Source organism: Pelobates fuscus, chromosome 10 (assembly GCF_036172605.1).
Source record: "Pelobates fuscus isolate aPelFus1 chromosome 10, aPelFus1.pri, whole genome shotgun sequence".
In the NCBI taxonomy this organism is placed as follows: domain Eukaryota; kingdom Metazoa; phylum Chordata; class Amphibia; order Anura; family Pelobatidae; genus Pelobates; species Pelobates fuscus.
Genome location: NC_086326.1, coordinates 150,427,943 through 150,572,121, shown reverse-complemented (window position 1 = coordinate 150,572,121; position 144,179 = coordinate 150,427,943). Strand labels below are relative to the sequence as shown.

The 144,179-nt window shown below is 42.2% G+C and overlaps 1 protein-coding gene across 1 annotated transcript; it reads right to left on the bottom strand.

The window, feature by feature from the left end:
* Positions 1–45,740: 45,740 nt before the first annotated feature.
* Positions 45,741–143,179, bottom strand: LOC134574864 (zinc finger protein 850-like). Its single transcript, XM_063433915.1, has 11 exons — positions 143,140–143,179; positions 127,605–127,797; positions 127,125–127,251; positions 126,855–126,956; positions 94,556–96,461; positions 89,430–89,724; positions 88,291–89,334; positions 66,216–66,242; positions 58,374–58,500; positions 56,055–56,156; positions 45,741–47,373 (listed from the first exon to the last, which is right to left on the bottom strand). The coding sequence occupies exons 2-11, from the start codon at positions 127,626–127,628 to the stop codon at positions 45,872–45,874; spliced, it is 5,256 nt and encodes a 1,751-aa protein (XP_063289985.1). The 5' UTR covers positions 127,629–127,797; positions 143,140–143,179; the 3' UTR covers positions 45,741–45,871.
* Positions 143,180–144,179: the final 1,000 nt, after the last annotated feature.

Genomic DNA, 144,179 nt, shown 5'->3' with positions numbered 1-144,179 from the left:
TTCACTAAATGCCAAACATTGTTATATAGGGGAATATTCACTAAATGCCAAACATTGTTATATAGGGGAATATTCACTAAATGCCAAACATTGTTATAAAAGGGAATATTCACTAAATACCAAACATTGTTATATAGGGGAATATTCACTAAATGCCAAACATTATTATATAGGGGAATATTCACTAAATGCAAAACATTGTTATATAGGGGAATATTCACTAAATGCCAAACATTGTTATACAGGGGAATATTCACTAAATACCAAACATTGTTATACAGGGGAATATTCACTAAATGCCAAGCATTGTTATAATGTGGAATATTCACTAAATACCAAACATTGTTATATAGGGGAATATTCACTAAATGCCAAACATTGTTATATAGGGGAATATTCACTAAATACCAAACATTGTTATAATGTGGAATATTCACTAAATACCAAACATTGTTATACAGGGGAATATTCACTAAATGCCAAACATTGTTATACAGGGGGATATTCACTAAATGCCAAACATTGTTATACAGGGGAATATTCACTAAATGCCAAACATTGATAAATAGGGGAATATTCACTAAATGCCAAACATTGTTATATAGGGGAATATTCACTAAATGCCAAACATTGTTATACAGGGGAATATTCACTAAATGCCAAACATTGTTATATAGGGGAATATTCACTAAATACCAAACATTGTTATATAGGGGAATATTCACTAAATGCCAAACATTGTTATATAGGGGAATATTCACTAAATACCAAACATTGTTATACAAGGGAATATTCACTAAATGCCAAACATTGTTATACAGGGGAATATTCACTAAATACCAAACATTGTTATATAGGGGAATATTCACTAAATGCCAAACATTGTTATATAGGGGAATATTCACTAAATGCCAAACATTGTTATATAGGGGAATATTCACTAAATACCAAACATTGTTATATAGGGGAATATTCACTAAATGCAAAACATTGTTATATAGGGGAATATTCACTAAATACCAAACATTGTTATATAGGGGAATATTCACTAAATGCAAAACGTTGTTATATAGGGGAATATTCACTAAATACCAAACATTGTTATACAGGGGAATATTCACTAAATGCCAAACATTGTTATACAGGGGAATATTCGCTAAATACCAAACATTGTTATACAGGGGTATATTCACTAAATGCCAAACATTGTTATATAGGGGAATATTCACTAAATGCCAAACACTGTTATATAGGGGAATATTCACTAAATGCCAAACATTGTTATATAGGAGAATATTCACTAAATACCAAACATTGTTATATAGGGGAATATTCACTAAATGCCAAACATTGTTATACAGGGGAATATTCACTAAATACCAAACATTATTATACAGGGGAATATTCACTAAATACCAAACATTGTTATATAGGGGAATATTCACTAAATGCCAAACATTGTTATATAGGGGAATATTCACTAAATGCCAAACATTGTTATACAGGGGAATATTCACTAAATGCCAAACATTGTTATATAGGGGAATATTACTAAATACCAAACATTGTTATATAGGGGAATATTCACTAAATGCCAAACATTGTTATATAGGGGAATATTCACTAAATGCAAAACATTGTTATATAGGGGAATATTCACTAAATGCCAAACATTGTTATATAGGGGAATATTCACTAAATGCCAAACATTATTATATAGGGGAATATTCACTAAATGCCAAACATTGTTATATAGGGGAATATTCACTAAATACCAAACATTGTTATATAGGGGAATATTCACTAAATGCCAAACATTATTATATAGGGGAATATTCACTAAATGCAAAACATTGTTATATAGGGGAATATTCACTAAATGCCAAACATTGTTATACAGGGGAATATTCACTAAATGCCAAACATTGTTATATAGGGGAATATTCACTAAATACCAAACATTGTTATAATGTGGAATATTCACTAAATACCAAACATTGTTATACAGGGGAATATTCACTAAATACCAAACATTGTTATATAGGGGAATATTCACTAAATGCCAAACATTGTTATACAGGGGAATATTCACTAAATGCCAAACATTGTTATATAGGGGAATATTCACTAAATGCCAAACATTGTTATATAGGGGAATATTCACTAAATGCCAAACATTGTTATATAGGGGAATATTCACTAAATACCAAACATTGTTATACAGGGGAATATTCACTAAATGCCAAACATTGTTATACAGGGGAATATTCACTAAATGCCAAACATTGTTATATAGGGGAATATTCACTAAATACCAAACATTGTTATATAGGGGAATATTCACTAAATACCAAACATTGTTATATAGGGGAATATTCACTAAATGCCAAACATTGTTATATAGGGGAATATTCACTAAATACCAAACATTGTTATACAAGGGAATATTCACTAAATGCCAAACATTGTTATACAGGGGAATATTCACTAAATGCCAAACATTGTTATATAGGGGAATATTCACTAAATGCCAAACATTGTTATATAGGGGAATATTCACTAAATACCAAACATTGTTATACAGGGGAATATTCACTAAATGCCAAACATTGTTATATAGGGGAATATTCACTAAATGCCAAACATTGTTATATAGGGGAATATTCACTAAATGCCAAACATTGTTATATAGGGGAATATTCACTAAATGCCAAACATTGTTATATAGGGGAATATTCACTAAATGCCAAACATTGTTATATAGGGGAATATTCACTAAATACCAAACATTGTTATATAGGGGAATATTCACTAAATGCAAAACATTGTTATATAGGGGAATATTCACTAAATACCAAACATTGTTATATAGGGGAATATTCACTAAATGCAAAACGTTGTTATATAGGGGAATATTCACTAAATACCAAACATTGTTATACAGGGGAATATTCACTAAATACCAAACATTGTTATACAGGGGAATATTCACTAAATACCAAACATTGTTATACAGGGGTATATTCACTAAATGCCAAACATTGTTATATAGGGGAATATTCACTAAATGCCAAACACTGTTATATAGGGGAATATTCACTAAATGCCAAACATTGTTATACAGGGGAATATTCACTAAATACCAAACATTGTTATACAGGGGAATATTCACTAAATACCAAACATTGTTATATAGGGGAATATTCACTAAATGCAAAACATTGTTATATAGGGGAATATTCACTAAATGCCAAACATTGTTATATAGGGGAATATTCACTAAATTCCAAACATTGTTATACAGGGGAATATTCACTAAATACCAAACATTGTTATATAGGGGAATATTCACTAAATGCCAAACATTGTTATATAGGGGAATATTCACTAAATGCCAAACATTGTTATACAGGGGAATATTCACTAAATACCAAACATTGTTATATAGGGGAATATTCACTAAATGCCAAACATTATTATATAGGGGAATATTCACTAAATTACAAAACATTGTTATACAGGGGAATATTCACTAAATGCCAAGCATTGTTATAATGTGGAATATTCACTAAATACCAAACATTGTTATATAGGGGAATATTCACTAAATACCAAACATTGTTATAATGTGGAATATTCACTAAATACCAAACATTGTTATATAGGGGAATATTCACTAAATACCAAACATTGTTATATAGGGGAATATTCACTAAATGCCAAACATTGTTATACAGGGGAATATTCACTAAATACCAAACATTGTTATACAGGGGAATATTCACTAAATGCCAAACATTGTTATACAGGGGAATATTCACTAAATGCCAAACATTGTTATATAGGGGAATATTCACTAAATGCCAAACATTGTTATACAGGGGAATATTCACTAAATACCAAACATTGTTATATAGGGGAATATTCACTAAATGCCAAACATTATTATATAGGGGAATATTCACTAAATTACAAAACATTGTTATACAGGGGAATATTCACTAAATGCCAAGCATTGTTATAATGTGGAATATTCACTAAATACCAAACATTGTTATATAGGGGAATATTCACTAAATACCAAACATTGTTATAATGTGGAATATTCACTAAATACCAAACATTGTTATATAGGGGAATATTCACTAAATACCAAACATTGTTATATAGGGGAATATTCACTAAATGCCAAACATTGTTATACAGGGGAATATTCACTAAATACCAAACATTGTTATACAGGGGAATATTCACTAAATGCCAAACATTGTTATACAGGGGAATATTCACTAAATGCCAAACATTGTTATATAGGGGAATATTCACTAAATGCCAAACATTGTTATACAGGGGAATATTCACTAAATGCCAAACATTGTTATATAGGGGAATATTCACTAAATACCAAACATTGTTATATAGGGGAATATTCACTAAATACCAAACATTGTTATATAGGGGAATATTCACTAAATGCCAAACATTGTTATACAGGGGAATATTCACTAAATGCAAAACATTGTTATATAGGGGAATATTCACTAAATGCCAAACATTGTTATATAGGGGAATATTCACTAAATGCCAAACATTGTTATACAGGGGAATATTCACTAAATACCAAACATTGTTATACAGGGGAATATTCACTAAATACCAAACATTGTTATACAGGGGAATATTCACTAAATACCAAACATTGTTATATAGGGGAATATTCACTAAATGCCAAACATTGTTATATAGGGGAATATTCACTAAATGCCAAACATTGATATACAGGGGAATATTCACTAAATACCAAACATTGTTATACAGCGGAATATTCACTAAATGCCAAACATTGATATATAGGGGAATATTCACTAAATACCAAACATTGTTATATAGGGGAATATTCACTAAATACCAAACATTGTTATATAGGGGAATATTCACTAAATGCCAAACATTGATATATAGGGGAATATTCACTAAATACCAAACATTGTTATATAGGGGAATATTCACTAAATACCAAACATTGTTATATAGGGGAATATTCACTAAATGCAAAACATTGTTATATAGGGGAATATTCACTAAATGCAAAACATTGTTATACAGGGGAATATTCACTAAATACCAAACATTGTTATACAGGGGAATATTCACTAAATGCAAAACATTGATAAATAGGGGAATATTCACTAAATGCCAAACATTGTTATATAGGGGAATATTCACTAAATGCCAAACATTGATATATAGGGGAATATTCACTAAATACCAAACATTGTTATATAGGGGAATATTCACTAAATGCCAAACATTGTTATACAGGGGAATATTCACTAAATATCAAACATTGTTATACAGGGGAATATTCACTAAATGCCAAACATTGATAAATAGGGGAATATTCACTAAATGCCAAACATTGTTATATAGGGGAATATTCACTAAATGCAAAACATTGTTATATAGGGGAATATTCACTAAATGCAAAACATTGTTATATAGGGGAATATTCACTAAATACCAAACATTGTTATACAGGGGAATATTCACTAAATACCAAGCATTGTTATATAGGGGAATATTCACTAAATACCAAACATTGTTATACAGGGGAATATTCACTAAATATCAAACATTGTTATACAGGGGAATATTCACTAAATGCCAAACATTGATAAATAGGGGAATATTCACTAAATGCCAAACATTGTTATATAGGGGAATATTCACTAAATGCCAAACATTGATATATAGGGGAATATTCACTAAATACCAAAAATTGTTATATAGGGGAATATTCACTAAATGCCAAACATTGTTATACAGGGGAATATTCACTAAATGACAAACATTGTTATACAGGGGAATATTCACTAAATGCAAAACATTGATAAATAGGGGAATATTCACTAAATGCCAAACATTGTTATATAGGGGAATATTCACTAAATGCAAAACATTGTTATACAGGGGAATATTCACTAAATACCAAACATTGTTATACAGGGGAATATTCACTAAATACCAAACATTGTTATATAGGGGAATATTCACTAAATACCAAACATTGTTATACAGGGGAATATTCACTAAATACCAAACATTGTTATACAGGGGAATATTCACTAAATGCAAAACATTGATAAATAGGGGAATATTCACTAAATGCCAAACATTGTTATATAGGGGAATATTCACTAAATGCAAAACATTGTTATATAGGGGAATATTCACTAAATGCAAAACATTGTTATATAGGGGAATATTCACTAAATACCAAACATTGTTATACAGGGGAATATTCACTAAATACCAAACATTGTTATATAGGGGAATATTCACTAAATACCAAACATTGTTATACAGGGGAATATTCACTAAATACCAAACATTGTTATACAGGGGAATATTCACTAAATGCCAAACATTGATAAATAGGGGAATATTCACTAAATGCCAAACATTGTTATATAGGGGAATATTCACTAAATGCCAAACATTGATATATAGGGGAATATTCACTAAATACCAAAAATTGTTATATAGGGGAATATTCACTAAATGACAAACATTGTTATACAGGGGAATATTCACTAAATACCAAACATTGTTATACAAGGGAATATTCACTAAATGCAAAACATTGATAAATAGGGGAATATTCACTAAATGCAAAACATTGTTATATAGGGGAATATTCACTAAATACCAAACATTGTTATACAGGGGAATATTCACTACATACCAAACATTGTTATACAGGGGAATATTCACTAAATGCCAAACATTGATATATAGTGGAATATTCACTAAATACCAAACATTGTTATATAGGAGAATATTCACTAAATGCCAAACATTGTTATATAGGGGAATATTCACTAAATGCCAAACATTGTTATATAGGGGAATATTCACTAAATGCCAAACATTGTTATATAGGGGAATATTCACTAAATACCAAACATTGATATATAGGGGAATATTCACTAAATGCAAAACATTGTTATATAGGGGAATATTCACTAAATACAAAACATTGTTATATAGGGGAATATTCACTAAATGCCAAACATTGTTATATAGGGGAATATTCACTAAATGCCAAACATTGTTATATAGGGGAATATTCACTAAATACCAAACATTGATATATAGGGGAATATTCACTAAATGCAAAACATTGTTATATAGGGGAATATTCACTAAATACAAAACATTGTTATATAGGGGAATATTCACTAAATGCCAAACATTGATATATAGTGGAATATTCACTAAATACCAAACATTGTTATATAGGAGAATATTCACTAAATGCCAAACATTGTTATATAGGGGAATATTCACTAAATGCCAAACATTGTTATATAGGGGAATATTCACTAAATACCAAACATTGTTATACAGGGGAATATTCACTAAATGCCAAACATTGATATATAGGGGAATATTCACTAAATGCAAAACATTGTTATATAGGGGAATATTCACTAAATACCAAACATTGTTATATAGGAGAATATTCACTAAATGCAAAACATTGTTATATAGGGGAATATTCACTAAATGCAAAACGTTGTTATATAGGGGAATATTCACTAAATACCAAACATTGTTATACAGGGGAATATTCACTAAATACCAAACATTGTTATATAGGGGAATATTCACTAAATGCCAAACATTGTTATACAGGGGAATATTCACTACATACCAAACATTGTTATACAGGGGAATATTCACTAAATACCAAACATTGTTATATAGGGGAATATTCACTAAATACCAAACATTGTTATATAGGGGAATATTCACTAAATACCAAACATTGATATATAGGGGAATATTCACTAAATGCCAAACATTGTTATACAGGGGAATATTCACTACATACCAAACATTGTTATACAGGGGAATATTCACTAAATGCCAAACATTGATATATAGTGGAATATTCACTAAATACCAAACATTGTTATATAGGAGAATATTCACTAAATGCCAAACATTGTTATATAGGGGAATATTCACTAAATGCCAAACATTGTTATATAGGGGAATATTCACTAAATGCCAAACATTGTTATATAGGGGAATATTCACTAAATACCAAACATTGATATATAGGGGAATATTCACTAAATGCAAAACATTGTTATATAGGGGAATATTCACTAAATGCCAAACATTGTTATATAGGGGAATATTCACTAAATACCAAACATTGATATATAGGGGAATATTCACTAAATGCAAAACATTGTTATATAGGGGAATATTCACTAAATACAAAACATTGTTATATAGGGGAATATTCACTAAATACCAAACATTGTTATACAGGGGAATATTCACTAAATGCCAAACATTGATATATAGGGGAATATTCACTAAATGCAAAACATTGTTATATAGGGGAATATTCACTAAATACCAAACATTGTTATATAGGAGAATATTCACTAAATGCAAAACATTGTTATATAGGGGAATATTCACTAAATGCCAAACATTGTTATATAGGGGAATATTCACTAAATACCAAACATTGTTATATAGGGGAATATTCACTAAATACCAAACATTGTTATATAGGGGAATATTCACTAAATACCAAACATTGTTATATAGGGGAATATTCACTAAATGCCAAACATTGTTATATAGGGGAATATTCACTAAATGCCAAACATTGTTATATAGGGGAATATTCACTAAATGCCAAACATTGTTATATAGGGGAATATTCACTAAATGCAAAACATTGTTATATAGGAGAATATTCACTAAATGCCAAACATTGTTATATAGGGGAATATTCACTAAATGCAAAACATTGTTATATAGGGGAGTATTCACTAAATGCCAAACATTGTTATATAGGGGAATATTCACTAAATACCAAACATTGTTATATAGGGGAATATTCACTAAATGCAAAACATTGTTATATAGGGGAATATTCACTAAATGCAAAACATTGTTATACAGGGGAATATTCACTAAATGCCAAACATTGTTATATAGGGGAATATTCACTAAATACCAAACATTGTTATACAGGGGAATATTCACTAAATACCAAACATTGTTATATAGGGGAATATTCACTAAATACCAAACATTGTTATACAGGGGAATATTCACTAAATACCAAACATTGTTATACAGGGGAATATTCACTAAATGCAAAACATTGATAAATAGGGGAATATTCACTAAATGCCAAACATTGTTATATAGGGGAATATTCACTAAATGCAAAACATTGTTATATAGGGGAATATTCACTAAATGCAAAACATTGTTATATAGGAGAATATTCACTAAATGCCAAACATTGTTATATAGGGGAATATTCACTAAATGCAAAACATTGTTATATAGGGGAATATTCACTAAATACCAAACATTGTTATACAGGGGAATATTCACTAAATACCAAACATTGTTATACAGGGGAATATTCACTAAATACCAAACATTGTTATATAGGGGAATATTCACTAAATACCAAACATTGTTATACAGGGGAATATTCACTAAATACCAAACATTGTTATACAGGGGAATATTCACTAAATGCCAAACATTGATAAATAGGGGAATATTCACTAAATGCCAAACATTGTTATATAGGGGAATATTCACTAAATGCCAAACATTGATATATAGGGGAATATTCACTAAATACCAAAAATTGTTATATAGGGGAATATTCACTAAATGCCAAACATTGTTATACAGGGGAATATTCACTAAATGACAAACATTGTTATACAGGGGAATATTCACTAAATACCAAACATTGTTATACAAGGGAATATTCACTAAATGCAAAACATTGATAAATAGGGGAATATTCACTAAATGCAAAACATTGTTATATAGGGGAATATTCACTAAATACCAAACATTGTTATACAGGGGAATATTCACTAAATACCAAACATTGTTATATAGGGGAATATTCACTAAATACCAAACATTGTTATACAGGGGAATATTCACTAAATACCAAACATTGTTATATAGGGGAATATTCACTAAATACCAAACATTGATATATAGGGGAATATTCACTAAATGCCAAACATTGTTATACAGGGGAATATTCACTACATACCAAACATTGTTATACAGGGGAATATTCACTAAATGCCAAACATTGTTATATAGGGGAATATTCACTAAATGCCAAACATTGTTATATAGGGGAATATTCACTAAATACCAAACATTGTTATATAGGGGAATATTCACTAAATACCAAACATTGATATATAGGGGAATATTCACTAAATGCAAAACATTGTTATATAGGGGAATATTCACTAAATACAAAACATTGTTATATAGGGGAATATTCACTAAATGCCAAACATTGATATATAGTGGAATATTCACTAAATACCAAACATTGTTATATAGGAGAATATTCACTAAATGCCAAACATTGTTATATAGGGGAATATTCACTAAATGCCAAACATTGTTATATAGGGGAATATTCACTAAATACCAAACATTGTTATACAGGGGAATATTCACTAAATGCCAAACATTGATATATAGGGGAATATTCACTAAATGCAAAACATTGTTATATAGGGGAATATTCACTAAATACCAAACATTGTTATATAGGAGAATATTCACTAAATGCCAAACATTGTTATATAGGGGAATATTCACTAAATACCAAACATTGTTATATAGGGGAATATTCACTAAATGCAAAACATTGTTATATAGGGGAATATTCACTAAATGCAAAACATTGTTATATAGGGGAATATTCACTAAATGCCAAACATTGTTATATAGGGGAATATTCACTAAATGCCAAACATTGTTATATAGGGGAATATTCACTAAATGCCAAACATTGTTATACAGGGGAATATTCACTAAATGCAAAACATTGTTATATAGGGGAATATTCACTAAATACCAAACATTGTTATATAGGGGAATATTCACTAAATACCAAACATTGTTATATAGGGGAATATTCACTAAATACCAAACATTGTTATATAGGGGAATATTCACTAAATGCCAAACATTGTTATATAGGGGAATATTCACTAAATGCCAAACATTGTTATATAGGGGAATATTCACTAAATACCAAACATTGTTATATAGGGGAATATTCACTAAATGCCAAACATTGTTATACAGGGGAATATTCACTAAATGCAAAACATTGTTATATAGGGGAATAGTCACTAAATGCCAAACATTGTTATATAGGGGAATATTCACTAAATGCCAAACATTGTTATACAGGGGAATATTCACTAAATGCAAAACATTGTTATATAGGGGTATATTCACTAAATGCAAAACATTGTTATATAGGGGAATATTCACTAAATGCAAAACATTGTTATATAGGGGTATATTCACTAAATGCCAAACATTGTTATATAGGGGAATATTCACTAAATGCCAAACATTGATATATAGGGGAATATTCACTAAATGCCAAACATTGTTATATAGGGGAATATTCACTTAATGCAAAACATTGTTATACAGGGGAATATTCACTAAATGCCAAACATTGTTATATAGGGGAATATTCACTAAATGCCAAACATTGTTATATAGGGGAATATTCACTAAATGCCAAACATTGTTATATAGGGGAATATTCACTAAATGCCAAACATTGTTATATAGGGGAATATTCACTTAATGCAAAACATTGTTATACAGGGGAATATTCACTAAATGCCAAACATTGTTATATAGGGGAATATTCACTAAATGCCAAACATTGTTATATAGGGGAATATTCACTAAATGCCAAACATTGTTATATAGGGGAATATTCACTAAATGCCAAACATTGTTATATAGGGGAATATTCTCTAAATGCAAAACATTGGTATATAGGGGAATATTCACTAAATGCAAAACATTGGTATATAGGGGAATATTCACTAAATGCAAAACATTGTTATATAGGGGAATATTCACTAAATGCAAAACATTGTTATATAGGGGAATATTCACTAAATACCAAACATTGTTATATAGGGGAATATTCACTAAATACCAAACATTATTATATAGGGGAATATTCACTAAATGCCAAACATTGTTATACAGGGGAATATTCACTAAATACCAAACATTGTTATATAGGGGAATATTCACTAAATACCAAACATTGTTATATAGGGGAATATTCACTAAATGCAAAACATTGTTATATAGGGGAATATTCACTAAATGCCAAACATTGTTATACACGGGAACATTCACTAAATGCAAAACATTGTTATATAGGGGAATATTCACTTAATGCAAAACATTGTTATACAGGGGAATATTCACTAAATGCCAAACATTGTTATATAGGGGAATATTCACTAAATGCCAAACATTGTTATATAGGGGAATATTCACTAAATGCCAAACATTGTTATATAGGGGAATATTCATTAAATGCAAAACATTGTTATATAGGGGAATATTCACTAAATGCAAAACATTGTTATATAGGGGTATATTCACTAAATGCCAAACATTGTTACATAGGGGAATATTCACTAAATGCCAAACATTGTTATACAGGGGAATATTCACTAAATGCCAAACATTGATATATAGGGGAATATTCACTAAATGCAAAACATTGTTATATAGGGGAATATTCACTAAATGCAAAACATTGTTATATAGGGGAATATTCACTAAATGCCAAACATTTTTATATAGGGGAATATTCACTAAATGCCAAACATTGTTATATAGGGGAGTATTCACTAAATGCCAAACATTGTTATACAGGGGAATATTCACTAAATACCAAACATTGTTATATAGGGGAATATTCACTAAATACCAAACATTGTTATATAGGGGAATATTCACTAAATGCAAAACATTGTTATACAGGGGAATATTCACTAAATGCAAAACATTGTTATATAGGGGAATATTCACTAAATGCCAAACATTGTTATATAGGGGAATATTCACTAAATGCCAAACATTGTTATACGGTGGAATATTCACTAAATGCCAAACATTGTTATATAGGGGAATATTCACTAAATGCCAAACATTGTTATACAGGGGAATATTCACTAAATACCAAACATTATTATATAGGGGAATATTCACTAAATACCAAACATTGTTATATAGGGGAATATACACTAAATATCAAACATTGTTATATAGGGGAATATTCACTAAATGCCAAACATTGTTATATAGGGGAATTTTCACTAAATGCCAAACATTGTTATATAGGGGAATATTCACTTAATGCAAAACATTGTTATATAGGGGAATATTCACTAAATACCAAACATTGTTATATAGGGGAATATTCACTAAATGCCAAACATTGTTATATAGGGGAATATTCACTAAATGCAAAACATTGTTATATAGGGGAATATTCACTAAATGCCAATCATTGTTATATAGGGGAATATTCACTAAATGCCAATCATTGTTATATAGGGGAATATTCACTAAATACCAAACATTGTTATATAGGGGAATATTCACTAAATGCCAAACATTGTTATATAGGGGAATATTCACTAAATGCCAAACATTGTTATATAGGGGAATATTCACTAAATGCAAAACATTGTTATATAGGAGAATATTCACTAAATGCCAAACATTGTTATATAGGGGGAATATTCACTAAATACCAAACATTGTTATATAGGGGAATATTCACTAAATACCAAACATTGTTATATAGGGGAATATTCACTAAATACCAAACATTGTTATATAGGGGAATATTCACTAAATGCCAAACATTGTTATACAGGGGAATATTCACTAAATGCCAAACATTGTTATATAGGGGAATATTCACTAAATACCAAACATTGTTATATAGGGGAATATTCACTAAATGCCAAACATTGTTATATAGGGGAATATTCACTAAATGCAAAACATTGTTATATAGGAGAATATTCACTAAATGCCAAACATTGTTATATAGGGGGAATATTCACTAAATACCAAACATTGTTATATAGGGGAATATTCACTAAATACCAAACATTGTTATATAGGGGAATATTCACTAAATACCAAACATTGTTATATAGGGGAATATTCACTAAATGCCAAACATTGTTATATAGGGGAATATTCACTAAATGCCAAATATTGTTATATAGGGGAATATTCACTAAATGCAAAACATTGTTATATAGGAGAATATTCACTAAATGCCAAACATTGTTATATAGGGGAATATTCACTAAATGCAAAACATTGTTATATAGGGGAATATTCACTAAATACCAAACATTGTTATATAGGGGAATATTCACTAAATGCAAAACATTGTTATATAGGGGAATATTCACTAAATGCAAAACATTGTTATATAGGGGAATATTCACTAAATACCAAACATTGTTATATAGGGGAATAGTCACTAAATGCAAAACATTGTTATATAGGGGAATAGTCACTAAATGCCAAACATTGTTATATAGGGGAATATTCACTAAATGCCAAACATTGTTATACAGGGGAATATTCACTAAATGCAAAACATTGTTATACAGGGGAATATTCACTAAATGCAAAACATTGTTATATAGGGGAATATTCACTAAATGCCAAACATTGATATATAGGGGAATATTCACTAAATGCAAAACATTGTTATATAGGGGGATATTCACTAAATGCCAAACATTGTTATATCGGGGAATATTCACTAAATGCCAAACATTGTTATATAGGGGAATATTCACTAAATGCCAAACATTGTTATATAGGGGAATATTCACTAAATGCAAAACATTGTTATATATGGGAATATTCACTAAATGCCAAACATTGTTATATAGGGGAATATTCTCTAAATGCAAAACATTGGTATATAGGGGAATATTCACTAAATGCAAAACATTGGTATATAGGGGAATATTCACTAAATGCAAAACATTGGTATATAGGGGAATATTCACTAAATGCAAAACATTGTTATATAGGGGAATATTCACTAAATACCAAACATTGTTATATAGGGGAATATTCACTAAATACCAAACATTATTATATAGGGGAATATTCACTAAATGCCAAACATTGTTATACAGGGGAATATTCACTAAATACCAAACATTGTTATATAGGGGAATATTCACTAAATACCAAACATTGTTATATAGGGGAATATTCACTAAATGCCAAACATTGTTATATAGGGGAATATTCACTAAATGCCAAACATTGTTATATAGGGGAATATTCACTAAATGCCAAACATTGTTATATAGGGGAATATTCATTAAATGCAAAACATTGTTATATAGGGGAATATTCACTAAATGCAAAACATTGTTATATAGGGGTATATTCACTAAATGCCAAACATTGTTACATAGGGGAATATTCACTAAATGCCAAACATTGTTATACAGGGGAATATTCACTAAATGCCAAACATTGATATATAGGGGAATATTCACTAAATGCAAAACATTGTTATATAGGGGAATATTCACTAAATGCCAAACATTGTTATATAGGGGAATATTCACTAAATGCAAAACATTGTTATATAAGGGAATATTCACTAAATGCAAAACATTGTTATATAGGGGAATATTCACTAAATGCCAAACATTTTTATATAGGGGAATATTCACTAAATGCCAAACATTGTTATATAGGGGAGTATTCACTAAATGCCAAACATTGTTATACAGGGGAATATTCACTAAATACCAAACATTGTTATATAGGGGAATATTCACTAAATACCAAACATTGTTATATAGGGGAATATTCACTAAATGCAAAACATTGTTATATAGGGGAATATTCACTAAATGCCAAACATTGTTATATAGGGGAATATTCACTAAATGCCAAACATTGTTATATAGGGGAATATTCACTAAATGCCAAACATTGTTATACGGTGGAATATTCACTAAATGCCAAACATTGTTATATAGGGGAATATTCACTAAATGCCAAACATTGTTATACAGGGGAATATTCACTAAATACCAAACATTATTATATAGGGGAATATTCACTAAATACCAAACATTGTTATACAGGGGAATATTCACTAAATGCCAAACATTGTTATATAGGGGAATATACACTAAATATCAAACATTGTTATATAGGGGAATATTCACTAAATGCCAAACATTGTTATATAGGGGAATTTTCACTAAATGCCAAACATTGTTATATAGGGGAATATTCACTTAATGCAAAACATTGTTATATAGGGGAATATTCACTAAATACCAAACATTGTTATATAGGGGAATATTCACTAAATGCCAAACATTGTTATATAGGGGAATATTCACTAAATGCAAAACATTGTTATATAGGGGAATATTCACTAAATGCCAATCATTGTTATATAGGGGAATATTCACTAAATGCAAAACATTGTTATATAGGGGAATATTCACTAAATGCCAAACATTGTTATATAGGGGAATATTCACTAAATGCCAAACATTGTTATATAGGGGAATATACCAATGTTTGGCATTTAGTGAATATTCCCCTATATACCAATGTTTTGCATTTAGAATAAAAAAAAAAAATAATAATAAAAAAAAAATATATAAAATGATTGCAGCTTCCGAATTATTATAAAATGGATGCTGTCCAGTAGGTGGGAGGGTCTGCTAGGGAGGGTCTGCAGCTGATTGACTGTGAGGTACAGGGTCAAAGTTTACTCAATGAAGACGAACATGGTATGTTCGCCGGGAACTATACGCCAGCGAATAGTTCGGGACATCACTAAAAATATTACATAAATATATGTGTAGAATTAATATATGTATATGTATATATATATATATATATATATATATATATATATATATATAATTTTTTTTAATATTTTTATTTATATATAGGTATATATATAGTGATATATACGTATATATTTATGTATATAGATATATATATTATTTTGTTCTACGTGTATTTTGATATAAATATATATATATATTAATATCACAATACAGTTAGAACGAAATAACACACATCTATATATTTTTTAATTATTTATTTTTAATTTTTTAGGTATTTACATATTTTTTTATATTATATATAACAAAAATTATATATATATTTAATCAGTATCAGTCTACGTGTAATTTGATATTAATATATGTGTATATATATATATATATATATATATATATATATATATATATATATATTAATAGTAAAATACACCTAGACGGTGTGTGTGTGTGTGTGTGTGTGTGTATATGTGTATAAATATACTTGGATCTAATATATAGAATATATATATATATATATATATATATATATTTTTTTTTTAACACTTATTTAAAATTTATTTATTTTATTTCCAGCCAGCAGGGGGACTACCTGTCATTACAGTTGGCCCCCTTGCTGGCATTTCTGCAGCCAGCTATCCCGGCCATGTGATTGTGAGGTCCTCGCAAGGACCTCACTCTTACATGGCCCGGTGGGGGGGGGGGGCTGAAGGAGGAAGGACGTGCCGCGGGGGGGCCCCCTGGGAGTCCGCCCAACCGCGATCGCCAGGGTGGGACCGGAGGGCGTACAATAACGCCCAGCAGTGTTTAGAGCCGCTTAAAATAGGGCGTAATTGTACGCCCTCCGGTCTTAAAGGGTTAAAAAGAGAATTTAAGTGTATATAACACATTTATCAACAGATAGACAATGTGTAGGCAATTGTTGAACTAAACCAAACTAAAGCACAGTCCTTCTGATGAGAGATACCATTTATCAGTAGCTTGGATTGTAATAATTAAGCAATCATCAGTAGATGTTTTAAGGTCTCCAATGACCTTTATTTTGGCCTTTATTTTGTTTGTGTTTTTCAGTCTCTTTGAAAAGAAAACTATATTCCATTTGTAATAGGTCCACTTTGTTAATAAAGTACCATATATACTCGAGTATAAGCCGAGTTTTTCAGCACATTTTTTATGCTGAAAAAGCCCCCCTCGGCTTATACTCGAGTCAGGGTCTTATAGGCATAAAAGGGGTTAAACGCCGTTTAGAGGATATTCCCTTCCAGATACACAGGCAGCTACTGAAGACACCAATCTCCCGAATAGGAAACCATACGAATGCTGTAAACAGCCGAACAGGAAAAACCATACGAAAGGTTTACACTCCTAGCAGTTGAACTGGAACAGCATACAATAAATCCCCCCCAAGAACGAGACAAGGCTCCGTGTTGAGGGTCAAGCAGTGATCTGTTTAATCTGGGCTACCTGCCCAGTATTTATGCAGGTCTTCCACCTGGTGGACACTCCCCTAGGGGACCTTGTGGAAGACTGGGACACAAATGGTAAAATGACCAATCACAGGCATACAGGGTTAAAACACTCCTACAGTACATTACATTATTACAATCCCTCCCCTCTATCCTTGAGATAATTGGGAAGTAATCCAATTATCTCCAAGGACAGAGGCAAAACTCCATTGAGCACGTTAGTAAAAAGACACAAAAATACACAATGTTGCAAATAATGAATGAAACGTATACATTCTACCTATCCCCAGATAGCTTAGATCTGAGTGCACATTATTATCGAATAGCGCTCAGATCATATACATACAGTTCAATCGCTATGGAGCCAAAGTCTTTTACATAGTCTTACATGGCTTAGCTATCTGGGGTAGCACTATTCACATGTACAAAGTGCCGAATGACCTGGTGTCCGTGTAATTACAAGAGAAGGGAGGTTGGCGGCTCAGCGGTGTTTGTGAGTTTAACTGTCTGTTTCGAGTTCCACAGTTTTGGAGCTGAACACCGCTGGCCGTTCAGGAGGTTAAAGGGACACTCCAGGCACCCAGACCACTTCTGCTCATTGGAGTGGTCTGGGTGGCAACTCCCACTACCCTTAACCCTGCAAATGTAATTATTGCAGTTTTTCATAAACTGCAATATTTACATTGCAGGGTTAACTCCACCTCTAGTGGCTGTCTATTAGACAGCCACTAGAGGTCACTTCCTGGGTTCTAGCACAGGTTTCCTGTGCTAGAGCGTCGCTGGACGTCCTCACGCTGTGTGAGGACCTCCAGCGTCGCTCAAAACCCCATAGGAAAGCATTGAAATGATTTTTCAATGCTTTCCTATGGGGAGACGTAATGCGCATGCGCGGCATTTCCGCGCATGCGCATTAGGTCTCCTCGGCCGGTGAGCGAGATTAGTCTCGCCCACCGGCCGACGTAATCATTAGGAGGAGCGTCGCGGAGGCGGAGACAGCGGCGAGGGACATCGCCGCTGTCCCAGGTAAGTGACTGAAGGGGTTTTCACCCCTTCAGTAACCGGGGATTGGTGGGTGGGAGGGAGAGGGACCCTCCAGTGCCAGAAAAACGGATCGTTTTTCTGGCACTGGAGTTTCCCTTTAAGATGGCCGCTGCCATTTGTTCGGCTATACGAACAGCGGCCACCCAGCGTTCACCAATTAAGCTGCGGTTAACCGCAGCTTCTGGGAGGTAAATCACCGACACACTCCTTGCCCAGGTGGTCCCTCCATTCGTGCATTGGTAACGCCCAGGCAGAAAGGCACGAATAAGCCTTTCTGCAGGGAAAATAAACTATTTTAAATGTGGGGCCATAATCCAGAGAGAGCAGGCGAGCAACCAGGCTTCTCCAATGCCCAGTGGGAAGGTTGGTTTCGCCACAGGGATCCATCGGGTGGCCCATGCTGTCAGGGCCACCCGATGGATACGGATTGTCTGGGGGCCCGGTCAGCGCTGGGCGCTTTAGCAGCACGACCGGGCCCCCTGTGATGAGGTCATAACTGATGGGAGGAAGTGACTGCACGTCACTCCTCCCAGCTATCACTGAGCCCGCGCGGGAGGAAGAAAAGGGAGTCAGACTCCCATCAACCTGAATCACCCTCTTGCACCTAAAAGGTAGGCAACAGGAGGGTGACTTAAATATTATATATATGTAATATTAAATAATATGTGTGTGTGTTTGTTTGTATGTATGTGTCTGTCTTTGTATGTGTGTGTGTGTATGTATGTGTGTGTTTGTGTATGTGCGTGTCTTGTCTGTATGTATGTGTGTCTCTGTATGTATGAGTGTCTATATCTGTCGGGGGGGTAAGAAGGAGGGAGGGGGGGGAGCCCATGGATCAGTTTCTCACCGGGGGCCCATGAGTTATGTGTACGCCACTGGTCCCACTTACCTGTTCTCCGGTGCAGTGCGGGTGTTCTCCGGTCTCTCCCGCTCATCTGCGGGCGTCTGCAGCCTCTGTGGGTGGTCCAATGACTGTTGATATCACCGCTCTTCTTTTCTCCTGCACGCCGGCCATAACGCAGAGCATGCAGTAACACAGTGCGTACACAATGCAGCGTGAATATTATGAGTATATTATGAGCCCTAACACAGGCTGCTCTATGCAAACAGTCATGTCATCACATTCTGGAATATGATCAGCCTGCGTTAGGGCTCAAACTATACAAGCTGTGTTGTGTACATCCGGTAATGCAGCGCATGCAGTAACACAGCGTGTATAGTATGAGCCCCAACACAGGCTGCTCTATGCAAACATAGTCGCCATTCTTTTCAAAGTCTTTTTTTTTATCCTCTTAGAAATGGATCCCAATACTTCTAATACTTCTAATCCCGGACCAAAACAAAAACGCAGGTCATACGATGCTGGTTTCAAACTTAAGGTGGTGTCAAGAGCAGAAGAAACCAATAACAGTATTGCAAGTAGGGAATTTTGTGTTGCCGAAAAACAAGTGAGGGAGTGGCGGAAAATGAAAGCTGACTTGCAAAAGATTCCAAAGGCAAAAAAAGCTCGACGTGGTTTAACGACTTCATATGGGGCTCTAGAGACTGAACTGCATAAATGGGTTAAAGAGTGTCGTCAAAATGGTTACTGCGTAACACGCATGGAAATTCGCTTACGTGCCCTTCAAATGGCTAAAGATGACAAATTAAAAGCACCAGGTATTGAAAATTTTGTTGCGTCAGCAGGATGGTGTACCCGCTTCATGAATAGGTTTGCCCTATGTTTGTGGCAAAGAACAAAGATTTCACAGAAGTTGCCAAAAGACCTTAATGAGAAATTGATGTCATTCCATTCATTCATCATAAAACAAAGAAGGATCCATAACTATGACCTGGGAGATATTGGGAATATGGATGAAACACCCATGACCTTTGATCTTCCAAGCGACAGAACTGTGGCAAGTTTGGGAGACAAAACTATTTTACTCAGAACCACAGGAAATGAAAAAAACCATTTCACAGTCGTTCTGTCATGTTTGGCTAATGGAACTAAGCTACGGCCTGTCATTATCTTTAAAAGAAAGACCTTGCCTAAAAAGGTCAAATTCCCACCACGAATTACCGTGCGCGCACATGTTAAAGGCTGGATGGATGAAGACGGAACCAAAAAATGGCTGAAAGAAATTTGGAACGGACGACCAGGAGCAGCCTTAAAGAAAAAAACATCATTGCTAGTTTGGGATATGTTCAGAGCCCACACATCTGATGACATCAAAAAATTGGCAAAGTCTTCTCAAGTTACTTTGGCCGTTATTCCAGGTGGGCTTACATCTGTATTGCAGCCCCTAGATGTGTGTTTAAATAAAGCTTTCAAAGACTGTGTGCAAAAGATGTGGCATGAATGGATGTCATCTGGTCAAGCCCGACTGACAAAAGTTGGAAATCTGATGAAGCCCGACATAGAATTGATAGCAAAGTGGGTTCGTGATGCGTGGGAAGAGATTCCAGAGGACATGGTGCAACGCGCCTTCAAGAAATGTGGCATTAGTAATGCTATGGATGGCAGTGAAGACAGCGCTTTGTATGAGAACGATTGCAGTGATGGTGATGACTGCGAACTCAGTGATGATGACAATGTCTATGCTGATAACCTCACACCAGCTACAGCTAAAGCTCTGTTTGGACATACAGATAATGAGGAGGAGGAATCCAGTTTTTAAGGATTTTTACTCTCTTAGCTGTTTTAGCTTAGTTGCTGATTGAGCTAAGGTTTTTGTACTGTTAAAGTTATCGTTGACACCATATTGTTTTTGTTGACCCTCTTTTCCCCTTACAGAGCTAGTTTACTGTTTTTCTTTGAAATAAATATTCAAAAACCTTTAACCTACTGATGCCTCAATTAATGTAATTTTATTGGTATCAATTTTTATTTTTTAAATTTACCAGTAGCTGCTGCATTTCCCACCCTAGTCTTATACTCGAGTCAATAAGTTTTCCCAGTTTTTTGTTGTAAAATTAGGTGCTTCGGCTTATATTTGGGTCGGCTTATACTCGAGTATATACGGTAATTATTATAAGCATGCCCTTCAATTATATGCTGTTCCATCATTCCACAGTTTAGGATCTGTATCTTAAAAACAGAAAATCCAGCGCCCTCAATTATCCCCTAAACAGCAACTTCAGTGTTGACAAATGTAGTTATTTTTTTTTTTTTTAAAAAACACCTAATCCAGGCAAAAAATAATGGGGGTTTAGTTACATTATATGATCATACATGGCATAAGGGCCCTATTTAGCCTTGTACTGCAGAGAACTCTAAATGGGATTTTCACCCCAAGTAAGTAGCTCATGAAGCAGACACTAGGCTGGTAATGTAGGACCTGCCAAGAATGGGGTACATTGACGTTGTGGCAAGCTTATGCAATGTATGATCATATAATGTAACTAAACCCCCATAATTTTTTGCCTAGATTAGGTGTTTTTACAAAAAAAAACACTAAGTAAATCTGTCAGCATTGAAGTTGCTGTTTAGGGGATAATGGAGTGCGCTGGATTTTCTGTTTTTATTGTATAAACTGGCTCCCAGCAGCACCCTACTTATGCATATTCAGGTGAGTGCAGCCAGTCCCCTGTTTTCTGATAGGATCTGTATCTTGTCTGGTCAGGCCAAACTGTCAAATATACCTAACAGCTACTTTTCATTCTCCGCAATTTCGGTCTACAAGATACTGCTCTCTCCCAGCGCTCTTTCAGTGTTTCTTTCTCTGGCTCTGCTTCTTCTCAACAACTCCTCTCTGTTGGTGTCCCCCAAGGTTCAGTCCTTGGTCCCCTACCGTTCTCAATCTATACTGCCTCCCTTGGTAAACTCATAAGCTCCTTTGGCTTCTAATAGAATTTCTGTGTAGATGACACGCAAATCTACCTGTCCTCTCCTGATCTCTCCCCGTCTCTCTTGACTAGTGTCTCTGACTGCCTTTCTGCTATTTCTAACTGGATGGCTGCCCACTTCCTTAAACTCAACTTGACCAAAACTGAAATTCTGGTCTTTTCTCCCTCAAGTGTTGCTACTCCTGTGTCTGTCTCCCTCCAAGTCAACGGTGCTACCATCAGCTCCACTACGCAGGCTCGCTGCATAGGTGTTCTCTTTGACTCAGACCTCTCCTTCACGCCTCATGTTCAGTCTATTGCCAAATCCTGCAGCTTCCATCTCAAAAACATTGCGCACATCCGCCCCTACTTAATGCCAGATGTGACTAAGGTGCCGGTCCATTCCACTGTCCTTTCTCGCCTTGACTACTGTAATCCGCTTCTCAGTGGCCTTACGTGCTCCCAACTTGCGCTGTTACAGTCCATAATGAATGCGGTAGCGAGGCTCATCTTCCTGTCCGCCTGCACCTCCCACGCCTCACCCTTCTGTCAGTCCCTACATTGGCTTCCTGTAAGATATAGAGCTCAATTTAAAATTCTGGTTCTTGCTTTCAAATCTCTACATAATGCTGCTCTGTCCTATCTATCCTCCCTAATAGACAAGTATGTCCCGTCTAGGCGCTTACGCTCTACTGAAGACCTACGTCTATCTTCCGTCCGTACTCTCACCTCTGATGCTCACCTTCAAGACTTCTCGAGGGATGCACCGTTCCTGTGGAACTCACTTCCCTCCTTGGTTAGATGCTCACGCAGTCTCCATTCCTTCAAAAAAAATCATTAAAAACCCACTTCTTCATAAAAGCGTATCAATTAAACTGTTAATAGCTCCCGACTGATTCCTCTCTTGCAACTGTCACTAGTCTAATACTATCCTTACCTTTTGCGTCACTTTACCCCACTGCCTCTAGCATGTAAGCTCATTGAGCAGGGCCCTCAACCCCTCTGTTCCTGTGTGTCCAACTTGTCTGGTTACAACTACATGTTTGTTTGTCCACCCATTGTGAAGCACTGCGGAATTTGATGGCGCTATATAAATTATAACATACTAATAAAAAGCAGGTGAAATTTAATTAGACAAACTAAACGCAGACCAACATCAATGTTAAATTGAGGACATAAACCCTTCTTAAACCTTTATTCATTCCAAAATCAGACCTGAATATTCTATTCAAGGAAATACACATAATGACCAAATAATAGAGGTTAGAATCACACTAAGGGGTTGGAAAAATCTAGCCCACTAACCAAGAGTCATTCACATGCAGCTAACTGCCTTGATACATAATATCAAAAGAGGGACATAAGCCACAAATAATAAAGCCCTTAACATACTATACACCCATGTCCTATATAGGAAAGGAATCTCGTCAAAAACTGTCCCTTAAGCTAAAAAAAAGATCCAGACTCGGTAAGGACCAAAATTAAAGGGGCACCCAGACCACTTCTGCTCATTGGAGTGGTCTGGGTGCCAACTCCCACTACTCCTAACCCTGCAAGTGTAATTATTGCATTTTTTTTATAAACTGCAATAATTACATTGCAGAGTTAACTCCTCCTCTAGTGGCTGTCTACCAGACAGCCACTAGAGGTCACTTCCTGATTTGTAGCAAGGAAGCGTCGCTGGACGTCCTCACGCTGTGTGAGGACCTCCAGCGTTGTTCATTTCCCCATAGGAATGCATTGAAATTAGTTTTCAATGCTTTCCTATGGGGAGACCTAATGCGCATGCGCATTAGGTCTCCTCGGCCGGTGGGCGGGATCAGTTTCGCCCACCGGCCGACGGAATCAGAAGGAGGAGCGTCACGGAGGAGGAGACAGCGACGAGGGACATCGTCGCTGCCTCAGGTAAGTGACTGAAGGGGTTTTCACAGTTGGTGTGTGAAGAATGCAAAATAACAAATATGAACGATAACGCTGGGCAAGGATTTGTGAGTAAGTGGCTATTACAAAAGACTGGTCATGCCCCATTTTGAATACCCTGCGTTGTCTACTTTTGCAAATGGTATGCCATGAAGGGGGTAATTTTTATTCCAGTGCTACCATATGATCTCAAAGGCAACACAGCCCAGCAAACCAATCTGGTATATTTTATTGTGTAAAAAGTGAAAATGGAGAAAGCCTTATATTTAACTCTGTAACTTTCCAAAACCCCATAAAACCCGTACAATTGGGGGGGGGTACAGTTGTACTCGTGAGACATCGCTGAACACAAATATGTTTATTTTATTGCATTATAAGCTAACAGTACTATGACATTCACAGTATTCTAAAACTTTATTAGATTTTATTCATATTAAATTGTGTTTCATATATGAATATTTGATGTGAATACAAAGCCCTGTTTCACCTAAACACCATTATATATAATACGTGTTTGTGCACATAATATGAAAGAGGTGAATTATGTTCATAACCCCTTAAGGACACGACATGTGCGACATGTCATGATTCCCTTTTATTCCAGAAGGGTTTAAACAGACCTATAGCTCAAATTCCAGGTTTTGTTTTCATTATAACTTTTACAATTGCCTTACACTTGCAATATGAAAATTATTTTAAATCAAAAATTTCAACAAAATGTATTAAAAAAAACAAAATGCTTTGGTATGTTTGTGTGAATTAATTGATTTAGCTCTCACAATGCATTTCAGTGTTTTGTAAGGTACTTGAGCCAATCACAGAGTGAGTTTATAAACCGCGTTTACTCAGAGACAAATATTGACAAGCACACACAGTATTACCATGGAATAGACACTTAGTTTAGGTTTCAAGTTTGTTTGCAATGGGGAAAATAATTTTGTTCCTGCATTAGCTTTTCACTAGCTGTTCACTGAAATGAAGCCATAAATTGAGTTTCCTAATCTCTGTCCAAGCATTGAGTGTCCTCCAATGTGTCCAATTGTCCTTGTTGTTCTGTAAGCAGAGTGTATGTCTCAAACTACAGCTGTTAGTAAACATGCAACTTTGTCCCAAGAAGGGGGAAGATCATCTTCTACAGCATGTTAGCTCAGAAAACGAATAGATTCTTATATGCGTTATATAGCGGACCACCTGGTAACCCAACCGGTTACCTCCGCTGGTTACCTTCCTTCAGCCGATCAGGAACCCTTTAAGACATACAGAAACCCATTTTCCCACAGTAACTGGACAAGACACAGTTCTGGAGGTACAACAACCACTTTATTGGCCACACGCGACTTTATACTTGTCCCCATGCAAGGGGCATATACAACAGAATGACAATGTCCCCTCCCAGGGCCCTCCCCCTCCTAGGGGTTTTTGGGTCGGAAAAGGAACTCCAGTCTCTTTGTCCCCTGTTCCTGCCACCCAAGTACAGGGATGCCCATTTCTGGGGACAGGGGGTCTTCTTCCCAGGATCCTCAATGACTGGGAGCCAAGGCACGGGACAGGGTGGTGTTTGTCCCTTTGTCTCCCAGGCCTAGAAAGCCAGACACTCAGGGTTTTCTTCCCGTGAGCCTCTTTACCTGGAAATCACAGAGCAGGAAACCTTCATGCCTCTTTGGTTCCCACGTACAAATAGCCTGCCACACCGGCCATTGTCACCAAAGGGTGCCCACACCAATCCCCAGGGACCCCCATAACGACACCTGCCTTGAACAGCCTCCGTTCGCGGAGTCCCTGTGAAACCAGGCAAGGGATGGGTCTCCTTTCAGGATATGAATGCTCCCCCTGGATGGCGTTCATCTATACGAACGGCGGCCACCCCCGGGAGCACTCAATTACTTCCCTTGCGGTTTCACACTTATGTTGCGAGTTGTAGACGTTCTAATTGATTGGTGTGAACATTCCGATGGGTACTGGGTAGGCCCTCGTTCGGGAACCGAACGAGGTGAGACACAATCCACGAATGCTCCCCCTGATTGGCGTTCGTCTGTGCGAAATGGCGTCCACCCAGGGGCGGCACGCGCCAATGGTCTCTCTGCGGTTTGTGGTTTGACACCTTGTTGTGAGGTGTGAACGTTTTAAACCAACATTCTAAATGAGGTATCTGGGTGGTCCCCGTTCAGGGAGCAGGCACATTTCTACTAAAGGGTAGGGAAACACACAGATTATAACAGCAATTCACGAGCAACCAACGTTACATTTATAAATTATTCGTAAAATTGCTCTCTTGCTACAACATATTTTAAAGGTTTTAAACAAAACAGCACTGTTGTGTGTGCACATATTAAACAAAGGTTAAATACACATGGCTTTAGTTCTCTTAGGACAGCCAGCTCTATGCTATAAATACATATTAAAACCAGTTTATAATTATGGGGGGGAAATTGCTTAAAGGTACACTCCGTATCTCTATGTGTGATGAGTGTGTCATCTTATTTAATTTTACAAACAGTGCAGATGTCAGTAGAAATTTGCACTTTTATATATTAAACTTGCCACCCCTGACTGTCAATCAGACGGCCATTAATGTTATTTCCTTCTTGCTTAGCTCAATGAACCTAAACTCAAGAGGCAGACAATTGCCCAGATCACTTACCTTGCAAAGACTTCTAATTGAGCTGCATTGGGAAGTCTGTGATTAGACAGCCACAGAAAGTCTAGGCATGGTTAGAAAAGATGTACAAATAGACTTATTAGCTTGTACTGTTCTATGTCATCTCTTGGTTTCAATAGTGATAAAAATTATAGTTTGTTTTTTTAATTAGAAAATGAAAAGGTAGAGCAACTACTCCATCAAATTGCCATAAGTACTTCAGTCAAGAACACGTGGAATTTTGAAAAACTATAGATCAATAAAGGAGTTTGAGTACAAGAAAAACAAACAAATATCACTTTATTAAAACAAATCTTTCAGGTCATTCTCGATCACCATGATTCCATAATCACATGCTCAGTACTTCGTGAAACTACTGTTAGCTATCCCAACTATATTAATTCATCATTTAAATTTTTTTTTGATTTGTATTATTTTTATTTTATTTATTTAAACATTTTACAAATAACAATACTTCCATTAATATTTTATATTTCAATAGATGTAATCAATCTTCGATTCATATGAATTTCTTACATGGAAGGTAAAAACATACAACAAGACATGATATATTTACATTACTCATAATACATTCACTATACCGATTTACAATACAATACAGTACACAACATTGCAACATAGTTGGAAGTTTAGAAAGTTGTCCCTAGTAGGGTGGAAGGAGCAGTCTAAACAAAGCTCTGAAATTACCAACGTCAAAAGTATTTACAGTTTAGCTAATTCATTATTATTTCAACTTAATAAAGACCTTATCCCATATTTTCTCTATTGATTAATTCCGAACATTTCAACCAAACAGATACTTTTTTTGCTTAATTTTTGTAAATTTAATTCCCGCTGCTTTTCTTTCAGGTGGTTCGTTCAACAGCAGTTATTATAAAGGACATTACAGGAACAGAAATACACAAAGCAAGACTATAAAGAAATCTTATGTTGAAATATCCAAGTCCAACTGTGAGACAACACAGAAATTTTCAGAATCCTATATGTCTAAACATGACGTAAACAGAGGTGCAAAACCTATCTCATGTTCCGAATGTGGGAAATCTTTTAGTTGTAATTCACATCTTATTGTTCATCAGAGATCACACACAGGAGAGAAACCTTACTCATGTGTTGCATGTGGGAAACATTTTGGTTTGTATTCAAGTCTTATTAGACATCTGCGAACTCACACAGGAGAGAAACCTTACTCGTGTTCTGAATGTGGGAAATGCTTTAGTTGTAACTCAAGTCTTATTAGACACCAGAGAACTCACACTGGAGCAAAGCCTTTCTCGTGTCCTCATTGTGGGAAATGTTACAGCCAACACTCAAATCTTATTACACATCAGAGAATTCACACAGGAGAGAAACCTTACTCATGTGCTGAATGTGGGAAATGTTTTAGCAGTTACTCAAATCATGTTGCACATCTGAGAATTCACACAGAACTGAAACCTTTCTCATGTTCTGAATGTGGGAAGTGCTATCGTGAGCACACTAGACTTATTATACATCAAAGAACTCACACAGGAGAAAAACCTTACTCTTGTACAGAATGCAGAAAATGTTATAGTGAGCTGTCATGCCTTATTATACACCAGAGAACTCATAGAGAAGGCAAACCTTTCTCCTGTTCTGAATGTGGAAAATGTTTTAACAGAAACTCAAGTTATGTTAGACATCAGAGAACTCACAGAGGAGAGAAACCTTTTTCCTGTACTGAATGTGGGAAATGTTTTAGTCAGCACTCACATCTTGTTAGACATCTGAAAACTCACACAGAAGAGAAATCTTTCTCATGTTCTGAATGTGGGAAATATTTTAGCTGTAATGCACACCTTCTTAGACATCAGGGAACTCACACTGGAGAGCACTCACATCTCTCTGAAGTCCTAAATGTGGGAGCTGTTATAACAAGTTCTCAAGTCACATAAGGATTATCAGATCAATACTAGGATATAACTTCATACATTCTGAATGTTTGAAGTGCTTTAAATGATACCATTATAGCTTAATGGTTCTGAGCTAAAGAGCTTGTAATGGCAGGCTGAGCAGTGTGTTTACACAGCTGTCTAGTGCCATGCCTAGTGGATGTCACTCTGACAGCCTCTAGAGGGATTTCCTGGATTTGGGCCTGCAAACATTGAAGGACAGACATTCAATGTCTCTACACCAGGGATGTCGAACATGCGGCCCCCCAGATGTTGCTGAACTACAACTCCCATGATTCCCTGGCTATCTGTTTCATTGAAAGAATCATGGGAGTTGTAGTTCAGCAACATCTGGGGGGCCGCATGTTCGACATCCCTGCTCTACACTCATGAAATCCCTAAGCAGTCCCCACAGAGACGCATTACGTCAGTGCATCTTTGTGAGGAGATGATAGTTGGCGCAGTGCTCATTTGCCGCATATGTGCATTAGCCTTTCAATGCTTTCCTATGGGGAAGTATTGGATTGGCTGAGGTCACCAATATTAATGAAATCAGCAGGAAAAGTGGGGGAACAAAGGTTAGAAAATCTATTTATTTCATTGAGTGTGAACCCGATAATCTAAAGAGTTACTGCAACTCTTTAGCAGTGGGAATACAGGGTTGTATTCCTTACGCTATAGTATTCTTTAGTCCAGCAGTTAAATTCTTGCTTAACACCAGTCATATCTTACGTCAACCCTTTTATTACAGTTTGACAACTTAGCTTGGTCCCGTCGGGTGCCTGCAGTAACTTCTTTTGCAACCAGTCTACTTCTACTGGATAAGACTGCTTTCTCTGTAAAATAAAACATAACCAACGGAGGACAACATTCAGCCGATGCTCTCCTGCATGCCCCTGGTTTGCTCTACAAAACACTCTGGATTCAGCAGGAGATGTGGGTGGCTGGTATGACCCAGATAAATTGTAAAACCGTACTAAAATGGTTGGAAATCTTAACACAAAAGTGCCCTCCTGGCAACATAACCACTACAATGGTCTTCAGTGGTGGTGAAATTATTGCTTTTGTTTTTTTGTATTAGAATTGTTTTTTCAGTAGCTGTCTCAACATGTGGTAAAATGTATATAAACTGATTTTTATACTTGTCAAATGTCATGGAGTGGTCTCTTGTGTTTTACTCTATATGTTATCCTCTAATTCAAGCAATTAAGGCCTCAATTTAATATTTCTGGATACGTTTTTGAAATTATTTAATATGTTTGGATACATTGTTTTAAGTTATTTAATATGAAAATCTTTACATTTAGTAATATTTTGATATTTTTTATGCATTGATAGATTTTTATATATATATTGTTTTATTAGTTTATCTTTCAAAAATCATATTAGAAATTTATAAAAAAATAAATATTAAATTTGAAAAGCTTATTCAACAATATTAATCTAGATCTTAGCTATTCAGTGAATCTTAGTACTTGAAGGGTTTCCCAAAGTCTTATTTTCTAGTTGTTTATTTTTGTCATCCTTTTGATTTACTTTATCTTTTCACTATTGCTTTCTAATCTTTTTTTCTTCTATATATTTTGTTTAGTAGAAGCCTTAGTTATCCATGAGGCTATATTCATGCAATATTTAATTTTTTTGTAAATTAGTTCCATTAATCAAATTTAATTGAACTTGCGTCTGCAGGGAGGCTCTTTTTTGGAAACGTTATAAAATAAACATACAAGGTTCAGAAAAAGACATTAATCTCATTGTGATTTGACAAATTTATATACACAATGAATAAATGTGGATCAGGCCCCACTAAATTTGCAAAGACCCAATATAGACAAGTAAAATTTTAGATCTGTACCTCTTAGTGTCATTAAGAAACACCTTAATAATCTAAAAATGAAAAACCAGTCTGGACCTGATCAAATCCCAGCAATGCTGTTGAGCTTCAGTGCGCCGGCAATTGCTAAAGCCGTCGCAACCCTAATTAACGAATCCTTGGTGTCTGGATACTTACCCAAACTTTGGAAGACTGCGAGAGTAGTACCTATCCATAAAAGTGGTGACACTACTTTGGTTTCTAACTATCGCCCAATATCATTGCTCCCAGTATTGTCAAAAATTTTAGAAAAATGTGTCCATACGCAACTATGTGAGTATTACCAACAATCAAACTATCTGACCCCTGATCAATCGGGCTTTCGCCAGAATCACTCCACTACAACTGCCCAAATTTGCAACGACATCAAAACTGGCATGGAACAGGGAGACCTAACTGGAGCTATTTTCCTTGATTTTGCAAAGGCCTTTGACACAGTAGACCACGACATGCTACTGCACAAACGCAAAAACTTTTGGTGATTGGTTTTGATCATATGTATCGGATCGCTCACAATATGTGTCCATATCTGACAGCAACTCCCTCCCTCTCCCAGTCACGTGTGGTGTTCCCCAAGGTTCCATTCTCGGCCTCCTACTATTCACATTATTTATTAATGATCTGTATAATGTCTGAAAATCCTCAAATGTACACATGTACGCAGACGACACCGTAATCTATGCGAGCAAATCCGATCTATCGCAGCTTGAGGCTGTGCTCCAAGACCAGTTTACAGAGGTAGAAAAGTGGATCGCAAAAAACAAACTCATCCTGAACGCTGACAAAACTGTCACAATGATCTCTGGAACAGTACCTTAATTACACAAATTGCAAAATTCCCACCTATCCATCAAAACAAAATCAAATGGCACACTGACCGCAATCCACTCTTTCAAATACCTGGGTATGTTGTTAGACATATATAAAAACTACATCTAAACTTTAATCCAAACTTTATCCAAAACTAGGTGCCCTGTACAGAAACAAATCCTGCCTAATCCCTACAGTAAAGGAAAAGATTGTACAGCAAATGCTGATGCCAATCATTGATTATGGGATTGTAGTATATGCACCTGCACAGCAAACCCACCTTAATATACATTGTATAACTCGTTCTGCCGATTTGTTCTACAATGTAATTACAGGAGCCACCATTGTGACATGCTAAAAAAAAATAAACTGGCTGTCGCTGGAATCCAGACGCACCCTTCATCTTTCCAGCCTTGTGTTTAAGAGCTTTTCTGTGAAGCTCCCACCATACCTGAGCAGAATGCTATCCCCGGCTCTTCCCACTTCCTATAACCTCCAGTACCAGCATTTTATTTAGTATACCTCCTACAAAAAGAGAAGCCCGATCCTCCTTTTCCTACAGAGCACCGCAATTATGGAACGACCTCCCGCACACTTCCAAATCTTCCCCAGGCCTAAAGTCCTTTAAGAGATCCCTCTCTACATACCTCAAATCAGAATATTTGTTATAACGGCTACCCAGGTAGTGAGAGGGTATCAGCCGTTGGAGACGTCCTTTTCCCTGGTAAATTACTGTATAAAAGTAGAGCTGGTATAATCCCATCCACAAGATCCAGAGCGAGAGTCAGGTTCAGCTGTAAAAAGAGCAAGGTAACAATCCAATACAATCCCCTTCCAAGAACGAGACGAGGCTACGTTTTGAAGGGTCAAGAAGAACAGAGTGCTGGAACACCCAGCCTGGTTTTTATTACAGTAAAGTACAAACAGAACACACCCAAGGGGAGGTATAAAATAGCCAATCACATACATGGTACAACCCCCACGTCTCCTCCCCTCAGATAACATGTAACACAATTAAAACATACACAATTTTACTCAAGTTCTGGATGTACCCCCAAAAACAGGGGGTACACCTTTAAAGTACCGCTCTCATTCAGGGGAACAACATATCCAAATTCCAGCTCATTCGGTTAAGGGGTTCGGGAGTTATGGGTCTTTGAAGTTTTGACCGATCACACAGATTCTCTAGCCGAAAAGAGTTCCATAAGTTTTAGCCCTGCGGTCGGTCCCTGTTCGTGCATTAAAACCCCACGAACTCCTTGCCATCCATAGTATTCCTGGTGTTCGCTGGAATCCCTATGTAAGCTTAAGTATAACTACCGAACGGCCGGTTGTTCGGTAGTTCCAGCACGAAGTTATGGGCTCATGGAGGTCTCAGCGGTGTTCGCCTGTTTGCGTATCCGTTTTTAGTTCCACGCGGTTGATGGCAAAACACCGCTGTTTGTGCGCAAGATGGCCGCGAACACGTGCAAAGTCCCGAAATGGCGGCCACCCAGACACTGAGACAAAGTGAATGTTTTAAAAGACACGAACGGTTTTAATACCGAATCTTAGAGAAGCAGTTAAACATATTCTAGGTGTCTATAGTCTCTGTACAGCACAGTTAAGGGGCCAGAGTCAGCATAATAAAAATCTATTATGCCCAAATATAGTTCTTAAAGGGTAATATGTCCCGGGGCCATAGTCGCAGGGCAGGAGGTTAGCGATAAGTCCTCTCCAATGCCCAGTGGCAAATGGCAGTTTGTCACATTTGTATATTAATTTTGTATTTTATTGTACCCTATTGTATCAATGCAATGTTTTGTGGACCCAGGACATACTTGAAAATGAGAGAAATCTCAATGTATCCTTCCTGGTAAAATATTTTATAAATGAACAAATACATTTTATCTTACAGAGTTACTCCAAGCACCTTGACCACTTGAGTAAATTGAAGTGGTCATGATGCTTAGAGTCTATATGTGCAGTATTAAATCCTACACATAGATATTTTATACTGTGTCAGATGTGTAACTCTACCTATGGCAGCAACATTAGTACTTCATTAGCCATCCCAGAACAAGAATTCCAGGCTGGTTAATGTTAATTCTGTGCATATTCTGTGCACAGTGGGCCATTAATTGCCTGAAAGTGCTTATCAGATGAACATCTGACTTCTGCAGAACTTAGAGCATCACCTTGGATCAGAAAAGTCTTGGTGCTCTTCGAGGACCTAGGTAACAAGGCAAACCTCTATAGTTTTTTTTTTAAAATATACATTTTGTTTACTTCAATTAATACACACTGATGTTTAAAGGAACAATATAGGCACCAGACCACCTAATCTGAATGAAGTATTCTGGGTGCCATATGCCCACCCTTCTAACCCTGCCGTTAAAAACATTGACGTTCTGCAGGAATAGTAATGTTTACATTGCAGGGTTAACCTGTCTCTAATGGCTGTCAGTATATCAGCCACTAGGGGCGTTTCTATAAAATTGCAGAGTAAAACTTTGCTATTTTAGTCAGCTGGTTTCAGAGAGACCACTTAATTGGTGCAGAGTGTAGTTTTGGAAAGAACTGGATTGGCTAAGATCATCAATCGTGATAATCTCAACCAAAGAGGCAGAGCTTGAGCGGGGAGACAGGTAAGACAAGGGGAAAAAAATTAAACCCGGTCAAATCACATAATTACGTTAAAAGATTATTTAAATATACACGTAGAATTTTAATATATATGCATTTATAGGTATTTAAATTCTACGTGTATACTAATTTATATTAAATTTTGTTTCAATATTTTATTTATTTATTTTATTATTTTATTTATTTATTATTTTAATTATACGTATATATATATATATATAATATATATGTAGATCTATTATATATATATATAATATATATACATATTATATATATGTAACGTCATTCTAAGTGTATTTTAATATTAATATATATACTTATAATAATATTAAAATACACTTTGTATGACGTTACATATATATAATATGTATATATATTATATATACATATTATATATATATATAAAAATATATTTTTAGTTTATTTTTACACTTGTTTAATATTTTTTTTTTTTTTACACCTCCTACCAGCAGGGGGACTGTCTGATATTTTAGACAGTCCCCCTGCTGGCAGATCCATAGCCAGCTATAGGGGGCCATGTGATTGCTCTTTGAGAGCGATCACATGGCCCCCGGGGGCCTCATTTGCCGGAGGGGGGCTGCCTGGGCTCTCAGGCATCCCCCCAGAAGAGGATCGCGGCGGAGGTAAGTACACCTCTGCTCCTGGGGCTTAAGCCGTTACGACGTACCATGCCGCCGCAACGGCTTTAAAGCCCATTTAATGCTGGACGGCATGGTACGTCGTAACGGCGTTAAGGGGTTAAGCTGGAGATAGTTCATTTAGTCATCATTTTGAGAATATTCAAATGTCATCCCAACTCCCAAAAATACATGATATTTAAATGATTTACACAGTTTCCCTGCAAATCTATATGTCTGTCTATCTCTAATGGTTTATTAGATCAAAATAACTTCTAATATAACTGGTAAACAAATCTGAATTATTATTTTTTTTATAAATATGAAACTTTTATCAGGTTGTGAAAACTGAAATTATAACAACCAGCAAGAATTAGTCTTTAAAGGACCACTCTAGTGCCAGGAAAACATACTCGTTTTCCTGGCACTAGAGTGCCCTGAGGGTGCCCCCATCCTCAGGGACCCCCTCCCGCCCGGCTCTGGAAAGGGGAAAGTGTTTAAAACTTACCTTTTTCCAGCGGTGGGCGGAGAGCTCTCCTCCTCTGATCCTCCTCTTCTCCTCCCCGTCGGCTGAATGCGCACGCACGGCACGAGCTGCGCGCGCATTCAGCCAGTCGCATAGGAAAGCATTCATAATGCTTTCCTATGGACGCTTGCGTGCTCTCACTGTGATTTTCACAGTGAGAATCACGCAAGCGCCTCTAGCGGCTGTCAGTGAGACAGCCACTAGAGGAAATAGGGGAGGGCTTAACCCATTCACAAACATAGCAGTTTCTCTGAAACTGCTATGTTTATGAAAAAATGGGTTAATCCTAGAAGGACCTGGCACCCAGACCACTTCATTAAGCTGAAGTGGTCTGGGTGCCTAGAGTGGTCCTTTAAGTTTAAAGTCATGATTTAAATGGAGTCTTACTGACTAGTGATTTAAATATTTTTTTAGATCATTTCCACCCTGATTAAGGTAATATTAAAGGGTAACTCCAAGTACCATCACCACGTCAAGGTTTTGGGACCTTACCTCTAGGGGAGTCCAGTGGGTCTCTGAATAACCATGGTTACTGGATTATGGCTGCAGTCTCAAGAGCTCTGAACATATGCTGCCATCTACCTGTGTCACCATTCATTTTCTTCTTCCTCTCTTCATTAGAGAACTAGTTGTTGTTGTCATTAATGTCTACTAATAGCAATTTTTGAACCTTTATTCTCTGATGTCAAGGAACTAAATGGAAGAGAATTCTATTATGTGATTTACATTCTCTGAAGTTTGTAATGTTTCATAAAGACATCCACTTTTAGAGTCAGCTGGTATCAAGTTCAGGAACCACCAGTTCCCTATTCTCTTCCTACCTTCAGCTTCTCTTGACAAAACCATGCGTATGGTTATCCTCTGTGCCAATACTGGCCCACGAAAGCAGAAATATCTGGCAGATTTATTTATGTCAAATAGCTTTAGTGTTGATCATAATCTATCAATAGATCATTTTCAGTACGCTATTGGCATCATCAATGATATCGATGCAATCACAATCTCACCCTTTTGAACTTTCTGACATTTTAATATTATTGGTTTGTGATAAAGGATCTCATACCTTAAATTAAGCAGTCACGACTTATGGATAAAAGTTATCAGTATATTAACTGAACTATTGAACATGTCAAATTCAACACAAAAAAAAAGGATTTGGCAGACCGCAGAAAACACTTTTCAAACTGTGATGATACGGCTCTGGCATAAGTGGTGGACCAGTTCAGGCCTAGTATCGCATGTGGGATTCTTTGCAGTACCCTGCATTTTTCCCACTAGCGAACTAAGGGTCTTTTCTAGCTGACGATTCAGTTGGAACCGATACGCTCCTGGCGTCTCTGTTACCGAAGGTATTGTATCACCTACGGTAACTTCCGCTAGCTCACCAAGTGAACTTCTACCTTGAGCGATAGGACTCTAGTACCCGAGTCACTAAAACCCCGGCAAAGCAGGATACACTGCAGAGTTGCTCCAGGTATTACAGGATATTCTAACTAAAAACTGCTAGTGATTCTCTTATGAGTGATCGCAGTAAAGCAGACCGTAGATAGTTACAACACAGAAAGATACAAGACAGCTTCTTCTGGATGTAAAGGGAACCCCAGTGAACTGTATGATTGTATGAGCACACAGCCCTTTTTACATTTACAGGCTTAACGCACTTTTTTTCATAATACAGGGGGGAGTATGCAGGTAGAGTAACTGCAGTGGGGAAATGGTCAGTCTGTTCTTGCAACACATTGTGTCTCCATGACCATCTTACTTTAAGCTTACAGTAGGCAGGATATGACATTGCTAACTCAGTCCCACTTCCCACGGTGCTGGCTATACACCATACAATGGCTTACCTGGTACATTTCCTAATCCCAGCTGACAGCCTGGCAGCTAGTTGAGGTTATCTGAGACAAAGACTAAGTGAAAACATTTATACGCCAACTTATTATGCAGCACTTTACAATAATTATCATAGCGGTTCCATTTCCTTCTTGTAATCGTACATGTTACAGTAAGGTAGAACATGGATCTACTACGTCTGTCCTGCTTCTGCGAGCCAGGCCAGTTGCATTATGAACTACATACACTTCAGTTCTTTGCCTGTGTGTATTCCATCGCTAGCAATGGAAGCAAAATGGCGCTGTGTATTTTCGAATGGAGAAAGGGAAATAGGGCAAATAGACCACCAGTCACACAAACACCATGAAAATATGCTTACATTACAAAAAATAACACCACAAACAAAATAACACATTACAATAATACCACCACGAACAAAACATTTTTGTGTAGTTTATGACATGGAAGTTACATTAGCAAGCCTTTTACTAAAAATTCCTCATGAAAGAAATACTAGGATTAGAAAAGCTTCCATTCCTAACGTTATAGTGCCCTAGGCTATAGTTATTATTTATAAAGCGCCAACAAGTTCCGCAGCGCTTTACAATGGGGGGACGAACAGACATGTAGTTGTAACCAGACAAGTTGGACACACAGGAACAGAGGGGTTGAGGGCCCTGCTCAATGAGCTTACATTCTAGAGAGAGTGGGGTAAAATTAGCTTACAGCCCCTCCCAACTGCAATAAAAATAATATAGAAGGGTTTTACTTACCTTTTTTCCAGTACCAAGACTCCTTAAGTGCTGCTGCCTACTCTGCCCCCAGTGATATCATCCGGTGGTGGAAACATTACATTCAATGAAAACAATTGAAATTGTTGGAGCATTTGGTCATATGACAGAGTTTCACTTGGTCATTGTAGAGCAGAGATAGGCATCCGTTGGCACTCCAGATGTTGTGGACTCCATTTCCCATAATGTTCTTAACCCCTTAAGGACCAAACTTCTGGAATAAAAGGGAATCATGACGTGTCAGACACGTCATGTGTCCTTAAGGGGTTAAAGCCATAATGCTGGAAACGTCCACAACATCTAGAGTGTCGAAGGTTGCCTACTCCTGTTGTAGAGGAAATAAGTGTGAGTGAGGTTACCATAGTGTCTTTTCATAGGGATTCTATTCTGACTGGTGATGCATCCTGCCATTGAAGAACAATTTTCCTGGCTGTGCATTGTTCTCTACAAATTAACAGTTTATTAAGTATGTGTATTCTTGACAGGTTGTGGTGCTGGAAAACGTATTGGGTACATTGTGTGACGTGGGATCTATGCGTCACCCTGATGCTCTCTGAAGTATTATTTCCTGGTAACCACAAGAGTAAAAGGGTATATAATTTTCATTCACCAATAGTACCTTTAAGCTTTCACCATGCAATTGTTTTTTTTAGTTTTCTTCCTTCTGCTGTGGTGAGTGAATTCTCTTTCTTTCTCATGTTTCACCCTCTCACCGCCAGTACATCTGGACACCCCATGCCTGGAATTTCCCTCAACCTTTTCTCTTCCTGGATAGTGTGGGGCAAAGATGCCTCTGCCACATGTTCCTGAAGGAGCCTGCTAGCTAGCCTCCTGCCCAAGGACTATGGGCTATATAAAAAGACTGTATTCGTGTGGTTTCCCTGTACTGTTCGGGAACCGAACAAATCCACAAACTAAGGACTATCCGGGTGCTTGTTAAACCCCATTGACACCTTATAATGATTCACACCTCAGTGTTCTAAGTGTTCGTCTGGTGGCCACCGTTCGTATGCACGAACATGTGGTGGTGGCCATCTTGTTCGCACAAACGCAGGCAGCGGTGTTTGGTCGTCGAGCACGTGGAACTAAAATTTGACACTCGACTTTGCAAACACCGCTGATCTTCCATCATCACCTGCGTTTGGTTCTTTACATCGTGGAAGGGCACTGTTCGGTAGAATCGTTAGTATGGATGAGGTGAACAAGTTCCACGTTATAACTATGGACTACGTTCGGTAGTTTATTCGTTTTTGTACTCCCGAAAGAGACCGACCTCTACCCATGATTCTATGGAACTATTTTTGACAGGCGCCTCGTGTGTGGTCGGTCAAAACTTTACCCCGGTAGCGTTTTGACTGTATTCGTGGGATCTGGAAATGTCATGCGCTCAGATCCAGGCTATCTGTGGATATAAGACTTGAAGGGGTACATGGTTGTTTTATGTATGTTTGGGGTGTCATAAAAATTGTAGATTTTTCTGTACCCAAGAGATAATGTAATTATGTTTTTCCCAGGTAATTATCTCTCAGGCACAGAGGATCCTGGGAGGGATTACCCTGTAATTTTCTGTTGGAAACCCCTTGTAGGGGATTTTGCATAAAAAGGCCGTGTGTGGCCCTGAATAGACCGGTCTACTCCCAGCATTAAGTTTTGGCTTGTGTGTGTGTGTGTGTGTGTGGTGGGGGGGGGGGGGGGGGGGGGGGGGGGGACGTTATACTTGCTATACTCTCTGGAGGAGAGGGCTACCCACTGGGAGTTGGGTCCGCCACATGGTGGTTTCTAGTTTTACTTCTTTCTCTTCCACCCAATATGCTTGTTTATGTCTGATTTTTTTCCAGGTTATTATGGGTGGTGAGGGTCTTATTTGCACGTACTCCTCTGTTGTAATATGTGAGCTTTAGTGGGCGAGGCAATATTTTATTGTATAGAAGGTTTATATACTATGTATACATATATATTTCTTTACATTTACAGAGTTATTTACTAAAGTGAGAATTCAAAATTAATTCCAAATTTAAGGCCGGAGTAGCTAAAATGACAGCATAGCTGTCGTTTTTTTTCCAATTTAGTTATCTTGACCTTTAATTTAAAATTCACTTTGAATTCGAATTTTAATGAAATACCTTGTTTGAAAATGTATTGAATTAAAAGTTAAACATCACAATACTACCTACCTCTCCATACATCATGACATAGCTAGATTCTTATATTGTTGCATAAATCATATGTCACAAAACTTGCACCATAAAATACATTTTTGCTACTGCGGTGGTTGTGGGCTTTAGGTGGGGTGTTGTTTTTCAGAAGGGTTATGTTATTTTTTTTTTTCATTGTTAGTTATTCAATATCCCAACAATTTGTTTACACGTACAGTACATTGGTACAGGCCCACAGCCTGTTTACTTGGTAAGTGAAGGCTCCACAAAAAGTTGAACAATGCTGCAAGCTGTTCCAATCTTTTTTCTCCAAGCAGGTCTATTGTTCTCCCTTCACTCCTATCCTTTGTCTTTTTGCCCCCCCCCCCCCCCACTCCCCCCACCTCCCTTAAAATTTGCATTTTACTGCGCATTGTTCAGCAGTCAGTTAGTTATAATAGTTTATTTACTTGCTCTTTTTTCCCCCAGTTGTATAAATTTCTGAAACCTATTCTGGTTGGAGATCTAAACCATCTTCTAAACCCAAGAATAAAACCTTGAGTGGCACCACAAACATCCTGGTATGCTTGATTAGAAAATGTTAACAGTCATTAACGAGGCTCCACATGAAAAACTGCCAGCATTGTTGTGGTGGGACAATAAGGATGTTATGCTTTACTTGGCCCTACATGAGTCATGGTCTAGAATAGACTATATTCTGTTAAATCACGAGCATTTGTTTTAGGGAAACAAGAAAACATGGTCAGACCAACACATTTTGCCTTGCCAATACAATCCAAAGAGTAGACATGGAGACTTAATGATGTGCTCCTGTCTGATCAGTTGATGGTTCTAAAACCACACAGGAGTTGAGGCAAAATTTTGAAACGCTTTGCTAAAAATGCAACATTCTTGGAGTTTGCACAGCAAGGGCTACTGAGATTTGTAGCCGTCATTATCCTGATGGACTGCACAGTATTCTTCCACAGACAAAAAAAAAAAAAAATCAAACACATCATACGAATAATACATCACAAAATAATTATTAAATAACCCACCAATTCAAACACATAATGGTACTTGCAAACAGCATGGAAAATGGTTTGGGACTTGCACATGTTCATTCATATCTAACAGAACTTGAGTAGCAGCTAAAACAAAAACAAATTCAAAACATGAGAAAGGTAACTCGTGTGAATTGTCTGATGTCTACTAAGGCTTGCCTGCTGACTAAAACATCTCTCACACTCAGAACATGAGAAAGGTTTCTCTCCTGTGTGAGTTCTATCATGGGCAACAAGATGTGCATGTTGACTAAAACATCTCTCACACTCAGAACATGAGAAAGGTTTCCATCCAGTATGAGTTCTCTGATGCTTCGCAAAATCTGATTTATAAGTAAAAGCTTTCCCACATTCAGTACATGAAAAAGATTTTGTTCCTTTGTGAATTCTCTGATGTATAATACAACTAGAGTGTTGTCTGAAACATTTCCCACATTTGGAACATAAGAAAAGTTTCTCCCCTGTATGTATTCTCAAGCAGACAGCCCAAGGTATTGCAAGTGGGGTATGTCCAGTCTTTTTTAGTAACCACTCAGTCACAAACACTGTCCAACTTTGGACAATGTTTGCAACTAAGTGGCTACTAAAAAAGACTGGACATGCCCTATTTGCAATACCTTGGGTTGTCTGCTTTTGCAAATGGTTTGCGCTCGTCATGGCTAATTCTCATTCCTGGGCCAGAACACGGTCTCAAAGGTAACATTACTAATCTGGCAGGTTTCAATGTGAAAAAACTGAAAAATGGAATTTGCTATATTTGACCCTGTAACTTTCCAAAACAGTGTAAAGCCTGTTAATGGGGGTGTCTAAAGTAGAAGAAATTTACAAAATTGAGAAGCTTACAGCCTACCTTTATGGGCACTTCAAGCACGGCACCGAGGTCTGGGTGCCTTGGCATGATTACGATGGTTCATAGATGGGGCCTGATGTGTGGGGTACTACAGGGGTAGGGTGGGGATCGCCGTGGCAGAACTGCTGTTCTTTTTCTCATATTGTGTTTCTAGGAGCTATTTTCTTTCTCCTCTCACATCTTCTTCTCACTCTCTTTTTAGCTTACCACCTAGATGTTTCTCCCCCCTATTTTTCTCATACTAGGTGTGTGACAGAAGCTCCTGTTCCATGGCCGTTTGGAGAGGCTCGAAGGCCAGCCTCTTACCTACATACTATGGACTTGGTCCCTGAAGAAGTGTGTGATGGCAGCAATCAATGTACAAACTATACATTGTTACTATAACTCTCCTGCGCCCTCTGCTTACTGACTAGAAGTGTGTACATTTGCATAAGACTGCTATGAAAATGAGGGCAACAAAATAAGTAGTTAACATAATATATTGTTGCCTTATTTCGTGTTTGGGAATGTTATTTGTATTATAATAGTTTATGTATTATTTTAATTGCTCATTTATGTTCTATGTATTTGTATTTTAAATGTTTGTCACCCCATATTTAAGGACTAGTCCCAAAAGGCTAGTCTTTGCCCAAATTAAAGTTTTGTATGCTAGTTCCTTTTGAAACTGTGTGTCCTGTGTGGAATTTTAGGGATCCCAGTCACAGAGTCTTCGGACCTGTTGGCTGGTTGCACGATCCCTCTAGCCGGGAGGTAAATCAAAGAGAGCTAGGCCCGAAAGCCGCAAGTGTCTTTATCAAGACCAGAGCTATTACATTAGAAGAGGAGGTACATACCTGCCTTGAAGCAAAGCTGCAGAGGAATAGGCAGAGTGGATACTACCTGCCTGGGAAGAAAGAGCTCCAGAGAGAAACCAGTCAAGCTTCGGCGACTGGGGCTGAAGCGTTTCAGGAAGTGGCTAAGAAGCAGACTGGGCGGAAGTACTCGGTTGTAGTACAGGAGCTCCATCACAGAGTGAGTCTCTCCAACTGAGGAAAATGCCATGTGAGATACTGACCTTGACAAGGGTATGGTTGCCTGCACTTGATTCTGAGCCACTGTAGACGTCATGCCCCCCATACTCTAATACGCATGCAGCAGGAGGTTTTGCCTTTAGCGTAATGTCATATTGCCATAAACTGGTTATCTTCATGTCTCTGTACACCGGGGAAGGAGGTAAAAGGGAGGGGGGGAAAGGAAACTAAAAATGGAAACACGTGTTGTCACCTTAGTTACTTAAGAAATATTGTAAGTTTTCCATTTTGGTACTCTGATACTTGCACATTGTCTGCGGATATATGTATTGCATTTTAACATAAAATAAAGATATCTAATGAAATAAAAAAGTGTCAAAAAGGATCAGAACAGAGTCAATGTGATCGGATCAACATCATTAATGACTCAACAGCAGCCCTTACATTATCACATAGAAACATAGAATGTGACGACAGATAAGAACCATTAGGCCCATCTAGTCTGCCCAATTATAAAATAGTAGATTGCAATTAGGGCCATTATTAGGTAAATAGCTAATTTTACCAGTGAATATATGGTGCTTTTAAAATTATTTTAAAAGGAAATACAAACAAATATATCTATAGGTGCACCCTCAAAGTGTTAATCCAATAAAACCACATTCACAATAATATATATATATTAAGACACAGCACACCTTTTTTCTTATATTTCATTATTAGGCAACACATCCAAAAACATGTTGTATTTAAAGGAATGAATAATTAAAACATTAACTACTAGTTAATTAGAATTATAAATATGCCAAAGAAAGTCATCCACAATTTAATCTATTATAGATTATAGAATTGCTGAAATTGAAAGAGTAATGAAGAAAGAGAAACAGGCTCAAATGAAGTTGCTATACACACTGGAATTACTATTTTTTATTTTTTATACAATCAACATATAAAAACAAAGATGACATTTACCACTGATATACCACCATTAGAATCAATTATAACTATACTATTAACCTTAAATAACTGGCACCAATTGCCCCAAAAAAATAAAAAAATAAAAAATAGATGAGGGTTATTACATATAGTTTTAACACGATAAAGGCTTTGCTACAGTGTGAGAAGATGGGTAGTAAATTACATTTGAATCAGTTTTAGTATGTCTCACATTCACAACACAAATGTTCTAATGCTAATCCATTAATGCCTCAAAAACCATTAGTGTTGACCATGACATTTCCAATATTCAGAGCATCACAAAGCTTCTCTTCAGTGTTCTCTGATGGCTATCAAGATGTGCATGCAAGCCAGGGCTGTCTTTAATATTGACTGGACCATGGACAACCATTTGCTTGGAGCCCCTAGACCCTGCCCCCTGCCGGACATACCAACACACATCGACAGACATACTGATACACAGAAAACACATACTGACACACACGCAGACACAAACACCGACAGACACACATTGACAGAGATACTGACACACATACAGAGACATACACTGACAAGCATACGGACACAGACACAGAGACATACACTGACATACATACTGACATACACAGACAGACATACTGACATAGACACACAGACTTACTGACATAAATTTACACTTTTAAACCCATCCTCCAGTTTCCTACCTTGGAGGGTGGTTTCCCCGGTGTCCAGACTGGATGCTGAAACTGTTGGGAGTTGGAGTCTGCCTCTTCTGACACCCTCCTTCATCTCCCGTACGGCTCCTCTCGTTAGTTGGAGGAAGTGACTCGCGGCCGTCACTTCCTACCAGCGCTGCCGAAAAGCAAGGGGCCTGGTCACGCTGTTAAACGGCATGTGACCGGGCCCCTGCTTACAAATACCCACCCGGCGGCCCTATGGGGGAAAAAAAATAGGTGAGGGCAGCGGGGCCCACGTCGCAGCTGCTTTAGGCCCCCCAAGAGTAACTGGGCCAGGGGCAGCTGCCCCGTTTGCCCCGCGTTAAAGACGGCCCTGATGCAGGCTACAATATTTACCACATCCAGAAAATGAGAAAGATGTTTCTCTTATTGTCAATAGGATTTGAGTGCTGGCTAAAACATTTTGGACATTCAGAACATGAGGAAGGTTTACCTCTTGTGTGAATTCTCAAATAACTCACAGGAATTAATGCCAGCCAAAGCACTTACCACATTCATGTGAGTTCTCTGATGTTTCACAAGAGCTGGTTTTCTGAGAAAACATTTTCCACATTCAGAACATGAGTAAGGTTTTTCTCCTGTGTGAGTTCTCTTATGGTCAATAAGACTAGAGTGCTGGCTAAAGCATTTCCCACATTCAGAACATGAGAAAGGTTTTTCTCCCGTGTGAGTTCTCTGATGTCTCACAAGATCTGATTTACTAACAAAACATTTCCCACATTCAGAACATGAGAAAGGCTTTTCTCCTGTGTGAGTTCTCTGATGATTCAAAAGGCTTGGTTTACTGACAAAACATTTCCCACATATAGAACATGAGAAAGGCTTTTCTCCTGTGTGAGTTCTCTGATGTCTCACAAGATCTGATTTACTGACAAAACATTTTGAACATTCAGAACATGAGAAAGGGTTTTCTCCTGTGTGCGTTTTCTGATGTTTCAGAAGAACTAGTTTCCTGACAAAACATTTCCCACATTCAGAACATGAGAATGGTTTTTCTCCTGTGTGAGTTCTCTTGTGGACAATAAGATTTGAGTGTCGGCTAAAGCATTTCGAACACTCAGAACACGAGAAAGGTTTTTCTCCCGTGTGAGTTCTCTTATGGTCAATAAGAGTAGAGTGCTGACTAAAGCATTTTCCACATTCAGAACATGAGAATGGTTTTTCTCCTGTGTGAGTTCTCTTATGGTCAATAAGAGTAGAGTGCTGGGTAAAGCATCTCCCACATTCAGAGCATGAGAAAGGTTTTTCTCCTCTGTGAAATTTCTGATGTTTCACAAGATCTGATTTATAGACGAAAAATTTTCCACATTCAGAACACAAGAACGCTTTCTCTCCTGTGTGAGTTCTTTTATGTGTAATAAGGTGTGAGAGTTGTCTGAAGCATTTCCCACATTCCAAACATGAGTAAGGCTTCTCTCCTGTGTGAGTTTTCTTATGGTTAATAAAATGGCAGTGCACACTAAAACATTGCCCGCATACAGAACATGAGAACACTTGCTCTCCTGTGTGAGTTCTATGATGATTCATAAGACTTGTTTTACTGACAAAACATTTCTCACACATAGAACATAAAAACGGTCTCTCTCCTGTGTGTGTTCTTCGATGTATAATAAGATTTGAGTTGTGGCTATAACATTTCCCACAATCAGGACATGAGAACGCTTTCTTTCCTGTTTGAGTACACTCTTTTGTAAGAGATGAGTTACCTGGAAAACATGAAAAAGGTTTTTCTCCTGTTGCAGTCCAGAGGCTAGAATGGTTTGCATTTCTGTTTACTATCTCAGTTGTAGACATACATGTGTCTGAGCAACTCTTTGGCCTTAGAGAAGTGCATTTCTTGGCCCTGTTATTCAAATATTTATTCAGAGTATTACTTAGTGCACTTTTGTTCTTGTCATATCCTTCAGGATAACTTCTGCTGTTGGAACCACCTGCAAGAAATGTACTTTGAGTTAAATAAAATATGTCACTATAAATTATTCTTTTTTTTTACCAAAATATTTTCATGAAAGATTAGAAATGTGACTATGGTGCATCTATATCGGTTTTCCTGACACTATAGCAACCCGAGGGTGCCCCCACCCTCAGGGTCCCTCTCCCGTGGTGATGAAGGGGTTAAAACCCCTTAAGTTACTCACCTTCTTCCACCGCCGGACTCCCTTACCTCTCCTCCCCCACCGACGTCAGCTCCCACGTCCGTGCGCACATTCAAAGTGTCCATCGGAAAGCATTTTTCAATGCTTTCCTATGGACGCTCTGCGTGATGGAGGCATTAAATGCCTCCAGGGTCGCAGATGCGCCTCTAATGGCTGTCCGGAAAACAGCCACTAGAGGCTGGCTTAACCCCAAATGTAAAGCATGCAGGGTGAACCCTAGAGGGACCTGGCACCCAGGCCACTTACATAGTTGCATTGCTGAAAAGAGACTTGCGTCCATCAAGTTCAGCCTTCCTCACATATGTTTTTGCTGTTGATCCAAAAGAAGGCAACTAATCCTAGTCTTTTGCAACAAACTAGGAAAAAATTCCTTCTTGACCCCAAAATGGCAGTCAGATGTCTCCTTGGATCAAGCAGCTATTACCGCACTAATTAGAAATTATATCCCTGTATCTTATGTTTTTGCAAGTATTTATCCAATTGCAGTTTAAACATCTGTATAGACTCTGACAAAACCACCTCTTCAGGCACAGAATTCCATATCCTTATTGCTCTTACTGTAAAAAAAACAACAAAAAAAACAACACTTTTCTTTGCCTTAGATGAAATCTCCTTTCTTCAAGCCTAAATGTGTGACCTTGTGTCCTATGTATAGCCCTGTTTATGAATAGATTTCCAGATAAAGGTTTGTACTGGCCCTGAATATATTTGTATAATGTTATCATATCCCCTCTCAGGTGCCGTTTTTCCAAACTAAACAGATTTAAATTTTTTAACCTTTCTTCGTAACTAAAATGCTCCATTCCTTTTATCAATTTTGTAGCTCGTCTCTGCACTTTTTCTAGTGCCATGATATCTTTCTTTAGAACAGGTTCCCAAAATTGCACAGCATATTCAAGGTGTGGTCTTACCAACGATTTATAAAGAGGCAAAATTATATTTTCATCCCGAGAATTTATGCCCCTATTTATACATGACAAAACCTTACTGGCCTTAGCAACTGCAGATTGACATTGTATATTGCTGTTTAATTTGTTGTCTATAACAATTCCCAAATCCTTCTCGTGTGTGGTTATCCCTAATTCACTACCATTTAGAGTGTAAGTTGCTTGTGCATTCTTAACCCCGAAGTGCATAACTTTGCATTTCTATATGTTAAATTTAATCTGCCATTTTAGTGCCCAGTCCCCCAATCTATCCAAATCCCTCTGCAGCAAAGCAATATCCTGCTCACATTTTATTACTTTACAAAGTTTTGTGTCATTGAGCTGAAGGGGTCTTGGTGACTATAGTGTCCCTTTAACTACTCAAGTACCAATGACTGTCTACGCAGTCATGCAGTGCATGGTGTTAATGCACAGTGACAGCATCGACCATCATGAAGTAAAAGTACCAGCAGGGGCAAAAGTCGTTTGGTACTAAGGAACTCTAGGTATCTTTTGATACCAGGGGGTCCCTCTATCATCTGGGGCCAGAATTAGCAGTCAAGATTGAACAATGCTCTTTTAGCAGAGCTCAAAGTGAGCACTGCAATCAGTGATTTAAAACTATTACAATGTGGTGTGAATAGGGTTACATCTGCCTGCTCACACCAGGAAAACCAGGTATCAGTAGGAACCTGGAGCTCCTCTCTGACATTTTTAGAGAGGCAGCACTGCATATAGCTTTTGAAATCCATATGAAACAGTGCAGTTGAGAGATCAAGTTCAGTCAAAGTGATTCTCTCAATGGATATATTGATTGGGAGATCCCCAATGTCTAACAATTCATGCCCCAGTGCTGGGCTTTGTCAGTTGCTCAGCACTGATCGCAATGCATTGGGCATACGGTAATCAATGTTAAAGATATAAAGCTGTCAATCTGAAAATAGCCAGTAGATGGCAGCAACTTCCCACTCTGTTTTAGCTTCAAATTCCCTTTCCTAATATGAGTTCTGATATCAGAGGGGAAACTTTGGGATTAGGATTAAATTAAAGATGAAGATTAGGTTTCAAATAAATATTAGACGTAATATTTGGCTTATATTAAAAATGTCAAGATAATACAAAGTATAAAAAGCGCTTCTAATCGTAACTCATTTTTAAACCAATTTTACATTTTGTGCACGTTTATCCAGCTGCGATCATACATAATAAGCATAGTGTAGCACTTCAGTAAGACGATTTTACAGATTTTGTATTATAAGCATTTAACCTTTAGCGCTTTCTTAAAGCTCTTAAACAAAGTGACAATTTCTTGAAGTGCTTATGTATAAACCGATTGTGCTGTATTCATGTGCTAAACAATTTTCACTGCAATATATTGAATGTGCAAAGAACTCGCAAAATGATTTCAAACATATAACAGAAAATGTTACCGCACGTTAAAAGTGCATTATACATAAACCAGCTGTGCTATACAAATGTGTCCGTTTCTAAAAAAAATAATTCTTTATTTGTTGCTGTGCAAGAGATAATAAACATGCTTGCAATGCCACGACGGCAGTTACAGGCAATTTGAAGAAAAAACACACATACGGTAGTTAAACATTTGCGTGGCATTTAGAGAAAAGGCACAATTTTATAAAATTTATAATACAAGCTGAATACAGGCTTAATTATACAGAAATAAACAATGAAGTCTAGCTATACTATTTATCAGGCTCAAGTAAATGAACTTGTCTGGTTATGTTAAAGTGGAACAATAGGATAAACCCCTTAGGAGGATCCCGGCTATCTAGATGCAATTTCCCCTCTGCCAACATATAAACATATCCGTAAATGTGCAATCTCCTCCACTTGTTGTATTTACTGGTTTCATGCAGAGCATTCTTTGCCACAGATAGTGGTATCACCGCTCGTCACTGACGTCAACCTATGCCTCTCAGGGGCAGCGTAGCGTCCAGCCGTGAGAGTCCTGTTTTTGGGCCCTGTTGTCCGCTTGATTTGAAGTGTGCATCAGGGTGACATGCATATGATCGGCCTAGTAAGGCTTGTTCAGCTCGTAACTGTGTCCGGCGTGGAGAGGTGTGCTTATTTCTCAGGAGCTTCAATGCAGGCTTTGGATAAAAGCTGAACATCTATCAGGGGAACTGCCTTCCGATTCATGTGCCTGGCGGCTTTACGTGCTGCCGGGAGAAGTCACCTTCGTGGGCGCCATCTTGTGGCTTTTGTCGTTTGAGGGACTGCAGGTCCATGGCGGAAGCGCTCGGGCAGCAGCCTATGTGAGTACTCATCTGGTGGCTGGGTAGTTGCCTGCTGTTGTCTGTTTGCCAGTTTCACCCAGAAAGCACTGAATAGGGCGTCCAGATGCATCGGTGGGGGGGTGGAGACTCGATATCGGTGTCTCAACGTCGCCGATGTGAGGGCAAGGAGAGCGGCCGCCTCTCCCCGGCTCCATCACCTGCAGGCCGCAGTGTGTCACCTCGAGCTCATGTTTGTGAGAAACTCTCGATTGAGGTGTCAGGAGGTACACCAAGGTGTCCCTAGTTTGGGCAGCGAACCCCGGCATGTCTTTTGGCATTATTCTGGTGAGTATTTCCATAACGTCAAGCATTGATATTGGGAGCCCAGCCGACATGCGACTGCTCAGCTAGCAGTACAGACTCTGCCTCCCAAATGTGTACATTTTCACAGCAATATGTTAAATGTGCAATAAACACAGCAAAGTAATTTACGGACATGCTATAACATTAAAGTGCTTATAGTGAAAAACTCCATCCAAAAATATGTGCCGATTTGATGATTCACTTAATAAATAAATAGTTAGCATAAATTGTAACTAACAAGGGAGCTAAGACAAAAAATAAAATACACACAATAGTGTAGAATATTTTGAAAATTTAGATAAATATATTCCACCAGAAAATCTCCTTTGAGTGTCCACTCACATGGATTAGAGCCCAAGTGTCGGCTCTAACTTTGATGCCTTGGAGTCTTTATGGGAGATCCTTCTCTCGTGGCTCTGGCAGTATCCACCTCAGGAATAAGAGCTGATGAAAAAGTCCAGTGCCAGAGGTTTAAGACCACAGAGGTTATAAAATAAATTAGAAACCCATCACATGCTTTAGACACCTTCTAGGCTCTTTTAAATCGTGTGCCTGTTTGTGGGGGGCGCATCCTTGCTCTTCAGATGAACGATATATCCCATGTTCAAGCTAAAATTTATATTTATTATTTCAAATAATTTAACCAGTAAACCAACAAAACAAAAAAAGTGACTAAATAAACCAAAAAATAAAGAAATCAGCAAATAATGTCTACAGGTGATCCTTTCTGTAGAAACACGTGTTTCACCTGTCAAAAGGCGTATGCAGTCCCTGTGAATACTGTCTCTTTATACCTTATGCAAGAGTTCAATTTCCGACATAGGCGTGAGTTTCAGGCCTCCTTTTGGTGCGGATTAAAAAGAGGCTGTATTCCAAGCCCTGTTCTCAAGTCTGATTCCACCAAGACGTCACTTCGGGTTTTGGCAGGTGGACAAATTGTGTTCCACCGTGTTCCAACCAGTTTGCGGTGGTCGTTTTTATGCATTCCACAGTGGTTGTAACCTCCTGGTGGCCATCTTTTTGTTGAAAAAGGCTAGATCAAAGCTCAATAGGCCAATATTGTATGTCCCTTCGGCTTCCAACTGGATGTCTAAGTTTCAAAATCTAGAGAAGCCCAAAAAAGCCTTAGAAGGGCCAGTTACATATAATATCGAAGGGTAAACACAGAATTGGCTGATTATTTACATTTAAATAGTCATCCTGTGAATGAGCCACAAATAAGAAAAACATAAGGAAAAGTAAAACAAGTAAGGTGTAACTTGGCGCCTCTGTGTTCAAAAAACAATCCCCCACTAGGGTACAAAGATAGGAAAACAAACACTCTGGGGCAGTGGCGTATACACGCTCCATGGGGCCACGGTGCCCCCCTCCCCCCCATGCACTTACTCTGCGCGGGGCCGCAACACATGGCAGCGGGCACCTGGTCGCAGGGCTGCGACCGCGGTATGTACGCCAGAGCATGCAGATACACACACTTAAAGGACCACTATAGGCACGCAGATCACATCAGCTCAATGAAGTGGTCTGGGTGCCAGGTGCCTCTAGTTTTAACCCTGCAGCTGAAGACACAGCAGTTTCAGAAAAACTGTTATGTTTCACTGAGGGTTAATCCAGCCTCTAGTAGCTGTCTCACTGACAGCCACTAGAGGCGCTTCCACAATTCTCATTGTGAAAATCTCCAGCACTGGAGAAAGGTAAGTGCTGAAGGGGTTTTAACCACACACACACACACTCTCATGAACAGATGCATACACACTAGCTTACAGACACACACACTCAGTGACATACATACACTCACAAAACATACACTCTCACTGACAAACACACTAACTGACAAACACACTCACTGACACGCTCAGTAACAGACACACACAGTAACACACTCACTGACACACACACACCCTCACTAGCAGACACACAATCAATGACACACACAAACACACACAGTAACACACACACACACAAACACACTCAATAACAGACACACACAAACACACAACAGATGCATTGACAGACACACACACACACACACACACAAAAATTAACACACACACACACACATATATTTTTTTTTATAATTAATCACCCACCCTCCCTACCGTTGGGAGTGCTGAAGGGATTCCCTTGGGTTCAGTGGTGCTGCTGGGCGGCCGGTCACTGCAGGCGACGAGGGAGCATACTCCCCTGAGCACTCTCTGCCCAGCTCCCTCGCGCCCCCTCGCCTCCCTTTTGCCCTTAACATTATACGTGTTGGTTAAGTAAAATAGAAAGATAGAAATTGCTGTTGAACTCACAGAGCAAAATTTGCATTGGTCCTCAAGTAAAAAATGAATTAAGCTTGGTTCTTTTTTTTATTTTGAAATCTTTATTTTTGTTGCACAGGTGAGTACAAAAACATCGACAAATGCCACGACAGCGTACTCGTGTATAGAAACAGGTTAAACAGTGGCATAGATAATTGCGGGTTTTTTGTTTTTGAGTACAGGCCTAACAATTTTATGCTACGTAGCAACAGAAAAAAATGTAATATGGTACAGCTAGAGGACAAGTATCATACAATCTGGCTGAGATTGAGATGTAGGCATCAGATGCTAAAATTCAAATAACAGTGGAACCAGTATTCTTGTCTTAGGTTGAGCGGGCACCCTTAACTGTCATGGCTTCAGTAAAATAAGACATATGATAATACTAAATACTAACAAACAGTCTGACCATGCTTGGCTTATGTTGAGGCAGAAGCTGGCACAACACACGTGTTTGATACATGCATCACTGAATAGGCAGTAGTATTTCTTCCTTCTACCCCATTTTTTAGATATTTTTTCCAAGAAAACACATGCAGAAGAGAATCAAATGAGGAAAAAAAAAAAGGAAACCTTATGCTGAACAAAGTTCTACCCCACATACTGTGAAATAAGAGGTATAGAGAATAGCATATTTGGACAGGCAGCGACCGCCATGCTGTGTCACCCAATGCCACAAGCGGGCCACAGGCGAGAGTCCAACTCCAATCTGGGCTTTTCTACGCTGCTTCCACTGATGTACAGTTCACAAAGGTAAGTGGCACTGCTGAGGCGTAGCCAGACATCCCTCCTGCCCCAGGCCTGCGTCAGAGCCGGCACCATAATGCCACAAACTCGTCCTTCCCACCCGGAAGAATGCAGGAGGCTCTTTACGACATGTTTTTTTTCCTGTGTGGCCGGTACTTAGGGGTCGGTCGCCCGGGGGTCTTAGTCCCAGGAAGGCGTGGAGTGAGGTATGCAGTCGGCTTCGGTTCGCCGTGAGGGACTTCTCAGATCTCACCTTGCGACGCTGTTTTGTTTCCACCTGGGGGACCACATCTGAAGTCGCTTGCTTTGTCCTCTCCAAGGCAGCCCACCAGCGGTTGAAGACTGCCTCCAGACGGTCAGAGAGTGACGCTTGTTTCAGGTGAATCAGTTTGGTATGGTGCCTGGCCTCGTGTCTCTGAGACAAGTGCGTCTGCCATCTTGCTCCCCACCGTTAGGCAATTGCTGTGTGGTTGTGGAGCAGAACTCCTGTGGTAGGTAAGCCTGACTGCTGGTGAGTATCGGCAGCAGTAGAGGTGGGGACCAGGATAACCCCCAACCCCCACTGGTCCAAAGGAGGGGGTACAGGATTCTGCCACAGTTCAGCCTACACAGCTCTGCTAAGGAGCTTGGCCGTCACTCCCAGACGAAAACCACGCAAGGCATCAAGTTTGCTGGACCAGAGCTCCGTGTCAGAGTGTCTCGTAATTGCCACAATCAATGCTCGGGGTATCCCTGACACCCCTTGGTGTGATCCAGAGTCGGGTTTTGCTTGCTTTCACAGAATTTACACAGATTATAGCGAGATTTGTGAGGAGTCATTGTCTCATGCGTCTGCTCAGTTAGTCGGTCAGGCCCCGCCCCCCTTTAAGCTTGGTTCTTAAGAGGTCATAAGAATGATTGCACTTTACACCTTGAATTTGAAATTGTGAATACACACATTTCTTAATTTGCTTTAAAAATATAATTTATTCCATAAAGCCTCACCTACCTTAATTCAAATGTCGGGAATGAGAACCAGCTTATACAGAAACACATTTCTCTGCAAGTCATTCATTCCACCTTTTTAAATGTCTGCAAATATCCTGAGAATGACAATTACCCCCCACCTTCCACACAGTAAAGGAAACTTCATAGATCATACCATTCCTACAGTCAGGAATGGAGGGAGATGTGAATAGGGTCCCTCAACATTACATTAGCATTGCAGAGATTGTTAGAAAACATTTTTAAATTCCTTGATTTTAGAAACAATGTAACTGTATGTGGGGCTACTGTATATACTAGAAGCATTTCACTAGAGGATGAACGAATAAATGGAGAGAAAAAAAACTACCATAAATTTTCATGTTTGGACAGCAAACTATAGACACCATTGATATTTAACATATTTATATACTAGATATGTATTACATGTATCAAATATATGCTATGCTAAGATTCTTTAACCCAAACACAAAGGTCTTGATTTAATTTGAAGGAGGATTAGGGATACTCGTCTAAAACGTGGACTGTAATTCCTAAGGTCATTTAATTCTACAAGACCAAGATACCCAGTTATGAGCAAAGTTATGATGCCTCTATGATGTCACAGAGTAGCAGGGAGAAGGGAAAAGGAAACCACTAAACAATATTGTCAAATCACAGCAGCTGCAATGAACAGTCTCTTCCTTTAACCTGGGAACAAAGCACAACAGAGTCTGTCTGGGGCATAATGAGTAACTAAACACTGCAAACTCTCACCACACTGAGCTGTAGGGAGAGTTTCACAATAATTCAGTTCCCCTGCAGAGATCAGGAAGGTAGAGAAGCCTGGAAAAAAGAAAAGCCAAGATCTCTGACCCAGAAAGGAGCCTAATACCACCTACATGTTTATTACTAACCTGGGCCAGTATTCAAAAGACTATCCTGCAGGTGGCTCCTGACATACGGCTCTTCCCCTCGCTCAATCGCTGATATAATCAAAGGCGTCATGTGAATCCTTCCTGTATTTAACGGGACACATTATTAACAATTAGAATTTTTTTTTTTTTTTTTTTAATTTTTGTTGTGCAAGATATAACCACATCATTTGCGCTGCCACGACAGCAGGAGCAAGCACACTTAGTCCAACATGGCATTAAAAACACAGCACGTAATTTTACATTGGGAAATGGAGAGTTGCAGGCTAGTATGTCGTTTGAGTGTATGTGATAGAAAGGGGCTGTTGAATAGCCTGTTGTGTTTCCTTTTTGGCCTATTGCCTCCTATGTGGGAGTAAGTTGGTGTAGATAGTGTTGTTTTAAGGCAGTATATGCCTTATGCCTCTTGGCTTGGTAGGGGGAAGGTCAGTGTGGGCCTACATGTTCAAGAGGCTAGCACCCACGGGGTGACAAGTTGGTACTAATGTAAGGTCAGAGGGTGGGGGGATGATAAGAGGTGTAACCCTCGAGCCAGCGGATGGGGAAGATAATACGTCAGCCGACATTGTACATAATGTTAGGGTTCATACAAGGTTAAGGCAAAACATTATTTAAACTGTAAAACCAACAATTATAATTATAAGCATAACGGAGCTAGAACGGTTAGGAGTTAAAGAGGCACTGAGATCGAATGAGTTCTTCGGGAGATAGCTGCCGAAGCAGAGTTGCCCCATTTGACAGCTGGTACAAATGGCAAAACCTTAGCTGGGTTCCCGGTGTGCGGTTGCGGCGTTTGGATTGTTGGCAGTGTACCCTCCGGTGTCGTGGTCAGTCCCAGTTGTTGTAGTGTGCCATTAATTTCCGAGGCCTCCTGGACCTTTAGATTACCAGAGTCCCGAGGGATCAGCAAGCATTTTGGGGTACCCCATTTATAGGGTATGTGGTGTCGTATCAATTCCGTCGTCAGCGGTTTTAGGGACCTTGATTTAATTTGAAGGAGGATAAGGGATACTCGTCTAAAACGTGGACTGTAATTCCTAAGGTCATTTAATTCTACAAGACCAAGATACCCAGTTATGAGCAAAGTTATGATGCCTCTATGATGTCACAAAGTAGCAGGGAGAAGGGAAAAGGAAACCACTAAACAATATCTGCAAATCACAGCAGCTGCAATGAACAGTCTCTCCCTTTAACCTGGGAACAAAGCACAACAGAGTCTGTCTGGGGCATAATGAGTAACTAAACACTGCAAACTCTCACCACACTGAGCTGTATGGAGTGTTGCTCTAGATAGGTCTGGATAAAACCTTAGCGTATGTTCTTCGAAGTAATAAGGTGATTTATTCCGCAATGCTGTTAGGAACGCTTGCCTATCCGGACCATTCTGAAATCGTATGATGACATCCCTGCTCACCTCGGTGGAGTGTAATGGAGGCGCTGGAAGTCTGAAGCATCCATCCAGGGCCATCAGTTTGGCCTGCTTGGCTGACAAGAGGTGTGTGAGTAGTCTCCTGACTAAGTGGGGGATTTCGACTGTGCCGATCTGCTCAGGTATGCCCCTTATCTTGAAATGTCTCCACCTCCTGCGGTCTTCCATGGCCGCCAAGCGGCTCTGAGTCTGGGCCTGTTCATGCCACATCTTACTTAGCTCTTGTTCCATGTTCTTGATGCGGACCTCATGGGTGGCCGTGGTTTTCTCCCCGTTGTGGAGGTGTCTCGACACTCCGCTAATCTCCTCCTTAAAGGAGTTAATATCAGTACCTATATTATGGCGGAGGTCGTCCAGGAGGGCCTCTGACTGCTTTGCAGGTAAGTCAGCTCTCGGTCTTCTAGCTGTAGTGGCCAGCTCATCCATGTCTGGGAGGGATGTTTCGCTAGATGAATAAGACAGCCCGTAAGAGAGAGGCGCCATTACGGGCTTCACGGCTCCTTGCAGCCTTCTCAGGAGTTCCCCGATGTCGGCGGCTGTTGGGATTTTATCCGTTTTGTATTTCTTGTTTTTTCGCTCCATCGTTAGTGGAAACAATTCATCTCACTTGGCAGTCAGGTGCTGTGCTGGAAAGGCAAGTATTTAGGCTGTATTGTCAAACGGCCTGGAGCTCTCTCATTTTGAATCCGGACAGGATGGCAGCTGGCTCCAACCTTCAACAATTAGAATTTAAAGCTCTTAAGATCTTTACGTTACACATTTATTATGATTACGATGAGTTAGGAACATATGTGAAGAAATGTCAATTTGTCCCAGATATGAATATGTTCTTATGAGAAAGATTTCCTCTAAATAGGGTGACGTTTTCTTACCCAGAGAGCGGAGGGTCTGGTAATTCTCCATCATCACATCCCGGTAAAGCTCCTTCTCTTCATAATTTAAATAGTCCCACTCCTCCTCGGAGAAGTAAACGGCCACTTCCTCAAACTCACACTGATCCTAAATGAGAAATGTCATTGTTACAGATCATCAACCTACAACAGGATTAATTGGCCAGACATTAACTATAACTACTACAAATTATAGCCTTTAATTGTTTCCGATAATCTTTTCAAAGGAAAATTACCATAGACTTTAAAGCGGCACTGTCATGGCCGCATCCGTTTTTTTGTTTTTTAATCCCCCTGCCAACTCCACTACATCCAAATGCCCCTCTAGTCACCTCCAAATGTCCCTAAGCCCCCCATATTACCTACTTTTTAATTATTATTTTTGTGCCCGGACCTAGGTCCTGGGAGCCGCCATCCTTCTGTGGGCAGATAAAGGCCCTGTGGGACACATCATCTGCCCACACTAGATAGCGCTATGAAATTTCTGCACATGCCCAGTTAAACACTGGGGCATTCGCTATTTCGGACTGGAATTAGGTCTATTCATTCATTTGTCAGAAAGATGAATGAATAGAAATTTCAGACGAACAAACAATCACCGAATGTTGGTGTTCGTTTGTTCGTTCTGTTTATTACAAGGAGGCCCCCCCGCCCTCTCTAATAAATGGCCCCCATGGTGGGGCATCTATTAACTAGCAGGGGACGACGACACAACATTGGGATGGAGGACCTATTGACCCCCACACAAGAGTGGCGGGTGGGGGCCCTAAATGACCATAAGGGGGTCCTACTGTCCTCCCCCCGCCCTCCCCCCACCCATGGTCGACGGGCGGGGGCTAAATGAAAAAATACCCCCCACCCCAGGTATAAAGCCTTCCCACGACCTGCAATTTGACTCAGAGCACTAGGATTGCTTGGTTTAAGCCAACCAATAAGAGTGTACTGATAGGTAAATTTGATCCTTGCCTGATTGGTAACTTGCAGGCTCAAATTTACCTATCAAAGCACTCTTATTTTTTAGGGCCTTTTAGGGTCATGGGGGGGAACCTATGTCCACCGTTTAGTTGAATAGCCCCCACTCGCGGGCTATGACATTTATGAGAAGGTAGTTAGTAGGTTAGTAGATATGCCCTACTCGCGGTATAGCGAGTAGGGGCAGATTAATTACTAATGCTAAGTAATCTTTACTTAGTATTAGTAAAGTTGGCTGAAAGACCAATCTTGGTCTTTCAGCCTTTTGGTAGATAGCTCCTTGATACCGTGGGAATTAAGAAGCCATCTACTAAGCGGCTGCAAGATGCAGCCACAGCACAGATTGGAATTTCATTCATTCGAATGAAATGTCAAACTGACCTAAAATTACAGAATGTCGCCCTAACACGGATGAACAAACTGTTCGGTAATTTCGCAGGCGTTCTGTCTAAATGACAGGATGTTCAGGAATGGTGAAAGGAGGCACCGCGAGACCACGGAGGAAACGGTGAGTATTGTGGGAAAATTTCTCTGACCCACAGGAAGTGGGTCAAAGCTGGTCAAGCAAAGGAAAAATACATAAGACAAAGTAGTCCCTACTTGGTCTTAGGTTTTAAAGAATACTAGATTAGATAGTAAGAAACAGAGGACAGACCTTAGAGAGTGAGAGAAGAGGAATCGATTGGGGAAAGGTAAGTTCGGCATGACAGTGCTGCTTTAATTGTGGCTTCTGTAGAGAAATAAGTAGAAAGGATTTTCTAACAGATTGAGATCATTTGAAATGTTTATCCAAAAAAACTAATTTGAGCTTTATATTCTTATAGTGTAATTCACCACATCATATAGATATAATAAATATCTTTCTCTCCCTCTACCATATCCTTTTAGTAATACTTCCCAATCACAAAGACAGGAAGATGGGATAAAACAAGAGAAGTGTATTTTGTGAATATATCCCTTACCGGTCTGTCCAGCTGGTAGTCCATCTCTGAGACTTGATACAAGAAGCTCTCAATAATCTCCATCTGCTTCTAATTGTTTTTTTGTGTTCAGGGGTCACTGGATGACTTGCTTTCTCCAAACAATGGACTCCAGTGCTAGCAGAGATTGGTGACCTTGTCAGTGCCCGGTGTGAGGGACAGAATTCAAACAAATGAACCTAATAGATATAAATATAGTGGTCAGGATTTTCTTCATGAAATGAGCGTAAATGCTAGGTTTTTGAGTCTTTTTCCATTTTAACATTGCCTCTGGGGGAGGATAGGCTTTTACTTGCCTGAACCTGTCCCTCGCAGACACCTTAATGGGACACTATAGTCACCTGAACAACTTCAGCTTAATGAGGTTGTTCAGGTGAGTGCTACAGCTACCCGGAGCCTTTTTCTTGTAGGCACTGTATTTTCTGAGAAAATGCAGTGTTTACATTGGAAGCTTGGAACACCTCTTGTTGCAGTCAATCAGACGGCCACCAGAGGGACTTCCGAGTTCAGAGGCCCTAAAAAGGCCTCTCGTCCGATGCATTCTGGGTGAATGCATCAGACGGGCTATCAGCACACAAAGCACTGTGAACGCGCTTTGTGTGCTGATAGCCTGTCAGCACTGCTGTGGGCGTGGCTTCAGCTGACAGCTGAAGCCCGAACCCACAGGGATGCTGTCTGTCCACAATAGTGGTTGAAGGGGGGGGAGACCTACTCTCCTCCCCCCCCCGGCCCCCACCGCTGTGCGGCGGGTGGGGGCCCTAAAATGATCAATAAGGGGGGACCTACTGTCCCCCCCGGCCCCCACCCCTGTGCGGCGGGTGGGGGCCCTAAAATGATCAATAAGGGGGGGACCTATTGTCCCCCCCGGCCCCCACCCCTGAGCGGTGGGTGGGGGCCCTAAAATTATCAATAAGGGGGGGACCTACTGTCCCCCCCCGGCCTCCCCCCTGTGCGGCGGGTGGGGGCCCTAAAATGATCAATAAGGGGGGGACCTATTGTCCCCCTGGCCCCCACCCCTGTGCAGCGGGTGGGGGCCCTAAATACAAAGGGGGGGGACCCTAGTCACCCCTCCCCCAAAAAAAATAATATCTCCCTACCTACCCCCCTCACCCTAAAAATAATGAGGGGGGGGGAACATTAACTAAAAACCTGTAAAAAAAAAAATGAGATAAAAAAAACTTACTGTTACAAATCGCTATTTGTAACTGGCCCTTTAAATGAGAAATTGCCCTGCTTCCCTGGATTGTGGAGAAGCCTATTTGCCAGCCTCCTTCCTCATGACTATGGCCCCTGGAAGATTGTGCCCCTGAAAACTTATGAACTTTTATTGTGTGTGTATGGCCCTTTAAGAACCGTCTGGGGACATATTGTGACTTTGCTGAACAATGTCCCTTTAAGACTATGTCCCCAGACCTGTAAAATAACTTGCCCCTGGCTCTCTCCCACTTGGTTCAGTAAATAGGGCTTACTGAACCAAGTACCACACAGGCGGACCACCCAGAAGCTAAAGTGTGCAGGCAATTTACCTCCCAGGCTGTGAGGTTACTGCAGGTTAATTGCACGTGGCGGCGGCCATCTTTGTTCATTCGAATGCGGTCAGCGGTGTATGCTAAAGATTCTGTGGAACTGAAATCGGCTACACATTTTGCCGAACACCGCTGACCCTTACCTTCTCCCATACTGAACTTGCAGCTCCAGAGACTAAGTCCCGTTCGAAATGGGACTTAGTCGTTTTTTCGCATGAAATTGACCGACCGCACAGCCCAAATCTATGGAACTGTTTTGGGCAGGAAAATGTGCTTGCGGTCGGTCATAAAGGGACCTCCAGCTAACTTTTGATCCACTGGAGGGATTTTTGGAAGTGTTTATGTTTGATGTATGCTGAGTCTGAATATGAAATTTTTATGGAGATTGAATGTATAGTTTTAAAGTTACAGTGTATGTGTGAAAACTGTATTTTTACTGTATGCTATAATTATGTTATGTGTTTATCTGAGGGGAGGAGAAGTGGGGGTGGTACCATGTATGTGATTGGTTAATTTCATCCTCCCCCTGGGAGTGTCCTATGTGTACCTTTTTGTAATAAAAAGCAGGCTGGGTGTTCCAGTCCTCAGTTCTTCTTGACCCTTCAAAACGTAGCCTTGTCTCGTTATTGGAGGGAATTGCTGTATCACACTGGGGATTGCTATGCTCTGCATATTCCCCTGAGCTTAATCACTTAGCTCTTTTAAGAGCTTGTTCCGGATACGCTCTCCTGGAGGAGAGGTCTTCCCCACACGGTCCTGAATGCTGGAGGTTCATTCCAGGGTGGAAGGAAGACGGCGCGGCTCCAGTTAAGCTACGGCGGTTGTGGAGCGTGCGGTGGTTGTGGTGTCGTCTGCAATGCTTGGAGTCCTCTGTAAGTGCTAGGAGCATCCATCAACGGAGGGTACTCGGTCGGAGTACATGGAGCTCCGTTACATTATTCGATGTTTTCTTTCTTCTAAAATCTTCTTTCTTCAGCCCCAAAAAAGGCCAAATAAAAATCCATAATAACCGACGCAATGTAAAAAAAAAAAAAAAAAAACGAGCGCAAAAAAAAAACAATCCATGTTCACCCATGGAGGGCTCCGCGCAGACTGAGCTCCGCAGGGCGGGGGAAGGCTTATAAAGCCTTGCCCCGCCCTGCAATTAGGCTAAGAACACTCTGATTGGTGGGTTTAAGCCAATCAGAGTGCTCTTTGTCATTTTACAAGCGTGGGAAAATTCCAAAGAACTTTCCCACGCTTGTAAAATGACAAAGAGCACTCTGATTGGCTTAAACCCACCAATCAGAGTGTTCTTAGCCTAATTGCAGGGCGGGGCAAGGCTTTATAAGCCTTCCCCCGCGGAGCCCTCCATGGGTGAACATGGATTGGTTTTTTTGCGCTCGTTTTTTTTTTTTATTGCGTCGGTTATTATGGCTTTTTATTTGTCCTTTTTTGGGGCTGAAGAAAAGATTTTAGAAGAAAGAAAACATCGAATGGTAAGTTGTTTTTATCTCATTTTTTTTTTTTTTTTACAGGTCTTTAGTTAATGGTCCCCCCTCATTATTTTTAGGGTGAGGGGGGTAGGTAGGGAGATATTTTTTTTGGGAGGGGGGGGGGAAGGGTTAACTAGGGTCCCCCCCCCTTTGTATTTAGGGCCCCCACCCACCGCTCAGGGGTGGGGGCCGGGGGGGACAATAGGTCCCCCCCCTTATTGATAATTTTAGGGCCCCCACCCGCCGCTCAGGGGTGGGGGCCGGGGGGGGACAGTAGGTCCCCCCCTCATTGATAATTTTAGGGCCCCCACCCGCCGCACAGGGGTTGGGGCCGGGGGGGGGACAGTAGGTCCCCCCCCTTATTGATAATTTTAGAAAGCGAGCTGAGCTGTCAGTCAGACAGCTCAGCTCGCGAACGCGCATGCGCGGTATAGCGCTGACTATCTTCATAGGGCGGCATTCAATGCCGCTCTATGAAGAACGCGATTGGTGCAGCGTGAAGCTCGGCGCTGGAACGGAGGTAAGTTTTTAATATAAAAACACCTCGAAAATTATTTTAAATAAATGAAAGTTCATATAAAAGCAAGAAGGAAGGCTGGGGGACCGGTCTTTCTTGCTTTTATATGGTGACTATAGAGTCCCTTTAATCCTCTTCCATCCAGTCTTCTTCAACTGCCAAGAGCCGACATCAGCACTATAATCTTGCGCATGAACGAGAAAAAAACCCCTTCAGCAGCTTACCTTTTTCCATAATATGACTCCAGCATCGCAGATGCGCCTCTACTGGCTGTCCGGAAGACAGCCACTAGAGACTGGATTAACCCCAAATGTAAACATAGCAGTTTCTCTGAATATAGTAATGACATTCTCTGAAACTGCTATGTTTGCATCTGCAGAGTTAAAACCTGAGGGACCTGGCACCCAGACCGCTTCATTGAGCTGAAGTGGTCTGGGTGACTATAGTGTCCCTTTAAACTCAGGCAAACATACTTGTAGCAAAGGTTACATGACAAGATTCAGTACATATTACGGCTGCACGGGTTACATGCTTATCTCAGCAACCTGTATTTCTTGTAACGAGGTTAAAAGGCCATCTCCTGCGGGTCTGTAATAAGTTCACTTTAACAGGACATTTAACAATTGCCAATTCTAGAATTGTCTGTCTATACTTAGTAGTCACATGCTAAAATTGGAACCCTTTCACTCCCCTCCCGAGAGAGAGAGTGCTGCTAATTGTTACTCAGTGTCCAGTTTATTAAGCAGTGATTTGGGATGTGTGTAAACTGAAACCGATAGCAATTGTGGGGCCTCGTCCGTCAACCATTAAAAAAAGTCAAACACTTCTTACCAGATATCCTCCATGCGCTGCTCTCCGCCTCCACTACTTAAAGGGATCCAAAAGTGCCAGGAAAACAAATCCATTTTCCTGGCACTATAGGCTCCCGGAGTGCCCCCCTCCCTTGCGCCCGCCCCCACCCACCTCCACCAAAGCGCTGAAGGAGTTAAAACCCCTTAAGCCACTTACCTAAATCCAGCACCGATGTCCCTCGGCGCTGGATCAGGCTCTGCCCATGATCCTCCCCTGCCGGCTGAGACCTAATGCTTTCCTGACGCTCGAAGTCCGGTTTCGATTTTATAAGCGCCCTCAGTGACTGTCTGGTAGCTGCAATGTAAACACTGAATTTCTCTGGAACTGCAATGTTTTACGTTGCAGCGCTAAGTGCAAAAGGGTCACAGCACCCAGACCACTTCAATTAGCTGAAGTGGTCTGGGTGACTAAACAATGCAGAGCTAACTCATTAACTGAGTGTGTCCATCCAATGAGCCGAGACCTGTACCACATGACTCAGCCAAGAGAACTTATAGCACTCTGGCAGAAGTAGAGGTGGCCAGAGGATTCTAGGTAATAAGTCAAACCGCTCTCTCTCTCTCTCCATGTTACTCTCTCTCTCCATGTTACTCTCTCTCTCTCTCCATGTTACTCTCTCTCTCTCTCCATGTTACTCTCTCTCTCTCTCCATGTTACTCACTCTCTCTCCATGTTACTCTCTCTCTCTCTCTCCATGTTACTCTCTCTCTCTCTCTCCATGTTACTCTCTCTCTCTCCATGTTACTCTCTCTCTCTCCATGTTACTCTCTCTCTCTCTCCATGTTACTCTCTCTCTCTCTCCATGTTACTCTCTCTCTCTCCATGTTACTCTCTCTCTCTCCATGTTACTCTCTCTCTCTCCATGTTACTCTCTCTCTCTCTCCATGTTACTCTCTCTCTCTCTCCATGTTACTCTCTCTCTCTCCATGTTACACTCTCTCTCCATGTTACACTCTCTCTCTCTCCATGTTACACTCTCTCTCTCTATCTCCATGTTACTCTCTCTATCTCCATGTTACTCTCTCTCTCTCTCCATGTTACTCTCTCTCTCTCTCTCCATGTTACTCTCTCTCTCTCTCTCTCCATGTTACTCTCTCTCTCTCTCTCCATGTTACTCTCTCTCTCTCCATGTTACTCTCTCTCTCTCTCTCCATGTTACTCTCTCTCTCCATGCTACTCTCTCTCTCACTCTCTCCATGTTACTCTCTCTCTCTCTCCATGTTACCCCCTCTCTCTCTCCATGTTACTCTCTCTCTCTCTCCATGTTACTCTCTCTCTCTCTCTCTCTCCATGTTATATATATGATGTATTGATTTGGTTATTGGTTTAATCAGCTGATTAGTGACAGCATTCCATTACTGATACTGTATCCTCCCTGCTGCTCACTGATTAATGATTGGCAGCATTACCAGGTCACATGATGCTCCCGGGGGCGGGGTCACTGACCTGTAACCAGTAATAACCCCAATAAACACAATGATCCCCGAAACCCCGAGCCTCACCCTCCGCTCCCAGCGGCTCAGCACGATCTGCACGGCGCACACATATGACGTCAGTGAGGGCAATGAAACCGCCTGGGGAGGAGCTCTGACACACCGGAAATGACGTCAGTGATCTCACCGCCGCCATGATGGATGTGGGCAAAGCTCCTATTAATCCTTATTAGTAGTATGGGCAATAGGCGGCCATTAGCTCTAAGATAGCAATATGGAGAGTGTTAATAATGTGATAAGGAGGAGATAATAGGAAATAGAGAGATATTGTTTATTATAATGAGTCTGGAGTGACACACCCAGCGCCATGATGGATGTGGGCAAAGCTCCTATTAATCCTTATTAGTAGTATGGGCAATAGGCGGCCATTAGCGCTAAGATAGCAATATGGAGAGTGTTAATAATGTGATAAGGAGGAGATAATAGGAAATAGAGAGATATTGTTTATTATAATGAGCCTGGAGTGACACACCCAGCGCCATGATGGATGTGGGCAAAGCTCCTATTAATCCTTATTATTAGTATGGGCAATAGGCAGCCATTAGCGCTAAGATAGCAATATGGAGAGTGTTAATAATGTGATAAGGAGGAGATAATAGGAAATAGAGAGATATTGTTTATTATAATGAGCCTGGAGTGACACACCCGGCGCCATGATGGATGTGGGCAAAGCTCCTATTAATCCTTATTAGTAGTATGGGCAGTAGGCGGCCATTAGCTCTAAGATAGCAATATGGAGGGTGTAAATAATGTGATAAGGAGGAGATAATAGGAAATAGAGAGATATTGTTTATTATAATGAGCCTGGAGTGACACACCCGCCGCCATGATGGATGTTGGCAAAGCTCCTATTAATCCTTATTAGTAGTATGGGCAATAGGCGGCCATTAGCACTAAGATAGCAATATGGAGAGTGTTAATAATGTGATAAGGAGGAGATAATAGGAAATAGAGAGATATTGTTTATTATAATGAGCCTGGAGTGACACACCCGCCGCCATGATGGATGTTGGCAAAGCTCCTATTAATCCTTATTAGTAGTATGGGCAATAGGCGGCCATTAGCTCTAAGATAGCAATATGGAGAGTGTTAATAATGTGATAAGGAGGAGATAATAGGAAATAGAGAGATATTGTTTATTATAATGAGCCTGGAGTGACACACCCGCCGCCATGATGGATGTTGGCAAAGCTCCTATTAATCCTTATTAGTAGTATGGGCAATAGGCAGCCATTAGCGCTAAGATAGCAATATGGAGAGTGTTAATAATGTGATAAGGAGGAGATAATAGGAAATAGAGAGATATTGTTTATTATAATGAGCCTGGAGTGACACACCCGCCGCCATGATGGATGTTGGCAAAGCTCCTATTAATCCTTATTAGTAGTATGGGCAATAGGCAGCCATTAGCGCTAAGATAGCAATATGGAGAGTGTTAATAATGTGATAAGGAGGAGATAATAGGAAATAGAGAGATATTGTTTATTATAATGAGCCTGGAGTGACACACCCGCCGCCATGATGGATGTTGGCAAAGCTCCTATTAATCCTTATTAGTAGTATGGGCAGTAGGCGGCCATTAGCACTAAGATAGCAATATGGAGAGTGTTAATAATGTGATAAGGAGGAGATAATAGGAAATAGAGAGATATTGTTTATTATAATGAGCCTGGAGTGACACACCCGCCGCCATGATGGATGTTGGCAAAGCTCCTATTAATCCTTATTAGTAGTATGGGCAATAGGCAGCCATTAGCGCTAAGATAGCAATATGGAGAGTGTTAATAATGTGATAAGGAGGAGATAATAGGAAATAGAGAGATATTGTTTATTATAATGAGCCTGGAGTGACACACCCGCCGCCATGATGGATGTTGGCAAAGCTCCTATTAATCCTTATTAGTAGTATGGGCAATAGGCGGCCATTAGCGCTAAGATAGCAATATGGAGAGTGTTAATAATGTGATAAGGAGGAGATAATAGGAAATAGAGAGATATTGTTTATTATAATGAGCCTGGAGTGACACACCCGGCACCATGATGGATGTGAGCAAAGCTCCTATTAATCCTTATTAGTAGTATGGGCAATAGGCAGCCATTAGCACTAAGATAGCAATATGGAGAGTGTTAATAATGTGATAAGGAGGAGATAATAGGAAATAGAGAGATATTGTTTATTATAATGAGCCTGGAGTGACACACCCAGCGCCATGATGGATGTGGGCAAAGCTCCTATTAATCCTTATTAGTAGTATGGGCAATAGGCGGCCATTAGCGCTAAGATAGCAATATGGAGAGTGTTAATAATGTGATAAGGAGGAGATAATAGGAAATAGAGAGATATTGTTTATTATAATGAGCCTGGAGTGACACACCCAGCTCCATGATGGATGTGGGCAAAGCTCCTATTAATCCTTATTAGTAGTATGGGCAATAGGGGGCCATTAGCGCTAAGATAGCAATATGGAGAGTGTTAATAATGTGATAAGGAGGAGATAATAGGAAATAGAGAGATATTGTTTATTATAATGAGCCTGGAGTGACACACCCGGCGCCATGATGGATGTGGGCAAAGCTCCTATTAATCCTTATTAGTAGTATGGGCAATAGGCGGCCATTAGCTCTAAGATAGCAATATGGAGAGTGTTAATAATGTGATAAGGAGGAGATAATAGGAAATAGAGAGATATTGTTTATTATAATGAGCCTGGAGTGACACACCCGGCGCCATGATGGATGTGGGCAAAGCTCCTATTAATCCTTATTAGTAGTATGGGCAATAGGCGGCCATTAGCGCTAAGATAGCAATATGGAGAGTGTTAATAATGTGATTAGGAGGAGATAATAGGAAATAGAGAGATATTGTTTATTATAATGAGCCTGGAGTGACACACCCAGCGCCATGATGGATGTGGGCAAAGCTCCTATTAATCCTTATTAGTAGTATGGGCAATAGGCGGCCATTAGCACTAAGATAGCAATATGGAGAGTGTTAATAATGTGATAAGGAGGAGATAATAGGAAATAGAGAGATATTGTTTATTATACTGAGCCTGGAGTGACACACCCGGCGCCATGTTGGATGTGGGCAAAGCTCCTATTAATCCTTATTAGTAGTATGGGCAATAGGCAGCCATTAGCGCTAAGATAGCAATATGGAGAGTGTTAATAATGTGATAAGGAGGAGATAATAGGAAATAGAGAGATATTGTTTATTATAATGAGCCTGGAGTGACGCACCCAGCGCCATGATGGATGTGGGCAAAGCTCCTATTAATCCTTATTAGTAGTATGGGCAATAGGCGGTCATTAGCGCTAAGATAGCAATATGGAGAGTGTTAATAATGTGATAAGGAGGAGATAATAGGAAATAGAGAGATATTGTTTATTATAATGAGCCTAGAGAGACACACCCGGCGCCATGATGGATGAGGGCAAAGCTCCTATTAATCCTTATTTGTAGTATGGGCAATAGGCGGCCATTAGCGCTAAGATAGCAATATGGAGAGTGTTAATAATGTGATAAGGAGGAGATAATAGGAAATAGAGAGATATTGTTTATTATAATGAGCCTGGAGTGACACACCCGGCGCCATGATGGATGTGGGCAAAGCTCCTATTAATCCTTATTAGTAGTATGGGCAATAGGCGGCCATTAGCGCTAAGATAGCAATATGGAGAGTGTTAATAATGTGATAAGGAGGAGATAATAGGAAATAGAGAGATATTGTTTATTATAATGAGCCTGGAGTGACACACCCAGCGCCATGATGGATGTGGGCAAAGCTCCTATTAATCCTTATTAGTAGTATGGGCAATAGGCGGCCATTAGCCCTAAGATAGCAATATGGAGAGTATTAATAATGTGATAAGGAGGAGATAATAGGAAATAGAGAGATATTGTTTATTATAATGAGCCTGGAGTGATACACCCGGCGCCATGATGGATGTGGGCAAAGCTCCTATTAATCCTTATTAGTAGTATGGGCAATAGGCGGCCATTAGCACTAAGATAGCAATATGGAGAGTGTTAATAATGTGATAAGGAGGAGAAATAGGAAATAGAGAGATATTGTTTATTATAATGAGCCTGGAGTTGTACACCCAGCGCCATGATGGATGTGGGCAAAGCTCCTATTAATCCTTATTAGTAGTATGGGCAATAGGCAGCCATTAGCACTAAGATAGCAATATGGAGAGTGTTAATAATGTGATAAGGAGGAGATAATAGGAAATAGAGAGATATTGTTTATTATAATGAGCCTGGAGTGACACACCCAGCGCCATGATGGATGAGGGCAAAGCTCCTATTAATCCTTATTAGTAGTATGGGCAATAGGCGGCCATTAGCGCTAAGATAGCAATATGGAGAGTGTTAATAATGTGATAAGGAGGAGATAATAGGAAATAGAGAGATATTGTTTATTATAATGAGCCTGGAGTTGTACACCCAGCGCCATGATGGATGTGGGCAAAGCTCCTATTAATCCTTATTAGTAGTATGGGCAATAGGCGGCCATTAGCGCTAAGATAGCAATATGGAGAGTGTTAATAATGTGATAAGGAGGAGATAATAGGAAATAGAGAGATATTGTTTATTATAATGAGCCTGGAGTGACACACCCAGCGCCATGATGGATGTGGACAAAGCTCCTATTAATCCTTATTAGTAGTATGGGCAATAGGCGGCCATTAGTGCTAAGATAGCAATATGGAGAGTGTTAATAATGTGATAAGGAGGAGATAATAGGAAATAGAGAGATATTGTTTATTATAATAAGCCTGGAGTGACACACCCGGCGCCATGATGGATGTGGGCAAAGCTCCTATTAATCCTTATTAGTAGTATGGGCAATAGGCAGCCATTAGCGCTAAGATAGCAATATGGAGAGTGTTAATAATGTGATAAGGAGGAGATAATAGGAAATAGAGAGATATTGTTTATTATAATGAACCTGGAGTGACACACCCGGCGCCATGATGGATGAGGGCAAAGCTCCTATTAATCCTTATTAGTAGTATGGGCAATAGGCGGCCATTAGCGCTAAGATAGCATTATGCAGAGTGTTAATAATGTGATAAGGAGGAGATAATAGGAAATAGAGAGATATTGTTTATTATAATGAGCCTGGAGTGACACACCCGGCGCCATGATGGATGTGGGCAAAGCTCCTATTAATCCTTATTAGTAGTATGGGCAATAGGCAGCCATTAGCGCTAAGATAGCAATATGGAGAGTGTTAATAATGTGATAAGGAGGAGATAATAGGAAATAGAGAGATATTGTTTATTATAATGAACCTGGAGTGACACACCCGGCGCCATGATGGATGAGGGCAAAGCTCCTATTAATCCTTATTAGTAGTATGGGCAATAGGCAGCCATTAGCGCTAAGATAGCAATATGGAGAGTGTTAATAATGTGATAAGGAGGAGATAATAGGAAATAGAGAGATATTGTTTATTATAATGAGCCTGGAGTGACACACCCGCCGCCATGATGGATGTTGGCAAAGCTCCTATTAATCCTTATTAGTAGTATGGGCAATAGGCAGCCATTAGCGCTAAGATAGCAATATGGAGAGTGTTAATAATGTGATAAGGAGGAGATAATAGGAAATAGAGAGATATTGTTTATTATAATGAGCCTGGAGTGACACACCCGCCGCCATGATGTATGTTGGCAAAGCTCCTATTAATCCTTATTAGTAGTATGGGCAATAGGCGGCCATTAGCGCTAAGATAGCAATATGGAGAGTGTTAATAATGTGATAAGGAGGAGATAATAGGAAATAGAGAGATATTGTTTATTATAATGAGCCTGGAGTGACACACCCGGCACCATGATGGATGTGAGCAAAGCTCCTATTAATCCTTATTAGTAGTATGGGCAATAGGCAGCCATTAGCACTAAGATAGCAATATGGAGAGTGTTAATAATGTGATAAGGAGGAGATAATAGGAAATAGAGAGATATTGTTTATTATAATGAGCCTGGAGTGACACACCCAGCGCCATGATGGATGTGGGCAAAGCTCCTATTAATCCTTATTAGTAGTATGGGCAATAGGCGGCCATTAGCGCTAAGATAGCAATATGGAGAGTGTTAATAATGTGATAAGGAGGAGATAATAGGAAATAGAGAGATATTGTTTATTATAATGAGCCTGGAGTGACACACCCAGCTCCATGATGGATGTGGGCAAAGCTCCTATTAATCCTTATTAGTAGTATGGGCAATAGGGGGCCATTAGCGCTAAGATAGCAATATGGAGAGTGTTAATAATGTGATAAGGAGGAGATAATAGGAAATAGAGAGATATTGTTTATTATAATGAGCCTGGAGTGACACACCCGGCGCCATGATGGATGTGGGCAAAGCTCCTATTAATCCTTATTAGTAGTATGGGCAATAGGCGGCCATTAGCTCTAAGATAGCAATATGGAGAGTGTTAATAATGTGATAAGGAGGAGATAATAGGAAATAGAGAGATATTGTTTATTATAATGAGCCTGGAGTGACACACCCGGCACCATGATGGATGTGGGCAAAGCTCCTATTAATCCTTATTAGTAGTATGGGCAATAGGCGGCCATTAGCGCTAAGATAGCAATATGGAGAGTGTTAATAATGTGATTAGGAGGAGATAATAGGAAATAGAGAGATATTGTTTATTATAATGAGCCTGGAGTGACACACCCAGCGCCATGATGGATGTGGGCAAAGCTCCTATTAATCCTTATTAGTAGTATGGGCAATAGGCGGCCATTAGCACTAAGATAGCAATATGGAGAGTGTTAATAATGTGATAAGGAGGAGATAATAGGAAATAGAGAGATATTGTTTATTATACTGAGCCTGGAGTGACACACCCGGCGCCATGATGGATGTGGGCAAAGCTCCTATTAATCCTTATTAGTAGTATGGGCAATAGGCAGCCATTAGCGCTAAGATAGCAATATGGAGAGTGTTAATAATGTGATAAGGAGGAGATAATAGGAAATAGAGAGATATTGTTTATTATAATGAGCCTGGAGTGACGCACCCAGCGCCATGATGGATGTGGGCAAAGCTCCTATTAGTCCTTATTAGTAGTATGGGCAATAGGCGGTCATTAGCGCTAAGATAGCAATATGGAGAGTGTTAATAATGTGATAAGGAGGAGATAATAGGAAATAGAGAGATATTGTTTATTATAATGAGCCTGGAGTGACACACCCGGCGCCATGATGGATGTGGGCAAAGCTCCTATTAATCCTTATTAGTAGTATGGGCAATAGGCGGCCATTAGCGCTAAGATAGCAATATGGAGAGTGTTAATAATGTGATAAGGAGGAGATAATAGGAAATAGAGAGATATTGTTTATTATAATGAGCCTGGAGTGACACACCCAGCGCCATGATGGATGTGGGCAAAGCTCCTATTAATCCTTATTAGTAGTATGGGCAATAGGCGGCCATTAGCCCTAAGATAGCAATATGGAGAGTATTAATAATGTGATAAGGAGGAGATAATAGGAAATAGAGAGATATTGTTTATTATAATGAGCCTGGAGTGATACACCCGGCGCCATGATGGATGTGGGCAAAGCTCCTATTAATCCTTATTAGTAGTATGGGCAATAGGCGGCCATTAGCACTAAGATAGCAATATGGAGAGTGTTAATAATGTGATAAGGAGGAGAAATAGGAAATAGAGAGATATTGTTTATTATAATGAGCCTGGAGTTGTACACCCAGCGCCATGATGGATGTGGGCAAAGCTCCTATTAATCCTTATTAGTAGTATGGGCAATAGGCAGCCATTAGCACAAAGATAGCAATATGGAGAGTGTTAATAATGTGATAAGGAGGAGATAATAGGAAATAGAGAGATATTGTTTATTATAATGAGCCTGGAGTGACACACCCAGCGCCATGATGGATGAGGGCAAAGCTCCTATTAATCCTTATTAGTAGTATGGGCAATAGGCGGCCATTAGCGCTAAGATAGCAATATGGAGAGTGTTAATAATGTGATAAGGAGGAGATAATAGGAAATAGAGAGATATTGTTTATTATAATGAGCCTGGAGTTGTACACCCAGCGCCATGATGGATGTGGGCAAAGCTCCTATTAATCCTTATTAGTAGTATGGGCAATAGGCGGCCATTAGCGCTAAGATAGCAATATGGAGAGTGTTAATAATGTGATTAGGAGGAGATAATAGGAAATAGAGAGATATTGTTTATTATAATGAGCCTGGAGTGACACACCCAGCGCCATGATGGATGTGGGCAAAGCTCCTATTAATCCTTATTAGTAGTATGGGCAATAGGCGGCCATTAGCACTAAGATAGCAATATGGAGAGTGTTAATAATGTGATAAGGAGGAGATAATAGGAAATAGAGAGATATTGTTTATTATACTGAGCCTGGAGTGACACACCCGGCGCCATGATGGATGTGGGCAAAGCTCCTATTAATCCTTATTAGTAGTATGGGCAATAGGCAGCCATTAGCGCTAAGATAGCAATATGGAGAGTGTTAATAATGTGATAAGGAGGAGATAATAGGAAATAGAGAGATATTGTTTATTATAATGAGCCTGGAGTGACGCACCCAGCGCCATGATGGATGTGGGCAAAGCTCCTATTAATCCTTATTAGTAGTATGGGCAATAGGCGGTCATTAGCGCTAAGATAGCAATATGGAGAGTGTTAATAATGTGATAAGGAGGAGATAATAGGAAATAGAGAGATATTGTTTATTATAATGAGCCTGGAGTGACACACCCGGCGCCATGATGGATGTGGGCAAAGCTCCTATTAATCCTTATTAGTAGTATGGGCAATAGGCGGCCATTAGCGCTAAGATAGCAATATGGAGAGTGTTAATAATGTGATAAGGAGGAGATAATAGGAAATAGAGAGATATTGTTTATTATAATGAGCCTGGAGTGACACACCCAGCGCCATGATGGATGTGGGCAAAGCTCCTATTAATCCTTATTAGTAGTATGGGCAATAGGCGGCCATTAGCCCTAAGATAGCAATATGGAGAGTATTAATAATGTGATAAGGAGGAGATAATAGGAAATAGAGAGATATTGTTTATTATAATGAGCCTGGAGTGATACACCCGGCGCCATGATGGATGTGGGCAAAGCTCCTATTAATCCTTATTAGTAGTATGGGCAATAGGCGGCCATTAGCACTAAGATAGCAATATGGAGAGTGTTAATAATGTGATAAGGAGGAGAAATAGGAAATAGAGAGATATTGTTTATTATAATGAGCCTGGAGTTGTACACCCAGCGCCATGATGGATGTGGGCAAAGCTCCTATTAATCCTTATTAGTAGTATGGGCAATAGGCAGCCATTAGCACAAAGATAGCAATATGGAGAGTGTTAATAATGTGATAAGGAGGAGATAATAGGAAATAGAGAGATATTGTTTATTATAATGAGCCTGGAGTGACACACCCAGCGCCATGATGGATGAGGGCAAAGCTCCTATTAATCCTTATTAGTAGTATGGGCAATAGGCGGCCATTAGCGCTAAGATAGCAATATGGAGAGTGTTAATAATGTGATAAGGAGGAGATAATAGGAAATAGAGAGATATTGTTTATTATAATGAGCCTGGAGTGACACACCCAGCGCCATGATGGATGTGGGCAAAGCTCCTATTAATCCTTATTAGTAGTATGGGCAATAGGCGGCCATTAGTGCTAAGATAGCAATATGGAGAGTGTTAATAATGTGATAAGGAGGAGATAATAGGAAATAGAGAGATATTGTTTATTATAATGAGCCTGGAGTGACACACCCGGCGCCATGATGGATGTGGGCAAAGCTCCTATTAATCCTTATTAGTAGTATGGGCAATAGGCAGCCATTAGCGCTAAGATAGCAATATGGAGAGTGTTAATAATGTGATAAGGAGGAGATAATAGGAAATAGAGAGATATTGTTTATTATAATGAGCCTGGAGTGACACACCCGGCGCCATGATGGATGTGGGCAAAGCTCCTATTAATCCTTATTAGTAGTATGGGCAATAGGCAGCCATTAGCGCTAAGATAGCAATATGGAGAGTGTTAATAATGTGATAAGGAGGAGATAATAGGAAATAGAGAGATATTGTTTATTATAATGAGCCTGGAGTGACACACCCGGCGCCATGATGGATGAGGACAAAGCTCATATTAATCCTTATTAGTAGTATGGGCAATAGGCGGCCATTAGCGCTAAGATAGCAATATGAAGAGTGTTAATAATGTGATAAGGAGGAGATAATAGGAAATAGAGAGATATTGTTTATTATAATGAGCCTGGAGTGACACACCCGGCGCCATGATGGATGTGGGCAAAGCTCTTATTAATCCTTATTAGTAGTATGGGCAATAGGCGGCCATTAGCGCTAAGATAGCAATATGGAGAGTGTTAATAATGTGATAAGGAGGAGATAATAGGAAATAGAGAGATATTGTTTATTATAATGAGCTTGGAGTGACACACCCGGCGCCATGATGGATGTGGGCAAAGCTCCTATTAATCCTTATTAGTAGTATGGGCAATAGGCGGCCATTAGCGCTAAGATAGCAATATGGAGAGTGTTAATAATGTGATAAGGAGGAGATAATAGGAAATAGAGAAATATTGTTTATTATAATGAGCCTGGAGTGACACACCCGACACACTTCAACATCACTACAATTTCTTAACAACCTAAGGAACTGGCCCTTAGGGACACCTTTGAGCCAAGAATGATAGTGGCAACTGGACGTTTCAATGTAGCCTTTTTCATATTATTATATATATTTTTTATTATTATATATTTATCTTTTTTTTTTTTGTATTTGCTTATAAATGTACTGGAGGTTCCACTTGCGTTCTGTCTAATTGCTTTCTATATATGGGACCTTTTATGGTCATACATTGATTTGTTTAAATGAATGTGTTCTAATGGCTTTTTACAAAGAAATTGTTCTATACACTTTTAAGTCTCTCTCTATATGTAGAGAGATCGAAAATGGTTGATTAGAGTCTGTACTATGTATATTTTAAATTGACTAAATTTTTTCATATCTTTTCCACTTTGTTATTGTATTTTGCAAATATGGAACGCATGGTTGCTATGGGGACTCAAGTATTAAAGTTAAGAGCAACCTATATCCTGAACGCTGCGTTTCAGCGTGCGTTCCAGCCGGCCGAAAACCAGAAGTGACGCGACGCCGGCATGAAATTGAATCCAGGTGAACGGCATAGATGGGACTTATAAAAGAATACTGAATAGGACATGGAGACAAGCACTGGAGGAAGGCTGCTAGCCGAAACGCGTCTGCTTGCAACTATAACATTTGTTACTTGTTATTTTATGTGATTTTTTCACTCTGGGCTACTATATCAATAGGGGTAAGTGGAACTCCAATTTTGTTATATGTTACATTATTGATTGTTTTGGGTGTCTTTGTTGACCATGTATGATACAGGCTGCTATGTAGTATCCTGCTCGACTGTCCCATGGCGTGGGTGTCTGCATGTTGTGTAAAGTTAAGGTAAATAACGCCATTGGGACTACACAATGCTTATCTCTATTCGTATTCTGGCATGTACAGGTATATAAGGCATGAGAATATATGCTACAATATACAGCTAGTCACTGATTAAGCTTGCTGAGTGTATCTACTAGCAGGTATGGTATGTTGGTCACAGTTCAGCAGGGACACATGTTGCGATGTAGGTATCTGGGCTGTAGGTTGTTGTCAGTGGTAATAACGTCCCTGAGGGTGCCAAACGTATAGGCTGGAGCCCAGCACCGTAAACCGTGTAATTCATCCCCCTCAGCCTATGCCCACCTGGTGTACAGACCTGTCTATCTTGGGGGTGACCTGCCCGGGGGCGTCGTTGGGCTGAGTGTAGAGCTTTGTGTGAACCTGGTCATGAGGCCACCATGGTGCTCCTAGAGATAAGTTATTTTGCGGGTGTGAGGCATGGGAGTGTTGCCCCTCTTGAGCTGTGGTACCGATCGCTCCCGGTTTCCAGCTGGGTCCAGTCTTCGAGAGCAGTGTGACTAGGGAGATTCCTGCTTCTGCTGTGAGGCTGGGTTGGGCTTTGACACTTGGAGAGGTGTTCTTGAGTGTCGTCAGGGTCGGGCTCCAGTTAGCCGGGGGCTTCTCTGGGCTTGAGGGCGTCGGGCTGGCTTCCGCGTGGACAGGCCTTGCGCCTGTGTGGCAGTGCCGCCGCTTTCTTTGCCGTCGGTTGTTCGTGTTTCGCATGAGTGGGTAGCCGGTGTGCCCGGCGTTTCAGGCAGAGCCAGAATGCTTGCCAGAATTTTTCAAAGGATGCCTCGATGGGCTCAATCTCCCGATCACTCCTTGGATTTGTATGTGCTCGCGAGGGATGCTTGTCATCCGCGATCTTTGGAGGTCATGCAGCTCCAGAGTTTTTGCTCTGACTTGTTGGCCCTGCTGAGGTGAGGTCGCACCCTGTAGGGACCGGGATATCCCCCGCCGGTCCAAGGGGGGGGGGGGACAGGGCTGTGCAGATTCCTGTGGCCACTTGGAGCCCAGGGTTGGGAGATCGGCCGCCTCCCCCAACACCCAGGTCGTCAACCGTAGTAGGCCGAAAGCTGTAGAGCTGTGTGCTGCCATCGGGTCACCCAGGTTCAAGCTTAGGGAGTAGTTGAGGGTGTTTAGGGTGATCCTCTGGTTGCCTAGGGTCGGTTTTCTCCGGGTTTTCCTTAGTTTTTCAGGCAGATTAGTTTAGTTTAGCAGGAGCTTGTGACAAACGCATCTAGCCATCTTGGCTGTCAGGCCCCGCCCCCCGTAGATATCTATCTGTGTGTGTGTGTATGTATGTATGTATATAAGTATGTATGTATGTATGCCATTATGTATGTATGTATGTCAGTATGTATTTATGTGTATGTCTGTATGTCAGTTTGCATGTATATCTGTTTGTCAGTATGTATGTGTGGGTCAGTATGTGAGTATGTATGTACGTCAGTGTGTGTGTATCTGTATCTCCTTATGCATGTGTATGTGTCTATATTTATGTCTGTTTCAGTATTTGTGTCTGTTAGTATGTCTGTATCTTTCTGTGTGTGTGTCTGTGTCCTTTTGTGTCTGTGTGTATTGCTGTGGGCGGGATTTGGAGGCGGGGCTTGGAGGTGCGCACCCGGGGGCCCAGACCTTGAGCTGTATTAGGGGCCCCACAATTTCTGATGGCGGCCCTGCGTGCCGGTCCTAGTTCTTTAAATTGAGGTGTTGCCGTTGTAACGGCTACCCAGGTAGGGAGAGGGTATCAACCGTTGGTGACGTCCTTTTCCCTGGCAAGCTGCTGTGTAAAAGTAAAGCTGGTATAATCCCATCCACAAGATCCAGAAGGAGAGTCAGGTTCAGCTGTAAAAAGAGCAGAGTAATAATCCCAAATAATCCCCTTCCAAGAACGAGACGAGGCTACGTTTTGAAGTGTCAAGAAGAACTGAGGACTGGAACACCCAGCCTGCTTTTTATTACAGTTGAATACAAAAAGAACACACCCGGGGGGGGGGCATAAAATCACCAATCATATACATGGTACAACTCCTACGTTCCCTCCCCTCAGATAACCATTTAACATAATTAACACATTGTCAGGGTACCTGTTGTCTCTACCTCTGTGGAGGTGAGAGACTTGGACGTTCTTCCTCGCAAAAGGGTTGAATCACTCGTTCCTCGCGGTTCCCTCGGTCGTTTACACGCCGGCCGCGAGGGATCCACTTCCTTTTATGACGCGGCGTTCAGTAGCCGACGTCATGACGACAACCCAACCCGATCTGTCAATCAAGCCCCAAGCACGAATGAGGATTCGTCGGGGGCGTGATTACCTGTTTGGAACCAGGGTATATAATAGGGCTTTCTACATTTGTTCATTGCCCTGTCGTGGTTCTAGCTTGTCTAGTCACTCAGTGCTCTTGTATTCTGTTAGTTTCTTTGGTTTTGACCCGGCTTGTCTGTTCTACCTCGTTTACCTCTATTACCCTTTGACTCGGCTTGTCTTTCGCTTACCTGCTCTCCCGTTCCCTCGACCTCGGCTTGTCTCTAGACCATTCTTTACTTACTACTTACGTTAGTCCGGCCATTCTAAGGTCCGGTATATGTACCCTGTACCTGTTTGTACTCTGCGTGTTGGATCCCTGTCCCGATCCTGACATTACGACAGGGCCAATGGATCCTGCAGGTACAAACACTCAGGTTGGTCCTTCCGATTCTAGATTTGATGCCATGGATCACAGAATGGACCAGATGGCTCTAGCGTTGCAAGCTTTATTATCTCGATCTAGTAATCCACCGGAAGAGATGTGAGCCACGTCCATCTCCTCTGTAAGTTCAGGTCTAGAAGTAGCCACTGTAGGTGCTTCTTCCTGTATTACACCTCCTGTACGTTATGGTGGTTCTCCGGAGAAGTGCCGTGGTTTCTTAAACCAAATTGGTATTCATTTTGAATTACAACCTCGCTCTTACCCTACAGATAGGGCAAAGGTTGGATTCATTATCACACTCCTCATTGATAAGGCTCTGAGATGGGCCAATCCTCTGTGGGAGAATGATAACCCGTTAGTCTATAATTATAATGCCTTTGTCGCTGCTTTTAGAATAACTTTTGACCCTCCAGGTAGAAAGGTCAATGCAGCTAGATTACTATTGCGCCTTAGACAAGATAACCAAACCCTTGTGGATTATGCACTAGAGTTCAGGTCTTTGGCGGCAGAAGTTAAGTGGAATGAACAGGCCTATATAGACATATTTGTAAACGGATTATCTGATGTAATTCTAGACGAGGTGGCTACTAGAGAGCTTCCTGAAAATTTGGAGGATTTAATTTCTTTTATTTCTCGTATTGACGAATGTTTAAGAGAGAGACAGAACACTCGAGATAATATTCGTAGACCTTCCTTTAAACTAGCTCCTTTATTTCAAAGTCCTCAAACCACTATCCCAGTTTTTTCTGAATCTATGCAGATAGGCAATACTCGCCTCTCAGAAGAAGAGAGACAGTACAGGAGAAAGGAGGGGTTGTGTATGTATTGTGGAGTAAGAGGGCACCTTCGCCTAAATTGTCCTAATCGTCCGGGAAACGCTCGCACCTAAGTTTCTCTAGAGGACAGGCCTTGGGTGTTTCTATTTTGTCCTCTATACACAATTATAAAGATCACAGGCTTCTGCTACCTGTTTCTTTAGCATGGGAGAAGGGAGTAATAAAGACTATGGCATTGATAGACTCCGGAGCTGCTGAGAGCTTTATTGACCAAGTTTTTGTTTCTAAACACTCTATCCCATCTCAGCTAAGAGACACCCCCTTGGCCGTTGAGGCCATAGATGGTAGACCATTATCTGAACCTGTGATTTCTCATGAGACTATACCTGTTATTTTGACTGTTGGTATCTTACACGAGGAGGGTATATCCCTTATGCTTATCTCATCCCCTTCTGTTCCTATAGTTCTGGAGTATCCATGGTTAAAGAAACATAACCCTATTATTGATTGGGAGCTAGGGGAGATAACTTCATGGGGTCAGGGTTGCCAGGACAGGTGTTTACAGAAAGTCTCACCACTTTGCGTAGGTAATACACCGGTTAACTCCACCCAGTCTACAGACTTACAAATACCGTCTCGGTATATAGATCTAAAGGCAGTCTTTGACAAGAAGAATGCTGATACTTTACCTCCACACAGGTCCTTTGATTGCAAGATTAATCTCCTACCTGGTACTATGCCTCCGAGGGGCAATGTATATCCTCTATCCACTAAGGAGAACTTAGTCTTAGAGGAGTATATCCGTGAGAATCTAGACAAGGGATTCATTAGGAGATCATCCTCGCCTGCCGGGGCCGGTTTTTTTTTTGTGAATAAGAAGGATGGCACGTTAAGGCCTTGCATTGATTACCGAGGTTTGAATAAAATAACTATCAGAAATGCATACCCAATCCCTTTGATTACTGAGCTCTTTGATCGTTTAAAGGGTTCCAAGATTTTCACCAAGTTAGATCTCAGAGGGGCGTATAACTTGGTGAGAATTCAGCAGGGAGACGAGTGGAAAACAGCGTTCAATACTCGATATGGGCACTATGAGTACACGGTAATGCCTTTTGGGCTCTGTAATGCACCGGCAGTATTTCAGGATCTGATCAATTAAGTTCTTAGGGAATTTCAACAGGATTGTGTTATTGTATATTTGGATGATATACTAATACACTCTAGAGAAATTGAGACCCACCACAGACAAGTCAGAAGGGTATTGCGCAAACTCCTACAACATGGGTTGTACTGCAAATTGGAGAAATGTAGTTTTGACCAATCTCAGATAAACTTTCTTGGTTACGTGATTTCTGGGGAAGGCTTTAAAATGGATCCGGATAAACTCCAGTCTATTTTAGATTGGCCATTACCCAGGGGTCTCAAGGCCATTCAGAGGTTTATTGGATTCTCCAATTATTATAGGCGCTTCATTAAAGGATACTCTTCCATTATTGCTCCTATTACCAATATGACCAAACAGGGGGCTGACACTAAGACTTGGTCTACTGAAGCTCTCGTTGCCTTCAAGACACTTAAGGAACTTTTTGCTTCTGCACCAATTTTAGTTCACCCCGATACAACTTTACCTTTCCTACTCGAGGTAGACGCCTCAGAGACAGGTATAGGTGCCATCTTGTCTCAAAGGTTAGGCGTGGATAAACCATTACATCCATGTGGTTTTTTTTCCAAGAAACTATCTGGGACTGAAAGCAGATATGATATTGGTGACAGCGAACTACTAACTGTTATCATGGCTTTAAAGGAGTGGAGACATTTATTGGAGGGGACCTTGCATCCTGTTACTATTCTGACGGATCACAAGAACTTGTCTTATATTGGGGAGGCCAAGCGCTTATCCGCCAGACAAGCTCGTTGGTCCTTGTTCCTCACCCATTTCAATTACGTATTCACTTATAGACCTGGTTCTAAGAACTCTAAGGCCGATGCTTTGTCTCGCCAACATGAACCTTCTACTATATCTGAGACGGTTTTGTCTTCTATAGTTCCCAAGTGCAATATTATCGCCAACACTAGCCTCAGGATTCATTCTCCGTTGCTTGCCGAGATTATGAAGCTACAACATCTGGCTCCTAGACGGAGTCCTGAGTCACGGTATTTTGTTCCTGCTGAACTCCAACTAGAATTGCTACAATGCTTTCACAATAGTAAGGTGGCTGGGCATCCTGGCATTCGTAAGACATGCTCCTTAATAGCCAAAGATTTCTGGTGGCCCTCCTTACGTAAAGATATTAGGGATTTCGTCGAAGCATGTGAGGTCTGTATGAAGACTAAACGACCTCAGACGCTTCCATGTGGGCTTTTGCATCCCTTGGAAATTCCCGAGAAACCATGGACCTGTTTGGCTATGGACTTCATTGTCGATTTACCTGTTTCTAAAAAACAGACTGTGATTCTCACGGTGGTTGACAGGTTTACTAGGATGGCTCATTTCGTGCCCTTACCTAAACTTCCATCTTCTCCTGAATTGGCTGAGATATTCGCTAAAGAGATATTTCGTTTACATGGGATACCTTCCGAAATTGTTTCTGATAGAGGTTCCCAATTTGTTTCCCGTTTTTGGAAGTCATTCTGCTCTCAAATGGGTATCAAATTGAATTTCTCTTCTGCCTATCATCCCCAGTCTAACGGAGCTGCTGAACGCACTAATCAAAAGATCGAACAATATTTGCGTTGTTTCGTTTCCGAACACCAGGACGATTGGGTTCGTCTGATTCCTTGGGCAGAGTTCGCACACAACAATCTCGTTTGTGATTCTACTCGTTCTAGCCCCTTTTTCATGAATTATGGCTTTCATCCCTCCATTCTTCCCTCGGTTTCTCCTTCCCAAGGAGTACCATCGGTTGATGTTCATGTTGCCAATTTGAGGAAGTTGTGGGATCAGACTCGACAAATTCTTCTGCATAATTCCATGTTGTTCAAGAAACACGCTGATAAACATAGAAGGGCGGCTCCAGTCTTTGTTCCAGGGGACAGGGTATGGTTGAGTACCAAAAACATTCGCTTGAAGGTTCCTTCTATGAAATTCGCTCCTCGTTACATTGGACCTTACAAGGTCCTGACTCGAATTAACCCAGTTGCGTATCGTCTGGCTCTTCCATCTGCCTTACGCATTCCTAACTCCTTTCATGTTTCCTTGTTAAAACCCCTAATATGTAACAAGTTTTCCTCCACTGCATCCTCTCCTCGCTCAGTTCAGGTTGGAGTATGAAATCAATTCCATCATCGATTCTCGTATCTCCCGGGGGAAGTTACAATATCTGGTTGATTGGAAGGGATATGGTCCTGAGGAGAGGTCTTGGATACCTCAGGAGGATGTGCATGCGCCTCGCCTCCGCAGGGCTTTTCACTCCCGTTTTCCATCTCATCCCGGTTCCTACCGCCCGGTGGGCGTTTCTGAGGGGGGGGTACTGTCAGGGTACCTGTTGTCTCTACCTCTGTGGAGGTGAGACACTTGGACGTTCTTCCTCGCAAAAGGGTTGAATCACTCGTTCCTCGCGGTTCCCTCGGTCGTTTACACGCCGGCCGCGAGGGATCCACTTCCTTTTATGACACGGCGTTCAGTAGCCGACGTCATGACGACAACCCAACCCGATCTGTCAATCAAGCCCCAAGCACGAATGAGGATTCGTCGGGGGCGTGATTACCTGTTTGGAACCAGGGTATATAATAGGGCTTTCTACATTTGTTCATTGCCCTGTCGTGGTTCTAGCTTGTCTAGTCACTCAGTGCTCTTGTATTCTGTTAGTTTCTTTGGTTTTGACCCGGCTTGTCTGTTCTACCTCGTTTACCTCTATTACCCTTTGACTCGGCTTGTCTTTCGCTTACCTGCTCTCCTGTTCCCTCGACCTCGGCTTGTCTCTAGACCATTCTTTACTTACTACTTACGTTAGTCCGGCCATTCTAAGGTCCGGTATACGTACCCTGTACCTGTTTGTACTCTGCGTGTTGGATCCCTGTCCCGATCCTGACACACATACAGTATTTTACCCAAGTTCTGGATGTACCCCAAAAACAGGTCCGGTATCCCCTTAATTACCAGCAGGGTGGTCCGGTTTTTGGTAGTTTGATTCGTTTATTTATAGTTGCATTTCTACCGAACAGATGATATAAAATACAATTCCCTTGATTATTCCACAGGCACCAGGAGACTGTAAGGATCTGTTACACTGCTCCCCTTTTGTGGAACACTCCGGCAGACCCGGATTGATCCTTTTCGAGTCAACTTGGGGCTGTCCGACCAACTGTTAGGGCAGAAGTTCCGTTTGTCTGGACAGTCCATCGGCATTTCCATTAAACTTGCCTGGGCGATATTGAATGGAGAAATTATATGGTTGTAGCGCTAGACTCCATTGCAGCAAGCGTCCATTGTCTCCAGCTACTCGGTTCAACCATACCAGGGGATTATGGTCTGTAATCAAAGTAAATTCCTGCCCATACAAATATGGTGTAAGTTTCTTTAGGGCCCAGACTAGGGCTAAACTCACTTCTCTGGGCAACAGTTTTCTGCTGAGATACGCGACAGGGTGTTCTCCCCCATCTTCTCCGATCTGGCTCAGAACTGCCCCCAGTCCATACATGGATGCATCTGTATGAACGACAAATCTTTTGTTAGGAATGGGGGCAGATAGAACAGGTGCGTGAATCAGAGCATTTTTCAAGGCTTGAAAGACTGTTTCACAGGCGGGAGACCACAGGACTATCCTAGGCAGGTTCTTTTTAGTTAAGTCTGTCAGGGGTTTGGCGATGGCGCTATAGTCAGGGACAAACTTCCTGTAATATCCTGCCGTCCCTAAGAATGCCAATACCTGAGTCTTGGTGTGGGGTGTGGGCCAGTTGGCTACAGCCTCAACCTTAGCGGGTTCTGGGCGCTGTTTCCCACACCCCACCCTGTGTCCCAAGTACTGGACTTCGGCCATGCCGAAGTTACACTTTTCTGGCTTCAGAGTCAGGCCCGCTGCCCGAATCTGATCCAGTACCGCCTCTACATGTCTCAAGTGTTCCCCCCATGTTTCGCTATAGATCGCAATGTCGTCCAGGTACGCGCAAGCGAAGTCCTGGAAGCCATCAAGGAGCCTATCTACCAAGCGCTGAAAGGTAGCGGGGGCGTTCTTCATCCCAAATGGCATGACCCTAAATTGGTACAAGCCAAATGGGGTGACGAACGCCGACTTGGGGATAGCCTCCTTGGCCAGGGGAATCTGCCAGTATCCCTTGCATAGATCAATGGTGGTCAGATATCGCCCCCTGGCAATGCGGTCTAATAGTTCATCCACTCTGGGCATGGGGTACGCATCTGTCACTGTACGGTCATTGAGTCGCCTATAGTCCACACAAAATCTTTTTGGGTACTAGGACTACTGGTGAAGCCCAGGGGCTGTCAGATGGCTCTATGACTCCTAGCCTCAACATCTCCTGTACTTCCTTTTTCATTTCCTCCTTGACTGCCTCAGGGATTCTGTAGGGGGTCTGTCTAAGAGGGGTTTGTCCTGGGGTTTCTACATAGTGGGTTGCTAGCATGGTGTATCCTGGTTCCTGGGAGAACGTTAGTCTCTTTTCTATTATTAACTGCCTAAGCTGGCCCTTTTCTGCTGCGGTTAGTCGCTCCCCTAGTTGTATTGTGTCAAGCAAGCTAGGGGGTTCTCTGGGTGCTAAAAGGTCTGGGATGGGTAGGTTATCGGGGTCCTCTGCAGCAGGAATGCATATAGCGGCAATATCCTCTGGCCTCTATTGGTACTCTTTCCGTAGGTTAACATGGAAGGTTTTCTGAATCCTTTCATCTTTGTTGCTGGCAATCACATAAGGAGTGTCGCAGACCTGTGCTACTACTTTGTAAGGGCCCTGCCAAGAGGTCTGGAGTTTATTCCCTTTTACTGGTCTAAGTACCAGAACCTTCTGTCCCACCTGGAATGTTCTCTATCGGGCGCCCGGATCGTACCAACGTTTCTGTCGACCCTGGGCCGCGTAGAGATGGTCCCGTGCCATCCGGGCTAACTGCTCCATGCGGTCCCGCATTTCCAGAACATATGGTACAATGGGGACCCCCTCGTGTTCCATCTCTCCTTCCCAGTGCTCCCGGATGAGGTCGAGGGGACCTCGAACCCTCCTTCCGTAGAGCAGCTCGAACGGAGAGAACCCGGTGGATTCCTGTGGTACCTCTCGGTATGCATACAAGTGGTGCGGCAAGAATCGCTCCCAGTCTCTGTATTCTGCTGTAAAGGTCCTTAGCAACTGCTTCAGGGTACCAGTAAAGCGTTCACAGAGACCGTTAGTCTGGGGCTGGTATGGCGAGCTGAGGAGGTTTTGAATACCGCAGACCTTCCATAACTGTTGGGTTAGATCTGCGGTAAATTGAGTCCCTCTGTCAGACAGTATTTCTCGTGGAAATCCCACTCTGGTGAATATCCCCACTAGGGCACTGGCGACAGTGTCAGCCTGGATATTCATCAGAGCGACGGCTTCCGGGTATCGGGTAGCGTAGTCCACCACAGTAAGTATATATTTCTTACCAGATGGGCTGGGGTTAGGTAGGGGTCCTACCAGGTCGACTGCCACTCTGCTAAACGATTCCTCGATCACGGGCATAGGTGACAGTCGAGCTTTAGGGTGATCCCCTCTTTTCCCTACACGCTGGCATATGTCGCATGTACTGCAGTAGCGCCGCACACCCTTTGAGATCCCCGGCCAAGGGTGATCCGGTAGGCGGTGCGGTTACCCCCCAAATGTCCTGCTAGAGGAATATCATGGCCAATTCGGAGCAGGTCCAACCGGTACTTTCTGGGTACCACTAGTTGGCGCTTCTGGGAAGGGGCACAGCCTCTTTTCCTGCCTACAGCCAGTCGGTATAACCTGTCATTCTCCCATACAAAACGTTCCTGCTCATCTCCCCACTGGCAGCTATCTCACGATATTTCTTGAAGGTTGGGTCCTCTCTGGTTTCCCTCCCAAACTCTTCTGGGGTGTCCCAAGCTAAAGGTTTCTCTCTTATAGGTGATCTATGTGTCTGTGTTTGGCTTACCTGGGTCTCCCGTCCTGTTGTGGGGTCATCTGCAAGCCAGCTCTGGGCTCGGGTGGTCACGGGGCAAGCTGCATCTGTGGTGGGTAAGTAGGCTGAAGTCAGGGGGCCAATATCGTTGCCCAATACGACTTCAGCGGGCAGATTGTCCATGATGCCTACAGTGGTCTTTCCCGACCCGACCCCCCAGTCCAAGTGCACCCGGGCTGTGGGTAAATGGAATACAGCTCCCCCTGCGACACGGACAGCAACTGTGTGTTTGGACAGATGCTCCGGTTTTACGAAATGTCGTTGCATTAAGGTAATGGTAGCTCCAGTATCTCTCAAGCCTTGAGCTACTTGTCCATTCACTCGTACTTCCTGACGATGGTGCTGACGATTATCTGGGGATGCGGCTTGTATCGGATCCGCCTCATACAAGATGCCCAAGCATTCCTCTGGGCCCACCTCGGTCTCTAGACAGTAGGCAGCAGAGGTACGTGGGGTGTTGTTCTCTGCAGGGGGTGAGGTGCGCCTCCAGTTATTAGTGGCCGACCCCAGCGGGCAGTAACGTGCGATATGTCCAGGGTTGTTGCACCGGTGACAGGTTATTCTAGACGAGTCCCGGGGGTAGTTGTTGGACCCTTGAGGGCGAGCTGGCCCTGGGGGTATGGGAGTACGGAACTCCGGGCGAGGGGTGGCAGCTGCGGTACGTGGTTCCACTTTGTTAGCTGGCCTTGGGGTGCTCTGGCTCACTCTCCTGGATTCAGCGTACTCGTCCGCCAGCCGAGCTGCCTCACTTAGGATGTTGGGTCGCCGGTCCCTTACCCAATCCTGTAAGTCAGCAGATAAACCTTGGAAAAAGTGTTCTAATAAGAATAGCTGCAGTACTTCTTCCCCTGTGTTGGCGTTGCACCCTCGCACCCAGTGTGATGCCACCCGCTGTAACTTATTAGCCCATTCCATGTGGGAGTCCACAACCTTTTTCTTGGACTCCCAGAAGCGGCGGCGGTAGGTTTCTGTGGTTACGGCATATCGGGTTAGCAGCGCCTCTTTAACTTGCTGGTACTGTAAAATATCCTCTGGAGCAAGAGCCGAAAGGCTTAATTGGCTTTGCCCGACAATTTTCCAGACAAAATAGTGACCCATTGGTCTGGTGGTACCTGGTGTAGTGAGCACTGCCTCTCAAAATCAGCCAAATATCCATCTATTTCTTCCTCACTTTCTACAAAAGCTTTAAATGCAGTGAACTGTATTTTCTTCCCTGTAGCAGCGGGTGGAGGGGTAGGAACTGTATGTGGAATGGGCTGTCTAGCTCTTACCAGTTCCAGTTCTTGTCCCCTCTTAGTTTGTATCTCCTCCCTTGCTTCCCGGAACAGCTGGTTTATTAGTTCCACGGACGTTGCTGGATACAAGGATAATCTTCGCTGTACAATATTGGTAATTACATCGTCCTCGCTGATAGGTGCAAGGGGCTCAGTTACCTCCATGGACCTATCCATTTCGTCCATCTCCAGCAGGTCAGCTATCAGCTCCCTCCGTGGTCTGTTACTGGCACTTCTACCACGACTCTCCAATAAATCTTTTAGTGTGGGTCTTTTCAGCTTGGCGTACTGAGACTCCATTCAGCACTTGCTCTCTGGATAAAAGGACCATCCCACCGCTGCCACCAATGTAACGGCTACCCAGGTAGGGAGAGGGTATCAGCCGTTGGTGACGTCCTTTTCCCTGGCAAGCTGCTGTGTAAAAGTAAAGCTGGTATAATCCCATCCACGAGATCCAGAAGGAGAGTCAGGTTCAGCTGTAAAAAGAGCAGAGTAATAATCCCAAATAATCCCCTTCCAAGAACGAGACAAGGCTACGTTTTGAAGGGTCAAGAAGAACTGAGGACTGGAACACCCAGCCTGCCTTTTATTACAGTTGAATACAAAAAGAAGACACCCAGGGGGAGGCATAAAAACACCCAGGTCGTCGACCGTAGTAGGCCGAAAGCTGTAGAGCTGTGTGCTGCCATCGGGTCACCCAGGTTCAAGCTTAGGGAGTAGTTGAGGGTGTTTAGGGTGATCCTCTGGTTGCCTAAGGTCGTTTTTCTCCGGGTTTTCCTTAGTTTTTCAGGCAGATTAGTTTAGTTTAGCAGGAGCTTGTGACAAACGCGTCTAGCCATCTTGGCTGTCAGGCCCCGCCCCCCGTATATATCTATCTGTGTGTGTGTATGTATGTATGCCATTATGTATGTATGTATGTATGTATTTATGTGTATGTCTGTATGTCAGTTTGTATGTATGTCTGTTTGTCAGTATGTATGTGTGTGTCAGTATGTGAGTATGTATGTACGTCAGTGTGTGTGTATCTGTATCTCCTTATGCATGTGTATGTGTCTATATTTGTGTATGTCTGTTTCAGTATTTGTGTCTGTTAGTATGTCTGTATCTTTCTGTGTGTGTGTGTCTGTGTCCTTTTGTGTCTGTGTGTATTGCTGTGGGCGGGATTTGGAGGCGGGGCTTGGAGGTGGGCACCCGGGGGCCCAGACCTTGAGCTGTATTAGGGGCCCCACAATTTCTGATAGCTGCCCTGCGTGCCGGTCCGAGTTCTTTAAATTGAGGTGTTGCCATTGTAACGGCTACCCAGGTAGGGAGAGGGTATCAGCCGTTGGTGACGTCCTTTTCCCTGGCAAGCTGCTGTGTAAAAGTAAAGCTGGTATAATCCCATCCACGAGATCCAGAAGGAGAGTCAGGTTCAGCTGTAAAAAGAGCAGAGTAATAATCCCAAATAATCCCCTTCCAAGAACGAGACGAGGCTACGTTTTGAAGGGTCAAGAAGAACTGAGGACTGGAACACCCAGCCTGCTTTTTATTACAGTTGAATACAAAAAGAACACACCCAGGGGGAGGCATAAAATCACCAATCATATACATGGTACAACTCCTACGTTCCCTCCCCTCAGATAACCATTTAACATAATTAACACATACAGTATTTTACCCAAGTTCTGGATGTACCCCAAAAACAGGTATCACCAGATAGCCCTCGTCCAGGGAACAACATATCCAAAAATCAGTCTATTCGGATAAATGGTTCGGGAGTTATAGGGTTCCAAAGTTTTGACCGACCGCACAAACCAACTAGCCGAAAATAGTTCCATAAGTTTTGGCCTTGCGGTCGGTCCTCGTTCGTACGGTGAAAAGGTATGAAATTCGTGCCATCCAGTAGAATCTCGGTGGTCGCTAGAATCCCTATAGTCTAAGTCTTTCTACCGAACAGCAGGGCGTTCCGTAGCTTTGGCACGAATCCCCGGTGCTATGGAGGTCTCAGCGGTGTTCGCCTGTTTGCGTAGCCGTTTTTAGTTCCAGACGATTGCTGGCAAACACCGCTGTTCGTGCGTAAGATGGCCGCGAACACGTGCAAAGTCCCGAAATGGCAGCCACCTATACCTAACACAGTGGATTCGTGTGGACCCATATGAACGGCTGAAAAAGAACTGGGAGGTAAAATATCCCTTAATTACCAGCAGGGTGGTCCGGTGTTCGGTAGTTTGATTCGTTTATTTATAGTTGCATTTCTACCGAACAGATGATATAAAATACAATTCCCTTGATTATTCCACAGGCACCAGGAGACTGTAAGGATCTGTTACAGCTGTATTCTGCTTGTGTTATTTATACTGCAGTTGCTTTGTATTGTTGTATTTGTGCATATATGAGCTCTTATATTGTATATGTCGTGAGTAGTTTGTGGTATCGTGTTTGATACCTATGAATGTGGGCTGTGTATGGGGGCTGCTTGTGGAATTGTGTGTGTGGATGCAGAGGCGTAACTAGAAACCACAGGGCCCTGGTGCGAAAAGTGCGCTGGGGCCCCCCCATACATCTTCCCCCGCCCCACATACACATGCAGATACACACATGGACAAACATGCTAATACAGAGACACACAGAATGACACACATTCAGATACACAGAATGACACTTCTACAAAAACATAGACACACATGCAGATGCACATACAAAGATTGACACTCATACAGATATAGACAGTGACACAGATACAGATACATAGGGGTACACACTGACACACATGGAGACAAACACATACACATATAGACACGCAGATACACGGTTAATGACAAACATTCATATATGCAGACACAAGAGCATGGTCCATCCGATGGGCCCCTTCAAAGCGGCCACGGCAGGGCCACATCCCGGTCGGAGGGTGGCCAGGCCCCCTGGAGTGCTGGGCCTGGTCGCAGCTGTGACTGCGGTAGTTATGCCAATGTGTGGATGGATTTGTCACCTTGTGTGTTTGGTAGTGTGTTTATGTGTGGGGCTGTTTGGGGTATTGCATGTGAGAGGCTGCATGTGGGGTTGTGTGCATGTATGTGGATTGTTAGTGGTGTTGAGTTTGTGGGGATTGTGTGTGGGCTGTTCGAATTATTTGTATGAGGGGAGGGTTATTCTGCATTTCTGTGTATATCTAGCTGTTTGGGTGGCTTCCCTGGCTTCCAGTGGTGACCAGGCTGGCAAGGAACAGATCAAGGACAGGAGCTACAACAGCAGCTGCAGGCTGCTCTACTACAGTGTGGATTCCCATTCACAAGTGCTGGAATAATGTTATCGGAGATCAATACCTCTATGTGCTGCAATGAATAAATTGAGGATTGTTCTTCACCAGCTTTTCATATTAGCAGATATCTGAAGTTTTACTGGGACTCCTGATAGGCCAGAGCCTCTTTGGCTCTAGCAGCCTTGAGTGCCGTACATGGCACACGTGCCATAGGTTGCCTACCCCTGATCTAGATGTTTCTCCCACTATTCTTCCCATATTAGCTGTGTCTTTCCAACTGAGGAAAATGCCACCTTGGACATGGATGTTGACAAGGGTATGGGTGCCTGCACTTGACTCTGAGCAAGTTGTAGAGGTCATGTCCCAGTACTCTAATACGCACACAGCAGAAGGTTTTGCCTTTAGTCTGATATCATGTTGATATAAACTGATTAGTTTCATGTCTCTGTATACCATGGGAGGAGGTGGGGAGAAGGGAACCGAAAAAGTTAACTCATGTTCTCACCTTAGTTAACTTAAGAAATATTGTAAAAGTATCTGCTGTTTGTTACTCTGATATTTGTGTATTATCTGCAGATATATGTATTGCAAGATAACATAAAATAAAGAGCATCAAAAAAATTTATTTTACAATCAGCATATAAAAACAAAGATGACATTTACCACTGATATACCATACAGAATAAGTAACAATTCTAATTATACTCTAAACCGTATATAAGTGGCACCTATTGCCAAGAACAAAAAAAAAGGATGAGCGTTATTATTTATAGTTTAACATGATAAAGGCTTTACTACAGTGTGAGAAGATGGGTAGTCAATGAAATTTGAATCACAGTTTTAGTATGTCTCACATTCACAACACAGATGTTCCAATGTTAATCCATTAATGCTTCAAAAAAACTTAGTGTTGACCATAACATTCCCAATATTCAGAGCATCACAAAGCTTCCCTTCAGTGTTCTCTGACTGCTATCAAGATGTGCATGCGGGTCAGAATATTTACCACATTCAGAACATGAGCAACATTTTTCTCTTATGTGAGTTCTCTTATGGTCAAAAGATTTGAGTGCTGGCTAACGCATTTCGATCAGAACACGAGAAAGGTTTTTCTCCTGTTTGAGTCCTCAGTTACCTCATGTTGGGAATAATACACTTTGCCTATACTGACCCAAGGCTCAAGCTACAGATGACCGGATGTTCAGTCTGTTTAAGATTGGCTAACTTGGAGCATGTCAGCTATTTGAAATAATATACTTTATCTATGTGCAATGCTTAGTGAATGTACCCCTTCACAAGAGCTATAGAACATCGCGTTCTAGAACAAATGTTAGTGTTATATCCTGTGTGTTTCTGTCTGTCGGCCTTATTTCCTGTTTTTCTCCCTTTGATCATAAATTGCATAGTAATGTGTAATTTAGAACTTTAGAATGTTAAGATTAGATATATGATTTTGTTAGGATTGGATAATGCTTGTAAAACCACCCCTATTTCATCTTGAACATAACCTGTTACACAGCTCGTTAAACGCTCAGAAGTCACTTTGAACCTTGTCTTGTATCGTTCATTGGGGCTACTCACCAGCCGGTGTGGGGACAAGGAGAAATATAGAGAGTTCCAAATTGATACAAAAGACCATGGCAAGAGGAAATTCCTGACGGAGAAAATTCCTCACTATCACCTCGCAAGAACAAATGCTAGTCAAAGCATTTACCACATTTAGAACACGAGAATGTTGTTTTCTCCTGTGTGAGTTCTCTGATGATTCACAAGATATGATTTACTGACAAAACATTTCCCACATTCAGAACATGAGAAAGGCTTTTCTCTTGTGTGAGTTCTCTGATGATTCACAAGCGCAGATTTACTGTCAAAATATTTGCTACATTCAGAACATGAGAAAGGCGTTTCACCTTTGTGAGTTCTCTGATGATTCACAAGCGCAGATTTACTGTCAAAATAGTTTCTACATTCAGAACATGAAAAAGGCTTCTCTCTTGTGTGAGTTCTCTTGTGGATGATAAGATTTGTGTGCCGGCTAAAGCATTTCAAACATTCAGAACACGAAAATGGCTTTTCTCCTGTGTGAATTCTCTTATGGTAACTAAGATTTGAGTGCTGGCTAAAGCATTTCCCACATTCAGAACATGAGAAAGGTTTTTCTCCTGTGTGAGTTCTCTGATGAATCACAAGATCTGATTTACAGACAAAACATTTCCCACATTCAGAACAAGAGAAAGGTTTCTCTCCTGTGTGAGTTTTCTGATGTCTCGCAAGATCTGATTTACTGACAAAACTTTTCCCACATTCAGAACATGAGAAAGGCTTTTCTCCTGTGTGAGTTCTCTGATGATTCAAAAGGCTTGATTTACTGAAAAAACCTTTCCCACATTCAGAACATGAGAACGCTTTCTCTCCTGTGTGAGTTCTTTGATGATTATCAAGAACTGCTTTCCAGAGAAAACATTTCCCACATTCAGAACATGAGAATGATTTTTCTCCTGTGTGAGTTTTCTGATGTCTTGCAAGATCTGATTTACTGACAAAACATTTCCCACATTCAGAACATGAAAAGGGCTTTTCTCCTGTGTGAGTTCTCTGATGCCTCTCAAGATCTGATTTACTGGCATAGCATTTCGAACATTCAGAACATGAGAAAGGCTTTTCTCCTGTGTGAGTTCTCTGATGATTCACAAGCAAGGATTTACTGTCAAAACATTTTCTACATTCTGAACATGAGAAAGGCTTTTCTCCTGTGTGAGTTCTCTGATGTCTTTCAAGATCTGATTTAATGACAAAACATTTCAAACATTCAGAACATGAGAAAGGCTTTTCTCCTGTGTGAGTTCTCTGATGTTTCAGAAGAACTGGTTTCCTGGCAAAACATTTCCCACATTCAGAACATGAAAATGGTTTTTCTCCTGTGTGAGTTCTCTGATGTCTCTCAAAATCTGATTTACTGCCAAAACATTTCTCGCATTCAGAACATGAGAAAGGCTTTTTTCTTGTGTGAGTTTTCTTGTGATTCACAAGCGCGGTTTTACGGTTAAAACATTTACTACATTCAGAACATGAGAACACTTTCTCTCTTGTGTGAGATCTTTTATGTATAATAAGGATTGAACGATGTCTAAAGCATTTTCCACAGTCCAAACAAAAGAAAGGCTTCTCTCCTGTGTGAGTTCTCTTATGGTTAATAAGATGGCAGTGAACACTAAAACATTGACCGCATACAGAACATGAGAAAGGTTTTTCACCTGTTTGAGTTCTCTGATGTCTCACAAGAACTGATTTACTGACAAAACATCTCCCACACATAGAACATAAGAAAGGTCTCTCTGCTGTGGGATTCCTTTTATATATAATAAGACTCGAGTTCTGGCTATATTTCCCATTTTCAGGACATGAGGACGCTTTCTCTCTGGTTTGAGTACTTTGTTTTGCAAGAGATGAGTTGCATGGAAAACATGAGGAAGGTTTTTCTCCTGTGCAAGTCTGGAAGTGGAAATGTTTTGAGTTTCTGTTTACTATCTCAGCTGTAGACATACATGTGTCTGAGCAATTCTTTGACTTATTCAGAGGACTTTTGTCATTGTCACGTCCTTCAGGAAATCCTCTGCTGTCAGAACCACCTGCAAGAAATGTATTTGAAGTTAAAGAAAATCTGCCACTCTAAATTATTTTTTTTTTCTTTTAACCAAAATATTTTCATGAAAGATAAGAAAAGTGACTATGGAGCATTAGGGTTATTGTTGAAGACCTACTTAAGGACCAATGACTGTCTACGCCAGTGGTAGTCAACCTTTTTTTACCTACCGCCCACTAATGCAACTTTTTGGTTGAAAAAATTTCCTTACCGCCCACCAGTTTTCGCGCAAATGCGGAATATTTTTTAGAAAGGAGGGTGTTTTACAAAAAATAAATGTACGTACATTTATCTTTTTATTTCTACTTAATGCAGGTTTATAAGGTTTTTAACTTTATAAAGTTTAATGAGAAAACAATAAAGTAAATTGAAATTACCTTTACTAGTGATTAATGAGATCCTTGAGGTTGATGCTGCGAGACTAAATATTTGATATCTGGTTCGATTTTCGTAAGGAACAAACGAAGGTCTCTTTCAGTGATATTCAGACGACTTCTCTGTTTGCGCATAATATGATTTCTCATATTATCTCTCTATGATTTTTCTTGTGCGTCAGCTCATCTCCTCTCCCTCCTCAATTCCCCTCCCCACCTTTTTTTCCCCCCTTTTTTCTATTTTTTAACCTTCCTTGTAGCAATGCCCAGTAGGAAGGCTGAGCTAGGTAGCCCACTTACTATATAGTCCACTATAACAGACAGACACACGTACCAGACACACGTACCAGACACACGTACCAGACACACGTACCAGACACACGTACCAGACACACGTACCAGACACACGTACCAGACACACGTACCAGACACACGTACCAGACACACGTACCAGACACACGTACCAGACACACGTACCAGACACACGTACCAGACACACGTACCAGACACACGTACAGACACACGTACAGACACACGTACAGACACACGTACAGACACACGTACAGACACACGTACAGACACACATACAGACACACATACAGACACACGACACACATACAGACACACGACACACATACATACACACACGACACACATACATACACACACGACACACACACATACACACACACACGACACACACACACACACACACGACACATACATACACACACGACACATACATACACACACACGACGCATACATACACACACACGACGCATACATACACACACACGACACATACATACACACACACGACACATACATACACACACACGACACATACATACACACACACGACACATACATACACACACACGACACATACATACACACACACGACACATACATACACACACACGACAAATACACACACACACACGACAAATACACACACACACACGACAAATACACACACACACACACACACACACACACACGACACATACACACACACGACACATACACACACACGACACATACACACACACGACACATACACACACACGACACATACACACACACACGACACATACACACACACGACATACATACACACACACACGACACATACATACACACACACGACACATACATACACACACACACGACACATACATACACACACACGACACATACATACACACACACGACACATACATACACACACACGACACATACATACACACACACGACACATACATACACACACACGACACATACATACACACACACACGACACATACACACACACACACACAACACACATACAGACACAAATACAGACACATAGATACACAAATACAGACACATAGATACACACACACACGACACATACATACACACACACACACGACACATACATACACGACACACACGACACATACATACACGACACATACAGACACACACACGACACACACACACACATACATACACACGACACATACATACACACGACACACACAGACACACACGACACACACAGACACACACGACACACACACACGTACATACATACACACACGACACATACATACACACACACACACAACACACATACAGACACAAACACACAACACACACGACACATACATACAGACACACACAAGACACACATACCAACAGACAGTCACACATACATACACACACACAAGACACACATATATACAGACACACACACACACACACACACACACATTATATTTAAGTCACCCTCCTGTTTCCTACCTTTTAGATTCAGGAGGGTGACTTTCCCTGGGGTCCAGTGGTGGCTCAGGTGGATGGGAGTCAGAGTTCCCACTCTGACTCCCCGGTCTTCCTCCCGCGCGGCTCTCAGGGTTAGCTGGGAGGAGTGATGTGCAGTCACTTCCTCCCAGCTCTGCGATGTCATCACAGGGGGCCCGGTCGCGCTGTTAAAGCGCCCAGCGCTGACCGGGCCCCCTTACAATCCACATCCATCGGGTGGCCCTGACAGCATGGGCCACTAGATGGACCCCTCCATATGCGGCCCCGGCGGTTTGCCGCGCGGGCCGGAGCTGCAATTTGTCACGGCGGTACCCAGTCGCAGGGGTACCGCCGGCTCGCACCCGCCCGCCCGTCCGCCCGGTCGTCAAAACCTGGAAATCCCTACCGCCCACCTGAAATCCTAAAACGCCCACTAGTGGGCGGTAGGGACCAGGTTGACGACCCATGGTCTACGCAGTCATGCAGTGAATGATTTTAATACACAGTGACAGCATAAACCGCCATGCATTAAAAGTACCAGCAGGGGTTAAATGTCTGTTGGTACCAAGAACTCCACGTATCTTTTGAAACTTGGGGGTCCTCTTTATCATCTGGGGACAGAATTATTGGTCCCAGATTGACCTATGTTTTGTTTGCAGAGCTCAAAGGGAGCGCTCCAATCAGTGATTTAAATCCCCACCAGTACAATGCGGTGTTAACAGGGTTAAATCCTTAACAGATTGTGGAGTGTTATTTGCGTGGAGAGAAACAACCACATCAAACAAAAACCCAGTGCAGCTCTAAAAACAAATAAATTGAAAAATACCACAAGTATTCAGTCCCAAGTAGGATATATGCCGTCCAATGCAGTCCGAAACGCCTGTCCCACTTCTCGACCAGCTAGGCGAACAACGTTCGGGAGATAGGAACTACCGACTGGGGGGGAGCATTCGCTCCCTAAAAGCCAAGGGGAGCATTCGTCAGTGTGTGCGTCACCTCATGGCCGGCAAGTCAGAACTTTACCCGACTGGCGATTCCGTTCTACCGAACGAATCTGAGCACTATCTGGACAACTTGGGCGAACAGATCCGGGCTATTGGGGATATAGAAACAAAATAAAGAAAGAACCAGAAACAAAGGATAACCTTAAACGAAAAGCTGCCTCCCTCCAGGCACACTCTGAAAGCCTGTAAAGACTAAAATAGACAAGAAAAAGGAAAAGGTGGAATAAATCCCACCTAATGGGGGCGCTGAGCGTAAGGAGATAACAGTGTCCTGCAGGGGAGAAATAATACTCTATAAAAACTAGAGAGATTTCTTTAAAAAAAATGAAATTTATTCTGCATCACAGTGCAGTTAATCCATATAAAAGTATAATATAAAAACAAGATAAATAACCTCCAGTGCAAAAGTTGGTAACAATATACAGTCCTATTACAAGACCTGGGAACAAATGCCCTGCATCAACCACTAGATCAACCAAAAGCTAAGTAAAAGATAGACTAGACAGCTCCTGGTCGCAACTTCCAGGGCTGAAAATACTTGCAACTCGGTCAGTGGTGATGATGTTATGGTCTCTGGACGTCGACTGGATGGTGTACTGGATGGTGAATAAGGCTCAACGCGTTTCGTCCCGCTTTGTTCGGGACTTCCTCAGGAGCTACCGAAACGCTAGCTTGATCCATATCCTTGGGAATACTGCCAGTGACTTCAACTAGGCTTATGGCAAGTTCTTCAGCTAGCTCTTTCTCCCCCGCCACCATAATCCGATCCACCCTCCTGGCCCAGGTTTACAAGGGCTGCGATCATCTAAGGTTTTTTTAGCCCTGTTAGACCCAGACCTTTTCAAAAGAGTAACTCCTGAAGTTGCCTGTAGCTCCCTTCCATCCTGGTTGCTGTACTTTTCCACTGAACACCCTTCTGGACCTGCTTTACAAGGAGGATCCCATTTTGTGACACCAGTGTCACAGGTAGCAGTCTCTTAATATCCTTTGGTCACCGCTTCTTCAATCTTCCTATGGTCCTGGATTTCTGCTTCAGTGATTATAGCTACAGGAATAGTGATTATAGCCCTCAGGAACATTGTGATATTCCCCAAAATAGTGGACAAGACTAATCGTATTGGGTAAAACAAGAGAACTGTTTATTTCAGAGAAAAACACATTTATACCCTTACATACATCAGGAGGCCTTTAGCAGAACAATGCAAACCACGCCATGGTGTCTTGTACATAATTAGGTCAAGACATGATAATTTAGTTAAAAGAAGAAAGTATACACACTAGAGACCAAAATAATATGTGTTAAATCAGAGTGTTCCCAGGTGTACCTCACTGACACCTAACCAGCAAAAGACATCAAGAAAAAAAAGTGGGAAAACACCCAGTAAACGTAAAAAACTTAACTTAAATACAACCTGCAAAAGCTAGTCCAGGGCGAATAAATCCTTATATGAATCTATAATAATAGACATAACACAAACAAAAGTTGAATCAGGCTTCTTACCCCACCAGGACTATCGGGGTAAGAGGGGGGGTAGGGTGACCTACAATTGCAGGGCCCTGCCTAATATTGCCCTTATTCATCACCATACCCGAGAACACAGCCTGAAAAGCGTACTCACACCCAGGTGTTCGACCAGGACTTTACTGCACAAGCCTTCACCAAGCCTGACTATCACGGGCATAGGCTGAGAGGACATTTTTCACCCGGTCCGAGACAGTACCCAGGCTAATCACTCACTCATATTTTGTTTTCCGGTTTATTATTGATGTCTAGATAATAACAGGGGTTCAGCTTTACTTCTACCATATAAGCACGAGTATTTTGATGCTAAAATGTATTCTACAAACAGAGCAGTGAATCAGACATATAAAGCACACTACCAGTTGACACTCCCTGTTACCAATCGTCTAATTTTTGTACCTGCCGTGAGTGTAGGCAAATCTTACAAGCCTGATCAAGGTGGTACGCACCCAGGAACATGGCCCAGTGGTGTGTTCAAACACCCCACTCAACTGACAAGCTTCATAACCTCACATGCTCAGATCCGATCTGATCCTCACTAAGCCCACTATAAGCACACACAGAGCATATACCTAACATTACCATTGCCAAGCTAAAGGCACAGACCTACATGCACTAGCCTACTCATGTCACTACGAATGACATAGCATGCCTCCTGAATATACTTAATATACTTAACCACTCAGAGTCAAACTACGCGGCAAAGCTTCATCAACACTTAGGCACCCATAGCCACTGACTTATCTTGTTTCAACCTGTATATTACTTTTACTTTTAAAAAATTGTGCACAGTACTTTTTACGCCATGTTACCAGTTGTTAATGCTCGGTCTCACATTGCTATTGTGGTGTGAAAGACCTATCTGTTTACTCATGCACGAATAAAATAAAGAATTAAAAAAAACAGCTAGAGTTGATGGTAGATTTTAGAAGCAGGAGTCCTCAAATATGTAAAGGAGAAAGGCCATACATAGTGAAATTTGATTAAAACCAGAATACAATTTATTTGGTTGCACTTACAAACAAGTAGAAGGTATGGGCATATCTCCACACATAGTGGAACTCTTTTGCAGCATGGTCAGTCTGGAAATTGCCAACTTCAGCCGCAAAGAATAAAACAAAGTACATTTAAAACAAAAAGTCCATATAAATGATCCAACGCGTTTCGTCCAGATAGGGGACTTCTTCAGGGATCTATGGTGGTTCTTCATAAGGAGTGCTTCTTATAGTGGCGGTAATCTTCGTAACTCAACTCATCTGGTGGCGTGCGTGCCACCTTTTTTGTCTTTTTCTATTTTGCATAGATCTTATGTGCGTGCGCATCTTCTATAGACATGTGCACTCCTTACTGAAGTGTAGATATTCGTTTACATGTGACTCTTCTAACTCACGGACACGTCATCGATATCTGCCCCAGACGCACAGGAAGTACGTTGTTGCGTTACATGGTGGATTTATAATAATTTATGGGACTGTGTGGTGTTTTGGGGTGTTTTCTGTGTTTTGGGAAAAATGTGTTTTAACGGATCGACGGGCACCCCGACTGGGTACCTCGTTGATGGATGCTCCTAGCGCTTCCAAGCACTGCAGCAGACACCACAACCACTGAACCGGAGAAGCATACGAATGCTCTCAAGCATATGAATGCTGTAAACAGCTGAACAGGAAAAGCATACAATCAGCTTACACTCCTGGCAATCAGCATACAATCCAATTCCCCCAATGACGAGACGACACTTCGTTTTTAGGTCAAGCAGAACTGACTGTACTGGCACATACAGCCTCTTTTATTCACAATCTACACACATAGTACTGCCCACAGGGTTTTGAAATACAACCAATCAATGCGTACAATACACACAGACACTCCCACACAAAATCCTCCCCTCTGCCTGTGATATGATTACTGAACACAATGGGTAATATAATTATCACAGGCAGAGAAATACAGTTTTATAAAACATATCACAAGGACCCCAAAACCGGGGGATCTGGGTGAACCACATATCCAAAATTCACCCAGATCCGTTCAGTAGTTTGGAAGATACAGTTTAATGCAGATTCTGCAGAACATATACAGATTATATAAAAAATAATTACTGTATAATGTGTCCCCTGTTGTATAGTTTAAAACTACTGCACCAAATACCGGCGAGATGGCACCGTGTAGAAAAGTCACAACAGTGTCTGTGAGTTAAAATGGCTGCCATCCATTGTTCTCACCATGTGCTTCATCCATTGTTCTCACCATGTGCCTCTGATACATGAAATGGTGGCCACCCAGTAACTCCACAGTATGTCCCCAGATGGTTCTTAAAGGGCCAGCAGCAGCATAATAAAATGCAATATGCCCAAATCTGTTATTTCAAGGGCCAAACCTCCGAGGGACCATAATCACATGGCAAGAGGCTGGCAAGCAGTCCTCTCCAGGCACAGGTGGCGGGGCTGTTTCCACCACGTGTGTTTTCTGCCTGTGAGTAATTAAGTTAGCCTATTGTGTTTGTTAATTGTATCACAGGCAGAGGGGAGGGTTTGTGAACATTGTCTGGGAGTGTCTAAACTGTACAAGTCTGTCCTGATTGGTTTTGTAACTTTGCATCGTGTGTTCCACAAGGTCCACGGGGGTGATAACCTTGTGGGAAAACCTGTATATAAGAGATAATAAACCCTCAGACTGCTGAGTTCCTGTTTTACCCTCAACATAGAGCCTCGTCTCATGTGTGGGGGAAAAGGCTGCATCTACACTGGGGATTGCTATCCGCTGTATACTCCCCTGGCTATAATCACTAAGCTCTTTTAAGAGCTTGTTCCTGCTTCGCTCTCTGAAGGAGTCTGCAGTGCTTATGATGTCAAGTGGAGTGCTTGGAGTCCTCGGGAAGCACTAAGAGCATCCATCAATGGAGGTACCCAGTCAGGGTGCCAGGTGATCCGTTACACCTTTAATTTTCCAATTTTGTCTTATTAGAATCGCAAGGGGTTCTAACACCATTATGAACAGTAAAGGGGAAAGAGGGCACCCTTATCTAGTGCCATTTTTAACACTGAGGTTTTGTGATGTGAATCCTGACCCTGTTACTTTAGCTGATGGAGTGTTGTAGAGAGTGGATATAGCTTGTCATATTAATCCAGTGATTCCAAATTGTCTTAAAGTGGAAAACATGAAACCCCATCAAACACTTTCTCTGTGTCTATTGACAGTAGCATTAGAGGGGTTCCATTATTATACACTCTTTAGAAAACCCACAGCCCCAAACAGTCTGTTGCAATGGGAGAGTTATCATCCCAAGCCCCTGAAGAGAGGAATACCAATTGGACAGTACCTTAGAGTACACATTAATTGCTCCACCCTGGAGGAGTTTAAGCTAAAAGCAAAATATCTGCGTATACATTTTAAGGAACGAGGTTACCCTAATCACTGCTTAAAATCTGCATATAAAAGAGCTTTAAACATGGACAGGGAGATTATGCTCAAGAACTTACAGAAAGATCTGGAAGATAAACAGATTTGACCTAGGATGGGAACCAGCAAAATCCATACTTAACCGATTTGGCCTATACTCATGCAGGACACACACCTTAACCAGGTACTAACTCCCAATGCAGCATTAACAGCTAGAAGGGGCAAAAATTTACGGGACCTCCTGGTACCCAGCCCCCTTCCGGGGAAAAACCTTCACATACATGGCTAAAAAATACATTGACAGGAACTTTGTAGCGTTACTTACCTTATCCGGGGGCCGGCCGCGGTCCTCTCTTTAAGCCGCGCGCGGCTCATCCGACTCTCCGAACAGGAAGACGGGCAGTGACCGCGAGATGCGGTCACGTGTCCCGCCTGCAACTAAGAGCGCGCCGCGAGTCTCGGGCGCGCTCTTAAAGAGACAGTGGGATCCTAAATTGCAAAAAGGCTCCCATTGGCTCCTGTCATGCCAATCACCCCATACACTTACCTTTTGGGGGTGTGGAAGTGACAGGAGCCAATCACATTAGTTTGAAGGCTACTTATACTTACCCTTTTCCCTTAGTTCCTTGCCCTATCGTGGTTTCTGCTACAGTTCCCTTTAGTGCTTGTTGTGTTCAGTTGTGTTTCTCCGTATTTGACCTTGGCTTTGTATTCTGACTTCGTTTTCGCTTTATCCTTGTCTGTACTGTTTGCGGGCTTGCTGATTCCTGTGTACCAGTCCCCGGCTAGTTCTCGTTTACGCTGTCTCTTTGTGCCCTTGACCTCGGATCGTTCCTGACTCTGTACTTCTCCTATTACGTCGAGTCCGGCCACTCTAAGGTCCGGTAGACGTATCTCTCCTCTGTGCTGTCTTCTGTTTGGCTGGATCCTGCGTGTAGGGGTATATTCTCGTTACATTACGATAGGGCCATGGACCCCGCAGATTTAGCTCAACAGATGGCATACCATGAGGCTAGATTTGTAGAGCAGGATCACCGTATGGATCAGATAGCTCAGGCTCTCCAGACGCTCTTAGCTAGAACCATTCCAGCAACCGCACCTAACCCTCCCACAACCCTGCTTCCTGAAGTATCCACTTTGCCTACTACTTCGGCCCATTTAACACCTCCTCCTAGGTATGGAGGGGATTCTAAGACTTGCAGAGGGTTCATTAACCAAATAGAGTTTCATTTTGAGATGTATCCACGTTCATTTCCCACAGAGAGGTCTAAAGTTGGGTTCTTTATGCACCAACTTACCGACAAAGCACTTGAATGGGCAAACCCTATTTGGGAGGCTAATGGACCTATGGTGCATGACTTTCACAGTTTCCTTACAGCTTTTCGCAGAACTTTTGACACTGTGAAAAGGTCTAAAAATGCCGCAAGAGCATTAATGAGAGTTAAACAGGGTTCTAGATCTGTGGCTGATTTTGCTATTCAGTTTCGTACCCTTGCCTCACAGGTAGATTGGACCAACAATGGGTTAACTACTGCCTTCATGGAAGGCTTATCAGACTCTATATTGGATGAGGTAGCAGCTAAGGAGCTTCCTGTTGCCTTAGAGGACCTTATTGACTACCTCATCGATATAGATAATAGGATTCGTGACAGGCTCTATACCAAGAACAGGTATATTCTCGTTACAAACTTATCAATGTGGCAGATGTATGGCCTGCAGATTTATTTTAAGAGACTCCAAAACAATTAAGGATACTGCAAAGAGTGTTAGAATGCCTGTAAGGGATTTTTCTTTTTAACTGTAAAACCACAGGGGTGGTGTACCTTCTTACCTGCTTGTGTGGCAAGAAATATGTGGGTAAAACCTTTAGAAAATTCAAACTACGTATTCTTGAACACATTCGTGCAGTGAGCTATAGAAGTGATACACCAATATCAAGACATCTTTGGGAACACCATGCAGGTCGCTCACACGATCTACGTTTTTCAGGGATTGAACACGTAAAATTGGACTAAAGAGGGGGCAATCTGGATTGACTCCTTAAACAAAGAGAGTCTTTTTGGATCTATAAACTCAAGACATTGGCATCATTGGGCCTTAATGATAGGTTCACATATACCCCATTTTTATAGTAATCACTACCGATAACTTGTTAATTTTCTAGGATATCATTCCTATCCAATTAGTCTACTATACCATCATTTATACTATCATATGCATAGAGCAATGATTCTACACTTTAGTGAAGTTCCACTTTTCTTCTCCTATTCTTATAAATTAAGTCATCCTCTCTCTAACCCCTCCTTGGGAGAGGTCCTCTAAGTTTCAGATTTGGATTCACATTAGCAGCGCTGTTCAAAATTAAGTAACCTATTAACTTTATAATAGATTAATAAACATTCTCTAGTACAAGATATTCATGAGGGTATATTGTATTATACTATATTGGCAATAATGTTCTATGCCGGGTCTAAGGCTTTATAGTAACACACTGCACAACCTATATCCCCATATACCTATGATATAGGAATTCTAGTGTGCAAGACCCTTTAGGACGGTTTTATTGCTATTTTTATTATTATTTTTATTTCCAGCATTACATTGGTTAAATCTCATCCTGAATGGCATAATAGAACGGCAAAATGTGGTCGAATGAGGTAATCACCTTAAACACGCCCTGTGACAGATCTCTCTGTCTTGAACTTACAGAGACTTATTCTTCATTCGTTATTTTAATTCGTGTTTTCCCGTTCATGTGGACTCTTTACCGCTCCCTTTTCAACCAACGACCAACTCATGGAACTCAAAACGGACACTTTTTGGCACCAACACCACTGAAGCCGCCGACCTTCCTTCTCCTTCGGTAGAAATTCTCAAACGTCCCTCTGTTTGGTACTTTGTGAACAAATAAACCATACCCCAGATAGCCATCCCGTGGAGCCCATTCGTATGAAGAACAGACTTTGTGAACACTTTGACTCCACGGCGATTGGACTGTGTGCATAGGATTTGAGTGCTATTCGGTACTTTTGTGTGCCCAGATCCTAGCTATCTGGGGACCTGTTGAATGCCTATTTTATGTGTTAATATTGAACAGTTATGTATTTTTATGCCTTTTTGTCCTTGTCATCTAAAATGGCGTTTGGTCTTTGTCCTGGGAGATAATTGAATTACTTCACAATTATCTCCCGGGCAGAGCAGAGGGTCCTGTGTAATAAAAGGGGAATGGCTACGTATGTAACTCTGTGATTGTTTCTTACAATGTCCTTGTAACAGTTTCCGATTTGGTCCCCTAGGGGAGTGTCCACCAGATGGGAGACCAGCATAAATACCGGGCAGGTAGCCCTCAATAAATCAGATTCCTGCTGACCCTCAATACGGAGATTTTGGGGGGGTTATTCGGGGGGGTTATTCGTATGGATTACGCTTGTTCGGCTGTTTGGGAGACCAACTGTTTCGTGTGATTGCTGTTCGGCGGTTTGGAGCGCTCAGTAGCTACCTCTGTATTCGGGAAGGGGACGTCCTATACGGCAGTAACCCCTCTCCTACCGGGGGAGCCGTAACACGCCCAGTTTGCGGTGATTGCACAATTCCCATAAGGGGGTGTGCCTAAAGTTCCGAAAATGGAAACGAGGGAGATGACGGTTACTTGGGATCAATAAGACGGGTTGATCCCAAGCAATGGTGCCAACCTAAGACAAACGTGATGTATGACAAAAAGCCCTCGCCATACAGTATCTCGAGTAATACAAAACATTACTGAGATATAGGTCCCACATGTCCTGTGGGAAAAGTGTACTGAGGGTAGAAGATCTACGGGAAGCCTACCTAAAGGTACTACTAGTATAGGAAAAGATATATATAAATAAATAATTTCAAAAATAATAATATGAAAGCCACCCAAGTACACATTAATGTTCCTAATTTGTGTAGAAATAGGGATAGGGGGTGTGACGAAACCAATCTCGCCACATTGTATTGGAGGAGCCTGGTTGCCCGCCTGCTGCCTTTGGATTATGGACCGGCAGCTAAAGGGTTCATTTTACTGTGCAGAAGGATTTATTTCTCCCTTTCTGCACAGCAGTTCGGTAGATTTCATATACCGAACAAACAGCCGTTCACCAACCTCCCCAGAGCCGTGGGAAGCCGGCCGGCGTTGTTAATTGGCCACCCAGAAGCTGGAGTGTGCTGCCAATTTACCTCCCTGAAGCTGCGGTTAACTGCAGCTTAATTGCTTGATAACTTTGTGCCTGCTGTTACACTTAGCGGCCGCTAGGTGGCGGCGTTCTGGAGCTCCCCGGGCAGCCAGCGCTTTTCTGCCCGGCTTTCATGCACCAAAATCGGACACTTTTCCGTGCAGGCACCGCTGAACCTCCAGCCCCTGGTTCTAATTCGTATGGATTTGGTGAATGCAGGGAAATTCGGTAGTTTATGTTTTATGTGAATGCTTTAACCCAGATAGCAATGCCATGGAGCCTGTTCGTATAATTAAAGACTTTAGCTCTATGGCAATTAAAATGTATTTGTGTGGGGGGCGTGGCTTGACCGGGAACCAAGCTGGACGTGCAAGCCTAGAGCTCCTCGCTAAGCCCCCTGTACCAACAGCTCACAACGGCGATAAACCGAACAAAAAAAAAAAAAACAACCTTACCTCCCTTCTCCTGACCCGCCATGGATAGGCGCCTGCCGAGAAAACCGGGCAAAAAAAACACGGACACTACCGCCACGGTACCCGATCTGTTTGCGGCCTCCCGCACGCCGCGCCAAGACACCCAAGATGGCGGCGGATCCAGCCCGCGAGCCCAAGCCTCACCAACGACCCTGAGCACACCTCAGCCTCACGGCCCGGCATCTTCGGATATGGCCCACATACTGACCGAACTGGCGGCGGTTAAGAGCTACCTAGCCCGAGAGATAGACAGGTCATCGAAGGCGGTGATGTCTGAAATCCACAAGCTGGGTGAGCGAACAGCAGACCTTGAGCACCGCGTGGAAACAACCACGGTGGCTCACAACACGATGTCCGCCCATGTCAACACGCTCACAGCCCGGCTGGAAGCATCTGAGGCAGCTCTAGAGGACCTGGCGAACAGGTCGCGCCGCAACAACATCCGCGTGCGCGGCCTACCGGAGCAGCAAGATGAAGGCCCAATTTCGGCCTTGCTTCTCACGATCCTGCGCCCTCTCTTGCCGGAGATACCAGATGAGCACTGGCACATTGACAGAGCCCACAGGGCCTTGCGTGCCCGAAGAGACGACAACACAAGGCCCAGAGACATAATAGTCCGGTTCCTCCACTTCCAGACTAAGGAAGCAGTGCTGAGGAAGGCCAGGGACAACCCCATAAAACACCAGGGCAAAGAAATCTCCCTTTTTCAGGACTTGGCCCCCATCACCCTCCAGCGCAGAAGAGAGTGGAGACCGATTACGGAACTGCTCAGGGCCAACACGATCAGGTATGCCTGGGGGCACCCGTTTAAATTAATGGTCTTTAAGCAAGGCAGACCTCACATCCTCATGCCAGGCACTGACCCTACGCCTTTCCTCCGAGAATTGGGTATCACATTGCCAGAGGGCTTCTCGGTGCCAAACACCACTCTCCCAGCCTTGCAACCCTTACCACGCGACTGGTACACCGCCGGAGAATAAACAGGCGGCAGACAGACACCTATCAGACATACCCAACCTCCCAGGAGCGAGCACACCTGACCCCCTCTCGACAAACGGCATAGCGCCATTACCACCCTTCCCCATCCACCAGAAGCAGACCAACAGGCTACTATACGTCGAGAGAGTCGCCCTACCCGCTGATTGGAATGAATCCGCGTCACCCAAGACCCCGTTTTTGTGATGGACCCCAACATCTCAACCTCACGCTGCAGCACACGGACTTCTCTTTTCCTCGGCGGCCGCAGACACCCGCTACTCCAGCTTCCTAGACCCTGTCTACCCACACGACACCTGTCGCGGCGACAGCTCCAATTATATTGTACTGTGTACTGTGAGACTATCTATGGACTATTGCCGCCATATTGACACCGAAAAGAGACTTTGATACCGGCTGTCACAATTCCGACATCGCATGGAAGTGTAATGTATACCAATAACACCGGTGGGAGGTATTGAGTCAGCTAGCCAGGACACACACACCACTGTAAGCGTAACACATCATACTAGACACCATCCCACCGCACAGACATACTATACTTGGATGGGGGCCGGTGACGGGGGTCACTTGGGGGGGTGGTGGGGTGGGATGGTGGGTGGTGGGTGGGCGGGGGGGACGTGGGGGGCTAGGGCAGGTTGCAGAGCACACGATTCTCGGGACACAAAGTCTACTCAAGGAAAGCAGTGTAACGTGCGGGGATGAGATTGCGGGGTAGACATGTTCCTGCTCTGTCATAATAAGATGTGACATGTTTTGTCATGTGATGTTATATGCAGCTGCCACGGGCCGGTTCTCGTCCTCCTCCCCCTCCCTCTCCCTCCCTCCCTTCCTCCCCTCCCCCCCCCCCCCGGGCTTCTGTCCACTAAACGGACCAACCACGTATTCTGGCGGTGGGGCCCTCTTCCTCCCTTCCCTTAATTTCTATCTAAAAACGAAAAAAAAAACAAAACATAAAATAACAAAAAAAAAAGAGAGAAATGCAACATAAGAAACCCCCGGCGCTATTGTGCTCATTGCTGGGAGAGCCGTCACGACTCATACGAGACGACACCATGGGACTCACCCATAAAGGCGTACACCTCCTCCCCTCCCCACACTCCCCCCCCCCCCCAAAACACAAGAGCTCCCCGTCCCACCTCCGCGTTGCAGCCACTTAGCACCTGAGAACCAGAGGCGGTGGAGCCGAACAACCCACTAGGTTTATCGGAAAGCTCATGACACACTTAAGTTATAATAGGCAAACGTTTTATGGTATTAGGGGGCCGCACCGGCTATCAGGTTCATGACCCATCACTCCCTGACTGGAATAGCCGTCACGGAGACGAGGGTTCATGCACCCCCCCACCGTCTGGCGAGGTATAAGACCAGACAAGTACGGCTATACCGTACCTTCTCCTTTCTCTCCCCTCCTCACCCCCTACTTTTCTTCCTCCACCTAAACACCCCCCCCGCCCATTGTCCACACCGGTCTTGGACGAAACTAGAGGCGCAACTGACACACTCACAATCCCAGTCCCAACATAGCTCTCAATGGAACAGAGGTGGGAGTGCAACCCACCACCTTCTACACACATACGCCATTCGACCCATTAGGCGACACCAATACCCCCCGAATATCCATCGGGTCCAAGAGCACCCACCAAACCCTCATGACCATGGCTCTTAAAATATCCTCACTTAATGTCAAAGGCCTTAACGCCCCCCGCAAACGAAGAACACTGTATAGGGAACTCCGCAGGCTGAATCCAGACATTGTATTCCTCCAGGAGACACACCTACCCCGGTCCGCCCAGGTCTCCCTCCGTGACTCCACATACCGCTCGACAGCCGAGGCTCGCTCCTTTCGCAAACACAACGGAGTAGCGATTCTCACACACAAACGATGCCCGATTCACATAACAAAAGTGACACCAGACCCAGACGGTAGATACGTCTTAGCAACCGGCCGGATCCACTCGCAACCCATCCACCTAATCAATGTATACGCCCCCAATACACACCCCAATTCTGGAACCATATGACAGATATGGTCCTCGCCCTCCCCCCCGGGATAACCCTCCTGGGGGGAGACTTAAATGCAACGCCCGCTCCAGCCATCGACAGAAGTTCACGCCCAGGACTACTTAGATCCCACGGCATGGGCACTCAGGACAAACAACTACACCATTTTATTCGTAAAACAGGCCTCATAGATGCATGGAGGGCCCAACACCCCTCAGATAAGGACTACACATATTACTCACCGCCCCACGACACATACTCGCGCATAGACATGTTCTTGACCAACCATACAGGCTACACGAAAACGCAAAAAACAGACATAGGTTCCATCGCATGGTCCGACCACGCCGACATCGCAATCTACCTTACCGGCCTCCAATGCCCTACCCCGTGGACATGGAGATTGAACACATCCCTCCTTAAGGACCCCTTAGTAGTAGAGGACATACAGAAACAACTAACCTCATACTTTATGGAAAACATATCTCCGGACATCCCAATGACCACAGTGTGGGCGGCCCACAAGGCAGTAATTCGAGGCTCCCTCATCAAAATAGCCATATACCCATAAAAAAAACAAAAAACCCAGAAACTCACTCAACTGCTAGACACCCTCCGCACGGCGGAGCAACGCCACAAAACCGACCCAACTCCCCAAACACTACAACTTCTCCAGAACACCCGCATTACGATTAGGCAACTGCTCATAGACGACACGGCCAGAGCACTCACCTGGACAAGAAGAACGTATTATGACAAGTCCAATAAAATGGACACCCTTCTGGCCCGCACACTACGCCCCAGAACGCATCACCCACATATCACCAAGATAAGAGCCCCTGACGGTACCCTGAAAACTTCCCCGGCCGAAATAGCCAGAACTTTCACAACCTTCTACACGGCACTATACAACCACTCCCCACAAGACGACGCAACAAATGCAATAGAGAAACAGAAAATAGCCGACTTCCTCACCCGCTTAAATTTACCAAAACTGCATAATACAGCCATAACGGAACTAGCAGCGCCGATCACAAAAGAGGAAATCGACTCAGCCATCTCCTCTCTTAAAAGCAACAAAGCCCCCGGCCCTGACGGTTTTGAGGGCAGCTATTATAAGACCTTCAGAGAAACCCTCGTCCCACATCTAGAATCCTTATTCAGGGACCTAATGACGGGAACTCCGCCAGACAGAGACATGACTCTGGCAAACATTATCCTCCTGCCGAAACCAGGCAAGGACCACTCACAGCCAGAAGCATACCGACCTATCTCACTCATAAACCACGATAGCAAAATTTTCGCCAAGATCTTAGCGGGTAGGCTGAACCCATACTTGACAAGTCTAATCCACGCAGACCAAGTGGGGTTCATACCCGGACGCCAGTTGTTCGAGAACACAAGACGCAACATCGACTTGATAGGGATGCTAGCTGACACAAAAACACCATCCTTAGCGCTTTCTCTCGACGCGGAGAAAGCCTTCGACCGAGTGAAATGGCCCTACATGTTTACCCTATTAGAACACCTAGGCATGCCCCATACTTACATAACAGCCATTCGCGCATTATACACCTCCGTTTCAGCGCAAATAAAGATTACGGGGACGGCCTGCCCGTCCTTCACAATTACCAATGGCACCCGACAGGGATGCCCCCTGTCCCCTCTACTCTTTGTACTGACACTCGAACCGCTTCTCCAAGCCGTTCGGGAACATCCACGAATCAAAGGGGTCACGGTTGACAACCAGGAGTACCTGGTTTCGGGGTATGCAGACGATATCCTGCTGACCATCACTGAACCCACCCCTACGCTACAGGCCCTACTACCACTCCTGGGTGAGTACGGGACGATCACGGGATACAAAGTCAACGTAGACAAATCCAGCGCACTCCCAATTAACCTCACGCAGACGGACATACTCAGAATCACCTCAGACTACCACATACGTGTTACACCAACATACCTGACCTATCTGGGCATAAAATTACCAGCAGACACCACCGCACTCCATAGACTGAATTACACACCCATGATAGAAAAACTCATCTCGGACATGGAGACCTGGGCGGACAAACCCATATCCTGGATAGGGAGAATACATTCAATTAAGATGAATGTTCTACCCCGAATTTTATTCCTTTTTCAAGCTCTACCCATCCCCATCGCGAAACATAACCTCATTCCCTTACAACGAGCAATAGATAGATTTATATGGCAAAATAAGAGACACAGGGTAGCCCGTAACATACTGTATCGCCCTAGAATGCAAGGAGGTCTGGGGTTGCCCCACCTGCACTTTTATTACATAGCCGCACAAATGGCACAAATAGCCCTATGGCACACCCCCCCTGAGACTAGACGTTGGGTAGATCTAGAATCAGCACTAATGAGATCGGATCTCCCACAATTCTATATCTGGACACCGAAGGAGCACAGAGCGCTCCCGAGAACGGCGTGCCCAGCTATTACTAACTCAATCCAGTTATGGGACACCTACGCCATCAAACACGGACTCACCACCACATCCTCCCCCCTCACTCCATTATACCGTAATAAGGCATTCACACCAGGCATGAGACCCTGGGACTTTAAAGGCCTAGAGCATGCCGGACTCCAGAGGGTCTACCAACTTTATGACGGGGACACGATAATCACCTTCCCCGACCTACAAGCCAAAGCAACCTTAAAGCCAGCCGACTTCTTTAGATACCTACAACTTAAGCATTACGCGACCCAAGCGACAGTGAAAACAGCCGCCAAAGCCAACCCAACCGTCTTTGAGCGAATCTGCCTCACAGAACGATATCAGAGAGGCCTAATCACCCTATTGTACTCCCACCTCTGTTCCACCACACGGGAATGGGGGACCTTACATTACACAGAGAAATGGGAAACAGACTTGGGGGAAACCCTAGAGGGTATAGACTGGCAGGATATTTGGGAAGCCAATTCCAAAACCTCCATCTGTGTAACGATGCAAGAACAGGCATATAAGACGATGATGAGGTGGTATATTACTCCGGTCCAACTTTATCATATGAAAAGATCACCCACAGATCTCTGTTGGCATAACTGCGGAGAAAAAGGGACTTATGCACACATGTGGTGGTTCTGTCCCACAATCAAAATATTCTGGAAAAATATCCAGCAGCTTATATCAGGGATTCTACACAGACCGATAGGCCTAAACCCTTGGACCTTCCTCCTGGCCAGACCCCTAGAAGACTTACCCAGATCAGAACAACAATTACTCAACAAGATTGCCTTAGCTGCTAGAAAGGCTCTAGCCCAAACTTGGCTGCAGCCTATTCCCCCCCCCATTATCCACAGTGCTCAACAAAATCAAAGAGTGCCATCTCATGGACAAACTAACGGCCCAATTGAGAGGCACTATGACAACATTCACGAAGGTATGGGAACCATGGGATAACTACACCGACGACTGATTAGCCACAGGTAACGTCCAGGACCGTCCCCCTTCCCCCCCCCCCCACCCCCTCCTTTCTACACCCAGTTTTCCGCTACCCCCTTTCCTTGATTATAGGCCGAGTTTACCGGTAACCTGGCCTATAGGTTCGACACACTAAAACCACGGCAACAAAACGACAACTTTGTTAATTGATCTAAAGTTACATGTTAAGTTATATATGTTTCTAAGTGTTGATCTTTTTACATTATTGAAAAACGATGACAGACTGATATTTTATACAATGGATGTAAACGGCTTGTCATGCAATTCTCTAATACTTTACTTAGGCTTCTGCGCAAGCCACGTAACTGCACTATTCATTTAAGTCTGTCATTGCAAAATAAAGAATTTAAAAAAAAAAATTTGTGTGATCTGGGTGCCATTCACCTAATAATGTGCACCCAGACCTGAGCCATCTGGGGATATGTTACATGTCTATGTTTTATGTATAAAATGTGTCTGTATGTATTTTAAAGCGATAGTCTGTTTCTGTGTCACCATGTGCATAATGGAGTCTGGCCTTTGTCCTGGGAGATAATTGAATTACTTCATTAATTATCTCCAGGACAGAGAGGAGGAAACCAAGATGCATTATGGGACAGTATTGTGGCTGTGTGTACGAAAATGATACATGTCTGTCTGCTGTTTCAGTCTTCCATCTGGTCCCCTAGGGGAGTGTCCACCAGGTGGGAGACCTGCATAAATACAGGGGCAGGTAGCCCTGAATAAACAGACCACTGCTTGACCCTCAACACGGAGCCTTGTCTCGTTCTTGGGGGGATTCACTGTATGCTGATAGGGACTGACTGCCAGGAGTGTAAGCTGCTTGGGAGCTTTTCCTGTTCGTCTGCTAGCAGCTATTCGTGAGGTTCCAGTTTGGAGTGCTATCTTATTCCCTGGTATGCAGTTCGGGAGTTTGATGTATTCACCTATATCCAAATTCGTGAGTTTTGGTGCTTTTAGAGTAGCTGTGCCTTTTTGTGAAAAGGGGATTATCGCCTAAACGGATTTTTCCCCTTTTCTGCTGAAACGGTCCGTTACAATTGGTGGCAAGCGGCGGGAACGTTCCTACAGCCAGAAGGACAGCTACAGGAGACACCATCGCTCTGGATTTTACAATTTGAGGGCAACGCATGTCTCACTACAGCGACCCTGACAGCACCAGCATGGAACCAGCAGTGGAGTTCGATGAGGGTGACATGGACGAACGAGATGCAGTACGCAAAGGCATCTGGTACCAGGCACTGGGTATGGTGGAATACCAGCAGGACGGGAGATTCCCCAAGGAGGAGCAGCGGTTGCAGAAGCGAGTAGCCCTGCGGATGCCCTTCCTGGGAGAGCAGCCCCTGGAGGAATGGGTGAGGGAATTGGAACACCTAGTATGGCAGGAAATGTGGCTGGAGGATGCCTACCAGGCGCTCTGGTGGTATGAAACTCAGTACCTACCCCGGACAGCCGAGCATGACAAGCCAGAGGGAGAGGAGTTTGATGGTCCTGGCTTGTTATGGGAGACTTTTGCAGAGCCTGAGTTTGGGAGCGCTACACAAGCCCGGTTCCAGGATCTCTTTGAGTGGAGGGAGAGCAGGTATGACTGGGACGACACTCATAAGATTGAGCAAAACCTGGTCCACCTGGTGACCCGGGAGATGGAGCTGGAACGGGCTACCAAAATCTGTTCCACTCCAGTGAGAAGGCTCAGCAGGGAAGCGCAGACCCAGATCCAGACCCCTTCAGCTGGGAAGATATTGTACAGTTTTACTGGGAAGAACCCCAGGTGGCCAGTGGAGATGGGACCGATGTCTCTCCACCGGTCCTGCAGGGAATTGGGAGCCCAGTCTCCATTCCCCAGCGGCAGTGTAAAGTGCAGGGAGAGGAGAGCAGTGTCCTCCCTCCCCAGCGGCAGGCTGAGTTACAGGGGGCAGAGGTAGTTGTTCCTGCCCCCCAGCAGCAGAGTGATATGCCAGGAAGGCAGTGTGAAGTGCAGGGAGAGGAGAACAGCATCCTCCCTCCCCAGCGGCAGGCTGAGTTACAGGGGGGAAGAGGTAGTTGTTCCTGCCCCCCAGCAGCAGAGTGATATGCCAGGAGGGCAATGTGAAGTACAGGGAGAGGAGAACAGCATCCTCCCTCCCCAGCGGCAGGCTGAGTTACAGGGGCAGAGGTAGTTGTTCCTGCCCCCCAGCAGCAGAGTGGTATGCCAGGAAGGCAGTGGGAAATACAGGGAGAGGAGAGCAGTGTCCTCTCTCCCCAGCGGCAGCGTGATTTTTCGGGAATTGGGAGCCCAGTCTCCAGTCCCCAGCGGCAGTGTGATGTGCCGGGAATTGGGAGCCCAGTCTCCAGTCCCCAGCGGCAGAGTATCCAGCAGGGAATAGAGAGCCCAGCCTCCTTTTCCCAGCAGCAGGACTCTGTATTGGGAGGAGAGACAGTCGGTCTCCCTCCGCAAAGACTGGAAGTGTGTATGGGAGAGGAGCTTGTTACCCCCTCTCCCCAGCGCCAGCTTAATGTACCAGGGGGAGACTGTAAACCCCCCCACCGGTGCAGATGGGACCGTGGTCTCTGCACTCACCACACAGGGGGTAGGGATGGTCGGTCCTACCCCCCACGACAGAACTGTGTATCCAAGGGGGAGACAACCGGTCTCCCCATTCAGCAGCAGAGCTATGCACCTAAGGGGGAGACAGTCAGTCTCCAGCAACCAGGCTCCAACCAGACTACTCCGGTGGTAGTGCTGGCACCAGGACAGAGTACCGCTGGTCTCTGCCCACTCAGCAACCCACCAAGGCAGCCTACCGGTCCCCCACACAGCCGTGGTGAGGCACCTGGACATGGACAAGATTCTCCTCTACCCAGGTGTAGTAACCATTTATTGTGGGTGGGCTGTATTGTTTTTTCTGCTTTGTGGGTGGGCTGCTGGACTAACAAGGGCACTGACCGGCAGGAGGTCAGGTACCCTGTTAGTCTTTTTGGAAAGGGGGAGAGATGTGACGAAACCAATCTCGCCACATTGTATTGGAGGAGCCTGGTTGCCCGCCTGCTGCCTTTGGATTATGGACCGGCAGCCAAAGGGTTAATTTTACTGTGCAGAAGGATTTATTTCTCCCTTTCTGCACAGCAGTTCGGTAGATTTCATCTACCGAACAAACAGCCGTTCACCAACCTCCCCAGAGCCGTGGGAAGCCGGCCGGCGTTGTTAATTGGCCACCCAGAAGCTGGAGTGTGCTGCCAATTTACCTCCCTGAAGCTGCGGTTAACCGCAGCTTAATTGCTTGTTAACTTTGTGCCTGCTGTTACACTTAGCGGCCGCTAGGTGGCGGTGTTCTGGAGCTCCCCGGGCAGCCAGCGCTTTTCTGCCCGGCTTTCATGCACCAAAATCGGACACTTTTCCGTGCAGGCACCGCTGAACCTCCAGCCCCTGGTTCTAATTCGTATGAATTTGGTGAATGCAGGGAAATTCGGTATTTTATGTTTTATGTGAACTGTAGTAACCCAGATAGCCTGCCATGGAGCCTGTTCGTATAATTAAAGACTTTAGCTCCATGGCAATTAAACTGTATTCGGGTGGTCTGGGTGCCATTCACCTAATAATGTGCACCCAGACCTGAGCTATCTGGGGATATGTTACATGTCTATGTTTTATGTATAAAATGTGTCTTTATGTATTTTAAAGTGATAGTCTGTTTCTGTGTCACCATGTGCATAATGGAGTCTGGCCTTTGTCCTGGGAGATAATTGAATTACTTCATTAATTATCTCCAGGACAGAGAGGAGGAAACCAAGATGCATTATGGGACAGTATTGTGGCAGTGGGGGCGGAGCCTAACACCGCACCGGAGCAGACGCCATTTCTCGGAGCTCCGAGAAAATAAACGACAATCCGCCGACATCGGGTCCACAAAACAACACCCGTGGTCTTAAAAGATACCGCAGCATATGGGCAGACCTACCAGCTAGGCTGATGCCATTTTTCGCGGCACCCGGAGCGAAATCCCGAAAACGAGGCGTTAAGGCCTACCGCACGGGCGGACAGCACGGAGACCGAGTGGAGTGGGACTGGCCGTGGCACTTACCTTCCACAGCAGACCAACAGATCAGCCAGCATAACGCAGGTGAGATGGGACGGAAAACCCCAAAACCGACCCCAGTCACAACAAAATCACGGCAGGACATTGGCCAACTGCTACAAACACCCAGGGTGGTAAAAACACCCACTCCCCGTGAGGCCTCACCTGCGCCCTCAGACGAGGACTATATCCATGACAGTCCCCCACCAGGCCCATATAGACCAGAACCCTCTCAGACACCAGAGGACAGCACCCCAGCCACGAAGGGTGACATCCAGAATATGCTGTCAGGCCTCCAACGTAATCTTAAACAAATGTGGGAAGCAGACTTGGCAGCGCTCACCACTCAAGTGCAAGCAGTGACAGCACGCACTCAAGCAACAGAGGGGGACATAACGGACTTAAAACACAGCATACACACAATGGACAACAAGATTCGACAACTGCAAACCGCCCAAGAAAATCTCTCCAACCAAGTCCATTTACTGGACGACAGGAGCCGACGCAAAAATATAAAAATCAGAGGGGTACTGGAGACTGTACCACTAGAGGAACTGCCCCACTACATTAGACGCCTGGTGTCAGAGGTATTGCCGACAAGGCAGGCTAAATCTTTTATATTTGATGGGGTATACAGGATTTCCAAATCGCCACAGGCCCCCAGCGCAGCCCCAAGGGACATTATACTCAGATGTCAAACAATGTCAGACAAACTTGGGCTACTGGCGGCACTTCGGGGGAAGACCCCATTGGAATTTGAGTCTTGCCGACTCTCATTTTTTCAGGACTTAAGCAGATCCACACTCCTGTGGCGCAGGGACATGCAACCGGTAACCAAACCACTTCACGCAGCTGCAATACCTTACAAATGGGCAACCCCCAGAACCTTATGGGTGACTGTAAATGGAGTACAACACAAGGCTACGACCCCCCAAGACGGTCACACTATACTGGGCATACTGGGACTCTCAAGTCAAAACGACACGACAGCTCCACATCCTCGCCCTCAACCGAAGACAGCGGACAAAGACACAGTCTTTCGACCCAGGACAACGGGGCCTCCACAGACATGAAATGGGCCACCTCTTCAGCATCGCCCGTGCGATCCACTGGTCTAATTCCGACCATACAGAACTGCTCTCTCTCTTAATACTGTTTAATAAGTTTACTTTAATTTTCATTATGCTTTAGAAACTGCAAAAACATTGCTCCCCAAAGGCGGGGAAATCACCCACACAGGGCTGACCTTAACTGCTCCGGTGATAACCCCCCCCCCTCACCCCTGGGACATGGGGACGAGCACACTTGGAGCCATCAATAGCTAACCCACACCATGCCGCGACTAGTGCTATAGCGACTTAGCGGCGTGCACCCCTAGGCTCCACATTACACAGGGTTGAAATAGATGTACCTTTTCAAAATCGACAACAGCGCTAACACATAGCCCTAGTAATTCACGAGGACACACACCGACCCCACCGCCATCACTCGTTATGACATTTCAGTATGTACTGTTACGTTCTCTGTTATGTTACTATGTTATATCTCTTGTTTTATGACGTGCCGCACACACAGAGAAGTCTCTCACCCTAACCAGCCCTCACTCTAAGCAGCATACATATACTCCCTATAATAGTGTACCTGACCTGACCTCTCCTGTACACACGTACAAGCTCTAGAAAGGTACGCAGAAAAGTACCAGGTAATGAGTGTACCAGGTAATAAGTGACTCATGTGTTATGCTGTATCATGTATCTTGAATCTATTATATACCAAAATGTGCCATATTTAATCACGCTACACCACTGTTGTATCCTGATGTACACAAAAGAGTATGTGTTAGTTGTTGTGGCAACGCAGACTCTGATGTATTTCCGTGCACGAAAAAATAAAAATTTACAAAAAAAAAAGTATTGTGGCAGTGTGTACGAAAATGATACATGTCTGTCTGCTGTTTCAGTCTTCCATCTGGTCCCCTAGGGGAGTGTCCACCAGGTGGGAGACCTGCATAAATACAGGGGCAGGTAGCCCTGAATAAACAGACCACTGCTTGACCCTCAACACGGAGCCTTGTCTCGTTCTTGGGGGGATTCACTGTATGCTGATAGGGACTGACTGCCAGGAGTGTAAGCCGCTTGGGAGCTTTTCCTGTTCGTCTGCTAGCAGCTATTCGTGAGGTTCCAGTTTGGAGTGCTATCTTATTCCCTGGTATGCAGTTCGGGAGTTTGATGTATTCACCTATATCCAAATTCGTGAGTTTTGGTGCTTTTACAGTAGCTGTGCCTTTTTGTGAAAAGGGGATTATCGCCTAAACGGATTTTTCCCCTTTTCTGCTGAAACGGTCCGTTACAGGGGGGGACCTTGTAAATCTACGCACCACACACTTTCAGCTTATTGTTGAGTCTATTTTTCTAAAGTGTTTTAACTGATTATTATTTTACATTTTAATTTTACAAAACTTATGTTATTCTTAAATCACTTTTTACCATTTCTTTCTTTTCCACCTTGTGTAGGTGTGTGCCCTTCTGTGTATTTTTAAGTTCCTTTTGTTTAATATAATTTTTTAGTGTACACTAAATCGTTTCATTCTAATTAGTGTAAACTTAAAAGGAAAAGAATTTTCTTCATTTTGTGCGTTACTAAAATAGTCTAAATTTCTCAATTTTAATTTTTTTCCCCTAGATTGGTTATACTTTTTATATCTCCCTAATATCCCCTTTATCCCCTTGTGCTATTAACTGCAAGAAAGTGAAAAGAGAAAAAAAAACAACCAAAAAAGTCTGTAATTTCTCGTTTCTTATAATTTCTTTTTCGTCTTCCCTTATTCCAAGGTTAAGTGCCACTAGTGCCATTTTTCTCCTTTCTTTTTTCCTTTCTCTCCCCTCTAATATTTGGGGCCTCCCCATTTGTTGACTAGTGGTTGGAGCTGTTTCTGATTTTATTTTTGTTTAACCAACTTTTTAGGTCTTCTGCATAATTAATGGCGGTGGTCTTCCCTTCGTGAGATATGATAATTCTCGTTGGGAATCCCCATCAATAATTAATATTGTTCTGTCTCAGAATTAGTGTGCCGTCAGAGAAGGTCTTCCTTTTTTGTCTGGTTGGCCATGACAGGTCCTGGAATGTTTTCAATGTTTCGTATTCTTCTGCACATTTATTGCTTCTTATGGCTCTCAGAATTTGTGACTTGGTTTTGGAGGAGGCGCAGCATATGAATTAATCTCTTGGAAGATGTTCTGGGATGCCCTTAGGTTTGTTCACTCTGTGGCATCTTTCCCTTATGGGAATTCGAAGGTCCCATTCCACCTTTAGTTGCTTAAAGAATTCCTTTATATATGGTTCCAGATTTTTTAGATGCATTTGTTCTGATACTTCTCTAATTCTTAAGTTGTTCCATCTTGACCGGTCCTCTAGGTCTATCAGTTTTTTCTCCATGTCAGCCATCTTTTTTTCCAGTGCCAGATGTTCTTCTATGTGGACCTTTTCCTTTTGTTTCCACCCATTTAGTTTTTCTTCTATTCCTTGAAAACGTTGGTTGAGAGTCAACAGTTCTTTATTTATGTCTAGAGTATTCGCTTGAATTTCTTCTCAAATTTACAAATTGTGTATCTAAGTGTCTGAGTAAGTCGTCATATTCATTTCTTCCTTCTCTTGACTCTTGAATTTCTTCTGCCTTTTCCTTTATTGATGCCTTCCTATGATGGGATATTAGAGAGAAGAGATTCCTCCAGGTTTGTTTTATTACTTGATAGGTTTGGTGAAAAGAAGGAAAGGTGTTTTTCTGTTTTATTTTCAGGCTTTTTTTCTTTTTTTAGGTGCTTGCCATTTTGAGTCTTTTTTGTAGCCATTTTTATTTTAATTTGTATTTTAGTTTTACTTTTTTTTCCTCGAGGTTATATGCTCTTTAGGCTAGTACTATCTTTGCTTTTAAAATAGTATCCTTTTTGTCTTGCGTTTCTTGCTCCCCAACTTCTTCTCCTCCTCACCTTCACCTTTCTATCCTGGTAAACAATGTTTTATTATTTTTATTTTATTACTTTCTCCCTTTCCTCTTCCCTTTCCTTCTTATTCTGGTTCCTATTCTGTTGAGCAGAAAATTGCGCTAAGTAACAGGAGTAGGGGAGAAGCGCAAGTGGTGTGACAGCAAAGAAAAAAAAATCCAGACCATAATTAAAAGAAAATATGGGGATGCTGCCCGGGGGCTAGCTCGCTCCATCTCCTGAGTTCCTCCGCAACCAGGGGCGCTGCACTAATGCTAGCGTTGCCCTCAATTATAAATTCAACGATACCGGTGCCTCCAATATGCTTCTATACTCGCTAGGAAGCCATCCCACCGCTGGCACCAAATGTGACAGACCGCCTAGCAGCTGAACCGGGTACCTCTGTCAATCGCTGCTTCCTAGTACTTGCGAGCACCATAAGCACTGTTGTGGTACACCATAACCACCATAGACCCCATGAACCGCTGCAGCTTGGTTGGGGTCTTGCTGTCCTTCACCCACCCTGGACCCAAAACCAGGACCCAGCTTCCAGTGGGTAAACCTCCTAGTCCAGAGAGCGTAGCAGGAACAGCTCTTATAAGAGCTAGTGATTATACTCAGGCGAGTATTGTGATATAGCAATCCCCAGAGTTAATGCAATTCTCCAATTCCCCAAACATGAGCCTAAACTTCATGAAGGGGTAAACGAATCTCTCTTTAATGGGAGCCACGCTTGACCTTATATGACAATCCCCATGCAAGGGTTATGCCCACAGGGAGCTTGTGGGGAACTGATTTGCAACTTCACAGACCAATGACAATAAGGTTACAAGGCACGACACTCCCACACACAGCACACAATCCATCCCCTCTTCCTGGGAGATAATTGGATCAGTAACTGTACTAATTCTAATCCAATTATCTCCAAGCACAGAAAAAAAACATACTTTTTAAAAAAACACCCCAAAAGTTAAAATACATAAAACCCCACACATGTTACATCCCCTGATAGCCCTGATCTAGGTGACCAACATATCCAAAAAACACCCAGGTCAGTTCAGGAATTCAGGAATTTCCTGGAAGTCATTTATTTGACCGACCGCAGGCATGGTCCCATAGCCGAAAATAGTTCCATAGAATTGCGGCTAAGTGGTGCTGGAGGGCCGACCGGGAACCGCAAAGTTTTCATGCCGAAAAAAGTTCCAGGGCATTCGCGGCTAAGTCCCCCTGAAGTCTATTCGCGGTTTTGGTCCATGTGAACAAGAGGGCCGCCACCTCGTTGTCACCAATAGGAATTGCGGCCTCCCAGACGAACACTTAGACTACTGTGGTGGAAATTGCAACAATGCATCAATTAAGCTTAACAAGCTCCAGGATGGTCTCTAGTTCATACGGCTGTCCGGTAAATGAACTGTCCGAATTGCATAAACAGAGCCTGTTTAAAGTATTATAGCCAGGTTTATTGGACCTACTGGCAAACAGGCCCCTCCAAAAACCAGTGGCACCTACCATCCTCAATGACTCCGGTCCTGCTCAACAGAGCATTCCCACCGGGACTTAGGGCAAAAGACTTTCAAGTCATAGAAGCCACAGGCCTACAGCGCTACACACACCTGTATATAGACAACCAACTAGTACCCTACCAACACTTGCAAACCCTTGCCCCGCTAAAAACGCGTGACTTCTTCCGATATGTCCAACTACGAGATTTTGCACAAACTACAGAGGTCAGAACCGCAAATGCCAAACCGACTACGTTCTTTGAACGAATCTGCTTACAAGAACACATGCCAACAAAATTAATCTCACTACTCTACAACCACATATGCCTAGAATCAGGAACTTGGGGCACACAGAAATACACTGACAAATGGGAGGCAGATCTAGGTGAAACACTAGAGGGGACAGATTGGCAAGACATTTGGGAGGCGAATGCAAAAGTATCCATATGCACGGCCCTCCAGGAACAAGCATACAAAATACTGCTACGGTGGTACACGACCCCAGTCAAACAATGTCACATGCAACTAAGCCCCACAGACACCTGCTGGAGGCTATGTGGAGAAAAGAGTACATATATCCACATGTGGTGGCACTGCGCCAGAGTTAAGGAGTATTGGGGAAATATAGCAGATCTGACCTCCAAAATCCTACAAGGACGGATAACACCAGACCCTTGGGCGTGCCTACTATCACGGCCAACGGAGGGACTAGACAAACATGACCAAAGACTACTGAATATGCTTAACCTAGCAGCTCGTAGAGCATTGGCACAATACTGGATTAAACCCGAAGTACCCCCGATTTCCCTAGTAATCTCCAAAATCAGGGACAATTACAAAAACCAGTGGCAAAGTTACTTTCGTAACAATTAATTTTCAGGAGACCTAATGTTTATGCAAACCCCTGCATAGTAAACATATAGTGTAAATAAACAGACAGTTTAGTAGTAACTGGCACTTAGCTTGTGTTTTCTGTTGTTAGGCTCCCCTGTGTTTATCCGTTGGGGTATCTGGCTGGCTGTAGATCTATCCGTCGAAAAGGCAGCTCCCTACATCCCCCTACTTCTTTGTTTTTGTGTGGCACCTCGAGTGACACTCCAGGTAAGTCGTGTCGCCTCCTCTGCTTTAGTCGGCTCCCTTGATTACTCCCTCAGACGCAATCCACGAGGATGCAGCAACGCACGCTACATCATCTCGCTCCGCACCCCCAAAAAGTGCACAACCTAATAATTAACACAATGTCCTTCATCCAGGTTAACATTTTACAGAATAACTTGACAATAGCGCAATGTACCCCCACATTCAATACTTAATTTTAAAGCTGGTGACAGGGCCCAGGAGACTTGCCTTCAAGCCTCTCCAGGAGGCTATGGCACATATGCTTCCGTGACAAACAGTTTCTTCCTTTTACCTAAAGTACAACAAAGTACTGTCTAAGGCATAATGAGTAACTAAACTGCAAACTCTCCCCACACTGAGCTGTATGGAGAGTTTCACAATAATTCAGTTCCCATGCAGAGATCAGGAAGGTAGAGAAGCCTGGAAAAAAGAAAAGCCATGATCTCTGACCCAGAAAGGAGCCTAATACCACCTACATGTTTATTACTAACCTGGGCCAGTATTCAAAAGACTATCCTGCAGGTGGCTCCTGACATACGGCTCTTCCCCTCGCTCAATCGCTGATATAATCAAAGGCGTCATGTGAATCCTTCCTGTATTTAACGGGACACATTATTAACAATTAGAATTTAAAGCTCTTAAGATCTTTTAAGCGATACACATTTTGTTATTATGAATTCTATGAGTTTAGGAATACATGTGAAGTTATGAATGTGTTCTTATGAGAAAGATTTCCTCTAAATAGGGTGAAGTTTTCTTACCCAGAGAGCTGAGGGTCTGGTAATTCTCCATGATCACATCCTGGTAAAGCTCCTTCTCGTCTTCCTTTAAATAGTCCCACTCCTCCTCGGAGAAGTAAACGGCCACTTCCTCAAACTCACACTGATCCTAAATGAGAAATGTCATTGTTACAGATCATCAACCTACAACAGGATTAATTGGCCAGACATTAACTATAACTACTACAAATTATAGCCTTATATAGTTTCAGATAATCTTTTGAAATGAAAATTACCATAGACTTCATTGGTGGATTCTGTAGAGAACTAAGTAGAAAAGATTTTTTAACAGATTGAGATCGTTTGAAATGTTTATCCCAAAAAACTAAATTGTGCCCCATCGTATAGATATAATAATTTTCTCTCTCCCCTCTACCATATCCTTGAGTTATACTTCCCCATCACAAAGACAGGAAGATGGGATGAAGTAATAGTAGTGTATTTTGTGAATATATCCCTTACCGGTCTCTTCAGCTGGTAGTCCATCTCTGAGACTTGATCCAGATCTCTCAATCACCTCCACCTTCTTCTAGGTTTTTTGTCCAGGAGTCACTGGATGACTTGCGGTCTCCAAACAATGGGCTCCAATGCTAGCAGAGATTGGTGACCTTGTTAGGTACCAGTGTGAGGGATATAAATCAAAGGAATTAACTTACTGGATATACACATAGCGGTCAAGCACTTTTCATCATGAAATGTGTAAATGTTAGATTTTTGTGTCTTTTTTATCATTTTAAAAGTTCTTGTGTTTAATTTGCAGAGGCCCCCAATAGTAGCATTGCCGCTGGGTAGTTCTGTAACCATTGGGGGCAGGTAGGTTTTTACTTACTTGAACCTGTCTCTCGCAGACACCTCAATCCTGTTCCATCCGGCCATCTTCACTCCTGGTACTTCAACTGCAAGGAGTCAACATCACGACTGTAATGTTGCGCATTCATGCGAGTACAGCATTGAGGTCTATGGCGGATGCTGTAAGTCAACAGGGTCCTCCATATTGTTTGCCTCTACAGCCATCACTGGTGATGACTGGGGGAGATTACAAGCTTGACAAATAACACCAATACCAAAGCAGTCTCTACTTTGTCTCAGTATTATTTGTTAGGGGGTCAACTTTTCCTACTGTAACAGATGCTACAATTCTAAGCCCATTGATCCGTGCACCCCAACTTTGGATTGAAGGTTCCGGTAGCAGCTTTTCAGGTATCCAAAGTGTTTCAAATCGGACTTATTCAAACTTATATCGGTTTATTCAAAGTCAGGCAAACAGATCATAGCAACGTGACAAGCAGTACGTGACAAGATTACATCAGAACGAAGAACAGCTGCATAGGATACATGCATATCCCAGCAAGCATGGTCATTAAGCCCTTAAGGACGGAGGCAATTGTGCACGTTCTGATCAAAACAAACCCTAGAATTCAACGATATGTCTATTCAACCATGTGATGGTAGTCCATCACTGGGGGTTGAAGTTGGACACTTTATACAGGCTCCCAGATTACTCCTATGTTTTAGTCACCCTGTGCCCATTGTAGATACAGGTTGTGTAATCTATTTGTTATTGTCCTAAACACCAAGACTACAATGATTGATTACTCCTATATAAACCTGTGTTGTGTTCAATAAAATCAGTTCTACTTCACCCTTCACTAAGTCTTGGCTAGTGTTTGTGTGAGACAGCTATACTCTCTGCAAGTGAGCTTAATCACTTTGAGCTGTAGCACCGGACCGTTTCAGGATGGAAAACTCTTGATAGACCACAGTCAAGCAGCAGCGACTGTGGGTTGAAGCGCTACGGGTGTCCAGGTTAAAGCTGCGAACGTGCTTGGCGTAGGTACCAAGCTGGGGTGCCAGGCGGTCTGCCACAAACCGTAATTCACCTCTTTCATATTATTAAGTGCACCCACACTTAATATATATTATTTTGTTCAGGAGAAACAGAGCAATAATTTCACATTAAATATTAAGATATGAAATATAATTTTATAGATAAAACATAAAAAAATAAAAAAAAAGATAAACAGAAAATGTGTGAGAAATTAAGGAATGTTATTTTCTTAGTTAACTGGGAATGTCGTAAAACTGTTAGCTTGTGTTGTGTCATGAGTACACAGTAACTCTCATATCCAGGTATTATGGAGTTTTGGAAAGTTACAGGGTCAAATAAACTGCCCTTTCACCGATTATATCATTGGCATTCTATATTTTACAGCTCTAAAACAACTCATATTTGAGTTCAGTAAAGTCTCACAAGTACAATAGTACCCCCTCCTCTTTGTGTGGGTAGATGAAGACCAGGGCCGGCGCTAACATTAAGGCGAATAAGGCATTCGCCTAGGGCGCCGGCCTCTGGGGGGCACCCACCGGGAGTTTTCCTGGTGGGCTGTCCTGCTGCTGCCTAGGGCTGGTGTGCTGGGCGAGCGGCTTCTTAGCCACCCCCTAGCGCAGTCATTCAGCTGCTGGGCTCTCTCTGCAGCCACTTGCCTGCTCGGGAGCGGGATATGCTGTAACCCCAGCACCCGAGCAGAGCACTCAGCTTCCAGCAGGCAGGGGAAGCCGGGACATGACTTGGTATCCCGGCTGCCCCCTGCCTGTGAACACCAGAAGCACTCTGAGGGGAGCAGGAAGCAGCATGTGCTCACAGTGCACGGCTCTCCTGCTCACCCCACCAGGAACAGCACCAGCTACCTGCAGGATGGACCCCTCTGCTCCATTCACAGCACTTATGAATGGTCCATCTGAAGGTAAGGGGAACTGATTATGTGTAGGAGTGTATGATGGTAAATTAGTTTGTGTTTATTGAATTGCTGTGTTTCTGTGTGTAAATAAAGTGTGACTATATGTAAAGTGGTGTGAGTTTGTGCTTGAGTGACAGTGTGTGTGTTAGTGAGAGTGTGTAAGTGGCACTGTGAATGTCACTGAGAGTGTGTGTGTAAGTGAAACTGTGTGTGCATGTCAGTGACAGTGTGTGTGTGTGTGTGTGTGATACTGTGTGTGTTAGTGACTGTAAATGACATTGTGCATGTCAGTGAGAGTGTGTAAGTGACACTGTGTATGTCAGTGAGTGTGTGTGTGTGATACTGTGTGTGTTAGTGACTGTAAAGGACATTGTGCATGTCAGTGAGAGTGTGTAAGTGACACTGTGTATGTCAGTGAGTGTGTGTGTCAGTGAAGCTGTGTGTATGTCAGCGATAGTGTGTGAGTGTCATTGTGTGTGTGTTAGTGACATTGTGTATGTCAGTGAATGTGTAACTGACACTATGTCAGTGAGAGTGTGTGTTAGTGAAAGTGTGTGAGTGACACTGTGTATGTCAGTGTTTGTGTGTGTAACTGGCACTGTATGTCAGTGAGTGTGTAAGCGACACTATGTATGTCAGTGAGAGTGTGTGTTAGTGAGAATGTGTATGTGACATTGCATGTCAGTGAAAGTGTGTTAGTGAAAATGTATATGTATGTCAGAGTGTGTGTGACAGTGTGTGTGCTAGTGTGTGTGTGACCATGTAATTAGATACTTATATATTAAATTATATTTAAAATATATGTTAATAGAATTCTATATTAAACCGAAAAAATGTTAGTAGTAACATAAATTAAATCTCAATATTATTACAAATGAAACAGCACCAAATGCACTGAAAAAGAGAGTGTGGATATATTTATTAGGCAGTATGTGTCTATTGATGTATGCATTAGGCAGTACGTGTGTATTGATCTATGCATTCGGCAGTATGAGTGTATGAATGTATTTATTAGGCGGGGTGTGTGTGTGTGTGTGAGGATTTATGTAATGTGCATATGGTTGATTGTATGTAATAGGCAGTCTGTGTGGATGGATGTATTAGGCAGTGTGTTTATATGGATGCATATACTGGATGAGTGTTTCTATGCAGTGTGTTCATTACAATTCAGAATTTAGTAAATAAACCTGTGAGAGAATGTAGTTGCCTTCATGAGAGGGCCGCAAAATGGATTGCTGCCTAGGGCGTCAAGAATCCTTGCACCGGCCCTGATGAAGACCCTGTGGGACACGTCATCTGCCCACACTAAATAGCGCTGTAAAATTGCTGCGCATGCCCAGGTAAAGATTTGGGCATTCGCTATTGTCGACCACCCAGCAGTTCGTCAATTTGGCTGCGTTTAACTAGCAGCCGGGGAGGTAAATATGCAGCAGTCTACTTGTGTGTGGTCCAGCTGTTCGGTGCTTCGAAAGTTTAAAGGGGCATTGTGCTAAGTCTTAATAGACACAAATAGTAGATTTTAAAGGCAATACATCCCAGGGACCATAGTCAAAAGGTAAAAGGCTAGCAAGTAGTCCTCTCCAAAACCCAGTGGCGAAGTGAATTTCGTCACAGGGGCTATCCAACTAAACGGGGGACATTAGGTCTCCCTTGGCCCCCACCCATGAGCAGCGGGTGTGGGCCCTAAATGACAATGAGGGGGGGACCTAGTGCCCCCCTGGCCATCACCCATGAGCGGCCGGTGGGAACGCTAAATGACAATGAGGCGGGTGGGGTTCCTAAAAGACAATGGAGAGGGACCTATTGTCCTCCCACCCGGCCCCCACCCATGAGTGGCGAATGGGAGCGATAAAAGACAATAAGGAGGGGGACCTACTGTTCCATTACCCTGTCCCCCACCCATAAGTGGCTGGGAGGGGACCCTAAAAGATAATGGGGTGGAGGAACTATCCATGTTATATATATGATGTATTGATTTGGTTATTGGTTTAATCAGCTGATTAGTGACAGCATTCCATTACTGATACTGTATCCTCCCTGCTGCTCACTGATTAATGATCTCTCTCTCCATGTTACTCTCACTCTCTCCATGTTACTCTCACTCTCTCCATGTTACTCTCACTCTCTCCATGTTACTCTCACTCTCTCCATGTTACTCTCACTCTCTCCATGTTACTCTCACTCTCTCCATGTTACTCTCACTCTCTCCATGTTACTCTCACTCTCTCCATGTTACTCTCACTCTCTCCATGTTACTCTCTCTCTCCATGTTACTCTCACTCTCTCCATGTTACTCTCTCTCTCTCCATGTTACTCTCTCTCTCTCCATGTTTCTCTCTCTCTCCATGTTTCTCTCTCTCTCCATGTTACTCTCTCTCTCTCTCCATGTTACTCTCTCTCTCTCCATGTTATATATATGATGTATTGATTTGGTGAACACCGGAAGCACTCTGAGGGGAGCAGGAAGCAGCATGTGCTCACAGTGCACGGCTCTCCTGCTCACCCCACCAGGAACAGCACCAGCTACCTGCAGGATGGACCCCTCTGCTCCATTCACAGCACTTATGAATGGTCCATCTGAAGGTAAGGGGAACTGATTATGTGTACGAGTGTATGATGGTAAATTAGTTTGTGTTTATTGAATTGCTGTGTTTGTGTGTGTATAAAGTGTGACTATATGTAAAGTGGTGTGAGTTTGTGCTTGAGTGACAGTGTGTGTGTTAGTGAGAGTGTGTAAGTGGCACTGTGAATGTCACTGAGAGTGTGTGTGTAAGTGAAACTGTGTGTGCATGTCAGTGACAGTGTGTGTGTGTGTGTGTGTGTGTGTGATACTGTGTGTGTTAGTGACTGTAAATGACATTGTGCATGTCAGTGAGAGTGTGTAAGTGACACTGTGTATGTCAGTGAGTGTGTGTGTGTGATACTGTGTGTGTTAGTGACTGTAAAGGACATTGTGCATGTCAGTGAGAGTGTGTAAGTGACACTGTGTATGTCAGTGAGTGTGTGTGTGTCAGTGAAGCTGTGTGTATGTCAGCGATAGTGTGTGAGTGTCATTGTGTGTGTGTTAGTGACATTGTGTATGTCAGTGAATGTGTAACTGACACTATGTCAGTGAGAGTGTGTGTGTTAGTGAAAGTGTGTGAGTGACACTGTGTATGTCAGTGTTTGTGTGTGTAACTGGCACTGTATGTCAGTGAGTGTGTAAGCGACACTATGTATGTCAGTGAGAGTGTGTGTTAGTGAGAATGTGTATGTGACATTGCATGTCAGTGAAAGTGTGTTAGTGAAAATGTATATGTATGTCAGAGTGTGTGTGACAGTGTGTGTGCTAGTGTGTGTGTGACCATGTAATTAGATACTTATATATTAAATTATATTTAAAATATATGTTAATAGAATTCTATATTAAACCGAAAAAATGTTAGTAGTAACATAAATTAAATCTCAATATTATTACAAATGAAACAGCACCAAATGCACTGAAAAAGAGAGTGTGGATATATTTATTAGGCAGTATGTGTCTATTGATGTATGCATTAGGCAGTACGTGTGTATTGATCTATGCATTCGGCAGTATGAGTGTATGAATGTATTTATTAGGCGGGGTGTGTGTGTGTGTGTGAGGATTTATGTAATGTGCATATGGTTGATTGTATGTAATAGGCAGTCTGTGTGGATGGATGTATTAGGCAGTGTGTTTATATGGATGCATATACTGGATGAGTGTTTCTATGCAGTGTGTTCATTACAATTCAGAATTTAGTAAATAAACCTGTGAGAGAATGTAGTTGCCTTCATGAGAGGGCCGCAAAATGGATTGCTGCCTAGGGCGTCAAGAATCCTTGCACCGGCCCTGATGAAGACCCTGTGGGACACGTCATCTGCCCACACTAAATAGCGCTGTAAAATTGCTGCGCATGCCCAGGTAAAGATTTGGGCATTCGCTATTGTCGACCACCCAGCAGTTCGTCAATTTGGCTGCGTTTAACTAGCAGCCGGGGAGGTAAATATGCAGCACAGTCTACTTGTGTGTGGTCCAGCTGTTCGGTGCTTCGAAAGTTTAAAGGGGCATTGTGCTAAGTCTTAATAGACACAAATAGTAGATTTTAAAGGCAATACATCCCAGGGACCATAGTCAAAAGGTAAAAGGCTAGCAAGTAGTCCTCTCCAAAACCCAGTGGCGAAGTGAATTTCGTCACAGGGGCTATCCAACTAAACGGGGGACATTAGGTCTCCCTTGGCCCCCACCCATGAGCAGCGGGTGTGGGCCCTAAATGAAATGAGGGGGGGACCTAGTGCCCCCCTGGCCATCACCCATGAGCGGCCGGTGGGAACGCTAAATGACAATGAGGCGGGTGGGGTTCCTAAAAGACAATGGAGAGGGACCTATTGTCCTCCCACCCGGCCCCCACCCATGAGTGGCGAATGGGAGCGATAAAAGACAATAAGGAGGGGGACCTACTGTTCCATTACCCTGTCCCCCACCCATAAGTGGCTGGGAGGGGACCCTAAATGATAATGGGGTGGAGGAACTATCCATGTTATATATATGATGTATTGATTTGGTTATTGGTTTAATCAGCTGATTAGTGACAGCATTCCATTACTGATACTGTATCCTCGCTGCTGCTCACTGATTAATGATCTCTCTCTCCATGTTACTCTCACTCTCTCCATGTTACTCTCACTCTCTCCATGTTACTCTCTCTCTCTCCATGTTACTCTCTCTCTCTCCATGTTACTCTCTCTCTCTCCATGTTACTCTCTCTCTCTCCATGTTACTCTCTCTCCAAGTTACTCTCTCTCTCTCCATGTTATATATATGATGTATTGATTTGGTTATTGGTTTAATCAGCTGATTAGTGACAGCATTCCATTACTGATACTGTATCCTCCCTGCTGCTCACTGATTAATGATCTCTCTCTCCATGTTACTCTCACTCTCTCCATGTTACTCTCACTCTCTCCATGTTACTCTCTCTCTCTCCATGTTTCTCTCTCTCTCCATGTTACTCTCTCTCTCCATGTTACTCTCTCTCTCTCTCTCCATGTTACTCTCCCTCTCCATGTTACTCTCTCTCTCTCCATGTTACTCTCTCTCTCGCTCTCTCCATGTTATATATATGATGTATTGATTTGGTTATTGGTTTAATCAGCTGATTAGTGACAGCATTCCATTACTGATACTGTATCCTCCCTGCTGCTCACTGATTAATGATCTCTCTCTCTCCATGTTACTCTCTCTCCATCTCCATGTTACTCTCTCTCTCTCTCTCTCTCTCCATGTTACTCTCTCTCTCCATGTTACTCACTCTCTCTCTCCATGTTATATATATATGATGTATTGATTTGGTTATTGGTTTAATCAGCTGATTAGTGACAGCATTCCATTACTGATACTGTATCCTCCCTGCTGCTCACTGATTAATGATCTCTCTCTCCATGTTACTCTCTCTCTCTCCATGTTACTCTCTCTCTCTCTCTCCATGTTACTCTCTCTCTCTCTCTCCATGTTACTCTCTCTCTCTCTCCATGTTATATATGATGTATTGATTTGGTTATTGGTTTAATCAGCTGATTAGTGACAGCATTCCATTACTGATACTGTATCCTCCCTGCTGCTCACTGATTAATGATCTCTCTCTCCATGTTACTCTCTCTCTCTCTCTCCATGTTATATATATATATGATGTATTGATTTGGTTATTGGTTTAATCAGCTGATTAGTGACAGCATTCCATTACTGATACTGTATCATCCCTGCTGCTCACTGATTAATGATCTCTCTCTCTCCATGTTACTCTCTCTCTCTCTCTCCATGTTACTCTCTCTCTCTCTCTCCATGTTACTCTCTCTCTCTCTCTCTCCCCATGTTACTCTCTCTCTCCCCATGTTACTCTCTCTCTCCCCATGTTACTCTCTCTCTCTCTCTCTCCATGTTACTCTCTCTCTCTCTCCATGTTACTCTCTCTCTCTCTCTCTCCAAGTTACTCTCTCTCCATGTTATATATATGATGTATTGATTTGGTTATTGGTTTAATCAGCTGATTAGTGACAGCATTCCATTACTGATACTGTATCCTCCCTGCTGCTCACTGATTAATGATCTCTCTCTCCATGTTACTCTCACTCTCTCCATGTTACTCTCACTCTCTCCATGTTACTCTCACTCTCTCCATGTTACTCTCTCTCTCTCCATGTTACTCTCACTCTCCATGTTACTCTCACTCTCTCCATGTTACTCTCTCTCTCTCCATGTTACCCTCTCTCTCTCTCTCCATGTTACTCTCTCTCTCTCCATGTTACTCTCTCTCTCTCCATGTTACCCTCTCTCTCTCTCTCCATGTTACTCTCTCTCTCTCCATCTCCATGTTATATATATATGATGTATTGATTTGGTTATTGGTTTAATCAGCTGATTAGTGACAGCATTCCATTACTGATACTGTATCCTCCCTGCTGCTCACTGAATAATGATCTCTCTCTCCATGTTACTCTCTCTCTCTCCATGTTACTCTCACTCTCTCCATGTTACTCTCTCTCTCTCTCTCCATGTTACACTCTCTCTTTCCATGTTACACTCTCTCTCTCCATGTTACACTCTCTCTCTCCATGTTACACACACTCTCTCTCCATGTTACACACACTCTCTCTCTCTCTCTCTCCATGTTACACTCTCTCTCTCTCTCCATGTTACACTCTCTCTCTCCATGTTACACTCTCTCTCTCCATGTTACTCTCTCTCTCTCCATGTTACTCTCTCTCTCTCCATGTTACTCTCTCTCTCTCCATGTTACTCTCTCTCTCTCCATGTTACTCTCTCTCTCTCCATGTTACTCTCTCTCTCTCTCTCTCCATGTTACTCTCTCTCTCCATGTTTCACTCTCTCTCTCTCTCCATGTTTCTCTCTCTCTCCATGTTACTCTCTCTCTCTCTCCATGTTATATATATGATGTATTGATTTGGTTATTGATTTAAACAGCTGATTAGTGACAGCATTCCATTACTGATACTGTATCCTCCCTGCTGCTCGCTGATTAATGATCTCTCTCTCCATGTTACTCTCTCACTCTCTCTCTCCATGTTACACTCTCTCTCTCCATGTTACTCTCTCTCTCTCCATGTTACACTCTCTCTCTCCATGTTACACTCTCTCTCTCCATGTTACACTCTCTCTCTCCATGTCACTCTCTCTCTCTCTCTCTCCATGTTACACTCTCTCTCTCCATGTTACTCTCTCTCTCTCCATGTTACTCTCTCTCTCCATGTTTCTCTCTCTCTCCATGTTTCTCTCTCTCTCCATGTTTCTCTCTCTCTCCATGTTATATATATGATGTATTGATTTGGTTATTGGTTTAATCAGCTGATTAGTGACAGCATTCCATTACTGATACTGTATCCTCCCTGCTGCTCACTGATTAATGATCTCTCTCTCTCCATGATACTCTCTCTCTCTCTCCATGTTACTCTCTCTCTCTCTCTCTCTCCATATGTTACTCTCTCTCTCTCCCCATGTTACTCTCTCTCTCTCTCTCTCCATGTTACTCTCTCTCTCTCCATGTTACTCTCTCTCTCTCCATGTTACTCTCTCTCTCTCCATGTTACTCTCTCTCTCTCCATGTTACTCTCTCTCTCTCCATGTTACTCTCTCTCTCTCTCTCCATGTTACTCTCTCTCTCTCTCCATGTTACTCTCTCTCTCTCCATGTTACTTACTCTCTCTCTCTCCATGTTATATATGATGTATTGATTTGGTTATTGGTTTAATCAGCTGATTAGTGACAGCATTCCATTACTGATACTGTATCCTCCCTGCTGCTCACTGATTAATGATCTCTCTCTCTCCATGTTACTCTCTCTCTCTCCATGTTACTCTCTCTCTCTCTCTCCATGTTACTCTCTCTCTCTCTCCATGTTATACTCTCTCTCTCTCCATGTTACACTCTCTCTCTCTCTCCATGTTACTCTCTCTCTCTCTCTCCATGTTACTCTCTCTCTCTCTCTCCATGTTACTCTCTCTCTCTCCATGTTACTCTCTCTCTCTCTCCATGTTACTCTCTCTCTCTCTCCATGTTACTCTCTCTCTCTCTCCATGTTACTCTCTCTCTCGCTCTCTCCATGTTACTCTCTCTCTCTCTCTCTCTCCATGTTACTCTCTCTCTCTCTCTCTCTTCATGTTACTCTCTCTCTCTCCATGTTACTCTCTCTCTCTCTCCATGTTACTCTCTCTCTCCATGTTACTCTCTCTCTCTCTCTCTATGTTACTCTCTCTCTCTCTCCATGTTACTCTCTCTCTCTCTCCATGTTACTCTCTCTCTCTCTCCATGTTACTCTCTCTCTCTCTCCATGTTACTCACTCTCTCTCTCTCTCCATGTTACTCTCTCTCTCTCCATGTTACTCTCTCTCTCTCTCCATGTTACTCTCTCTCTCTCTCCATGTTACTCTCTCTCTCTCCATGTTACTCTCTCTCTCTCCATGTTACACTCTCTCTCCATGTTACCCCCTCTCTCTCTCTCCATGTTACTCTCTCTCTCTCTCCATGTTATATATATGATGTATTGATTTGGTTATTGATTTAATCAGCTGATTAGTGACAGCATTCCATTACTGATACTGTATCCTCCCTGCTGCTCACTGATTAATGATCTCTCTCTCTCTCTCCATGTTACTCTCTCTCTCCATGTTACTCTCTCTCTCTCTCTATCCCTCCATGTTACTCTCTCTCTCTCTCTATCCCTCCATGTTACTCTCTCTCCATGTTACTCTCTCTCTCTCTATCCCTCCATGTTACTCTCTCTATCCCTCCATGTTACTCTCTCTCTCTCCATGTTACTCTCTCTCTCTCCATGTTACTCTCTCTCTCTCTCTCCATGTTATATATATGATGTATTGATTTGGTTATTGATTTAATCAGCTGATTAGTGACAGCATTCCATTACTGATACTGTATCCTCCCTGCTGCTCACTGATTAATGATCTCTCTCTCCATGTTACTCTCTCTCTCTCCATGTTACTCTCTATGTCTCCATGTTACTCTCTCTCTCTCCATGTTACTCTCTCTCTCTCTCCATGTTACTCTCTCTCTCTCTCTCTCCATGTTACTCTCTCTCTCTCCATGTTACTCTCTCTCTCTCCATGTTACTCTCTCTCTCTCCATGTTACTCTCTCTCTCTCCATGTTACTCTCTCTCTCTCTCTCTCTCCATGTTACTCTCTCTCTCTCTCCATGTTACTCTCTCTCTCTCTCCATGTTTCACTCTCTCTCTCTCTCCATGTTTCTCTCTCTCTCCATGTTATATATATGATGTATTGATTTGGTTATTGATTTAAACAGCTGATTAGTGACAGCATTCCATTACTGATACTGTATCCTCCCTGCTGCTCGCTGATTAATGATCTCTCTCTCCATGTTACTCTCTCACTCTCTCTCTCCATGTTACACTCTCTCTCTCCATGTTACTCTCTCTCTCTCCATGTTACTCTCTCTCTCTCCATGTTACACTCTCTCTCTCCATGTCACTCTCTCTCTCTCTCTCCATGTTACACTCTCTCTCTCCATGTTTCTCTCTCTCTCCATGTTTCTCTCTCTCTCCATGTTATATATATGATGTATTGATTTGGTTATTGGTTTAATCAGCTGATTAGTGACAGCATTCCATTACTGATACTGTATCCTCCCTGCTGCTCACTGATTAATGATCTCTCTCTCTCCATGATACTCTCTCTCTCTCTCTCCATGTTACTCTCTCTCTCTCTCCATATGTTACTCTCTCTCTCTCTCTCCATATGTTACTCTCTCTCTCTCCCCATGTTACTCTCTCTCTCTCTCTCTCTCTCTCTCTCTCTCCATGTTACTCTCTCTCTCTCCATGTTTCTCTCTCTCTCTCCATGTTACTCTCTCTCTCTCCATGTTACTCTCTCTCTCTCCATGTTACTCTCTCTCTCTCTCCATGTTACTCTCTCTCTCTCTCCATGTTACTCTCTATCTCTCCATGTTACTCTCTCTCTCTCCATGTTACTTACTCTCTCTCTCTCCATGTTATATATGATGTATTGATTTGGTTATTGGTTTAATCAGCTGATTAGTGACAGCATTCCATTACTGATACTGTATCCTCCCTGCTGCTCACTGATTAATGATCTCTCTCTCCATGTTACTCTCACTCTCTCCATGTTACTCTCACTCTCTCCATGTTACTCTCTCTCTCTCCATGTTACTCTCTCTCTCTCTCCATGTTACTCTCTCTCTCTCTCCATGTTACTCTCTCTCTCTCTCCATGTTACTCTCTCTCTCTCTCCATGTTACACTCTCTCTCTCTCTCCATGTTACACTCTCTCTCTCTCCATGTTACTCTCTCTCTCTCCATGTTACTCTCTCTCTCTCCATGTTACTCTCTCTCTCTCTCCATGTTACTCTCTCTCTCTCTCCATGTTACTCTCTCTCTCTCTCCATGTTACTCTCTCTCTCCATGTTACTCTCTCTCTCTCCATGTTACTCTCTCTCTCTCCATGTTACTCTCTCTCTCGCTCTCTCCATGTTACTCTCTCTCTCTCTCTCTCTCCATGTTACTCTCTCTCTCTCTCTCTCTCCATGTTACTCTCTCTCTCTCTTCATGTTTCTCTCTCTCTCCATGTTACTCTCTCTCTCTCTCCATGTTACTCTCTCTCTCCATGTTACTCTCTCTCTCTCCATGTTACTCTCTCTCTCTCTCTCCATGTTACTCTCTCTCTCTCTCTCCATGTTACTCTCTCTCTCTCTCCATGTTACTCACTCTCTCTCTCTCTCTCTCTCCATGTTACTCTCTCTCTCCATGTTACTCTCTCTCTCTCTCCATGTTACTCTCTCTCTCTCCATGTTACACTCTCTCTCCATGTTACCCCCTCTCTCTCTCTCCATGTTACTCTCTCTCTCCATCCCTCCATGTTACTCTCTCTCTCTCTATCCCTCCATGTTACTCTCTCTCCATGTTACTCTCTCTCTCTCTATCCCTCCATGTTACTCTCTCTATCCCTCCATGTTACTCTCTCTCTCCATGTTACTCTCTCTCTCTCCATGTTACTCTCTCTCGCTCTCTCCATGTTATATATATGATGTATTGATTTGGTTATTGATTTAATCAGCTGATTAGTGACAGCATTCCATTACTGATACTGTATCCTCCCTGCTGCTCACTGATTAATGATCTCTCTCTCCATGTTACTCTCTCTCTCTCCATGTTACTCTCTATGTCTCCATGTTACTCTCTCTATCCCTCCATGTTACTCTCTCTATCCCTCCATGTTACTCTCTCTCTCTCCATGTTACTCTCTCTCTCTCCATGTTACTCTCTCTCTCTCCATGTTACTCTCTCTCTCTCCATGTTACTCTCTCTCTTTCTCCATGTTACTCTCTCTCTCTCTCTCCATGTTATATATATGATGTATTAATTTGGTTATTGGTTTAATCAGCGGATTAGTGACAGCATTCCATTACTGATACTGTATCCTCCCTGCTGCTCACTGATTAATGATCTCTCTCTCCATGTTACTCTCTCTCTCTCCATGTTACTCTCTCTCTCTCCATGTTACTCTCTCTCTCTCTCTCCATGTTACACTCTCTCTCTCTCTCTCTCTCCATGTTACTCTCTCTCTCTCTCTCCATGTTACTCTCTCTCTCTCCATGTTACTCTCTCTCTCTCTCTCCATGTTACTCTCTCTCTCTCTCTCCATGTTACTCTCTCTCTCTCCATGTTACTCTCTCTCTCTCCATGTTTCTCTCTCTCTCTCTCTCCATGTTTCTCTCTCTCTCTCCATGTTTCTCTCTCTCTCTCTCTCTCCATGTTACTCTCTCTCTCTCTCCATGTTACTCTCTCTCTCTCTCTCTCTCCATGTTACTCTCTCTCTCTCTCTCTCCATGTTACTCTCTCTCTCTCCATGTTACTCTCTCTCTCTCTCTCCATGTTACTCACTCTCTCTCTCTCTCTCCATGTTACTCACTCTCTCTCTCTCCATGTTACTCACTCTCTCTCCATGTTACTCTCTCTCTCTCTCCATGTTACTCTCTCTCTCTCTCTCCATGTTACTCTCTCTCTCTCTCTCCATGTTACTCTCTCTCTCCATGTTACTCTCTCTCTCTCCATGTTACTCTCTCTCTCTCCATGTTACACTCTCTCTCTCTCTCCATGTTACTCTCTCTCTCTCTCTCCATGTTACTCTCTCTCTCCATGTTACTCTCTCTCTCCATGTTACTCTCTCTCTCTCCATGTTACACTCTCTCTCTCTCCCCATGTTACTCTCTCTCTCTCCATGTTACTCTCTCTCTCTCTCCATGTTATATATATGATGTATTGATTTGGTTATTGGTTTAATCAGCTGATTAGTGACAGCATTCCATTACTGATACTGTATCCTCCCTGCTGCTCACTGATTAATGATCTCTCTCTCTCTCTCTCTCTCTCCATGTTACTCTCTCTCTCTCTCCATGCTACTCTCACTCTCTCCATGTTACTCTCTCTCTCCATGTTACTCTCTCTCTCCATGTTACTCTCTCTCTCCATGTTACTCTCTCTCTCCATGTTACTCTCTCTCTCTCTCCATGTTACACTCTCTCTCTCTCCATGTTACTCTCTCTCTCTCTCTCTCCCCATGTTACTCTCTCTCTCTCCATGTTATATATATGATGTATTGATTTGGTTATTGGTTTAATCAGCTGATTAGTGACAGCATTCCATTACTGATACTGTATCCTCCCTGCTGCTCACTGATTAATGATCTCTCTCTCTCCATGTTACACTCTCTCTCTCCATGTTACTCTCTCTCTCCATGTTACTCTCTCTCTCTCTCTCTCTCTCTCTCTCTCTCCATGTTACACTCTCTCTCTCTCTCCATGTTACACTCTCTCTCTCCATGTTATATATATGATGTATTGATTTGGTTATTGGTTTAATCAGCTGATTAGTGACAGCATTCCATTACTGATACTGTATCCTCCCTGCTGCTCACTGATTAATGATCTCTCTCTCCATGTTACTCTCTCTCTCTCTCTCTCCATGTTACTCTCTCTCTCTCCATGTTATATACATGATGTATTGATTTGGTTATTGGTTTAATCAGCTGATTAGTGACAGCATTCCATTACTGATACTGTATCCTCCCTGCTGCTCACTGATTAATGATTGGCAGCATTACCGGGTCACATGATGCTCCCGGGGGCGGGGTCACTGACCTGTAACCAGTAATAACCCCAATAAACACAATGATCCCCGAAACCCCGAGCCTCACCCTCCGCTCCCAGCGGCTCAGCACGATCTGCACGGCGCACACATATGACGTCAGTGAGGGCAATGAAACCGCCTGGGGAGGAGCTCTGACACACCGGAAATGACGTCAGTGACCTCACCCCCGCCATGATGGATGTGGGCAAAGCTCCTATTAATCCTTATTAGTAGTATGGGCAATAGGCAGCCATTAGCGCTAAGATAGCAATATGGAGAGTGTTAATAATGTGATAAGGAGGAGATAATAGGAAATAGAGAGATATTGTTTATTATAATGAGCCTGGAGTGACACACCCGGCGCCATGATGGATGTGGGCAAAGCTCCTATTAATCCTTATTAGTAGTATGGGCAATAGGCGGCCATTAGCACTAAGATAGCAATATGGAGAGTGTTAATAATGTGATAAGGAGGAGATAATAGGAAATAGAGAGATATTGTTTATTATAATGAGCCTGGAGTGACACACCCGGCGCCATGATGGATGTGGGCAAAGCTCCTATTAATCCTTATTAGTAGTATGGGCAATAGGCGGCCATTAGCGCTAAGATAGCAATATGGAGAGTGTTAATAATGTGATAAGGAGGAGATAATAGGAAATAGAGAGATATTGTTTATTATAATGAGCCTGGAGTGACACACCCGGCGCCATGATGGATGTGGGCAAAGCTCCTATTAATCCTTATTAGTAGTATGGGCAATAGGCGGCCATTAGCGCTAAGATAGCAATATGGAGAGTGTTAATAATGTGATAAGGAGGAGATAATAGGAAATAGAGAGATATTTTTTATTATAATGAGCCTGGAGTGACACACCCAGCGCCATGATGGATGTGGGCAAAGCTCCTATTAATCCTTATTAATAGTTATGGCAATAGGCGGCCATTAGCGCTAAGATAGCAATATGGAGAGTGTTAATAATGTGATAAGGAGGAGATAATAGGAAATAGAGAGATATTGTTTATTATAATGAGCCTGGAGTGACACACCCAGCGCCATGATGGATGTGGGCATAGCTCCTATTAATCCTTATTAGTAGTATGGGCA

Coding starts and splice junctions, on each gene's coding strand:
- LOC134574864 (XM_063433915.1), bottom strand. CDS start 127,628: ATGGACTACCAGCTGAAGAGACCG. Junction 58,501..66,215: donor TGAGCCGCTGGGAGCGGAGG/GTGAGGCTCGGG, acceptor TTTCTCATTTAG/GATCAGTGTGAGTTTGAGGA. Junction 56,157..58,373: donor CCAGACCCTCCGCTCTCTGG/GTAAGAAAACGT, acceptor CGTTAAATACAG/GAAGGATTCACATGACGCCT.